The sequence below is a fragment of the Caretta caretta genome, chromosome 2, assembly GCF_965140235.1.
Source record: "Caretta caretta isolate rCarCar2 chromosome 2, rCarCar1.hap1, whole genome shotgun sequence".
Taxonomy (NCBI): Eukaryota; Metazoa; Chordata; order Testudines; family Cheloniidae; genus Caretta; species Caretta caretta.
Window position 1 is genome coordinate 258,706,667 of NC_134207.1, and position 143,791 is coordinate 258,850,457.

A 143,791-nucleotide genomic window follows, 5' to 3' on the forward strand; every position below is an offset into this window, starting at 1 on the left:
TGGGGGAGGTTTTTTTCCCAAACTGGAGCACTCTACTCCCACCATGCAAGCAGTCAGCAGTGCCTTTCTGTTGTAGACCAAAATGTAACTCAAGAACAGGGAAAGGCGTCTGTAGAAAATCAACTTAACAGAGTAAAATTTTGGGGCAGGGCAGAGTTCTTTTACATTCCACCTCTGTGTCTAGAATTTATAGCCTGTAAATTCTCCCCTCTCTAAGTTCCTGTGTCTATTCTGAGTGTGCTTGTGGTTTGCAGATTCTATTTCTGCTCTTGGCAATTTGTTCCACACACATTTTACTCCCTTTGCAGAATGCAATTTCTCCTGACAAGCCATTTAGTCTTACTGCCCAGGCTGTGGCTTCTGTAAGTGTCTCTCTGAATTGGGGGCTTCTTACCCTCTGGGATAGTTTTGTGGCATCCACTTTCTTCTGTGAACCGTAAATGTCTCTGAAAAGAGCAGACAGTGAATGAAAGGGTGTTTCTGCCAATCTCAGCCACAGCAGAAACAGGGTTGGGATGAACCAATGGGCGGAGGCCTAGATTTCCACGGCAGGCAGGGACATGAGAGCTGGGAGGGGTCTGTGCTGTGGGCAGAGCAGGCAGTTGGGCTCTTGGCCTCTCATAATTAGTCTCTGTATTGTGGCTGTAGCAGCTCTCGGCTGCAACAGAGAAATAAATGAGTCACCAGCCCAGAGGAATACGTCCACGCAAAGTGAGGGTCCAGCGATACCAACCAGCCTGGCTAACAGACTTGTCAGTAGGACAGAAAACAGAGTGAGCCTGGCACGTCAGGCTCCCACACCAAGTCACATTCCAACATCTGGGCATATCTGTTCCAGGAGCTCTTTGCTGCTGCTTCACATCTGCACTTTTCCCCACAATGGAATACAATGACAGTTTCTTTCCTTGCAACAGTAAGTCAATAGTGGGGACTGTAAATATCTATGCATTTGCAGGGCTTTTTCTAACTCCTCCAGAAGGGAGTGCGGGCGTGCGTGTAAAACTTTATATAGAACCATTGCAGGGAGTAATGTTACAGGGATGTGTCACTGGTCAAACCTTGCACCAAGGAAACAACTGATATTTCTTTTTCATTGGGATTATTTGTGTGTGTCGGAATGTGTTTCAAGGCTGTGGAGTTGTGATAATATGAATGGAAGATTCCAAAAAGTTATGCTTCAACTATCCTTTTGAAACACACTAAAATTTCTTCATGATGAGACTGAGGCTTTGTCTACACTGCACTTTTGTCCATAAAACTTTTGTCATTCAGGGGTGTGAAACCACTCCCACCCTGACATCAAAAGTTTTACCAAAGAAAAGCACCGGTGTGGACCCTTGTTGGGGGTGGATTTATTTTGTCGGCGGGAGACCTCTCTCCTGCTGAAAAAGAGCGACTACACTGCACACCTTTTAGCGGCACGGCTGGAGCAGCACAGCTGTGTCACTAAAAGATGCGTAGTGTAGACATAGCCTGAGACAATGGGACAGGACAGATCCTCAGCTGGTGTAAACTGTCCTAGCCCCTTTGAAATCACAGGCGCTATGACAGTTCACACCACCTGAGGAGCTGCTTCCCAGACACGATAAAAGCTACTTTAAAAATGTATCTGAAATGAAGAAATCTCCTCTTCCTTTCCAGTGAGGGAGACTTGTGTGGTCTGAATCCATGTATTTACAACGACTAGGACACTTCATAACAGGAAGAGGAGTTAATCAGATCTCCCTTATTCCCTTCCTCAACTTTACTATGTTATTATGTTACCACTTCATGTTATTTTATTCTCTTTAATGAGCTGAAACAGATAAGCACCATGCATACCTATGGTTTATGTACTATAATGGGATATTATGATGTTGAAAGAGTGTGTTCAAAGTGCCTATTCTTTTTCAGAGGCATCTGTGTAGGTGATCTCTTGTTATAGAGGCAATTTAAACTGAAATATATAGATAGATAAATGAATAAGTGCCATGCATATCTGTGGCACTAAATATAATCAGCCATTTTCAACGAGAGAAATGGGGGCGGGGGGTAAGCTCCCACATGCTCAGGATATCTTTCCTCCAGGTTTGTCAGATGTTAGAAATCCGTCTGTGGGGTGAAATTGGGGTTAATATTAGTCATTGCAGGGGAATTATTCATTATTTTCATTATTCATCAGGGAAAAGAAAGGCGAGAAAGGCATCTGAAACTGTGAGGAATCATTCCCATTCTGACTTCTAGGTCATTTTTAAGTGGATACTATTGAGTCTTGGGAACTGGCTAGTTGTTAGACAGGATTTCAGTGGCTGTTTGTATTCTTCACTGTTTGTCTGAAGCAAAAAAGTAAATACTGCATAATCTTAGAACTTTTTTTTAAAATGGCAATTTTAAAGATTAGAGCCCTTTCATGCACACACACAAGCACAGCAGTACCTTCACATGCCAAACTGCTCAGGTGAGCAGCGTTACTACTCACATGCTTACCTGTGTGCAGGATCAGGAGAAATATGGACCCATCATGTATGTCAAAGTGTCTAAACCGCACAGATTCTCTGGTGATAGGTGCATTGTAAAATGGGTGGGCACTGTGGCAGATAGACGTTGAGGCTCCTTCTGTTTCTAAATCTGGGTCTAGTGGAGATATAATAATTAATGTATATTACAAAATTAATTAACAAAGAGAAGAACATCAGAAGAAACAACAAGCACAGAATAATTCTGAGCTTAATGAATCCGGTGGTTCTTAAAAGATTATCTGGGTATATTTTACTTAATCAGTTCTCTACCTGTGGCATACAATAGTTTAATCTCCTATGGGCTGTAATACGTTGGTCTAATGTTGGTCCTAAAGGGTAGCTAGCAGGTACTGGGTGGTGTTGGTAGCCTGTTATATACAGGAGGTCAGATTGGATGATATGGGGGGTCTCGTCTGGCCTTAAACACTATGACTCTAAAGACATTAAAGGGATCGTACAGACTAAAAAGCCATAAAAGTCCAATACGTGTATTACAAGCTAGTGAATGTGCTCAGTGAATTTGTAGGCTGGTTTGTTAAAGAGAGATGGGCGGAGAGCTGGACTGGTCAAGTTTTGCCAGTTACACCAGTACAGCTCCAATCAATTAACTTTTCTGTGCCTCATGTCTGGATTTGTTTGGTTCAACTGTAGGCACCTCAAGGCTCAGATCTTATCTTATTACTTGTTCTGTAAAATGCCATCTCCATTTATTGGGCAAGAAATCAGCCGGATTCTGCAGTCCATTAATTGTTTCTCTTCTGCCTCTACCTGGCGTTTCTATCACAGTTCATCAGTTAAAACATGGCCTATACGGTGTGCGAAGGGCCACAGCCACATTTAAGGAAGGCTACTGCATTCTGCTGCAGCAAAAATACTGGAGTGGGAGTCAACAGTAAAGGGGTTAGAAGTATTAATAAAATCCTTATTGAATGGTTCACTTTCTTGTTTCCCATGTCCCCATCAGGGTCCTGAGGATTGTCCCCTTCCCCTCCCTGAATTAAACCCTTGAAGCCATATGTCATAGTCCCCTATCTTTTCTACCTGGGGCACTGGACCAGCTCTGTTTGGAATCTAACACTGTTAGGCAGAGAGGGGTTCCTGTTGAGTCGTCTGCAGCCATCTCTTCACCTCCCCAAAGGTTTGGCACTGTGCTGATCTTTGCAGCACAGTTAATTCCTGATAGGGAAAGGCAGGGACCAGGACTCTCGGTTACACTGGAGAGGATTCCTAACCCACACATAACTAACCTCAGGGGTTGTCCTGACTCGTAGTGAATAGTGATGGTAGCACCCAAAGCCCCGAGTTGGGATTGGGACCCTGTTGTGCTGGGTGCTGAAATGCACATGGACCCCAGGGTGAAGACCAGGCCCAAGCACAGACAAAAATAATATGTGGGGCAACAGTTCAGGCATGCCAGCGTGTGGAGGCAGAGCTGTAGGGTGGATTTGTGCGGGGATGGACCTTCATGAGGAACTTGAAGAGGAAGAAGGAGCACACTTGGCAAGTCGGGAGGCTGCTCCATGCAAAGGGGCAGGGATAAAGCTGAGAGTGGGAGAGGGCAATGAGGGGAGGTGAAAAGTTTGGAAGGGGTGCAAGGAATGGGGGAGAGGGGGAAGGGAGAGCAGAGATAGAGCTGAGATCGTGCGGGGCAATGAAGGCCAGGATGAGGATCTTCAACTGCTGACCTTGAATGCACAGCACTGGCAGGCAGGGCTGGCCTTATGGGTGGGCAGTGTGGCAGACTGCCCTGGGTGCTGTGGTCGGGGGGAGGGGTGCCGTGGAGGCAAGGAGCAGGGCAAGGCTGGGGTGTGAGGCTGTGGAAGGGAGCTTGGGGCAATGTGGGGGAGAGGCAGCAGATCCTGGGGGCGATGGAGGGTGGGGAGCCTGGCGAGGCAACACGGGCCAGGGGTGCCAAAATACAAGTTCTCCCAGGGCGACATTTTCCCCAAGGCCAGCCCAGCTGGCAGGCATCATTGCAAATGATGTGGGGAGCAAAGAATAATTCCACCTAACACACCGATGAAAGAGATGTAACCAAGTGTGGCTGCAGGAAAGCCACAGAGAACTATGATGTGCTTGTAGATAACCCTGTCTCCTGTGACCGTGCAATTTCACACGATTCCCAGTTAACACCATACATAGGTCCCAACTTGCTGGAAACTCAGGCCCCAGATTCACTGAAGGGCTTCTGAACCTTTCTGCAAACAAGGGCTATATTTTGAATTGGTAGCAAACCCCCCAAAGCTGGGAAATTCTCCCTGCTTTTCAGCTTCACTCTGAAGCTCGGAACCATAGCCCGGTCCATGCTAGCAATAATCTAACCAGGTTTGGGGGAGAATTATTACACGGACCAGGACCCCATTGTGCTAGGTGCTGTACAAACACAGAACAAAAAGAGTCCCTGCCTCCAAGAACTTACAATCCAAATTTAAGAGAAGTTTCAGTAATGTGGTTTCGTCAACGGAAGTGAAATATTGTTACATGAAACAGCTTTCCTAACTGGTTTAGTGGTTCCACATTAACTTCTCCAACAACACCGTCAGATGCACTCAACCATGTTAAGTGAGAACAGGATTCAAAACCCAGTCCCTGAGCAGCATTCAAACACTGCTCTGAAATGCAGTTTTGAATGGCTGAAAAATTAATTATTGCAGGCAGACCCCATGCTAGTGTTTGAAAGTGGCAGCGTGGCCACAGATTCAGAGAGATCCCTGGAACGGCCTGGCAGGGGTTTAAAGTGAACATCCGTGGCTCAACAGGTAAACTTCAAAGCCCTCACAAGACAAAATGGATCAGTGCTAACACCAGTAAAAGGATCTCTCAAGCACATTCGCTGTTGTGAAGGGAGGAGTGGAGCAGGCAGAGAAATTCTAAGTCTAAGCAAACCTGCAGTGAAATATGAGGCTAGAAACCACATTGCCTGCTTTGTGAATTAGCTTATTCCTAGCGTCACCACAAGGTGGAGCTTGTTACATATTCTATGTACTAGATGATGCAAAACTAAATGCAAACAACTGTGAAGCGGCAGAATCATAGGCCTGGAAGTCACTACTTTCCTTGGAAGCATGGGACACACTGGACAAGCCAAGGGCATTGTTGATGAGGAATTTCTTTGTTCTTCTGCCATGGGTTCTTTTAAACTTATAGAGATATGTAAATAACATAAATGCTTAGCTAGAAGATGGTGTGTAGGGCCATGGAGAGCAATTCTGCACTTCTCACCAGCAGTAAATTCACTAAGAAAAATGAAATCTACCCCCAGGAAGTGTCACCTTCGGTCTCTCTTAGATTCCTTCCTCAACACAGTTTGAAAGCTCTAGTGCAGATTATGGTGTGTAGAGAATGATGGCTGATTAGAAGTGAAGTTAGCCCTCTAACACTGAGACGACCTGGGAATTACTTACAATGGCTAAGAGTGTCTGAAGTGCTGTTACATGCATCTTGACTGTCTCAGTTGCTGTAACAGGCATATTGCATACATAGTTTCCCCTCACAACAGTTTTACACTGGTATAACTCCATTGACTTCAACAGAGTTACTCCAGATCTACACTGGAGTAACAGAGCACAGAATCGGGCCTCAAGGGTGGCAAAGTGATGTCTCGCCGGGCAGTCTGAATAGCAGTAATAAATGTAGGTTTCAGAGTGGTAGCCGTGTTAGTTTGTATCAGCAAAAAGAAGGAGGAGGACTTGTGGCACCTTAGAGACAAACAAATTTATTTGAGCATAAGCTTTCGTGGGCTAAAGCCCACTTATACTCAAATAAATTTGTAATATTGCAGTGACCCTGCCTGACACATACTAAGAGCTGGTCTACACTGAAAACTTTCATAGCTACATATCTTAGGATTAGAACGAAAAATCCACACCCCTGAGAGACATAGTTAAACCAATCTAACCCCAGTGTAGACAGCATGAGGTCGATGGAAGAATTCTTCTGTCAACCTAGAAACTGTCTCTTGGGGAAGTGGATTAATTACAGGGGTGGGAGAATCCCCCTCACTGTTGTAGTGTCAACACTGAAGTGGTCCAGTGGCACAGCTGGAGTGTTTTCAGTGTAGACATGGCCTCTGATTAACCTTGAAAGGAACCATAGTCAAGGGAAAGGAGTGCTGTGAAAGCTGAGCGCTCCCCCTTCCCACGGTTCTCATTCCCTTTGACAAATGCTTCTCTATAGAGATTGGTTTCCACAGTGATGTCTTAGGGCCAGATCCTCCTACCCTCACTCACATCAGGCCTGATTCTCAGTTTCTAGACTCCTTGGGACTGTTCTAGTAGTGTAAAGGAGCCTTAGTGCAGCTGAGAAGTAGCTTATTCTGGGAGTGGTCCCATTGGTTTCAGTAGGGCTAGACACAAAGAAAGGTGCTGCTCAGCCGGATGAAGAGTATCTGAATCTGGCATTTAATGAATGTTGCCTGGAGGGATTTTTTCAGGGGGTGGATCTGAGTCCTTGCTTTCTCCTCCTGTTTTTAGTTTCTGGAATGCACGTCTACGCTTTGCATTACATGGTTTAGGCCCCATGCAGGAGGAGATGTATCAGTTTGGCTATGGCTGCACTAGAGAGCTTACAGTGGCGCAGTTGCACTGATGCAGCTGTGCTGTTGTAAGCTCTCTGTGTGGCTGCTCTAAGCCGACGGGAGAGAGGTCTCTCGTTGGCTTAATTTACTCCAGCCCCTGTGAGTGGCAGCAGCTATGTTGGCAGGAGAAGCTCTCCCACCGACACAGTTGCGGTCCACTCCAGCACTTAAATCGGCATCAGTTATATCACTTGGGAGGGGATGGCTAATTCACACCCTTGAACGACATAACTTACGTTGGCTTAAGCTGTAGTGTAGCTATCACCTTAGTTCAGTAAACTATGAGTATATCAACATCCCAAATGAAGGCGTGATTGCAGTGCAGGGAGGCATAACTACACAAGCTTTAATCTAGCTGGCAGAGGTAACAGTGGTAGTCAGGATGTGGTGGCATAGCCTTCAGTGTGAACTATCCACCCAGGACATACCTGCTGGGGATCCTGGATGTGAACTCGGGTTGCTGGCTCACACCAGGGTCTGTGCTGCCGTGTCTTCACTGTTATCCGTGCTAGCTAGATTAAAGATAGTACAGGAACACCTACCTGCATTACAGTTACATCCTAATTTGCCATAGACCAGGGGTAGTCAATTATTTTTTGTCAAGATCCACATTTGTTGGTCAAGGTATAGTCAAGATCCAAACTCCAGAGAAAAATAATAAAAAAATAATAACAATAATGATAATGAGTAAATAAAAAGATTTTTGGGGTCCCTTCAAAAGCGTCTGGTGGTCTGGTTTTGGCCCGCCATCCACCTATTGACTACCCCTGCTATAGATGTATGTACTCATAGGGTTGAATTAGAATCGCGGAGCCAATTTTGATTGTGGATCTGGATTTAAATTTTGCAGCATGGTCCCTTCTTTGTATTTTGATGTGAATAGCATATTGTTGTTTTCCCTTGTGTGAAACATAGGTTTGAGTGCAGTTCCTGAGTACCTCGCCCAATGGGCTCATTCCAGCCCCTCCTGAGAGAAGGGAATTAGGAAACTTTTCCCACTTCACCTTTAGACATTCACATTCTTGCAATTCAAGTTCTTCGGAGATCGTATCAGGGGTTTGGGAAGGTACGAGAGGAAACGTAGCGCTGGTTCTTTTCACTATTGTTCAGTACGTTTCTCCAAGGAGCAGTCGGTATCTAATGATGGAGGTGTTGTGCTCATTTTCCAAAAGACAATACAGTGAATGTTCTATTTGCACTAGGCTTATAATTCTGCAGAATAACATTATTCCTATTTTACGTACCATAATGACAGAAAATTTAGCAGACCCCAGTTTTGGGAATATTGTCAGAGTTTGATGCTATTGCCATTTTGTAAGGAATTCTGACATTAACAGGGCAAGCACAGGAAGTGGAGGTGAGGTTACAGTGTCATTTGAAAGATGTATTTTCCTATGTTTACAGGTGTAGGACCTGTAATGTGTGACCTTTGCCTTCTGGGGAAAATTCCCATTGACATCAGCAGGTGTTACATAATGGGCATGTGCTATATAGTCATGATTATTCATGGTATAGGATCTTTCATCTCTTACATAAGAATGAGTGACAGCATCTTAGGTCACCAAAAGGCCTTGTGCTCTGGTTGTGTGAGCATGGGGCTAGGAGCCAAGCATTCCTGTGTTCTAATCCCAAATCAGTCATGAATTTGGGCAAATCAATTAACTTTTCTGTTATTTGTATTACAGTAGTAATCAGTAATCAGACCCCCTTCAAGATCACAGGCCCATTGTGTTAGATGCTGTACAGATGGAGAGTAGAAGGCCAGTTCCTGCCCCCAAAAGCTCAAAAATTGATCTGCTTCCTGTAAAATAATAGTGCTCCCTTGCCTGCCTTTAATAGGAGTGTGGTGGAGAGTAATTACTATATTTGGAAAATGCTTTGAAGCTGTGAACTGTATGTATAATTATTGTTATACATATATATACTCCTTTTCATTCCAAAGAATCCCTAGATGGTTTCCTTTTTACTGTCCCTAGGATCCCCACCTTTCTCTCCATCCAAAGTGCCCACTTCCTTGGCATCTAAGGCCCAGATCCTCAAAGGTATTTAGGCACCTAACTTCCTTTGAAATAAGGCACCTAGGCCTGAGGATCTGGGCCTAAGTACTTCGCTAACTTTGGGACAAGATTCTGCCATCCTTACAATGAGTAGTGCCTTACTGCATGAGTAACCCTATTGAAATCAGTGGGACTGCTCACTAAGGCCCTGATCCTGCAAACACTTATGTACAGGGAAAACTGTAGTCATACAAGTAATCTCATGTGATTTCAATGAGATTGCTCATATGGGTAAAGTTGCATGGTTGAGGAAGCATTTAGAGGACTGGCATCCAAGCAAGGTACTATCCAGTGTGAGTAAGGGTAGGAGAATCTGGCCTGTAACATATACTCGCTGAAGTGCAGCCAGCTCTGGAATGTAACATGATATCCTGTAACACATATTGTGATTAGGTAATACTGTATAACACATAATATCATCCTCTCACCATCAGGAAGATATACGCATCGTTTGTAAAAGATGTCACCTTTATGTAACCCCAAACTCCAATGAAATAAAGATCTGTTGTTTCCCAAAGCAAGGCTTTCTGGCTCAAAGCCTTCACCTTTGTTTTAAAACCAAACAGAGTTTCCTGTCTCCAAAGCCCCAAAGTAAAATCTAGCTTGCACATTGCTGTGTTTGTGATCCGCCTAACCTGGATAAATGACCGTACTGCTCCAGAAGGTTTGTCCAACTTCAGTGAAGGGGGACAAGTCTTTACTCAGAACAATCTTGAAGATCAGGTAGCTCTTGCACTTGAGCAACCTGCATTGTTTAAAAATGAATTAGTATGGGTAAGAACAGTAAGCAGAGGTGTTCTGTGTGCTCCAAGGTGGAACCCTAGGGGAGTGACACTAGCTGCTGCCAGGTCGGCAAGACATGTTAAAGGAAGCAAACTGCCAGTGTTGCCAGGTGATTGACGCTATGCTATGGTGCTTTGTTTTTCTGTTTAATTAGGCTGGTATCCAGTGCCATGCTGTGTGAATTCCAAGTGCTGTTTAGAGCCCAGTCTTGCAGTCCATAGATATTATAAGACCTATTAGATCATCCAGTCCATCTCCAGCCAAGGTAGGATTGCTCCCTAGAGTCCATAACTCCCAATGGGAGCCTTGCCAGAGAACACTCTGCAGGAGCAGGCCCTTACACATCTGTGAAGAAGTCACCCCCCCACCCCCCAGTGATTTACTTATAAGTGAGAAATTTCCCTCTCTAACCTGTCTACTCCCTGGTTAAAATGGTCAGTAACTTCCTAGCCAGAGAATGCATTTCCCCTATCCTCTAGTTATTTGTCTGTGGTTTGCAATCACATTGGCTAAATATGACAACATCTTGTTTGTTTACTGCAGTTCCAAGATCCATCAGTGGCTCACACTGATCCCGGAGGCATTTCACTATTAAACTCTGCAGAGGGCAGTGGCAAATTATTCTGATCATGTCCTTGGGTTTGATCAAAGGAACCAGATTCTCAGTGCTGACGCATGAGTTTTGATTTATGGTTTCCATGAAAGGTGTAGTGAGAATGGACAGAGTGTAGTGGCACTAGATTAAAGTGCCCCCCCCCACCCCTCCGCGTACTAAAGAAACTCTTTTCTCTGCCACTTGGAGTTTTGATCTAAAAACCAATGACTAGCTTAGACTCCTTATGGAGAGACTAAAACCAGGGTTAGAAATAAATAGTAGCTTACTCTTATCACCGCTAGATCTCAAAGCCTGAAAGGAAGGAGGTCAGTAGCATTGCCCTCACTTTACAACTGGGGGAAGTGAAGATGCAGAGAGGTGAAGTAACTTCCCCAAAGTTACCCAGCAGGACAGTGACAGAACCCAGCTCTCCTGAGTCCCAGTCAGTTCTCTGTCCACTAGGCAGCACTGCTCCTCTCCTTGTTACCCACACAAGAAGCTGCGCATGGGGCAGGAACTGTAGGAAATTTTAGGGAAACAAGGCTAGTGTAGCGAAGACCTCACCTCTAAAAGTGGCAGCCAGGATTTAGAAAAGAAAGATGCTCTGCTCTTTTGGAGCTTGTCTTATGACTTATATTTCAGTAGTCTTTAGAGGCCCCAGCTAGATCATGGCTCCATTGTGCTGGGCCAGGGGCCCCCAACGTCGTGCCTGCGGGCGCAGTGGTGCCTGCCGAGGCAGTTGTGTGCACCCGCAGGACACCGCGGTGCCGAAATGCGGCCGCCGAGCACGGCTGCCGTACAGCCGCCCACCGAAATGTTTCTCGGAGGCATTTCAGCGGCGGGGTGTCTTCTGGGAATAGGAATATGCTATTCCCACAGAAAGGATGGGGACCACTGTGCTAGTGACCCAAAGAACTCCCAGTACAAGTAGATAAGACAGACAAAGGGCGGGAGAAGGGAAATATTATCCCAGTTTTGCAGATGGGGAACGGAGCCACAGAGTAAGTGACTTGCCTGGGGTCACACAGGAAATCTTTGGCAGAACTGGGCCCTGGACCCAGATGCCCAGTCCAGCGCATGAACCACAAGGGATGCAAACGCAGGGGTGCTGGGGGTACGGTAGCACCCTCTGGCTTGAAGTGCTTTCCATCATAGGCAGGGCTTACAGTTTTGTTCAGTGGGTCTCAGCACCCGCCCCCCCCCCGCTATCCAAACTGTTCCGGTTCCACTGCACAAAATGCACAGGTCACGGGCGCATTGGGGCTCTCGTACCCCTATTTTCACGCGCTGAAGGATGTGCTTTAGCCCCTCTTCACCCCCAGGGGCTGCTAGCCTACGACCAGCCGCGCTGGCGACGTTGTCAGGCTGGCTCCAAACCATCCTTTGCGGCCGGTGCCTCTCTGAGCCCGCTGAGCCGACCCGCCCCGAGCAGCGGCGGGGGGGGCCCTGGGAATTTTATTCCCCCTGGCGGTGACGCGCAAAGAGTTTAATTGCGGGGCGACTTGGCCCTTCGCCACCGCGGGAGCTGCTGTAACTTTTCCTCCAATCTCTGCTGCCTGCGAGCAAGCCAGGAGGAGAGACATGCCAGCGTCACACCCCCAGCCTGCCTCCTCCCTCTCCTGCCGCTGTTGCTTCCTGAAGCTTGGGACGTTGTTTAATAACAATCTCTGGGGGCTGGGGGGGGGGACTTGCCGGATCAGAGCAGGACAAGGGCGGCTGACTGCTCCCCAGTCCGCTCCAGCAGCCCCGCGCCTCTCCCTGGATCCCAGGCTGGACCATGCAGTGCTTCTGGAGACAGCCCAAACAGAGCAAATCCCAGGACAGCGTCTCGCAGGAGCAGAGCAAGAGAGTGGCAAGGCAGAATGGCATCCGGCTGGGTAAGGGGCGAGTCAGAGCCAATTCCTCGGTGCTGGGTTCCTGGCGGCCAGTCTAAATCTGGTCTTCGGCACTCTCTTCCTAGCGGTGGCAGGGGCCCTGGTCTCGACCCCACCCAAAAGTAAGCCCCCGAAGCGATTTTTAAACTCCGGAGGTTTCTTTTCGCTAACCACCGGCCTCCAGATGTGCAAGCTGGTTGGTTTCAGGCATGGAGGAAGATTGGATCTTTTGGGCAAAGAGGCCATTTCGAAATCACTTCTTGTTCCCCTTATGCTGAAATATAACTGAGCTGTTGATGGCTATACGGTGGATGTATAGGGCACAGTGATTTTCCACTCTGGTTTTAGTACTTATCAGGACTACATTATTAATTATTATTATTTTCTTATTATTTATTATTATTACTATGGAGTCTAAAGTTGCATTCAAGGGTCTGAATTAGATTGATTACAAAAAACCGGAGGAAATTCAGAGCAAGTTTCCTAACCTCTGCGTTATTCACCGATCACTGATTAATGTTGTGTGAATTTACACCAGGGATGATTTTGGTTTTAGCGTCTTTCCTCTCAGCAGATATACCCTGGCTACAAGGGTGCTGGTGGAAGTTGGAGGAGTTTCAGACTTTACTGCAGCATTGCTCTGAATTTTATCCAAAAGACCTGTTTGCTTTTTTAAACTAACACCATTAGATCTGAGCTACTGCAGATAGTAGACACAGGGTGTGGGTGTGTTACAGTAGTTGAAATTTAAAATAGTGTCAAAGCATATAAATCTTACTCATCTGTAGACGATATGGAGATGCCTATTGTTACAGTCTCATGTACACATCTCATGAGTGCCTCTGTCTTCTGGGTCTCTATTTCAGCGCCATCACTGAAATTTTCACTGTAAGGTTGGGACCGATCATGTGTTGGGGTTACAAAGGGTGTCATTTTTAGGGTCTTTAAATTGTAATCCTTCCTGGTCAGGGACTTTGTTTGTGAAGGCTCATCTACTCTGTAGTATTGTATGTTGTCGGGACACTATTTTACCATTATTAAATATGACACATTTCACTCTAAATATTGTACATTAAATAGCCCAGGATTATGTGGTTGGTATTTACTGGGGAGAGGGGAATAGTATCACGGGGTTGGAAGGGACCTCAGGAAGTCATCTAGTCCAACCCCCTGCTCAAAGCAGGACCAATCCCCAACTAAATCAGAAGGTGGCTGCCTTTCTGAAACCATATTTAGGGAGATTTAAAAAGTTTTTTTTTGACCCATACAAAGATATGTGGATAATTTGAGGGTCAAAATATATTTTGTATAATGCAGAGGCTGCTAACTAAGTAAGGCCCCAGTCCTGCAGCCTAATCTTTGCAGGTTTAGGACCTAAGGTGGAAATCGACCAGTGTGGAGGGCTTGGTAAAGGCCCTCAATGCGAAGTATGCCTACTATTTTCCCAATTTAAGTTCTGTTATTATCATATAACTGGAAAGAAATGTCCTTAGCATACTCTGTAATGTTCGCAAGATCTTTAAATAACCTGGTAATAAAACTGGTGTGTATTGTGACTGTGGTTTCTTTCATGCAAAAGCTTCTGAAGCCACAGTGGATGGATCTCCCATTGATGCAGAAAGTAGATATTCAAAGCAAGTCCCATTAGCTCCAAACAGGATATTAGACAAGAAAATCTTGTCAATGGGAAAATCAAGTCTGAGATTAAGAGCCTGCTAAGAAAAGATTTGTTTATAGAAAGTAGTTCAAATAAACGCCTAGGAGTGTTGTCCCATTGGCATTGCTGTCTCTCTCTGGTATTTATCTGGGATCTATTACCATAATATCTGAGGACCTCACAGTCTCTGATGTATTTATCTTTGTGGCATCCCTGTGGGGTAGGGAGAGACTGTTATTCCCATTTTACAGAGGGGGAACTGAGGCACAGAAGAGTGACGTGACTTGCCTAAGCAGGGGTGCTGGAACAGTTTGTATAGTGGGGGTGCTGAGAACCATTGAACCAAACTGTAAACCCTGTATATGATGGAAATCATGTCAAGCCCGGGGATACCAGAGCACCGCCAGCTCCAGCACCTATGTACCTAAGGTTACATAGGAAGTCTGTGATGGAAGAGGGACTCAAACGTAGGTCTCCTAACGCCTAGGCTAGGGCCCTAACCACTGGACCATCCTTCTTCTGGAGAGCAAAACCCACAGTTATCCCCAGAGCAGTTATACCGCAGACAGTGCCCGCTCATCTATACCAGTGTGCTTCCACACTTTGGAAAGAGGGTAGCTCACTCTGGACTTTGTGTCACTATTGATATGGCTGAGATTTGAACAACTATTCTCTAGCCAAAAGGACCTGTGTCAATATAGAATCATAAAAGCGTAGGACTGGAAGGGACCTTGAGAGGTCTTCTAGGCAGTCCACTGCACTCAAGACCAGAGTAAACGTTATCAGTCATTCTAGACCATCCCTGACAGGTGTTTGTTTAACCTGCTCTTAAAAACCTCCAGTGATGGAGATTCCACAATCTCACTAGGCAATTTATTCCAGTGCTTAACCACCCTGATAGGAAGTTTTTCCTAATGTCCAACCTCTAAGCCTCCCTTGCTGCAATTTAAGCCCATTGCTTCTTGTCCTATCCTCAGAGATTAACAAGAATAAGTTTTGTCCCTCCTCCTTGTAACAACCTTTTATGTACTTGAAAACTGTTATGTCCCCTCTGGACTCTCCAGACTAAACAAACCCAATTTTTCCAATCTTCCCTCATAGGTCATGTCTTCTAGACCTTTAATCATTTTTGTTGCTCCTCTCTGGACTTTCTCCAATTTGTCCATATCTTTCCTGAAATGTGGCTCCCAGAACTGGATGCAATATTCTAGATGAGGCCTAATCAGCGCAGAGTAGAGGAGAAGAATTACTTCTTGGGTTTTGCTTACAACAGTCCTGCTAATACATCCCAAAATGATGTTTGCTTTTTTTGTGTGCAAGTGTTACGCTGTTGACTCATATTTAGCTTGTGATACACTATGACCCCCAGATCCCTTTCTGCAGTACTCCTTCCTATACCAGCCTCCAGTGCCCATGGGGGGCAGGAGAAGGGAGCTAGTCACACCCCTCTATCAGCTTCCCCTTTCTTTCCTGAAGTTCTCAGCCTTGCCTTTTCCCTGTCCACTGGTCCTGCCCTCTCTGCTCTCATTTCCTCCTAGCTTCCCTGCCTCCTTGCTCTCTCCCATCCTGTTCCTTGCAGACTCTTTCCCTGGAACCTCCCTCTGCCCAGGTCATCCACGGTGACTGCTTTCTTGGTTCAGATTCCTCCTAAAGTCCATATGTCTTCTGCCCAGCCTCTCAGTGTTAGTTGGAAGAGCTGTGATGCGCCTACTAGCAAACCATGCAGGGCTCTGTAGCCTCTCTCTGGCCACCCAGGTCATGTGTGTCCATAGAGACTTGCGTCCTCACATGCAATTTGGTGTTCCGTGATCCCGCTGGAAGCAGCGGGAGTATTCGCTAGGCTGTCGGATCAGGCCCTTAGTCTTCAAGCTCCTTGGGACAGGGATCGTGTCTTCCACTGGGTTTCGTACAGCGCCAAGCATATTGTCAGCACTTGACATTATTTTCCCATTGATGCCCGTGTTTAATGTATTGTGGCAGCAGGATGTAAAGTTTGTGCATAACACAGTGCATGTGTGTAATGGAACATGTTACGGTTAATGGGTGTTACTCACTACGCATACATGTACTGATCAGTTCCTTCCATGCTCAGATCTGCATTATCTTCTCCACTGTGTGAAATCCCTTCCCACCCATTTCATAGTGACAGAGGCAGCAGTGGAGCTGGAAGCAGGGCCCAGAGCTGTGCTGGGGTGGAGGCACAATACCTCTACCTGGCTGATGCTGGGCTTCCGTAGATTCTCCCCGGAGCTGCATGAATCTCATCCATCTGTGAGCCTGGGGGATCTCGGCAATTGCTGGTTCCATGAGTAGAGTGAACCCTACCCAGGAATGATTTGAGGGGAAAGGCTCATGTTCTCCCCCAAACCCAGAACTTTCCTGTGGGAGTTTCCTAGAAGAAGAAAGTGATCAGCAGGTATCCTAGAAATCATTTTCCCATGAAAAAATGCAGAATTTGCTTTTTTACAGAAAATCTTTAGTTTTTACATTTTGTGAAAAAAATAAAAACACCTATTAACTATGAACTAAATTTTACTGAAAGTACCAGTGACGCTTGTTCAGTGCGTGCGACCTCCTCCACTGGTGGTTGATTGTTGAATGGCTTTAAATTTACAGTGGAACCCCATTTATCTGATTTAATTGGGACTGGAGCCAGATCGGATAATCAAAAATTGGGATGATCAGGAGAACTGGCAAAGAGCTTTCTATCCCTTATTTTAAGATGGGAGGGGGCCTCGAGCGGTCATTCCCTTGCCGTGCTGACAGCTGGAGCCCACTCACCTGGGGCTGACCACCTGAATCCTGCCACTGTCAGACTGATGGTTCTGTTAATGGAGAACTTGGATAAATGAGGTTCAACTGAATATCAATAAAACATTGTGTTCAGCTGATACCTGTATATATTGTGGCCTGGGAAACAAAAGTTCAGCGTTTCGTTTTAATCACAGAAAAATGCTGATTTTTATGGTTTTTTTTATCACGGTGATCCCTGGTGATCAGGTCCTAGTTTAATTAACTTTGATCACCACCCAATGAGAGAAAGCTTAGAGGCCCAGTGGTGCTCTCAGACAGAGAGGTGTGTAACAAATGTAATATCCAAGGCAGTGCTGGGGAAAGAGAGACCCCGATAACCTTGCCGGGATCTCCATCTCATTTCTCATCTCCTCTAATACCCTTTGCCTCTGACTCCTTGAGCCAGCCTGAGGATCTAGGCCTACTTCTCGGCTTCTTTAAAGTAATCTAGTGCTGGTGAAATGTATTACAAGGAAAACGCCTGGAGAGTGAAGTCTGCTGTCTTTCCACAGGGCAACAGGCAGCATGACAGAGGTGGATGGAGGAAGTGTTCAGGTACTGTGCCCTGGAGGAGATCACCGAGCAATGACTTGGTGGGATCCCGGAGAGATTAAGGCCCAGGGCTCCTAGACTGTGTTTCCACTTAGCTATAAACTCCCAGGGTGATATTGGACAAGTTGCGCGTTAACGTCTCAAGGCCTGAGTTTCTGTGTAAAGTGGCTATGATAATACTCACCCATTTCACAGAGTGTGGTGAGGTTAGTTACTTAATGTTTGTAAGGTGTTGTGAGAGCCTTGCTAGGAAGGTACTTGAAATCCCAAAATCCAGAGTTATTTTTACCCAGATTTCGGGCTGTGCTTAGCAACCTAAAATGTTACCTTTGGTCTGATCCACTACAGCACAGTCTTTCTGCCTCTTCTCTAGCCTACAAGCACACGCCGGTGCAGTTGTCTGCATGCTCCTGGCCCTGCTGTTGTTGTTATTATATATTATTTGTATTACCATGACACCTACGAGTCCCAGTGATGGACCAGGGCACCCCTGTGCTAGTAGCTTTACAAACGCAGAACAAAAAAGACAGCTATCTCAAGCTGGCCACACCGGTTTTGGGGGCTGGCTCATAAACTCTGAATGTTTGGGGTTGGCAACACTGACTCAGGTGATCAGCTGTTCCTCCCCCTATCCCCAGCTCAGCCTGTAGCTTAAAGACACATTTCAGCTCTAAGTATGATGCTGTTATACCTCCTTCAGTTGTAGCTAAGCCTAGTTAGGTTTCCTGTCTGACCCGTCAGGTGTTTGCTGTTGATGTGTCACAGGAGGTTCTTAGCTGCAGACAAACTGTGTACTAATCAGCTGTGGATTTTCATGCCTGAAATGGTGTCTAAGTAGCCTGTTACCAGCCCCTTCCAGATGGTAGCGGCTCACATCAGCTGTATGTTTAAAGCAGGAATGAAATAAATGACACAATGGAAATCTGCACAACAATCACATTACTATCCCCTAGCCCAGGTCAAATTCCTTTTATCTGTTATGAATCACACTGCAGGAATGACCTTTATGCTGCATTATGTAACACTGGGAAGTGTCCTAGGGAACTGAATTATCCTGATGACTGTGAATACCAATGCGTGCTGCTTAATCAGGAAGATGTTGGCAAAAATTCCACTTAATGGGGTGCATTTGACTAGTGCCAAGGAGTTAAGTGGTGTTTAACCAGCTCTGGATTGTGGCTTTTTATATAGGGCAAGAGGTGTGCATGATACCTCAAAACTGACACATACTGTGTCTGGAGAAGTAAGACGTTATTGTCATCATCTCCCATTCCTATGTTCTTCCCAGCACATGCTCCATATTGTTCATTATAATGTTCTGCCATCTGGTTTCCCCCAAAGGAAATAGCTTAGTGGTCAAAGCATTAAGTTGAGAATTTCTACTGTCTCTGGAACCCCAGGTTCAGATTATTATGACTTTCATTTACAATGACAGGTTTCAGAGTAACAGCCGTGTTAGTCTGTATTCGCAAAAAGAAAAGGAGTACTTGTAGCACCTTAGAGACTAACCAATTTATTTGAGCATGAGCTTTCGTGAGCTACAGCTCACTTCATCAGATGTATACCGTGGAAACTGCAGCAGACTTTATATATACACAGAGAATATGAAACAATACCTCCTCCCACCCCACTGTCCTGCTGGTAATAGCTTATCTAAAGTGATCATCAGGTGGGCCATTTCCAGCACAAATCCAGGTTTTCTCACCCTCCACCCCCCCACACAAATTCACTCTCCTGCTGGTGCTAGCCCATCCAAAGTGACAACTCTTTACATAATCAAGTCGGGCTATTTCCTGCATAAATCCAGGTTTTCTCACATCCCCCCCACCCCCATACACACACAAACTCACTCTCCTGCTGGTAATAGCTCATCTAAACTGACCACTCTCCAAGTTTAAATCCAAGTTAAACCAGAACATCTGGGGGGGGAGGGGGTAGGAAACTTTAGGAAACTGGTTTAACTTGGATTTAAACTTGGAGAGTGGTCAGTTTAGATGAGCTATTACCAGCAGGAGAGTGAGTTTGTGTGTGTATGGGGGTGGGGGGGGGGATGTGAGAAAACCTGGATTTATGCAGGAAATAGCCCGACTTGATTATGTAAAGAGTTGTCACTTTGGATGGGCTAGCACCAGCAGGAGAGTGAATTTGTGTGTGGGGGTGGAGGGTGAGAAAACCTGGATTTGTGCTGGAAATGGCCCACCTGATGATCACTTTAGATAAGCTATTACCAGCAGGACAGTGGGGTGGGAGGAGGTATTGTTTCATATTCTCTGTGTATATATAAAGTCTGCTGCAGTTTCCACGGTATGCATCCGATGAAGTGAGCTGTAGCTCACGAAAGCTCATGCTCAAATAAATTGGTTAGTCTCTAAGGTGCTACAAGTACTCCTTTTCTTCATTTACAATGTTCACTACGTGTCCCAACCACAATCAGGGCTCCACTGTGCTAGGCACTGTACAAACAAAGACAGGGTGTTTCCTGCTCAATCTTCATATGAATGTGGCTGTCCATTACTATAATATCTCAGTATGTCATAGTCTTCATTGTACAGTAGAAGAAGGGCTGTAAAGCGATTAAAAAATTTAATTGCGATTGATTGCACTTGTTACTAATAGAATGCTATTTATATAAATATTTTTGATGTTTTCCACATTTTCCAATATATTGATTTCAATTACAACACAGAATACAAAGTGTACAGTGCTCACTTTATATTTTTTAATATTTGCACTGTAAAAATAAAATAGTATTTTTCAATTCTCTTAATACTGTAGTGCAATCTCTTTATCATGCAAGTTGAACTTACAAATGTAGAACTATGTACAAAAAATAACTGCATTCAAAAATAAAAAAAAATGTAAAACTTTAGAACCTACAAGTCCACTCAGTCGTACTTCTTGTTCAGCCAATCGCTCAGACAAACAAGTTTGTTTACATTTGCAGGAGATAATGCTGCCTCTTATTATTTATAATGTCACCTGGAAAGAGAGCAGACGTTCGCATGGCACTGTTGTAGCTGGTATTGCAAGATATTTACATGCCAGATGGGTTAAAGATTGATATGTCCCTCAAGCTTCAACCACCATTCCAGAGGACATGCATCAATGCTGATGATGGGTTCTGCTCAATAACGATCCAAAGCAGTGCAGACCAGTGCATGTTAATTTTCATCATCGGAGTCAGATGCCACCAGCAGAAGGTTGATTTTCTTTTTGGTGGTTCGGGTTGTGTAGTTTCCACATCGAAGTGTTGCTCTTTTAAGACTTCTGAAAGCATACTCCACACCCTGTCCCGATCAGATTTTGGAAGGCACTTCAGATTCTTAAATCTTGGGTTGAGTGCTGTAGCTATCTTTAGAAATCTCACATTGGTACCTTCTTTGCGTTTTGTGAAATCTGCAGTGAAAATGTTCTTTAAACGAACAACATGCTAGGTCATCATCCAAGATGGCTATAACATGAAATACATGGCAGAATGCGGGTAGAACACAGAGCAGGGGACATACAAGTCTCCCCCAAGGAGTTCAGGCTCTAAAGTTTTAATTTTTTTTTTTTGAGTGCAGTTATGTAACAAAACAAAACAAAAATCTACATTCGTAAGTTGTGCTTTCATGATAAAGAGACTGCCGTATGGTACTTGTATGAGGTAAACTGAAAAATACTATTTATTTTGTCATTTTTACAGTGCAAATAATTGTAATAAAAATAATATAAAGTGAGCACTGTATACTCTGTATTCTGTGTTGTAATTTAAATCAATATAGTTGAAAATGTAGAAAGCATCCAAAATATTTAATACATTTCAATCAGTGTTCTATTGTTTAACAGTGCGATTAAAACTGTGTTTAATCATGATTAATTTTTTTAATCACGATTAATTTTTTTGAGTAAAATCGCATGAATTAACTGTGATGAATCGACAGCCTTAAGTAGAACCTCAGAGTTACGAACAGTTCGGGAGTGGAGGTTGTTCGTAATTCTGAAGTGTTCGTAACTCTGAACAAAGCGTTATGGTTGTTCTTTCAAAAGTTTATAACTGAACATTGACTTAATATAGCTTTGAAACTTTACTATGCAGAAGAAAAATGCTGCTTTTAGCCATCTTAATGTAAATGAAACAAGCACAGAAACAGTTTCCTACCTTGTTAAATCTTTTTTTTTTAAAACCTTTCCCCCTTTTTTTTTTTTAGTAGTTTACGTTTAACGCAGTACCGTACTGTATTTTTATTTTTTTATTTTTTTGGTTTCTGCTCCTGCCTGATTGAGCATTTGCAGTTCAAAATGAGGTGTGTGGTTGACCTGTCAGTTTGTAACTCTGAGGTTCTACTGTATTGATTTTTACACCACCACATGAGGGACAGCAATGCTATCATCCCCATTGCATAGCAGGGGAGTTGAGGCGCAGAGAGATTAAGTGAGTTGCCCAAGTTCACACAGGAAGAGTGGCAGAGTGGGGTTTTGAACATAAATCTCCAGAGTCTCAGGTCTGTGCCTGAACCACAAGACCCTACTTCCGCTTCTATACTAGGTGATCCCAATACCTCCCCTGTTTGGATGCTAATCACTGGCTTTTTAAGATCTAAACTGCATTAACACAACTCTGTAGTATCTGGCTGATGAATCTTGCCCATATGCTCAGGGTTTAGCTGATCGCCATATTTGGGGTCGGGAAGGAATTTTCCTCCAGGGCAGATTGGAAGGCCCTGGAGGTTTTTCGCCTTCCTCTGTAGCATGGGGCACGGGTCACTTGCTGGAGGATTCTCTGCTCCTTGAGGTCTTCAAACTACAATTTGAGGACTTCAATAGCACAGATATAGGTGTGAGGTCTTTTTTAGGAGTGGTGGGTGAAATTCTGTGGCCTGCATTGTGCAGGAGGTCAGACTAGATGATCATAATGGTCCCTTCTGGCCTAAATATCTATGAAAACTCTTATGAAGAACATAATTTGTGTATCACGGGGTTTACTATGTGGTGATCTTTTGGACAAGACCATAAAAGCAAGGGTCCAGTCTCTCTGTCTGGGAAAGAAAAAAAGATCCTGGAGATTTTTGTTTTGTAAGGGAGGAGTTTGCCCCAGTGTTTTGCAAAATGCTCTCTCCCTCTACATTGTGCTAATTATCCTCTGGTGTCCAGCCCAGAGCTGGCTGCATTTCATTGGTGTATGTATATGACTTGGGGACTCTGCTGGATGGAAAGGTCTGTATAAATAGACATTAATTATTATACTAATGCTAATGCTCTTCTGTGCAGGCCTGCAAGATGACAGGGATCTGTTATTCCTCCTCAAGGGGAGCCAGCTGCTGAAAGTGAAGTCCAGCTCTTGGAGAAAGGAGAGGTTTTACAAACTCCAGGAAGACTGCAAAACCATATGGCAGGAATCCAAAAAGATGTTGAGGTCTCCGGAATCACAGCTCTGTAAGTGACCGTCCCCTTATCCTAGGGGCAGCATAATGTCCAGTGGTACGGTGTCTGGAGAGGTGATTGGTTGGGAGTGTAGGCCCAGGAGACAGGAAAGTAAAAGCAGGAAGTAGGCATTCCACGTACAGTCAGTGAGTCTGATCCAGTGCTCAGACTCCTGGTGTCTTTAAGCCAACTTTATGCCTTCTAGATTCAAGGCTACTTGAGGAGCTGAAATGGCCCCGGCATAACCTAGGCAGCTCTGAGGGCTGCTTGTGTCCCCCAGTACTGCCCTGTGCTTGAGAGGCAGGCCAGTGTAGGAATTCTCCCTTAGGCCTTGTGGGCTGTTGATGGTTGCTGTATGCGCCCAGAGTGGTGTAAAACAACTGTTTCAGAATGAGACCGGGCTGCAGCCCCTCCACCTACACCAAGCCCACCTAAGCAAGCAAAGGCTGCAGCCAGTGAGGACAGGCAGAGATGCTTCTGGGTATGGACCGGGTCACACACACACAGACAAGGGAAAACCCAGCACAAAACTGAAGGGGCTCCCTTTTACTGCAGCTGTTGAGAATTGCAGCATCTCCATGGGAAAGCAGAGCGAGGGGCAGAGGAGATAGTGGGAGCTGCTGGCTCAGAGTCAGGCCCCAGAACGAAAGGGAGAGCTGCAGGGATCAAAGGGAAAGGGCAGGTGGCAGGTGTGCATTGTTGTTCCTCTGGCTTTGCGAGGCTGAGGTTGTTCTCATGACTGATTTAGAAACATGAATCCTGCCCATCATTGTCCGTAATAAAACACCCCAGCACCACACTTGGTATTGAATGAGTGCAGGGAAAACCCAGCTGTGTCACAATCACCCTGCCGACATCGTTATTCATTATTTGTATAACTGTAGCGCCTATGAGGCCCAGACCCCATTGTGCTAGGAGCTATACCAACATAGAACAAAAGACAGTCCCTGCCCGCCAGAGTTTACTATCTAAGTAATCTCCTGCCCACAGATAATAAATGCTCTCCTGGACCTTGAGCCTATAAGGAAGAGGCTCAAACAGTTGCCCTCCGCCTCCACTCTAACATCTGCCACATGCCCAGGGGCCTGAATTGCAAGAGCTCCACTGCGTGGGGACAAATGTGGCTAGAAAGGCCATAGTGGACAGAGAGAAACTCTGAGTTTGTCAGGTCATGGGCCAGTCTGGGCTTCACCGCTCAGAACACACACCTGAGGGTGACCAGAGATCCTGAACTACTACATGCTGTAACAAGTGAGGGTGACGAGCCCTGGCAGAGGCTGGGTGGGGAAAAAGGTGGCTGGTTGTTAACAACTGTAAGCTCGCATGCCTGTGCTTGGAGGAGTGCATCAGGCATGTGTGTTTACTGGCTCACCCGGCAATTTGTGTTTTTTTTTTTTTATCTCCTTCTCAGCTGGCCATGGGTTTGTCTGATACAATTCTCCTGCACGGATCTTTGTTTTATAAGCTGCTAGGTGAATAATACCAAATATAGATTTATAGTGTGCGGCAGTGCAAGGTCACATTGCCCAGGTTGTTTGTAGAACGTTTGACTGTTACAGTTGAAACTAACCAAGCTAAGGGCCCAGACCTTCAAACTCAGGTGAGTAGTTCTTACTCCTGTGAGCAGTGTCTGGGATTACACCCGGGGTAAGTGCTACGCACCTGAGTGAGGGTTCAAATAGGACTGGGGTCTGGAGAGGAAGGGTGGTCTTGTTTAAGAACTGGATTAGGACTCAAGCAATCTAGCTTCAATTCCTGGCTCTGCCAGAGATGCCTTGTGTGTATCTCAATCTCTCTGTGCTTCCATTCCCATCTGTAATGGGGGATTATAATATTCCCTCTCCTACCCTGTTTATGCTGTAAACGCTTCAGAATAGGAACTGTCTCATTAGGTGTTTGCACAGTGTCTAGCATAACAGGGCCCCAGACTCAATGGAAGCTTCCAACCACCACTGTAATTGAAATAATAATAAAGGCCCTAGCTAACTCTCTCTCTCTCCAGTTAAGTCCCATTCTATATAGGTTATGGACGCGAATGAAAGTAACTATCAAAGTCCTTGCCCAGATAACGTCTACTTTGAAAACAAACAAGGGTGTGAATTAAAATAGCACACCGTTCAAACAGGAAAAAGGAAATGGCAAATGTAATGTGTGTGAGTATTCTCCAGGCTTGCTGAGGCCCTGAATGCACTGGCCTTTTAAGGGTTTTAGGGAACTGTATTATAATTTGATCTATTGATTTACTTGTGTTTAGTTTCTTTAATGTTGTAAGCCACCACCATAATATCTGGACACATGACACAGATTACCAAACCATCCACAATATTATATGATATATTCAGGTAACATCTCAGTGGGTCTCTCTAGATCAGGTCCCCATATACTAGCTGTTTGTAGCAGATCGCTGACTCACCACTGCAGTGCCTCCTGCTGGTCATCTGGGACTTAGCTTGATTCCAGCACTCAGAGCACCTCCTGTTGGCTAGTGTCTCTCCTTCCTCAGGCCCCCGGGTCTCTCCCAGACCCCAGTGCCCCTTACCTTGAGGTGCTGCCCCACAGCAGTGCCCCCACACTCTGGGTCTCCCTTCCCAGGGGAACCCCCTTCCTCTATGCCCACCTTGCCTCAGTGGCTACTGCCAGTCATCATCTAGCCCCCTTTCTCCGGGGCAAACTGCAGTCTGTAATGGCCACTCATCATTGGCAAGGGGGTTGGACCAGCTACCTCTGCCTATCCCTGGGCTTCACCTCTGCAGCCCCAGTACCTCCTTAGGCCTTTAACAAGGCCCCAGCCTGGGGAGTTGCCCAGCTGGAGCTCCCTAGCACTGCTCTGCTTCAGGTACCCTTTGCTCCCAGGCAGCCAGGTCCTTCGTACTCCAAGCTGGAGTGAGACTAACCCAGCTCCTCCCTTTAGCCCTTATATCAGGGCCAGCTGTGGCCGCTTCCCCAGTCAGCCTACCTTTTCTCCCAGGAGCAGGGTAACTGCCCCGCTACAGTGCTGTACACGCATTTAGTAAGAGATGTCCTTGACCCAAGGAGCTTAAATAGACATGGCAAGGGAGAGCTCAGGCACAGACAGATTCAGTGGCTTGCCCAAAATCATACTGGAAGTTTGCAGCAGAGCTGGGATCTGGACTGATTCCTCTTGGAAGTTGCCAGGTCGGCCAGGAGTCCCCTGTGTGCTTTATTCACTCCAGAGAGGTCAGGTCTATAGACCTGCTACTCTGTGTTGTGTTACTTGTCATTCAGCTACAGCGGCAGCGTGGAGCCTGTGTTGTTGCTGCCACTTATCTTCTCCCACAGGCTTCTGCTCATGAGAAGGCTTTCTGTCTGGGAACAAAAAAACCCCAAACATCGGCTCCCAGCTTTCAGTGGAAAAGGGAGAGAGATTATGCTGGTCTCTCGATAACAGGTCATTGAAGTGACTGGATTAACAGATGGCCAAGAGGAAATGTCTGCTTTGGGAAGCTGGCAAATAGCCAGTCAGAGCAAAACCTCGCGCTTTCCGTCGTCAAAGCACGTTACAAACCGCACCGCACTGAATGGAGGAGGTAGTATGTTCCTCAGGTGAAGGCCTCAGGACATGTTTGTTCTATTGCTAGCTCTGATTCTGTCCTGTCATTAAACTGTGGCCAAATCACGTAGCCCTTGGCCATACTAAAAGTTGCAGTTCTTTAACTACAATTGATTTTTAATCCATCTAGTTACGCCAGTGGAAATCCCTAATGTAGGCTCACCTAAACCAGTGTAGTCGCTGCTTAACTTGGTTTAGATTAATTCAGTAAGGCCTTGTCTAAACAGGGCTGGTCGAAAACTTGACAGTGAAATTGTTTTCTGAGTAAATGATATTTTTCATGAAAAGTGTCTGCTTTTTGTGGAAAATGGCTTTTTGTGAACACCCCAAAACTAAAAATTTTTGGCTGAAAAATTTTGATCAAGAAATGACACTGCGGTGCCTCATGGGAGTTGCAGTTCAGGTACCTTATTCCCCCATTCTCCTCTATGGGTTGGATTCCCCAGCTGGACTACATCTCCCATGATGCAACACGACCAGGGACTCCTATGATACACTGCAGCGGCTCAGCCAGATGGGAAATGTAGTCCAGGTAGGGAGCCCAGCTCAAAAAAGAAAACCAGGGCATGGAGCACATGAACTATAACTCCCATGAGCCATCATGACAGCATTTTCAAATCAAATTGTTTGGGTATTGACTGAAAAATTTTAATTTTGGCTTAACAGTTTTAGCTTTCAATTTTTTTGATGAAACGTTTTAATTTTTCACAGAAAAAAAAGCCCGTTTCCAATCAGCTCTAGTACATCAGTTTAATGGACTGGATTGAAAAAGTAACTTACTGATGCAGGCTAAACCGATTTAAACACAGCTTAAAACATTTTACGTGCATCTACCATAGGAATTTGTGCCAGTTTAACTAGATCAAATTTAAATCCGTTTACTTCAACCAGAGCAACTCTTTGAGTATAGACAAGGCATTAACCTCTTCATGTCTCAGTTCCGTCTTCTATAAAATAGGAATAATAACAGGGGTATTGTGGGGATTCAGGTCTCTAAGGCATTTTGCAGTCTTCAATTGGTAGGTGTTCTACAAGTCCAGAGTAGTATTACTCATTAATCCTCTCAACACTCTTGTGTAGTAGATAGATATTATCCCTACTTACCCTCACTGAAAAGCCCTATAGAATTGAATACAAAATGGTAACTTTCCTGTAGAAGGTTTGAGCTGTCCTTTAGACTGGCTACTGAATCCCATGCATGGTTTACAACCTACTGAAAAGATCTAATTCCTTTTCAAATTCTATAGGTATGCAGAATAATTCTAAAGAGCCCTATTATTTTCCTTGTTTTCTGTTTAGTCCCTGTTAATTTCTACAGGATTTTTCCGTATGGGTTTGCAGAAGATTTAGCCCAAAATTTGGTGAAAATGTGGCTGCCCATGTTTAGGCACCTAAATATAAGTGTCCTAATTTTCAAAGTTCCTGAGTCTCTACAGTTGCCATTAATACCAATGGGAGTAACACACAAAGAACCAGATTCTTAGCTGGTGTAAATCAGGATAGTTCCTGTGAAGTCAGTTTATACCAGCCATTAGAAGTGATAGATTTTAAGACCAGAAGGGACCATTATAATCAGCTAGCCCAGTGAGTCTCAAACTTTTGTACTGGTGACCCCTTTCAAATAGCAAGCCTCTGAGTGCGACCCCCCCCTTATAAATGAAAAACACTTTTTTATATATTTAACACTATTATAAATGCTGGAGGCAAAGCGGGGTTTTGGGTGGAGGCTGACAGCTCCCGACTCCCCATGTAATAACCTCACAACCCCCTGAGGGGTCCCGACCCCCAGTTTGAGAACCCCTGAACTAGCCTGACCTCCTGCATAGCACAGGCCAAAGAATTTCACCCGATGATTTCTACATCTAGCTCAATAACTTGTGGTTAAAATAGAGTGTATGCTTCAGAAGAACATCCTGTCCTGATTTAAAGATTCCAAAGGATGGAGAATCAACCATATCCCTGGGGAATCTGTTCTAACAGCTAATTATCCCCACTGTTTAAAAAATGCCTCATTTCCAACTCAACTTTGCTGACTTCAACTTCCAGCTGTATAAAGGATGTTTTTTTATATAGTTTGGGCACAGTGCATGATTAGTGCAAAACCTGTTCCATTGATGGACTGAATGATCAGTAAAAAGAAAAGGAGGACTTGTGGCACCTTAGAGACAGTGTTTATCAGAAAGCCATTCATGACTGAGTTATTATGGGGGTTTAGGCATTTCCTTTAAAATGCTTGTGTAAAGTTAAAAGGGTTACAAATCAGGGTTTCTGATTTTACCAAGTGAGTGGATGCAACGTTTGAATCTCCGATGCATCAACCCAGCTAAATTTACTGTAGGAAGAAAGGAAAGGGTGTGATATGGTGCCAAGCTTACTCTTTGCCAGTCAATGAATGAAATGCTTAGGACAATGAAGTCAACATAATTATTAATTACTGTTATTTATTATTTCTATTATTCTAGCACCTATTAGCCCCAGTCATGTACTGGGACTCTACTGTGCTAGGCACTGTACACAAACAGAACAAAAAGAGCTTACAACGCAAGTACTGTATAAGACAAGAGACAACAAACAGATAGCTACAGACAGACAGAGGAGAGAGGACAAGGAAACAGTGAGATAATATTGGTCAGCATGATGCACAGTGGACTCAGAATACTAGCAGCCTAACTGTTGTCAAGATCTTTGTAGGGTTTACAGAAAAGAAGAGCTTAAAGGAGGGTTTTGAAAGAGGATCATGCATTCGTTTTACAGATGTTTACAGGAAGCTCCTCTCAAGCATGTGGGGCAGCAGAGGAGAAAGCACCAAGGTGCTTGATTGAACATTTAACAAGTGGGTGATGGAAGCTGGCATGAGGGATTCAGAGGCAGTAGTTGACCTTTCAGTACTGAATAAGAGCTGAGAGGTAGGGTGGGGTTAGGCTGTGAAGGGCCTTAAAAATGAAGAGAAGTAGCTCATGCTTACTGTGATCGGTAAGAGGGAGCCAGTGGAGAGATGCAAAGAGAGGGGTGACATGGCAAAACTATACACCCAACAACCAGTCCATTGAAATGACCACTTCTCCCCCCTGATTGGCTGTACAGTTTTTCAGGAATTTTGGCTCCACAGCCGGATGTCTTTGTCTCTGAAAATATGTGCTGATGGGAATGTATTATGCAAGGCTCAAGTCACTGTGAAAACAAAACCACCTGACTAATAAGTCTGTTGATAATGAGTAGGAGTACTTGTGGCACCTTAGAGACTAACCAATTTATTTGAGCATGAGCTTTCGTGAGCTACAACTCACTTCATCGGATGCATACCATGGGGGGGTGGAGGGTGAGAAAACCTGGATTTGTGCTGGAAATGGCCCAACTTGATGATCACTTTAGATAAGCTATTACCAGCAGGACAGTGGGGTGGGAGGAGGTATTGTTTCATGATCTCTGTGTGTATATAAAGTCTGCTGCAGTTTCCACGGTATGCATCCGATGAAGTGAGCTGTAGCTCACGAAAGCTCATGCTCAAATAAATTGGTTAGTCTCTAAGGTGCCACAAGTACTCCTTTTCTTTTTGCGAATACAGACTAACACGGCTGTTACTCTGAAACTTGATAATGAGTGTTTATCAAAGTCTCTTAAGTTTTATCAAATGCGGACCTGCCCAGCTTTGCACTTTAAACCAGCCTGTTGCGTATCTCTGGCTATTTGCCTGCTGGGCGGTCTGCAAGATATCCCTATTCTCCACAGCACATGTTCTGCGTGGATTGTGACAGGCCCCACATGTCATGTTTTAGGGCCAAATTCAGAGGTTATGTGTAAGGGGCAGTAGTGGTAAGTGGGTGTGAGCCTAAAACTAGATCTAAGATATTCTAAAGGCAGTCTAAACAGTTCTCCATACCATGGTGTTGAGTATGACATAAAAATCTAGATGAATGGATTATAGAGGGAATCTTATAATATGCTTAAAATTTATGCACCAGATTCTTGTAAAAGGTGTGTATATCTTAGGTGATCCCACAATGAGGAGCAGCGTTTTACAACCCTGGACCTTCCCTGTGAAGGGAGATTTGTTGAATTCTAGACTGAATTGGTACAGAAGTCATAATCATTTTAGCTTTTAGCCCTTAATTGTTAATCACCTGTAGTGCAGCTGAAAGAAACTATGTTACCCTGTTAAACAAACAAAATAATGTTGATGCTTGTTGTGCCCAGCACGTTGTGTTTATTGTGATATGGAGGCTCTCTCACTGCAGATATCCTAGCTGATGCTGTGGCTTTGTGGTTGGATAGTGTCTGTTGTCTGCTCTTGACAGTCTGCCAGACAGATCTTGCAGAGTTTAAACTGAAAGGCAGCTGGATAGAGAACTGTGAGCTCTACCTTGACAGACAGTTCTGTATGCAAATATGACGGCTAGCTATTAGCATGTGGCTAAACCTCTCATTTACATTTTCTGGCAGTAAACAGATCTGATTCATTGAGTCAATTACAGTGTGTGAGAATAACTCAATGTCACTGAGTACCACATAGTACTGTCAGCTAATTAATAGGGAGAGGAATGGTGTCTGGCAGCTACAGCAGGTGACTCCTGGTTTCCATTTCCAACCCTCACACTAATGTGTCGTGTGATCGTACCGAATCACTTAACTTTTCTGTTCCTTAGGTTAGCCACCTGAAAAGAAGGGATAATAAAGCCTGGTGCACAGGGATGTTTGAAGACTAAGGGCTTGTCTACACATGAACGTTAATCTGTAGAAAGGTAGGGTGTACATGTAAGGCAGATTATCTGTTTGAACTGATGTCCCGGGGCCAGGACCGGATTAACCTTTTGTGGGCCTGGCTCCAAACATATTTGTGGGCCCCCGTGGGGGCAGTGGAGCCTGGCGCGGTGGAGTCGGTCTCAGGAGCGAGGGGCTGGACAGGGACGTGGTGTGGGAGGGGCAGCCCTGCTCCGCCAAGCCCAGTGGGAGGTCACTGTTTACAAACCGGCAGTTGCCAGACGCACAGTGGCCTGCCTGGCCCTGTGCTGCCAGCATGCCCCTTCCCCTCAGGGGCAGGCCGTGCCGTGCCACATATTCCCCCCTGCCCAACACTGGAAACCCCCACCCCTCCCCCGATTCCCTAAGACCAGAGCCCCCCCCCCAGACCCACTATGCCCATCACACACACCTCAGATCCTGCCACAAATGCACAGTGCCCTGGCCAACACCACCCCTGCCCAGCGCCCCCTGCCCACAGCCCCACCACAACTGCCCAGTGCCCCACTCAGAACCTCCACTCCCTAGTGCCCCAATACACACAGATCTTTCCCGCCCCCTCTCAGCCCAGCCCCACCCCCCGACCCTCCAGAGACCCACTCAATCACGCCCTGCCTCCTGGCTGCACTCACTGGCCCTCTGCGAGGCGACTGTGTCTGCCGGGCTGTGCTGCCAGCTGCAGCCAGGGTTGGTCCCGGGGTGGGGAATCACTCCGGCCCCTCGGGAGTGGTGTGATCAGCCAGGCCAGGGCCTGTCCCGGATGGGCTCCCTCAGGACCCACTTGCCTGGAGGGGCCCAGCCAAGCCCCCCAAACTCCTCCCCCGCCACAACTGGCTGAGACTTGCCAGGCTTCTGCACCAGTCCCAGGCAGCTCAGCTCCGGGGAGACAGGGGGGCCCCACAGATGATGGGAAGCAGAGACTTCCCAGAGTCGGAGGTGCACTGGAGTCTGGCCAGAGGGCAGGGAGGAGCCGGCGGGTGGGGCCAACGGGTGAAGAGGAGCCCTCGGCTGGCCAGCAGGTAGGTCGAGAGGAGCAAGGGGTAGGGGGGAGGTAGGGTGGGAGCCTGCGGGCTGGTGGGGTCTCAGAACACAGTGCAAGCAGAGCAGGCCGGGGTCCCTTCTGAGCATGGGCCCAGCTCCATGGCGCCATTGTAAACCCGGCACTGCCCGGGGCCAGAACTATGCAAGTCTCCCTGTGTTTTGCTGCAGGCATTTGCCTATATACAAATCAACTCCTTAGCAGATATTAACATCCAGGCAAAGCAGGAAGCAGTGATAAACTTTCTGTTCTGTTCTCAGTTACACCCATGCAGCTCCATGAACTTTCATTGGGTCGATCTGTTTGCTAAATTTGTCCCATTTTTGTTCCTCTGCTATAAAAGTCTTTGTTTCTGATTCCTTTTCACTGTCAGCTGATCTGTGTGTCCCTGCTATACAGTGTTTGCTTAGTTTGGGGCTCAGCCTTAGCTGTTCATGTACAGTAGCCTACCTATTCTGTGGCAGCAGATAATGTTTTTGCACTAGGCCTGATCCCAGATTTTCCAATGGAAGCAAAGAGATAATGTTTGGAAATAGACCAGCCCAGTTGCTTTGCTTCAGCTCTTGTCTTTAGAGATGAATGCATTCTTTGAGCTGTATAAAGCTTTTTTAAAAATCCCCATCCACCCAATAAATGTCTTTTAAAAATCTCCACACTCCCAAGCTCTCTTGAGCTCTTGCTTAATTAGTTACTCCTGAGGGAATTCTGCACCAAAAACTTAAAAATTCTGCGCACAATATTGTAAAATTCTGCAAATGTTATATGTCAGTAAATAAATGTGGAAGCTCCAGCGTGGCAGTGGGGAGAACAGGTAACTGGCTACACAGAGGTGGGAGATCTCTGCTGGCTGCTCCGGGCGCCCAAAACAACGGGCCCGTGCTGCTGGGGAGGGGCATGTGGCTGCTCTTGCAGCTTCCCTTAGCTTCACTGTCAGAAAGTCATTTTTCTGCATGGAAGCAAAGAAATCTGCTCGGGACATGAATTCTGTGCACTCAAAAGTGGTGCAGAATTCCTTCAGGAGTAATGAGTTTATATGCTGACCAGTATCCTGTCCCCAGCCTCCCACTTACCTTCTCTAACCAGAGCAACTCTTTTGACCCCACCCCCCCTCCCGGAACATGGACTCAGCAGTGAGGCTGCGCCCAACCCTGACACAGGGCAAGTGCTGGGCCTGCCTCAGAGGCCTGTGTCTGGGGAGGGGGTGGCTGGGGATGGGGGGGCTGCAGAATGATCTCCCACCTCTGTGCAGCCAGTTGCCTGTGCTCCCCACTGCCATGCTGGAGCCTCCACATTTATTTATTGACAAATACAGTTTGCAGATTTTTGCAAAATTTTAAAACATTATGTACAGAATGTTATTTTTTTGGTACAGAATTCCCTCAGGAGTAGCCGGTGCAGCAACTCACCAGGGTTAGCAGCGCCACACCAGGTGTATCGGGGGTGGGCAGGCAGGCACAGCCCGGCAGGATCCAAGTGTGGAGGGGCTTAGTGTGGGGGGATCCAGGTGTGGGGTGAGAGGGTTCTGGGTGGGGAATCTGGGTGTGGACAGCTCAGTGCGTGGAGGGTCTGGATTGGGGGGGATGTGGATGCACAGAGGCTCACTGGGGCGGGTTCCAGGTGCAGGGGCAATGGACTCTGCAGGGGGCTCCAGTTGAAGGTGGTTGGGGCTCAGCAGAGGGGTCCGGATGGGGGATGATTGGGCTCGGCAGGGGGGATCTGGGTGCTGGGGAAGTGGGGCTTGGTGGGGGTCTGACTGCAGCTGGTTGGGGCTCAGTGCGGTTGGGGTCTGGGTGCGGGGCGGGGCTTGTGGGGTGGTCCAGGTGCATGGGAGTGGTGCTCATCAGTGTAGGGGTTCTAGTATGGAGAACTCAGTGGGTGGTGGTCTCTGAGGGTCCAGATGCAAGGGGGAGGGACTCAGCAGAGGGTGGTCTGGGTGCAGGGGTGGAGGTCCAGAGGCAGGGAAGTTGGGGCTCGGTGTGGGGATCTGAGTATGGGGGGATACAGATGCCCAGGGGTTGGGCAGACGGAGGAGCAGCTTCCCGTACAGTGACCCCTCGTCCCGTGGCTGAGGACCAATGGGGGCAGGAAGTGTGGGCGAGTGCGGAGCCGGGGTAGGTTTCTGGAGGTGGATGCTCAATGTAGGGGAAGAGTGCTTCTTCCCCACCCCAGCCCAGCCGGAACTAGCAGCTGAGCCCGCTGTGGTTCTGTTATTACTTGCAAACCTTCCGGGGTACGTGCGGGCCAGCCCTGGTAGGAGCCAACGGCCGGGGTGGGGCTGGGGAGGGCCAGGTGCGGGGGGAGGGGCTTGGTGGGTTGGGGGTTCAGGTCTGAGGGTTCGTTGTGGGGTTCTGGGTGCGGGGAGTGAGGCTTGTATGGGGGGGATCTGGGTATGGGGGGTTGGGCGGACAGGAGATGGGTCTGGCCTGGACCAGCTGCAGCATCTCCAGCCTCCCCCCCGGCAGTGATTTACTTCTCTGCTGACGGCTCTGGGCGCCCAAAATGACAGACCCACGCTGCTGGGGTGGGGCGTTTGACTGCTCTTGCAGTTTCCCTTAGCTTTGCTGTCAGAAAATCATTTTTCTGCATGGAAGCAAAAAAATCTGTGTGGGACATACATTCTGTGCACGCACAGTGGTGCAGAATTCCTTCAGGAGTAATCAGTTTATATGCTGTCTCCAGGCTCCCACTTACCTTCTCTAACCATAACAGCTCTCTCTACCCAATCCCCCTTGTCTCAGCAGTAGCCCTTGCAGTGTACCATAGAGTCTTTTCAGGGACAGTTTTTAAGTCCTTCACCTGTGTCCTTCCCCAATGGACTCATCTTGTTAGACCAGTGGTCTCCAACCTTTTACACCCAAGATCTCTTTTTGAATTTAAGGGCAACCCAGGATCTACCCCGCCCCTTCCCCAAAGCCCTACCCCACTCACTCCATTCCCCCCTTTCTCCGTTGCTTGCTCTCCCCGACCCTCACTCACTGTCACTGGGCTGGGTTCGTGGGGTTCTGGGCTGAGCCTGGGGCAGGGGATTGGAGTGCAGGAAGGGGTGAGGGGTGCAAGGTCTCGGAGGGAGTTTGGGTGCAGGAGGGTGCTCCGGGTTGGGGCAGAGTGTTGGGGTGCAGGGGGTTGTGTTGTGCTGGCTCTGGGATGGGGGTCAGGGCTGGGGCAGGGTGTAGGAGGGGGTACAGGGTGCTGGCTCTGGAAGGGGGCTCAGGGCTGGGGCTTGGGGTGCAGGAGGGGGTTCCGGGTGTAGGAGGGGGTATGGGGTGCTGGCTCCAGGAAGGGGCTCAGGACTAGGGGTTGGGGTGCAGCTAACGTGGCTGCTGCTAAGGCAGGCTCCCTGCCTACCCCAGCCCCACACTGCTCCCAGAAGGGGCCAACGTGCCCCTGCAGCCCCTGGGGGGGGGTAGGGGGCATGTGGCTCCACGTGCTGCCCCTTTCTGCAAACACCACCCCCACAGCTCCCATTGGCCACAGCTCCCTATTCCTGGCCAATGGGAACTGTGGGGGCGGTGCTTGCAGGGAGAAGCAGCATGCAGAGGGAGACCCCCTGCCCCTCCCAGGGCTATGAGACCACACTGGCCACTTCTAGGAGCGGCGTGGGGCCGGGGCAGGCAGGGAGCCTGCCTTAGCAGCAGCCCCGCTACACCACCAGAGATCGCCATTGACTGGGAGATCCTCTAGGATTGACCAGTTGATTACGATCAACCGGTTGGTGACCACTGTGCTAGACCATGGTGTGACATTGCACTACATATGCTTTATAAAAATATGTTTATAAGTGTGAATATGATGTAACTGGAATATGCTTTATGCAAAAGGTGCCTTGTAAGGTATCATCACAAAGCTTATAATCTACTGAGTGTGTTCATCCTATTTCTATGAATGTATCATTCTTGTATCTGAAACTAGGAATATGAAATATAACTCTGAGGTCCTATTGTAATTGTGCAAAGTGTGGGCCATTCATGGTGGTTTAGAATCTTGATGGCTCACATTGACTAGGACAATGAAGTGAGCTGTAGCTCACGAAAGCTCATGCTCAAATAAATGTGTTAGTCTGCAAGGTGCCACAAGTCCTCCTTTTCTTTTTGTGAATACAGACTAACACGACTGCTACTCTGAAAATTGACGAGGACAATTGATTGTAAATGGCTCTGTTTACTTGCAAACCTTCTGGGGTACATGCGGGCCAGCCCTGGAAGAATGGAGACTAGGGGTCTCACAGGACATGTGAACATGTCATGTGATACTGGAATCCATTTTAAACCTGGTGCCTTTCCATTTAGAAGGAGGGGTGGGGACCCAGAAAGACAAAGGATTCCTGCCTTGTGCCAAAGCTATAAAAGGGGGTGGAACAGAACAAAGGGAGTCCCAGTCATGAGAAAACCCCTGCTTTTCATCTGCAATGCCTGCTGGAACTAACAAGGACTGTACCAGGGGAAAGGTTTGGGCCCAGACTGGAAAGGAGTCTAGTTTGTGAAAGAAGCTTATTGGAACATCTCTGAGGGTGAGATTTACCTGTAATCAGTTCCTTAATGTATTAGGCTTAGACTTGCGTGTTTAGTTTTATTCTGCTGGGTAACTTACTTTGTTCTGTCTGTTATTACTTGGAACCACTTAAATCCTACTTTTTATACTTAATAAAATCACTTTTGTTTATTGATAAACCCAGAGTGATTAGTACGTGGGGGAGCAAACAGCTGTGCATATCTCTCTATCAGTGTAGTAGAGGGCGGACAATTTATGAGTTTACCCTGTATAAGCTTTATACAGCGTAAAATAGATTTATTTGGGGTTTGGATCCCATTGGGAACTGGGTGTCGGGGTGCTGGAGATAGGTAACCTGCTGAGCAATTTTTGGTTAAAGTCTGCAGCTTTGGGGGCGTGGACCAGACCTAGGTCTGGGTTGCAGCAGGCTAGCGTGTCTGGCTCAACAAGACAGGGTTCTGGAATCCCAAACTGGCAGAGAAAATGGGCTCAGAGGTAATCTCAGCTCGTCAGGTGACAGTCCCAAGGGGGTCTCTGTGATGATTGACTGGTCGATTCTCTATGATCGATCAGTCAATCGTGATCGACCGGTTGGTGACCACTGTGCTATACCATGGGTTCTGGACCATGGTTTCCAGAGAATCAGTTCTAGATTTCCTATTGGATTAAAAACTTCTGAAGTTTTATTTATTGTTTACACAAGCAGCCATCCTTTCCAAAGTCCTAACCATATAGGAATCGACAGTTAAAACTTCTGCAGTGACACATTAGGAGTAAGTGTGTTCTGTGTTCTACCGCTGTCCAGCCACTGGTTCATACGGGGTGGAGTGGAGTGGCTGGGGACATAGCTAAGTGGTAGGGCACAGGCTTAGTGCATATGAAGCCCGAGATTTAATCCATGGCATTTCCTCCACATATTCACTGGTGTGCCAACTCACGAGCCAGAGTATCAAATAAATCTCCTAATAGCAGCAGAATGTCAGCTCCTTTCTTCAGGATGGGTTTATTTCTCCAAACCAAAAGAGTCCAGCATAAATAAAACAGATAAACTAGGTCCTTTCCTCTGACCCAGCATCCTCTGCAGCTCTCTCCCTCCCTACTGAGAAGCTACTCAGCGCTTAGGGCCTCAGGTTACACAGATTTGCTTAATAATGTGTGTTTCTGTCCACATATTGAACAGGCATCTGTGTCTCTGTTTATTTAGGTTTTCTCCAATATCCACCTTGATTATTTGGCATGGATTTAGCTTCTACAGCTGGAGCCAATTTCCCCCAGATGATGCCACACAGATCAGATTGTGTGGTTTATATTTGAACTGGGTGGCCTGATTCCCTACAGCAAATGGGATCAAATCTGCCCTCAATGATGGATTTGGAGTAGCATGGGTGTAGCTGAGGCCCGTAGTTTGGCTTGTTATTGCCCGTTTTGGCCAACTGTTTTGACTCTTTATCTTGAACAAACAAGAAAGTGGGCCTGATTCTCCTCCCCCTTATACCAGTTTAACACTAGTTTGACTCTTGATTTACATCAGTGTGAGAAGAGAATCTGGGCCAAAATACTTGCCCTTTTCATAGCCTTCAAACAGAAGGCAGACGGTGTTAACAGAAGGGACCAGTGTTCTGGCCCTGCTCCTGCTCCCATTAAAGATTAGACCCTCTGTTTTTATTAGAGTTGTTTTTTTTAATCAGTTCTTCTGTGATAAGAATAGATGAAGCTGATATGATTAGCAGGCTGAGATATTGTTATACACTGAGGTAACACTTGCCCAACATTTGTTAAATATACTGCACCTAACTCTATGTACACATCAAAATAGTCTAGCTGTTCCAAATAGCTGAAGCTCTCAAAGCATTTGACAGATGGGGTATCAAAGGCCATATTAGTGATTTTGCATGTTTGTTTCTGGGCACCGTTTGAGACACCTAAAGAGTAATCTTCAGAATGTGATGAGCGCCTTCTCTCTGAAAATTAGCCCCTGTAAATGTATTTCAAGCTGTGCACCCAAAATAATTAGTTTTGTTTGAAAAATCTTGGCCTTAATGACAAGATCCCACATCAAGTCAATAGCAGAGTCATATTAGACCCCAGGCCTCCTGACAGTCAGTCCGGGGCTCGAAACAGTAGACATCGCTAGTCTCACGTTGCTACTTCCAGTATGAGTCCTGTTTATTTGTTAAAATGGTGATAAAAGTGAAGAACAAAGGAGAGCTTCCTCCTCTCTTGATACTGCTGCTTCCTCCTTTTGATCATTCTGTTTGCGAGAGGTGGGGGGAAAAGTCCTTCAGGCCTTGCAGGGAGCAGTTATTGGAAAAGGAAAATAAAGAGTTATTTGTTAATATCCGCCTCAGAGCAAAGATAAGACTGGCTAACCCCCCCATTGATAGCAGGAGCCTTTGTTTCCACAGTCTCCATTGAAGATATTCGGGATGTGAGGCCCGGTCACCAGACAGAGGGGATGGAAAAGTATGCCAAAGATGTCCCTGAGCATCGCTGTTTTTCCATCATCTTTAAAGACCAGCGGAAAAACCTGGATCTCATTGCCAGTTCTGAAGATGATGCCAGCCACTGGATTGCAGGCCTGAGGAAAATCATAGCCAAGAGCAATTCCATGAGCCAGAGGCAGAAACTCCAACAGTATCCTTTGCATTTTAAAAGTGATCAATTATCTAACCACAACAAAGATGCACTTGTCTGTCTCAGTTGGGATATTTGTATGTGTGTGCGGGGTTGTAAAACTGCACTATGAACAGGGCACTGTGTCTCCTCTGACACTGACTTTACATCTCTATGACTCTATGGACTTTCTCCTGATTTACACTGATGGGAGAGTCCTTTCAACAAAGAATTGTCTCACTGAGGACTTAAGATAAAAAATCCATTAGTTCCTAGATTCTTCAGGGATTTGTTTCATTCACCATGATCTCCAGGTTGGGAATTTCTTGGCAATTAATGAAAGGCTTGTCGTGTTTATGATGTTTTATAGAAAGGTAATTGCCTCTCTTGTGCACCAATTTTACATCAGTGTAGTTCCACTGACTTTAATGGAATTACTCCTCATTTACGCCAGCATGGGAGGAATACCTCTCCCTGAAGAGCTTGCTCGCTATGTAGACACACTACAGACAAGGAGAGGGGGCAAGGAATGCAACAGAGAAGCAAAGCCAGTGAGTCACTGGCTGAAATCCTGGCCCAACTGAAGTCAATGGGAGTTTTCCCCCTGGCTTCAGTGGAGCCAGGATTTCATGCATTGGGCTGTAGATCCTTGAGCATCCATAGGCTTCGCTGTTGGGCTGCATTTTTTAACCTATTTGAACCACATTTGGCCTTTTGGATGCTCTGTGGGTCTCCCTGCTATTAAAGCAACCTACCTGAATCGGCACTGGGATTCTTGAGAGGCGCTGACCTACTGGTTGTCTTGTGAGTGCCAAGCATACTAACCTGGATGGACTTTACAGATATCCCACCATCCCTTGTCTTTTTATACATTATTCAACATACTTATGCGTGCTGTGGTCTCACACTCTGTCAGGGAGAGGGGGGACAGGTTTTTCTCCCCACAGAGGTCCCTCGGTACCACCAGCATGACGGTCAAGTTGAATTAGGCATTAGTCAGCCTGCCACATCCCTCTCTCCCCTAGGTTGTGCTTTGACTAGCACCTGGGGTGTTAAGTCTATGGAAGCTGTATTTCTCACTGGAACCTGCATTGTCTTTTAACTAAAGACAGGGCATCCCCGGAAGCTCATGACAGCAGCTTTTGGTAAGACACAGAATTTCCCACGAACCCTTACTGCATTTAAACTGTGGGTGACTCGGCGTCCTAGTTCCACTGTTATTGTGTGGCAAGCGCAGACTCTGGTTGCCATTCAGAAACAAACACCAGCTCTGGAGAGATAAAAAGGAGCCAGCACTTCTTATCTGGTGGCAAAACAGTGGCAGACAGAGGTTTTATTGTCGTTTTCTGCCACTAGTGAGAGTTGGTTGGAAAATTTTACTCTAGAAGGGAGAGGCTTAAATATTCTTGGAGTGGCAAAACAGTCATCAGGAACAGAGAAGTTTGCCATTCATCTCTCTCATTTTTGCATCTATTGCTGCAGCCCAGTGCATGCAAGCTAGTGACTTGCAGATCACGAGGGATCCCGTGCCCTTGTCTGATAGCAGTCTGCGGTTGTGGCTGAACAGCGTGATACTTCAAGAGGGTGGGATGCAACCAAATAGCTTTTGCTTACCACCAGCTCCAAGGTCCTTAAAGCCTCTAGGAGATTGTGTGTTTTTTCAACACTTCGGCCCAGATTCTGCCCTCAGATCTATGCAGGCATGTCTGGCTGAAGTTACTGGCTTGACCAGCACTGACCAAACAATGCAGAATTGTTGCCACAGTGCCAGTTGAGTGAATGATGTAGCTCATCCTCTTGGGAGGAGCCTCACTCTTTGGGTCAACAAAGCTCAAATTTAGCTCCCTCCTTATTTCAGTTCAGCCTCTCCTCTCGCACTGTGCCTTGGGCTCCCATCTGGACCCAATCCACGGCTGGGTCAGTACTTCCTCCTCTGTCGCTACCACCTTGCTACATTAGCTCCTCTGTGCCTTGTTGTCACTCATGGGTGGGGGACCTTCACTAGGTCTTTCTACTACTTCATAACCTCTGGATATACCAGAGGTTCTGCTGCTGGCCCCAGCATCTTCAGCTGGAGGACTCTGTACCTGGATGTTAGCTAGTCTGTCCCAGTGCTCACAGTCTGGGGACTATTTTTCCTGTAAGTAAAGTTCTGGTCTTCTCGTCACAGTGCAGCACCCCTGCCTGGCTTTCTTCTGACATTGCTCTGAATCTGCCTGTCTCTGGCGCTGAGGTGTTTGCTGAGCCTAATTAGGGGTTTAGTGCTTGCCACTGGCACTTCCCTAATCCAGTTAGCCCTTGATAATGAGGGACCTCCCTGACTCATGTCCTGCTAAGGTCATTCATTTTCTTGTGACCTTCACAGTAGATAGGGATCTATTAAGTACAAATTCCTCCAGCTTTTAATACCATGTATTCCTCTCCCATGTCTTCGCTGGTTTACGGTGACTTTCCATCCCCTCCAACTTTACCTCCCTTTGGCTTTCATTAGGAACATACCTATAGGAATTGCCATAGTGGACCAGACAAAATTTCCTGTCTTCAACAGCAACCAAGCCAGATGTTTCAGAGGCAGATGGAAACCCCAAGCTGCACCTAACTGCAATATTGTAGAATATCATAGCATAGGGAGAGGGAATTTACTGTACTGTATCATGTAATACGGGATCACCAGAATTTCTTCCTGAGCCCAGCTAGTGATCAGGGCGTGCTTAGTCTCGAGCACTTATACACACGTCTGTAACAGGTTAGTAAAACACCCCCAACCCTTGATAATTATCAAAGCTGAGTGTGGCTCTTGAGTGGCACAGCGGCAGCCCGTCTGCCACTGGGGAACACAAGATGCACCCAGAGGGAGAGTCCAGTCCTGAGGAGTCCAACTACCTCAAACTTTTCCCCCTTATTTATACATTAGTAATAGAATGACATGTCCCTTAAAGCAAACTTGTTAAGTAAGCAGTTTCAATGGTCAAGCGAGAGGTTCTTTCTGATTATCGATTAACCAGGTGTGGGTTTTTCCAGAGTTTGCAGCCTTGAGGCCTCAATAGACATTCCTGGGGCACATCCTGCTCTTCTAAGATGCATGTATCAGCAACTTCAACACAATTCTTATCAGGAAGGTCGCGGGGTCAAGCTGCCCTCTCTGTGGCTCCCAAAACTCCCCCCCCCACCTCTGCTCGTGCGTTGGTCAAAGTGGGAGTGCTGAATGGCCAATTTACAGCCTGCTGACTTGGCTGCTTTTATCAATAAGCCATAGTGGTTTCAGGCACTTTACTGGTTTGCTACTTCATTTGAGACTTTCCTCACCGCTTGGGCTGACCCCCAAATTTAGCTCAGTTCAGCCCCTCCTCTTGCACTGTGCCTCATGCTCCCACCTGCAGCCAAACCACCATCTCGCTGCTAGGTTTCACTTCGGCGGCCACCATCTTGCTACACTGGCTCCTCTATGCCTTGTTGGTATGCATGGGTGGGGTGGGGTGGGGCCTTCACTAGGGGTCATGAAGGTTATTGCCTTCTAGAGCCCTCCTTTCTGGAGAAACCCATGGCCATGCCAGAAATAATATTTGCCTGACTGTTTTCATTCTAGTTAACATTTGTGATGACTGCACCCCTCCACCACCACCTCTGTGGGTGTCTCGGCTACAAAAAGCCACCTCTGGAGCATGTCCAATTTAAACCACTGAACAATTTCCATCAAAGAGTAGAGATGATTGTATCTAAATAACAATAACATTTGTTTGGGGAAAAGGCTGTAATTTCCAAAGTGGAAACATGCCTCTCTCTCTCTTTAACTCCTAGTCAGAATCCAAGTTAAATGGGGTGGGGAGGCAAACAGTATTTCTGGAAGACTAATTATGGTGCCTGTTGGCGTCCAGTCTGGAACAGTTACTCCCAGTCTAACCCAACCTGGAATTACAGAACAGCAAGATTCTCATTTTAGGTTTGCTGATGTTTAATTAAAGCCTGGAATTTAAACTTAGTCTTTCTTCAGTGGATGTGCCTGGAAGTGTGGTTTGATGTGAAAGTTTCTTGAAAAGAAATGTGCATCATATATGAATACAGATAGATAGGAAAGAAGTGTTGGGGGCTCTTGGTCCATTCTTCTCCCTAGCAGGGCAGGGTTGTTCTCTGCAGTACATTTTCCTGTGCTTGCCACCCTAGTTTAAAGAAATGAACATGGAATAAAGTCAGGCATTTGACAGATGTTTTTTGATGCTTCTGTATATACGGTAGTGCCCGACTAACAGTCCAGTTCAGCTCTAGAGCAAGCAGGCATAGCTTCAATGATTTCACACACAGTGTTGGACACAGTTTTGCCAGGGATTACTTTGGTCCATAGAATTCATAGGAACTTTCAATCTAAGCTGTGAGAAATGCAGCAGCTTTGCTTTTGGGTTTTTTTTTTTTTTTCTGCTTTGGAATCACATCCCCTGAATTTCTAATTTGAACAAACTCACTAGATGCCTTAGAATTATTCTTCAGTCATTTTTCCTTAGTTTCTAGTGGAAGATGGTAGCTTCAGGAGCCAGCAGATTCTTTAAAACAGCAGTGAGACAATATTGTCTCCCTGTTCAGACAGGAATGAAAGCCATAGCTTTCCATCAATCGTAGATACTTAAATGGTCCCCATTACCATTGAGTTTGAGCACTTCATTCTTTATCATATGTATCCTCACAACATTACTGTGAGGTAGGGCAATGCAATACGCCCCATTTCACAGATGGGGAATTGAGGCCCAGAATGGCTAAGTGATCTGCCCAAGGTCACACAGAAGTATGTGGCAGAGCAGGAAATCAAATCCAGGTCTCTCAAGTCACAGGCTAGTGCCCCAACCACTCGAGCAGCCTACTCTCAACCTGCTAAGGCCCAACCTAGGATGCAGTGTGCGACAAAGATCCAAAATGAGGAGCACAAACCATTAGCCGTGCAGAACACTTCTAATGTTGTAGGATTCATCCCGTTAGCATGAGTGATGGTTTCTATATGATCGCTCTGATCCTCGATTCTTTATTTCTGATGTAAATCATTTTTAACAACAGAAGTGAGGGGACATAGTTAACCTTGGGACTGAAATGAGGGATATGTCAGAGGTAGGATGATGCCCAGGAAATCTTCAGTTGTGTTTGAGGCTCTACTGTTAAATGGTTGTGTGACCATTGTGGTTAGATGGCTAGCTGTGTCTCTGCCCTCTTTCTGGTCTCTCTGAGTGTTTGGCCTCTTGTCCTCACCTCTCTCACGGTGGAATTTTGCGAATCTTCTACTTTTGGGCGGGGACTCAGGTACTGTGATGGGGTGCACCTTCCCATGGTTGCATGCTGTCACACCGTCTCTCTCTCTCATCCCAGTGTCCTCTTCAGCTAGGTCACTCAGTGTCCCCCCTTCTGGGATATATAAAAGTCTTTCCTTCAGCAGTCCTAGGTAGTCTTCCCATTCACTGCCTCAGGTGCCACTCCTTCAGTGGCTGGTAGGGGAAGCCAGGCCCACCCTCTACTCCAGGTTCCAGTCCAGGGACCCTCAGCCTAGTAGTTCTGTGCATTACCCTCCCAGCCCTCACTGCTCCTTCCCTGGATGGCTTCCTACCACTCCTGGTTCCCCCCCTTTCTCTTGGAGTACTAGCTCCAAACCCTCCTCCCTCTTCCCAGGGAGTGACTGCTCTTTCCCAGTCCAGCTTCCTGTCTTTGTAGTCCCTGCCTGTACCTGCACAGCTGAACCTGCTTCCTATCAATACCCTGCTCCCTGGCTCTCATTCCAGGTGCAGCCTTACAGTTAATAGACCGTAACCCCTTCCAATCCTGTGTGGGGTGAACACCCCATCACAGGTCAACTGCCCTGTGTATACCAATCGCTTATTGCCCTGCGGGTCTGACTGGGTTTTGGGTACTTGCATTTCCTCCCTTCAGAAATATGTGATCAGTGATATAGTGAGCAATGGCCTTCTGAAAAAGACAGTATTTTCATTTAGCAGTTGGAACTAAGCATTTTAGAAAAAAGGGATTTGAAAGTAAAAAATAACAGAAGTAGTTCCTTTCATTTAACCTTATGCTGCGCTAGCATCTAAATTAGATAGGATTTGTTCCAGGAGGAGAACAAAAGTAATTCATAATCTCTTGCATTCCCAGATCCTCCTGTAGGTCTGGGTTGTGACCCAAGGTGTGTAGGGTAGCCCACACTGAAAATGCCAAGGTGTGGGCAGGCTGCAAAAAAGAGAGCAGATTCTCCCAAAACTGGTGGTTAACACTGTAGTTCACCAACCAGTCACCAACTGTGCTCCTGATCCCCCACACTGGTTATCAGAAGAAATCACACAGCTCTCTTTATTGCATTCCAGTCTCTGGCTCCCAACCAATTACTAGGTCTAGTAAAGTGAGAAGTTATTTAAAACTCTATTCACTGTACAAAATGTTCTTCTGATCCCCAAAGGGCCAGCCACATTACCAGATCAATACTAGTTTGGATCTTACCCAAAATACCACACTGCCAGCCAATCCTTTAGTATCTAAAACTAAGGGTTTATTATAAAAGCAAAGAAAAGAATGAAAAGAGAGCTGTTCAATGGTCAAAGCAATAAGATACATACATGTGACTTCAGAGTCCATATATCAGGTTCTTAGCAACACTGGTGAGTTTGCTGGCTTATAAAGTCCCTTTGGAATACATCCAATGCTTGGATGTTCTGTCAGTCCTTTGTTCAAAGCTTCAGTTTGTAGAGAAGTTACTTCTGAGGTGGGAAGCAGGATTGAAGACAAAATGGAGATGATGTAGCTGCCTTTTTATATCCTTTGCTATGTGGCGTGTACATCCTCTGTCCCAAACACAAGCTCACAGCACATGGGCATGGAAAAGCACTTGGAGTCCCCTGGCCACAAGGCATGTCTCTACATGTCCAACTGACTCGTAGGCGTAGCCTCTGGCTTCTCTTAATGGGTTCTTTGTACAACTGATTGCCCTTGATGGGCCAGTAAGCAGGCTGGATAGTGCTGAAACCCAGAAACCCAGCACAGGTTTGAGATGCAGATATAGTGCACACATTTAGTTGGGGTTAGTCCTGCTTTGAGCAGGGGCTTGGACTAGATGACCTCCAGTGGTCTCTTCTATGATTCTATGATTTGTAACTCATGATACAAAGACGATACACATAATAAATATGCTTATCATATTTAGCAAATCATAACTTTTCCACTGATACCTTACATGGCATATTTTGGCATATGACTCATTGCAATTTTGTAATATTGGTATCCATAATATTATAAATGGTCACCCATATTCCATATGGCATCACATGGTTGACTCCCCGTCTGAATCTCTCAGGCCAGGTCGACACCTAAAACTTAGGTCTACCTAGCTACATCACTCAGAGCTGTGAAAAATGTCGTGCCGTGTGTGATGTAGTTGGGTCAACCTAATCCCCGTTTTAGACGCAGATGGAAGAATTCTTCTGTCAACCTAGCTACTGCCTCTTGAGGGCGTAGGTTTACTGCAGTGATAGAAAAACCCCTCCTGTCGACGTAGCAAGTGTCCACAGTACAGCACTACAGTGGCATAGCTGCAGTGCTACAACCATGCCCTTGTAGCATAGAGATATACCCTCAGTCTCACTGACCTGTTCAGACTCGGTGCTTCCCAGGAGAGTGGGTGAGAGCCATTCACGCTACTTACTCTGGCATTGTCCCTGGCATATTGAGGGGCCATGCGGGTACCCATAGCAGTCCCACTGACTTGAAGGTATAAATTGTCCCCAAATGTGAAATAGTTATGGGTGAGGACAAAGTCACAAAGTTCAGCCACCAGGTTTGCTGTGACATTATCGGGGATACTGTTCCTGACGGCTTGTAGTCCGTCTTTGTGTGGAAAGTTGGTGTAGAAGGCTTCTACATCCACAGTGGCTAGGATGAAGTGCTGCCGAAAACTCTCGTGGGGGCCCCTATGGGGCCCTGGGCCTGGGGCAAATTGCCCCACTTGTCGTGTCCACCCCCTCACCCCCCGGGCGGCCCTGGGAAGATCATCAAAGGATTGTAGTTTCCTCAGGAAGTCAGTGGTGTCTCGAAGATAGCTGGGAGTGCTGATAGTGTAGGGCCTGAGGAGGGAGTCTACGTAGCCAGACAATCCTGCTGTCAGGGTGCCAATGCCTGAGATGATGGGGCGTCCAGGATTTCCAGGTTTATGGATCTTGGGTAGCAGATAGAATACCCCAGGTCGGGGTTCCAGGGGTGTGTTTGTGCGGATTTGTTCTTGTGCTTTTTCAAGGAGTTTCTTGAGCAAATGCTGTAGTTTCTTTCGGTAACCCTCAGTGGGATCGGAGGGTGATGGCTTGTAGAAAGTGGTGTTGGAGAGCTGCCTAGCAGCCTCTTGTTCATATTCTGACCTATTCATGATGACGACAGCATCTCCTTTGTCAGCCTTTTTGGTTATGATGTCAGAGTTGTTTCTGAGGCTGTGGATGGCATTGTGTTCTGCACGGCTGAGGTTGTGGGGCAAGTGACGCTGCTTTTCCACAATTTCAGCTCGTGCACGTCGATGGAAGCACTCTATGTAGAAGTCCAGTCTGTTGTTTTGATCTTCAGGAGGAATCCACCTAGAATCCTTCTTTTTGTAGTGTTGGTAGGAAGCTTCCTGTGTGTTAGTGTGCTTTTCAGAGGTGTGTTGGAAATATTCCTTGAGTCGGAGATGTCGAAAGTAGGATTCTAGGTCACCGCAGAACTGTATCATGTTTATGGGGGTGGTGGGGCAGAAGGAGAGACCCCGAGATAGGACAGACTCTTCTGCTGGGCTAAGAGTATAGCTGGATAGATTAACAATATTGTTAGGTGAGTTAAGGGAAGCACTGTTGTGGTCCCTTGTGGCATTTAGGAGTTTAAATAGTTTAGTGTCCTTCTTCCTCTGTAGAGATGCAAAGTGTGTGTTGTAAATGGCTTGTCTAGTTTTTGTAAAGTCCAGCCACGAGAGCGTTTGTGTGAATGGTTGTTTTTTTAAGAGAGTTTCCAGTTTTGAGAGTTCATTCTTAATCTTCTCTTGTTTGCTGTATAGGATGTTGATCAGGTGGTTCTGCGGTTTCTTTGCGTGTGTGTGGCATAATCTCTCATTTTAATCTGTATGGTATGTTGATTGTAATGGATTTTTTACCTTCAGTCCTTTTGGTATTATGTCCATCTGTTTGCATTGGGAAAGGAAGAAGATGTCTGTCTGTATCTGCACAAGTTTTTTCATGAACTTGATGGATTTCCACTTCATACGGCTAAATTCAGTGCCTTTCATGGTGACAGGTTTCTGCCGTGTTAGTCTGTATCAGCAAAAAAACCGAGGAGTCCTTGAGGCACCTTAGAGACTAGTGCTATAATGCTAAAGGAGTTGAGAACCACTGCTTTAGATACACATGTGGCAATTGTAGGTAAATATTCACATATTAAGGGTTACCACTGCGGATGCTAATGGTATCCGTAAAGATCTTTTTTCTCAGGGAAAATATGATGGGCTCAGTTAAAATATTGTGTATTGTCCCTTAGGGTCAGTTATATATATTCTAGCTCATGCCCTCATCTCCCAGAATGGGCATTTTTTAGTCTTTTTGGAATGATTTTTGAAACAGTGCCTTCTGCCCTAGACCCGCTTATGGCAGTGAGGACTACATCCATAGAGATTTGATGACCTGATCTTAGTTTGATGATTTTCCTTTAAAAGTAGAGTTTAAAAGTTTAAAAGTAGAATGCTTTCCCTGAAGACCTCATTCATTTGATGATTAAACGAGCAGAAAGAAAGAGGGTGTTCTGCTGCAGTAATAGCCATTCCTATTTTGAAAAAAAAACGCCAAGATATTTAACAGTCTGACGTGATCTTCCAGAAAAGACATAGGAATGCCAGTGGAATCAATGACAGATATTTTATTGTAATCGGCTGAAACAGTACAGTAACATCGTAAGCTGTAATGTTAGGGCAGTGCAGAATACAGTGATATATAACTTATGTGTTTTACAAGGGAACGTTGGAACCTACCAGCAACACCAGTTCTACTTTTAAAAAAAATGGTAAGAAATATAGGAACAGATCCTCAAATATATACTAGAGTAGAATCACAGAATCCTAGAATATCAGGGTTGGGAGGGACCTCAGGAGGTCATCTAGTCCCACCCCCTGCTCAAAGCAGGACCAATCCCCAATTTTTGCCACAGATCCCAAATGTCCCCCTCAAGGATTGAACTCACAACCCTGGGTTTAGCAGGCCAATGCTCAAACCATTAGACGGCGTATAGCTTTCACAAGATGAACAGTAATGTTTCTGCTGGGGAATCTTTTCCCAATATCCAGGCTGGGTTCTTTAGTGTCTTCCCCAGCTCCAGTCAAATGCTAGTTGATATACTGGATCTCGATCAAATCCCGCCTATCCATGCAGGAAACCATCAGTTTTGCCTTCTGGGAGCTCTTTGCCCTCCTTCCCTCACCCCCAATCCCCTGTTAATGGCCTTGAATGCAATGCTCATTCTCTTGCAAAAATGTTGTGTGATTCAGCTGGGGCAAGAAGCTAATAATGGGGCAAATAATGTTTTTCTCACTCCCAGTGGGTGAAAGAGCTCTCCTCGGCCGGGGACTCTTATGTGACAGAGCGCTCTGCTGCCACCGAAGCAACCCTTAACATGCTCTTTAAAAACAGAGGGCCAGATCCTCAGCTGGCATAAATTGGCTTGATGGCACTATGCTGATTTACACCAGCTGAAGACATGCCCAGAATCTCTAGGTGAGTTTTTTTTCCCGGGGGGAGGGATGATAGATGGGGGAAGGAATCGATCTGGAGTGATTTCCTTACATTAGCTTGCAGCTGGATTCACTCCTGCTTGCAGAAAGCCGATAAGAACAAAGACAACAAGATGAGCTTTAAAGAGCTCAAGAACTTCCTGAAAGAAGTGAACATTCAAATGGATGACAGTTATGCCAAGCAGATCTTTCAGGTAAGGAGAATTCACAATTAGCATGGCAGCGAATGGGCTGGCTTGGGGTCACAGTCCCTGACCTTCACACCAACTGAGCTGGAGACAAACGCTCAACATGCTGACTGAGCCCTAGGATTGTGCATGTGCCTTAGGATCTTCAAAGTGCTCACTGTTGGCCTAACTGGGCTCCCAGTTAAATCAATGGTCAAACTCCCATTGACTCCAGTAGGAGCAGAGCTGGGCCAATCTTGAGTGCGTTTTGAAAACTCCATCCATGGTGAATTGGGGACCCAATGTGAGAGCTGCCATGTCCCAAAGGTATAAATGAGTTCAAGAACCAAGGGGGATGGAGAAAAGGATCAGTCACTGATATGGATAATGCAAGATAAATGGATAAGATCAGTGAGAGAGCAGGTACCCTTGGGCATTGGTGGATCAAGACTTCAGAGTGTAATGACTACATGCTGAAAAGTTAAGTCCCCCCTGGAATAAGTTCTGCTATAGTCACTTACCCTAACACAGTGGAGTAAAATGCCAAGTGGCTTCTGTAAAATCAAGGAAAGTTATACAAGATAGGGGAAAGCGTGAATTAAAGGAATACAATCGTAATAGTTATGCAACACTGCACACTGGCAAGGAGCAATTATGGTGCTTTAATGACCCAAGACACACGAATTCCGCTCAGGGATATGCACTACTAATTTCTTGTGCTTCGACTTGCTGGCAGAGCCAGTGGGAAGGTAATGACGGTGACAAGAAGTCCTTAGTTGTTGAGTTTTTAGTGTTCCTGAAACCCAGCCTTCCTGCTTGCATGAGATAAAGCCCATTGGATTGATTTGTAGGCCCTCATCACATCTGTCACTTAACTTCACTGAAGTGGGCAGTGTCGGAAAGAACTGTTCTTTTCCCTTCAGAGTGCTACTAGATGGTAAAAGCACACGCAGTTGTCAAAACCCAGTAGTGGTTCTCATGCTCCCCTCTGCTTCTGCAAGTGGAGGGCTGGGGGGTAGAGCCCTGCTTAGGGCTATTTTTTAAATCCTGCGCCCATCCCGCAATACCCACTGCCGCATCGTCTCTTGCATTTTTATCCCACTCCCACCCACGGAAACCTTAGATCCCGCAAATCCCGCAATACCCACTCCCGCCCACTCCCGCATCGTCTCTTGCATTTTTATCCCACTCCCACCCATGGAAACCTTAGATCCCACAAATCCCGCAAGAGAGACAGACTCCCCCAGGCTACTAAAAACAAAACAAACCAAACACAAAACCACAGATCGGTTAATATATATTATATATAAATGGAATTCAGACACAGTTTTTACCACTAAAAGAATAAAACAAATCTTGCTTACACCATGTAAAAAAATATTTTAACTCCTGTTATAAGACATCAGATCTCTTTCTGTCCCTTGCTTAAAGTTAAGTATTAAAACCTTTATTAAAACAACAACAAAAAACAAACTTGCTGAATTTCTATTATGACAAATTTCAGAGTAACAGCCGTGTTAGTCTATATTCTCAAAAAGAAAAGGAGTACTTGTGGCACCTTAGAGACTAACCAATTTATTTGAGCATGAGCTTTCGTGAGCTACAGCTCACTTCATCGGATGCTGTAGCTCACGAAAGCTCATGCTCAAATAAATTGGTTAGTCTCTAAGGTGCCACAAGTACTCCTTTTCTTATTATGACAAACTGGCGAGAGATTTAGTATTGTCCCACAAATGACCACAGTCAGGTTTTTTTGCCCACCCAACCCCAACCGCAACAAAGTACATTTTACCCGCTCCCACTCTTATGGCAGCGGGTCCTGCGGGACCCTAATCCCGCTGCAGGGCTCTTCTGGGGAGCCTCAGACTGCAGGTCCTAGCTGGGGATTGCATAGAAGGGAGGCATGCCAGCTCTTTGTGTTCCCCTAACCCTAGATCTGTGGAGACCTCTCTGTGTGGGAGCTCCACATGGATTCGAGGGGAGGTTGGCCAGCATATCTCTACTGATTTCCTTCTGCAGAAGCCCCAGAATAAAGCTGCATAAACACAAGCTCTGTCTGCAGTAACATGTGCTTCCTTCCTTTTCCACACAGTCGAACAGGCCTGCTCCTCTGAGGGGACTCCTCTTGGAGCAGCTGCAGTCAGGGAGCACCCAGAAGAACAGCTTTCAGACTGTGAGCTCTGTGGGGTATACAGCACCTAGCCCTGGGGACCTAACCTGGGGCCTGTAGGTGCAGCTGAAATGCAAATTACAGTAATGATAATGAGCTGCTCTTACAGAGGCTGTGCTCTGTGGGGGGTCTAGGGGAATAGAGAGAGGCGGCGAAGGGTTGGCAGTGGAGAAGTGAGAGACCGCCACACAGACAGGCTTGTCTCTGACAGATCTAGAGAGCATAATCCCCTGCCACTTCCTAACCCCCTCCCTCAATGGAGTAATTATAAGGAGACACTGGGAGTCTTCAAAGAGACTGAAGCGTTTCAGTTCCAGCGTGGGGGAGCATTGGGCTCAATGAAGTAAAGCTATAAAGAGAGACTAAGCACTTGGCAGTGTCGGTTCATGTAGCAGTGAGCTGTTCTTCATACAGGCACAGTAATGACGGATGATCGATCAATCAGACTGTGGCTATAAGGGTGTTTTCCTAAATTAGTCCTGTTTTCCATCAAGGTGGCCTCCCATACCTGTGTGGTCCCGCTATAAGTTCTAAGTAGACCTGGGTACAATGTCTCCAATGAAACCAGAAGCCACATAAAACTCACCTGGTTGGGCATTTCATTTCAAACTTGATCTCAGCTCTGTTCCATCACAAAGTTTCCCCACGCTTTCTGGCAAACTCAGTCTGATTCAGGGTATCAGGATGCATCAAAGCCAGGTAAAACCCAGCAGTTTGGACCAAGATTCTCTCTGTGATTTGGGGCTCATTCAAACCCAAAGTGAATCTCAGAGGGGACCACGCCATACAGGTCAAACTCAGAGAACATGTTCACACACACAGAGCAACCCAAACTGGAATCTGGCCACGATGGCAGCATTACACCCCTGTTCTTTTGGAACGGGCAGCGAAGTCTGTGTAATGGCCACTAAGGGCCAGGCTTCCAAGAGGTGGCCCTTACAAGAGCACAGGCCTCCATACAGCTGTACTGGGGTATTGTCTCAGTTCTGTCTCAAAGGAAAGAGCGTCATTGGCCAAATCCCCACTATCGCCAGTCTGCCTTTGTGCTTCTTCTCCAAGAATTAAGCAAATCAGACACTGCTGAGGTGACAAGCTTTACCAAGGTGACATCACAGGATGGTATAGACACAGACAGCAGCAAGCAAAATAATTGCTTCAAGAGTGTAGAAAACGATCTTGTTGGATTAAAATTGTTATTGTTTTTGTGCTTTTCGATACACACATCTGAATACAGAAAGAAAATGAAAAACATTATAAACTTGTAATGACACCATCTGTACCGTACAGCATAGTGTTAACATGCACCTGCAAAATCCATTTAACAACCTTAATATTACACTATAAAAGCAACTAAGTTGAAACCTATGTAGAGGGTGTCCTTTAAATGACTAAGCATGTCAGGAGAAACAACTGAGCGGGTAAGTAGGCCACTTTCTCAGCTTCTCTCAGCATTAAGGTGAATAAATGCCACCTCTGTCACTTTGAGCATGCCAGTTGTGAGATCATAGTTTTGACTTGTGGAATGCAACGAGCCACTGGATAGTTTATAACTAGGCAGCCCAATGGCTCCCAAAGTGTTCCAGCAGTGACTTTCCATAGGGAGCAATGATATCAGTGCCCCAAAGACCTCATTATCATCTTGCTAGAGGAAACCTCAGGGGCATCATGATTGTCTTCTGTGTGATTAGCATTGCTTGGCTTGTGTCCTAATAGGATGGTTGGTTAAATTAAAATGTGCATTTTGTTTCTAGGAATCAGGAATATAACCATATCTTGCATTTATACCATGTCTATCATCCTAGGGATCCCAGAGCCAGTTATACACTATGCACGTACAGAACCCCTGAAAGGTTGCCACCTCTGCAGTGGGTGGTGACCACCAAATGGCACACAGCATGGTCTACAGCACTCAGGGCTGGGGGATGGGACCTTTTTTGGCCAAGTACCTTGGGGCAAACCAAGTACTATGGGAATTTTGAGATCTGTGCAGAGAGGGCAGGACTTAGTTTTCAGAGTCCCACCTGAAAGACCATCTAGACTTAATTGAACTCAGTGGGCCAGATCCTCAGCTATGGAAGAGCTGGCTGTCTATATTAGATATTTATAGAGAGCCAGTCATCAAAATATCTAGGCATCAACTGATAAGATAGGTACAGAGAAACCTGCACCAAAAATCCCTCAATCCTAATAAGAGACTCTGTGTCTTAAGCGACCACTTTGACGTATGCCCATGTTTTCCATTACAGTTTGTTTTGTTTGACCTTTAGTTAGTTAAAATGTTTACCAACAAAAATCCTACCAAAGTAATTAACATTAGGGCGGGATAGGGAAAACTGCTGTAATATTGCTTGCAGATGCAACATTGTGAAGATTGCGGGGGCAACCATTATATCATATCTAGTCAGCTGCTAACTATAGCTAGTAGGAAAAATGGCTTTTTCCCCATTGGAAATGTTGATGAAGACTCATTCATTCTCATGGAAAAGTTTGACTTTTTAATAAACCATCCAAAACTGAAGTATTTGAGCCAGAAACTGAAACGTTTCCATTCAGAAATTCTGCTGTAGTGCCTCAAAGGTGCTGTAGTTTGAGTGCCTTATGTGCCCATTCTCCTTAATGAGCTAGGCTTCTGGAAGGGCTACATCTTCCATAGTGCATCCTGGTCTCCCCTTATGGGAGGTGGTGGCCTCATGGGAGTCTCTGCTTGTGATGCATCATGGGAGACATAGTTTAGCTGGGGAGCCCAACCCCTATTGGAGACTGGGGACGCAAGGAAACTGAACTACAGTGCCCCGAGGCACCAAGGTAGGATATCTGGATCAAAATATTTGGGTGTGGGGGCATTTGTTTTTCTGAGGAGAAATTAAAACTTTCCACAGAACGCAGGAACTTTTCACAAAAGAATTCATTTTGCTGAAAAACCCAAATTTTCCATCCAAAAGCAGTTTTTATGGACTATCTTCAACCAGCATTTCTGCCAGTGCTTGCTAGTCTCTTAGTGCCAAATCCCAAACCCATTAAAGTGAATGGAAGTCTTTCCATTGACTTTAATTGGCTGTCCATCAGTCTCTTCATTACTTGCTTAACACAGGTTTCACTTACTTTTTCCTTGTACTCCCTGGTCTGTCTATCTCCATCTGTTGTATCTTAGATTGTAAGCTATTTGGGGCAGAGACTGTCTTTTTGCTCTGTGTTTGTACAGCACCTAGCGCAATAGGGTCCTGTTCTATGATTAGTGCTTTTAGGTGCTACAGTAATAAAAATAATAAATAATAATAACTGTTGATGTTTCAGCGCTAGAAAATGACCCTGGACAGGTCAGTAAGAGCCATCAATCAAGGGCTTCTCATTAGGCGGGAAATAACTTTCCAATTATTTTGTGTTCTACACTGTTTAGAGCTGGTGCAGATTATGGCTGGAATATGCTATAGGGAAAGAAGGTTTTCACTCCTTCTCCCCTCTACGTTTACAGCAGTGTGACAAATCCAAGACAGAGACCTTGGAAGATGAGGAGATAGAGACATTTTACAAGATGCTGACTGAGCGGGTGGAGATAGATGAGATCTTCAAAAAATACTCCAGTGCTGAAGGGATCATGTCCAGGGACAACCTGCTGAGGTTCCTCCGAGAAAAGCAGCAGGAGGAGCATGCTGTCCCTGAATCTGCACTCTCCCTGATTGAGAGATATGAACCCAACGAAAAAGGTGAGTTGGCAGCACTGGCTGCTGTTTGGGTGAGAGTCTAAAATGCTTGCTCTGGGTAGAGCAATTCCTTGAACTATTTTGCTACTGTTTCCTTCTGCAGTCTTGCATGACCTTGTATTGCAGCAGCCATCTCTAATGTGTCAATATTCCAGAAGAATGTTAGCAGCTCCACAAGGATGTGTTGGGTGGACTGGAAAGTGTCTTTTTTCTCAGGTCTTTCCCCTGATCCAGTACCCAGCAGGAAAGTGGTTGATATATAGAGTTTTAAGGGCTGCTGTAGTCCTTGTGGGGAAGCGACAGATGGTTTATTTAATAATAGTCCTTGCATAATATTTAGCACCACTATAGCACCTGTCATCTGATGGTCTCAAAGCACTTTGCAAAGGCAGATTTGTATTGTCATTTCCATTTTCCAGATGGGGAAACTGAGTCACAAAGAGCTAGATTCATAATAGGATTTAGGCACCTAACTGCCACTTTAGGCTCCTAAATCCCAGAATCAGGCCCCACTGGGATTCACAAAGCTCCTTCTCAGCTGCCACCAAACCCTGTAGACACCTAAGCTCACTCGGAGCCTAAATTTTTGGAGTAAAAGTTCCCTAGGTGCCTATGTTCCTGCCTCTGAGCATGCCCACGGCAGCCCCAGGCCAGGCGTCTGGATAATACACATGACTGAACTATTGGTATAGAAGGGTACAGCTTGCTCAGGAAGGACGGGTAGGGAGAAAAGGGAGGAGGGGTTGCCTTGTATATCAAAGATGTATACACTTGTGCTGAGGTTGAAATGGAAATAGGAGACAGACTTCTTAAAAGTTTCCTGGGTAAGGATAAAAGGGGTAAAAAAGAAGGGTGATGTCATGGTAGACGTCTATTATAGGCCACCTAACCAGGAAGAAAAGGTGGGTGAAGCTTTTTTTAAACAACTAACAAAATCATCCCAAGCACAGGACTTGGTGGTGATGGTGGAATTTAACTACCCAGAGATGTGTTGGGAAAATAGTACAGTGAGACACAGATTATGCATCAAGTTCTTGGAATACATTGGAGACAATTTTTTATTACAGAGGGTGCAGAAAGTGATTAGGGGAGAGGCTGTTCCAGATTTGATTCTGACAAGTAGGGAGGAACAGGTTGAGAATTGGAAGGTGGAAGGCAGCTTGAGTGACAGTGGATCATGAAATGACAGAGCTCATGATTCTAAGGAATGTCAGGAGGAAGACAGCAAAAGAAAGACAATGGACTTCAAGAAGGCAGATGTTAGCAAACTCGGACAATTGCTAGGTAAGATCCTGTGGGGCAAACCAAGTACTATGGGAATTTTGAGATCTGTGCAGAGTGGGCAGAATTTAGAATTTCAGAGTCCCACCTGAAAGACCATCTAGACTTAAAGAAAAGGAGGACTTGTGGCACCTTAGAGACTAACCAATTTATTTGAGCATAAGCTTTCATGAGCTACAGCTCACTTCATCGTGCCCCATACTACAGAGGAAGGCAAAAAAAACCCCAGGGCCTCTTCCAATCTGCCCTGGAGGAAAATTTCTTCCCGACCCCAAATATGGCGGTCAGCTGAACCCTGAGCATATGGGCAAGATTCACCAGCCAGATGCCCAGGAAAGAATTCTCTGTAGTAACTCAGATCCTACCCCATCTAACATCCCATCACAGGTCATTGGGCCTATTTAAATATGGATGAATATTTAAAGATCAATTAATTGCCAAAATCATGTTATCCCATCTCCTCCATAAACTTATCGAGTCTAATCTTAAAGCGAGATAGGTCTTTTGCCCCCACAAGTCTGAGAGTGACTCCGTAACCTGGCAGTTGGAGCACTCCCCTGGGAGGTGAGCGACCTGGGATCCAGTCCCCCTGCCCCAATGGCTTTTTATATGATTTATCCACGGAGGAACTGCTTCAGCGGGAGAGACTGAGTGAGCCCCGCTTTAGAATATCCCAGAGCTCAGTTAGGACACTCCCCAGAGAGGTGGCAGATCCTTGTTCAAATCCCTGTACTCCCTTCATGAGGAAGGGAGATTTGAGCTAGGGTCTTCCAAATCCCATATGAGTACACTAACCACTGGGCTAAAAGTTAGGCGGGAGCTGGCTCTGGTCCTCCCCTGGCCGCCTGCAAAAACAGCATAGATGCCACATGCCAAGAGAGGGTTCACAGCTGAGAATCCCAAGCAGAGGGAGGTGCCTTTCTGCAGCCTGCACTTAGGGTCCATCTCTGTGAGAGCAGTGGGGCTTAGGACACACTCCTGTTGCAGGCATCTCCCATTGGCTTGTATAGCTGAAGTAGGTTTGCCACATTTCTAATGGCTGGTAACCAGACCCCTGTGGTGCTGCCCCCTGCTCAGCCTCTTCCCCGAAGGCCCTGCCCCCTTCTCCATCTCTTCTTCCCAAGGCCCCGCCCCTGCTCCGCGTCTTCCCCCACAGATCAAAAGAACTGGACATCAGGGTTTGTCAAATGGCACCCGGACACACAAGCCAAAACTTGGATTGTCCAGGTGAAAACTGGACGGGGGGCAACCCTAAGGTGAGTAGCCACCTAGCATGCTGGCTTTTGTGAATCCCATTCTGAGGCCCCACTGCCTAGCCCTCCTTAGTCATTGCATAGGGAGCTTAGGCTCCTCAACTCAGCCTTTGTGAATCCCAGTGATTTTCCAAGCCCCTGAAAAACTCGGTAATGCTCAGTGTCGCCACGTCTGCATTTCTTATCCAATCTAGCCCAAGGAGAACTTTTTGAAACTTGGGTACCTAAAAATAGTTAGGCACCTAAATCCATATTTAGGCGGCCAGTTAAGTGACCTGCATTTCAATAGAGCAAATGCAGAATTATTTTATTTCTGCTCGGAGATTAAATGAGTAACCACCGTGCAGCCTCTTAGATGGAATGTTCAAGACAGCTGAAAGGCCATGTTCCTGGGCTGTGTCTCTGCTGTCATTGGCACAGCTCAAGAATGGGGTGGGGATGAAAGTAGCTGTGCAGTTCCCTGGTTTGGGGCCTGGCCTGGGGACCAGTTCAGTTTCCAGCATAAGTTAGAGCACCCTCTAGTCAAGCCAGTACAGCTGTACGTCGTTGGCTTTTGCCTTTTGCAAATCTTGGTTTGCTCAGACGATACATTATTAGTGTTTGCTAGGGAATTTGAGGGATGTGAAGGGGATATAAAGCTAGATGTTCATTTTTTATTCTAAATGCATTGTCAGGCAAAGAGGGCTATCAGCTGCTGCTGAGCAACGCTAAGATCGTTAGTATCACTAAGGCCAAATTCAGCATAGGCAGCTCATTGAAGTCAGTGGGAGCTGTAGGCGGGCATCTGTGGGTACAGTTATTAATCCTTTCAGATTTAGTTCTTTGTGACCCAAAAATCTCTTAATGTCTCTTGGCCAGGGGGTGCTGAGGGCATAGGTGCCAACTCTGTGAGGGCTCCGGGACTGGAACACCCATGAAAAACAATCGTGGGTGCTCAGCACCCACCAGCCACCTGCCAATCACCTGTTTGGCAGGCACGACCGATCAGCTGTTCAGCAGCAAGCGGGAGGTGCTAGGGGGAGGGGACAAGGTGGGGGGAAAAGAGGCGGAGCTAGGGTTGGGTCATGGAGGAAAGGGTGGAGTGGGGGCGGGGCCTCGGGGTGGAGTGGGGGTGGAGCACCCACCTGGAAAGAAGAAAGTCGGTGTCTGTGGCTGAGAGGCTCCAGGAATCCCCTGGGTCTTGTATGTACGTGGTGGTTCACCAAAGAATGTCCTGTGAGGTCTCAAATAAAAGCCAGTGTCACACTGGTCATCGATATCATGAACTAACGTATGCATGTTGTGTAAAGAGCTATGTTTACGCATAATATTACTGAAAATTACATCCTATGTTGAGGGACTAGTCACAGGTGAAAAGGTGAAAAACAGGTTTTCTGTCAGACAAGAAGTGTTTATCTGACTGTTCACTGTATGGTTCATGGCACTGGTCTGAAGTGAATACTAATGAAGGATAGTGAAAACTTCAAAGCAAGAAGAGTAGCAGGAAGAGGTGAACAGCGGGGGGTGGGGAGTGAAACCCTATCTGGAGGTGCACATCAAAGGCTTGGTCTGTTATGTTTGGGAGAGAAGATCTGTCATCCTTCACCTAGGACAGGGGTGGCAAACTATGGCCCGGGGGCTGCATCCAGCCCTTCAGACGTTTTAATCAGGCCCTCGAGCTCTCACTGGGGAGCAAGGTCCAGGGCTTTCCCCACTCTGGTGCTGCAGCCAGGGAGCGGGGTCAAGGGCTTGCCTCACTCCGCGCAGCTCCTAGAAGCAGCGGCATGTCCCCCCTCCAGCTCCTACACGAAGGGGCAGCCAGGGGGCTCTGAATGCTGCCTCTGCTGCAAGCACTGCCTCCACAGCTCCCATTGGCCAGGAACCATGGCGAATGGGAGCTGCAGGGGCGGCACCTGCGGATGGGGCAGGCTGCAGAGCTGCCGGGCTGCGCCTCCATGTAGGAGCCAGTGGGGGGACTTGCCGGGGGGACATGCCGTGTAGGAGCCAGCTGGGTGACATGCTGCTGCTCCTGGGAGCTGCTTGAGGTAAGCGTCACCCGGAGCCTGCCCCACTGCCCCCCTCCCGTGTCCCAACCCCCTGCCCCAGCCCTGATCCCCCTCCAAATCCCTTAGTCCCAACCTGAAGCACCCTCCTGCACCCTCAACCTCTCATCCCCAGCTCTGCCTAGAGCCCGCACACCCAGCTGGAGACACACCCCAACCTCCTGCCCCATCCTGGAGCCTCCTCCTGCACTCTGAACTCCTCATTTCTGGCCCCACCCCAGAGCGCACACCCCCAGCTGGAACCCTCACCCCCTCCCACACCCCAACCCCCAATTTTGGGAGCATTCATGGCCCACCATACAATTTCCATACCCAGATGTGGCCCTCAGGTCAAAATGTTTGCCCACCCCTGACCTAGGACATAAACAGACAGCAAGTTTGCTTCATGAAAGTGGAGTCTCAGTCAGGCTTGGTTGAAACCACTGGAGATAACTTTTGGTGAGATAAGCTTCTTTAAACAGGAGGGTAATTTGTTAAGTTGAGTCTCTAGAAAGCATGTTATGATTTTGTTTTATATGTAACCATTTGTTTCCAGTGTTCTTACTCATTATTGCTGGAATGTCTGTATTTGAGAATGAACTTATTCTTGTTTTCACTGTAAATAGATCTCAGTGCTGTGGTGTTAAGCAAAGTGGTAATCCGGAGTTGAATCTTACAAGCTGGTGTGTACTGCTGTTTTGGGAACAGCAGGCCTGGTCATTAGGAGGGGCTGGACACTACAAGGAGTGCTCTGAAGACTCAGGGGTTGGTGTGTGCCTTTAGCTAACCTGTTCAGAGAGAGTGGAGGCATGGAAGGCAGTGTTTGTGTAGCCAGAACCTAGTGGTGTCAGAGTGCTGACCCACAGCAAGGCACAGATAAAACTTCCTCACACTAGGGCAGGTGGTGTTGAGGGGCCTCACAGCTCAGGGTGTTTCACATTCTTCCAGTAACAAGGTGTCATATTTTCACTGTTGGTTTATGTTTCTTTTATCTGGTAGCCAAGAAGCAACAGATCATGACCAAAGATGGTTTCCTGATGTATCTGCTGTCTGCAGAGGGGAACATATTCAGCTCCTCTCACAGTAAAGTTTATCAGGACATGACTCAGCCCCTCAGTCACTACTTGGTGTCATCTTCGCACAATACCTATCTAATGGAAGACCAGCTCAGAGGGCCCAGTAGCACAGAGGCCTATATCAGGTAAAGAGGGATCTCTCAACACAGATTGTACAAGGATACAGAACACATACAGGCAGACTTGACCCTTGAATGTTCAGTTCCACCCTGGCCTGAACTGACCCTAACCTTATTGCTGATTGTTGTGTCTGCCAGCTAGTGGCCAGATGTTGAAGTGGCCTCAAACAGCTGCAAACAAACCAGCAACAAGATACTTCCCTGTAGCTGACAGTATTGCCAACCCTAAGCGTGCAATAATCCTGAGTCAGGCCCCCAGAGGAATGAGATTTAAAAACTAATAAATGTAACATGCTTTGCATTTGTCTTCTGGTGTTGGGGACTTCACGGGTCATGTTTTCAAGCTTTTCTTTGCAGCCAGGAGGGCTGGACATTTACTCTTTTTTCAGTGAAAGCTGAATTCTCAGGCAATAGCATGATTCCAGGAGGAAACCCCCCAAGTCACGAGAGTCATGATCAAAGTGTGAGCCCTAGTTCCACTGAGCAGGTGCTCTGCTACCATGGCTCCTTGCCTACCCGATGGAATTGTTGGGGAGTAGCAGCTAGCGAGTCAAAAGCGACAGGGAGGGGCAGAGGGTTTAGCTCGGTGAATTGCTTTCATTAGTTATTTGAGTGCATTTTGCAATATCAGGAAATTACTTAATCCTGTTTCCATTGGGGTTAACTCGGTGGTTCCCACAAGTCTCATAGCAGTGCTTATAGGAGATGGGTCTCTTTAGGCATATGGGGGAATTACTCTACACACGGCCTACTGTACACATATGCCTCTGTAGAGAAAAGTGGAAAGATCATCTTCAGAAGCCTACAGTGATGAATATATAGACAAGAACTTACGTTTGAAGGCAGGAAATGACTGAACCAGACAATGCAGGGCAGGGGCTTTCTGAGCATACATTCAAGATGTATAATCTGTGGGGTGAACTTTCTAAAGGGGATTTAGTCTCATTAAATGACAGTGAAGTTCGCATAGCTATGTCAGTGAGCACAACTTTGAAAATGCATCCCCAATTCCTTGTCAAATCTGCGTGAAGAATGCACATGGTCTAGGCCTCTCTGATTGTGGCAGCTACTCATGGCTTCTTTGATCCACTCTCTTTATGCCCAGTCAGCCTTTCCTGATCTGCTCTTCGCCATCTCAAGGCTTCCCTAATCTCCCTTCTCTCCAACCCCCGCCTGTGCTTTTCAGATCCCCGTTATCTTCACGTGCCCTGAGCTTTTCCCATCTCCCTTCTCCTCAGATTCCTTTATGCATTTCTGAGCTTGCTCATCAGTTTCTCTGAGCTCCTCTCCTTTCAGTTGCTCTGATCTCTCTTGAGCTCCCCGCTCCTCAGTCCCACTGCACTTTTTACAGGTTCCCCTTTTTTCACTTACTGTGCACTTGTCAAAGCCATCCATGAGCGTATATTGAAATGTTCATGTACAATATCGTCCCATTTTTGGAGGGGAGGGGGGAGAAAAACCAGAATGCCTCCATTCTTTGTTTCCAGAGCTCTGACCAAAGGCTGCCGCTGTGTGGAGCTGGACTGCTGGGATGGTCCTAACTCAGAGCCTGTTATTTATCATGGCTACACACTCACCTCCAAGATCCTCTTCAGTGATGCCATAAAGGCCATCAAGAACTATGCTTTCAAAGTAAGAACAAAGGATGGGGGGGGGTGTTTATCCTGCAGCTTCATTTCTTTTCCCTGAGAACAAACAGGCAGACGTTCCGCTCCAGTGAAATAATCAGCTTTCCATTGTGCGTACAGAATGAAACCTGCATACTTGCATTTCTCATTGGTCCCTTTCTGGGCTGCCATACCTGTGCCTTGCCCTCTGCAGTGAGCAGCAGCTGAGGGTTATTGAAATGCTGAGCCGTTTGGGGCAGGGATTGTCTTTGCATTGTCCATGGGCGCAGCACTTAGCGTGATGGGACCTGGACCCCTACCACAGTGAAGACAGTAACCAGAAATTAGAACAATAATGCATGTAGGCAATGGGAAATGTAGGCAGTCCAATTAACTCAGCTGTTCATTTCATGCTTAGCTTGGCTGTGATGTCTGATGGCTCAGCCTTATTTATCCAGAGGTTTTAGAGAAATCCATGTGTGTGCATGTGAGGGACTGATGGGAGATATTCCCTCTCTCTTCCTACTGGGAGTAAATTACAGGATGTAGCAATCAAACCAGGGTGCCTTGAATAGCAGCCCCGGGCTGTCATCCTTTATATCAAGACTGTTGTTCTTCCAGACTCACTGGGGACTCAGGCTTGCTCCTTCTTCTTCAGTTAAATTGAAGGAATTTTCCTCCAGGGCAGATTGGAAGGCCCTGGAGGTTTTTCGCCTTCCTCTGTAGCATGGGGCACGGGTCACTTGCTGGAGGATTCTCTGCTCCTTGAGGTCTTCAAACTACAATTTGAGGACTTCAATAGCACAGATATAGGTGTGAGGTCTTTTTTAGGAGTGGTGGGTGAAATTCTGTGGCCTGCATTGTGCAGGAGGTCAGACTAGATGATCATAATGGTCCCTTCTGGCCTAAATATCTATGAATCTATGAATCTATAAATTGCCTTTAGAGCCAACATCCTGTTTTCCCCAGGATTTTAGGATGCAGAAATCAGAAGCCTACATTGCAAGGAAATATCCATGGGGGTGTACAGTGGGTAGCACTTTCCTGGGGTCCTAAAACCCGTTAGATGCATCATCAGGAAAGGAAGAAATGACTCGATGATATAGGATCTGTCTCGCCCTTGTCACACTAGTATCTGAGCATCTCACAGGCATTAATGGATGTTACTTTCAGAACACCCTCTGAGGTCAGGAAGCATTATCTCCATTTTACAGATGGGGAACTGAGGCACAGGGAAAGTTAAGTGACTGGTTCAAGGTCTGTGGACCAGTTGAGCTGGGAATTGAGCCCCTGCCTCCCAGTCCAGCGTCCTAGCCTCTAGATTACGCTTCCTGGGAGGCTTCAGTAGATGGCTACCAAAATAGTGCTATTAATGTGTAATGTTAAATAGTGTAGAGTTGCTGTGTATTTGAACTCGTCTGTGTTAACGGCCTGGTTTCCAATGAGATGTGCCTTTTGAAAACTGCGCAGCACATTGGTTTTATAACACCCGGAGGGAAGCGATTGCCAGAGTTAAACCATGATGTATGTTGCTGTCCTACCACAGACCTCTCCATACCCGGTAATCATTTCCTTGGAGAACCACTGTAGCCTGGAACAGCAGAAGATGATGGCTCAGCACATGAAGACGATCCTAGGGGACATGCTGCTGGTAATGCCACTTGATGGAAATACATCAGACTTCCCCTCGCCGGAGGTGAGTGGAGCTACTTTACTGCTTTGTGTGTTGCTACACTGCCTGTGTTCTTATCAGACTCATGTAATATCACTCACCGTGATAAGGAGAGTCACTGAGGAGTCTCACTTGAAGACCGGCTCTGTGGAACTCAGGGAATTTCTGATCCAGAGGCCAGACAATGTCTTCAGCCCTGTTAGCAATTGCTTTCTCACAGGGCACGTCCAGTTAGCTGTATATTACAGGTCTGTTTTGTATATGCTCACCTTACACAGAACTTGGTTAATATGACCTTCCGGGGCCTAAAGTCCTCTGGATGCTGGAGTTATCCTAATTAGTTTTAGTGTAGATGAGGGGCAGACTAGCTCCTTGGGAGAAGTAGCTAGGGGATTTGTCTCCATGCTTCTGAATAGGCAGAGTTGACCACTGCTTGATTATAATATAGAGGAGCAGCACTGTTCTGTACTGAAAGAGGAAGGAAGCTCTCACTGGCTTGTTTTCCGCTGCCCTTCAGTCCCTGGGAAGCTATTCCATGAGGATTCTGGCCCGTTCCCAGGGAATAGACAGAGTAACTGAGACAGCCATGCTGCACTGATTTCCCCTACCCCTTCCCTACCTCAACGTGATTGGGGAAAATCAGTGCAGGTTACTGCAAACCATGTCATATTGCAGACTCTCTTCCCACTGAAAGAGATTCTGAGGGCAGTGGTAGCTTGAGGAGTAATAGAGAGCATGGGAGCTGCCTTGTCAAGGGATTGTGAGGAGGGGGAGAGCTGGGTGGCAATGCAGAGGCAAGGGACCCTTGCATGGAGGCCCCTTGCCAGTGGCATGTGCCTAGAGATCCTTGCACATCAGTGCAGCCAATGAGTTTGGGGAGCTGACCCCCAGGCCTGATAGGAGAGGGAGGGACCCAGCAGACTGATGAGGTAACTCAGTGAGTTAACACTTGTGAGCCCTTGGTTGGCTACTATCCATGCTGCTAATAAATTCAATACAGATCTGAACTCATTAGGACTGTTGCAGTAAATTAGCCAGAGTTTCATTCAGCTGGGATTGAAGCAGCGTAGCTCCCTGGATGCCAATGACACCGATCTATACTAGCTGAGAATCTGTCCCGCTCTATGATACTTCAGCCTGATTCCAAAATAGCAGCACGTGGAGGAGAAGATACAGCGACAAAAATGACCTTGGATTAACTAGGGCATTCTGAATGCTTTTTAAAATTCTTATTTTTACCCAAAGCTTCATTGGCCCAGGAAGTGCTGGTAGGAGTTTGTGGATGGGGAAAATCCGATGGTCAGTGCGGGAGAGAGGGGAGGGGGAAAAGCGGTCAAAAATATCATAGGAATTTGGCGTCTCTCGTGTTCTGCTGTATTTTAAGGCATTTGGGAGTGTTACCTTGTGTTTGTACAGTGCTTAACAAAATGGGGCCCTGTTCTTGGTTGATCCCTAGACATTGCTATAATAAATAGGATTTATTATTATGAATAAATGCACCACTGCTCCACTAGGACCTTTGCATTAGGGAAAAGAAAGTCTGCTGCAGTTTCCACGGTAAACATCTGATGAAGTGAGCTGTGGCTCACGAAAGCTCATGCTCAAATAAATTGGTTAGTCTCTAAGGTGCCACAAGTACTCCTTTTCTTTTTACTCCATAGTTAAGCACTGACTGTGCTATGGCTCGTGCAGGAATAGGACACACGCCAAGGCTGGGGATTGAATAAGATTTTACTGAGTTGGACAAGCAAGCTCTTGAGAGATCGTGTTACTGACTTTCCCCTCACTTCCTCGCCTTGTTTGCCCTCAGTGAAAAATCCTGAAATCAGCTGATTGCTTTTCAAAGGGCTGTTAACTCTTTGTAGCCCAGTAAAATTATATATATATATATATATAAATCTTTAAAAATCATTGAAAAATAAAATGGGAAATAATAAATCAAACAAAAACCAACGAGATTTTGCACATTTTTGTTTCCTGCTATCTATTTGATATGCCCTCTGGCTCCTCCGATAGCCAGTGGGCCAGCTCCTCAGCTGGTGTAAATCAGTGTCGCTGCATTAAAGTCAATGGAGCTAGGCTGATTTATATCAGCTAAAGATCTGGTCGAGTCAGCTTTTTAAAAAAGGGAAAAAATAGTGATATAAAAATAATTCCTCACTTTTTCCCTCCTGTACTATTCCTCCATCTGCCTAACATGTGTGCCTAGTAGAATCTTTTCTCAAGACCAAATTGTTGACTGTTGTAGATACTTTCATTTATAATTTATACGTAAAACACCATCCTCGATTTTCCACTTCCTAATAAAGCTGATGAGGGAAGAGGGAGGGGGCAATGAATTTTTTATGAGAAAAAAGTGTGTCCATTTATTTTCTCAGTTTGGAAGCCAGCCCTGGCAAGCTGCTGGAAGGCGGTAAACAAAATGCAAAGCAGGAGAAGCATCATTATGGAGTCTGTTGGCTGGGTAGTTTTAGGACTTAAAGAAATATACCGCACTGCAGGAAAAGGGAAGTTGACACAGTTCAGATTCGCACTAATAAATTACGGTGCTGTCTAGGGTGTGTATCTTTTTTGGTAGGTCCTAATCCTGCAAACCGTTACTGCTGTGAGAAGTCCTTATGCACGTGAGTAATCTCATTGCCTACTCACATCAGGGGCAATTAACCCGGTTGCCGAGGGACAGCAAAAGCCTGTGAACCACTTAAGCTACGCCCAGGGGTTGCCCAGGGAGGTCCACTGGCAGATGGCTGCATGGGTGCCAGGGCACTCCCACGGGCCATGGAACCAGTCTGTGTAACATCCCTGCATAGACCAGCATAGAAGGCTGCTGAGGGGCTGGGAGGAGAAAAGAGAGGCTAGAGTTACACATATGGGGCCGGGGGGGATTGACCTCCTCAGCCACTCTTCACTCCACCATCCCGGAGCACAGACAGCCTCCTAGCAGGCTTTATACAGATGGATGGCTGATATGCATTGCTGGGCACATGGCATGTCTGATCCCATCCCATCCCCACTAGTTCACCCTCCATGGAAACTTCCTTCTCCATGAAACCATCTTCCCCTGGAGGTTTCCCTGGTAAGGCTGTCTAAGTTTGTCTCTCTTGTTCTTTATCACATTGCACGTGATCCAGTCGCTTCACTGCCATTCTGAAAGGCACCTGGCCTTTTATTTCCCCCCGTCTCTGAGAAAGCTCATTCGGGAGCCAAGTGGAAGAAATAATTAGATCAGAATGGAACAATAACTCACGGGTGGGTGATCCCAACTACAGAGCATGCAGAAAATAGCCTAGCCAGCCCAGCACTGGAATTGAAATAAAGCGCTCGTTAAAGTTGTTGGTGACTAGAGGAATCAGATGGGTTAAATATTAGAGAGTCCTCATAAAACACTCCAGATAGATAGAGTGGATAGCTCTTGCTGTGACCCTGACATCCCCATTCAGGCATTTAATCACCCTACCGCATCTCCCTTCTCAGTGGCTGCCCCGATGCCATTGCTGTATGGGCTGGTGTGCCAAGAGTGTTGCTGCCCATCGTCTCACATACAGTAAGACGTGACCATGTCCCCCTGGCCTCTCAACACTTCAGAGTTGCTAACTCTCCATGGAGTGGCCCCCTGCCCATCTCACCTTCCTTGGGCTCGATTCACTCCTCCGTGGCAGAAAGTCTGCCTGAGTCAGAGCCATCATTGTACAAGTCTGCTGCAATCCCCCGTCTGCTGTGGGTGTGTCTGCACTGCAATAAAAAACCCGCAGATGGTCCATGCCAGCTGACTTGGGCTCAGATCTAAGGGGCAGTTTGTGATGTTGGCGCTCGGGCTGGAGCCCCAGGCTCTAGGCCCCTGCAAGGTGGCAGGGTCCCAAAGCTCGGGCTGCAGCCCAAGCTGGAACGTTTGCACCGCAATTAAACAGCCCATTAGGCCGAGCCCCGCAAGGCTGGGTCAGCAGACATGGGCCAGCTGCGGATTTTTAATTCCAGTGCAGACATAGCCTGTGAGACCTGGAGTGAGCTTTTGCCATCCATAGAGTAGCGGTGCTGCCCCGAAAGACGCAGGACCAGGGCCATTTGGAAGATACACTGAGTCAAGCAACTTACCCTGAGAGCCTCTGCCATCAGTGTTTCTTTTGGGTCCTGCCCCCACTGCATGTATACTGGAACGCAAATTGCTCCCTACTAGTGAATCTAGGTCTGGTCCTCTGCCTCCTCCCCCAGGTCCTCTTCTGTGTCTTTTTCCATAGTTATTCCAGTGTTGGAGGGAGCCGCCTTTGCAGCCCCTCCTTTCTGGGATAGCTTTCCTCTCTCTCTGCCTCTCTTAATAACCTCACTGGAAAATGTCTCTTCTCCTCTCTTGCTGGGGCCCCTTAATTTTTCCCATCCTCTGCCATCGTTTCTCCTTTAACGTTATTGTTCAGTTATTGCTATTTCACCCTGCAAAGCAGCTCGGGAGACAGTTGCCCTGAAAGACATTGTACAAAATAAGGGTGTAATAAGTATTAGTGTGTTGGATCTTCAGAGCCCTTGACAAGCATTATCTCAGTAACCCTCACAGCTTCCCCATCAGATAGGTAGGAAAGTATTCTTATTCTGCACACTGTGGAAACTGGGACATGGTGCTGAGCCCTTTTAATTCGCACCTGAATTCAGCCCCTACCAGGATCCTGCCCACAGAGAGGTTAAGTAAAGTGCCCAAGGCTATGTATCAAGTCAGTGGCAGAACTGTATAAAGCTCTTTGACCTGTGCTATACAGGAGCTCAGACTTAATGATCTAATGGTCCCTATGAATCTATGAAACTGTGTGTGATGCATTTGGAGCTATTCTGTAATAACTTACGAATACTGTAAGTTATCCTTGCAACAAAGCCCGTTGCCAATTGTGCCCACATATCTATTCAGGGGACACCATCACAGGGCCTAATAACATCAGCCACACTATCAGAGGCTCGTTCACCTGCACATCCACCAATGTGATATATGCCATCATGTGCCAGCAATGCCCCTCTGCCATGTACATTGGTCAAACTGGACAGTCTCTACGTAAAAGAATAAATGGACACAAATCAGATGTCAAGAATTATAACCTTCATAAACCAGTCGGAGAACACTTCAATCTCTCTGGTCACGCAATCACAGACATGAAGGTCGCTATCTTAAAACAAAAAAACTTCAAATCCAGACTCCAGCGAGAAACTGCTGAATTGGAATTCATTTGCAAATTGGATACTATTAATTTAGGCTTAAATAGAGACTGGGAGTGGCTAAGTCATTATGCAAGGTAGCCTGTTTCCTCTTGTTTTTTCCTACCCCCCCCCCCCCAGATGTTCTGGTTTAACTTGGATTTAAACTTGGAGAGTGGTCAGTTTAGATGAGCTGTTACCAGCAGGAGAGTGAGTTTGTGTGTGTATGGGGGTGGGGGGGATGTGAGAAAACCTGGACCTATGCAGGAAATAGCCCGACTTGATTATGTAAAGAGTTGTCACTTTGGATGGGCTAGCACCAGCAGGAGAGTGAATTTGTGTGGGGGGGTGGAGGGTGAGAAAACCTGGATTTGTGCTGGAAATGGCCCACCTGTTGATCACTTTAGATAAGCTGTTACCAGCAGGACAGTGGGGTGGGAGGAGGTATTGTTTCATATTCTCTGTGTATATATAAAGTCTGCTGCAGTTTCCACGGTATGCATCTGATGAAGTGAGCTGTAGCTCACGAAAGCTCATGCTCAAATAAATTGGTTAGTCTCTAAAGTGCCACAAGTACTCCTTTTCTTTTTGCGAATACAGACTAACACGGCTGTTCCTCTGAAACCTTACGAATACTGTGTGTCGACCGCGTAATTGGGATGTTTACTTTGTGCATAGACTGGTTGAGTTTAAAAGGGGCTGTTGCGAAAAAACAAGCAGGATGGAAACAAATGGCTGAAGACACTTCTCAGCACACTGGAGAGTTGTTAAGAGACAATACCATGGCAGGGGAAGGCTGGGACCACAGGAGATCAGAAGAAGCTGGACAAGTTTAAAAAGGAGCACTCTGTCAAAGGGGGTGAGGAGGGATATTTGGGGGGGTGTTTGAGGGCACCAGACTGAGACACCAGGGACCTGCTAGGGAGTCTGAAGAAGTTAGGGCTGCCTAAATGACCATCAGGGGATGATAGGGCTTTACGTAAGATGGATACGCGTGTAGACTGTTTAGAGAAAAAGGGTTTTAAGACAACAAATGCTTTGTTCCTGTTGTTAAAATAATCAGTACTTTGGTTCGAAAAGGCTGTCTGGTCATGTATGCCACTGGTCACAGACTCCCACAGGGTAGAACCGCTGGTGCCTGAAGTCCGTCGGACCTGCTGGCTCAGCATGGTGGATAGGCAGGGTTTCGCAGCACGCAGCCTGGTCTGAGAGCGGGAGAATCACAGGATTCCACCCTAGGGAAGGCTAAAGGCACGAGGGCTGAGACGGGCAGGGCTGCACTCGGAGAGACCAGAAGGCAGGCAGAGATGTGGCTAGCTCTGCAACCGTGACTCTCTATCCCTGGCTTCTAGTCCAGAGTTCCATCTACTCCCAGTCCTGCTGGGAATATATTGTGTTGTATTCGCCCTTGTGCTTCCCACAGGTAAATGAAGTGGGTTTTGTGGTCAAGTCTTGCCAGTTGCCGTTACTTACTGAGGCATTTCAGAAACTATGGGGCTTATACACAGCACAAAGGACGTGCTCAGCAGAGCTGAAGTAATGAGTGGATTCTCTTTCCCCTCAGGCGTAGTTTGGCAGGAACTACTTAGTATCACATGGAGGGAAACCGAGACTGCCATAACGAGAGTAGTTTTTTAAACTTCATCCTGGGGGAAAGCCACTGAAAATCAGGGTGTCAGCATCTCTTGTTCCAGATAGCCATACTGACTGATGGGTGCCAATGCTCAGCCCACGAGCCTCATGGAAATAAGGTTCAATGCAACTTTTATTGTAGTACAGCAGTGGTCACCAACCGGTCGATTGTGATGAACTGGTTGATCCTAGATCTCCCAGTCAATCGCGATCCTATTGACTGGGAATGGGGAGCTGTGGCCAACAGGAGCTACGGGGGCGGTGCTTGCAGAGAGGGGCAGCACGCGGAGCCACATGCTGCCCGCCCCTGCCCCCCAGGGGCTGCAGGGGCATGTTGGCCCCTTCTGGGAGCGGCATTGGGCCGGGGTAGTCAGGGAGCCTGCCTTAGCGGCAGCCATGTTGCACCACCAACTGGGAGTCATCGCAGGTATGTGCTGCCTGGTGGGAGGGCGCACCCCAGCCCTGAGCTCCCTCCCAGAGCCAGCACTCCATACCCCCTCCTGCACCCCAAGCCCCAGCCCTAAGCTCCCTCCCAGCGCCAGTACCCCAAACCAGCCCTGAGCCCCCTCCCGGAGCCAGCACCCTATACCCCCTCCTATGCCCCGAACCCCCTTCTGCACCCCAAGCCCCAGCCCTGAGCCCCCTCCCAGAGCCAGCACCCCCACTCCCTCCTGCACCCCACCCCCCTGACCCAGCCCGGAGCCCCCTCCAGAGCCAGCACCTCACACCCACTCCTGCACCCCAATGCTCTGGCCCAGCCCAGAGCCTTGTCCTGCACCCAAACTCCCTCCCAGAGCTTGCACGCCTCACCCTCTCCTGCACCTCAACCCCCTGCCCCAGGCTCAGCCCAGAGCCCCATCCCACACTCCAAACCCCTCAGCTCCAGCCCAGAACCCGCACCCCCTCTCGAACCCCAACCCCGTGAAAGTGAAAGTGAGTGAGGGTGGGGGAGAGCGAGTGATGGGGGGGGGATGGGGTGAGTGCGGTGGGGCTTTGGGGAAGGGGCGGGGTAGATCCTGGGTTGCCCTTAAATTCAAAAAGTGATCTTGGGCATAAAAAGGTTGAAGACCACTGTAGTACAGCATCTTCTACAGAAACTGGAGCCTGAAACTCTTCACACAGCTCAGTTATGAACCTCATCCCGTGCAAGAGGGTCGCATCAAGACCAGTGTGCCACTTAAACTCTCAGAATAGGACTTAAGACTGACCTACCAATGAATTTCACCCTCACTGATAAATACCAAATCACAACAGAATTAGAAAGAAATCAAGAGGTATAGGCAAGGGGGGGGTGGGGCGGACAGTATTCATAGGCCAAAAGGGACCATTGTGATCAGCTAGTCTGGCGTCCTGTATAACACAGGCCAGAGAGCTTCATTGATCCTGGCATCAGCCCATAACTTCTGTTTGAGGTTCAGCGTATCTTTTAGAAAGACCATCCAGTCTTGATTTAAAGACTCAAAAAATGGGAAAAGATTACTTGTCTGTTCTTGCCAGCGGAGAGCTGAGGAGTTAAGTGATTTGCCTAAGGTGTCATGCAAAGTCAGTGGCAAAGATGGGAATTAAATCTAGATCTCCTACGTTTTATGCCATGGCCCATCCATTTTCTTTCTTCTGGGCCCAGAAATGAGGCGGTGGCAAGGAGGTCTGAAGTGCCCTTCCCTAGAGAGCTCTGTGATAAAAAGGCAGCGTCACAGAGATAAAGTACCAATGAGGCGGAGACGTAATAACTAATAGCAACACACAGCTTTTATATGCAGTAGATACAGGAAAGGCTGGTCCAGAATCTGCCTGGGAGAAGGCTCTTGCGCTAGTGAGATGAAGTTTCTCCACCCCTGTGGAGAGTGCCAGCATGAGGCCTGACAGTCCCTCTGTTTGAAGGCTTGAGTGGGATGTAAGTGGTGCATAGGCCTCTATGCAGGGATGAATTTCTCCTGCAAGGTCTAGATGTTATGGAAGGACAGAGAGGAACAGGGGGATGCTAAAGTACTGCAGGGCATAGGGAAGGTGTAAAGAGAGGGCAGCTCTATGGAGAGTGTTTAAAAAAAGGGGGACGGTTTTCAACTGGCTCCTAAAATGAATGCAGAGAAATGAAAGGATCACCAGCTCATTTAGTCTGACCTCTTGTATACCACAGGCCACCAGCACCCGCATACTCACTCCAACAACTGCAATTAGACCAAAGTATTGCATCCCTACGGAGACAAAACTATTTTATGCCCGAGGCAAAGAATAGGAGGGGCTGGGGTGCACCAATCCCTGAGGCCCCGGCAGTGGCAGGAAATTAAGTGAGATATACCCAGATGAGGACTGGCGATGTCTGTTCCTGCCATATGTTGCCTCATAATTGGTACCCTCCTGCTGGCAGCTTTTGTGCACTCTGAGTGCCAGGGGAGTTGTTCCAAAGTAAACAGCTTATTTGTGATATCTTAAGGGGGGGAAAAAAAAAAGCTTGGCTCATTTATCAGGTTCCAATGGCAAATTTCAGTTCAAGCCAGACTTTGTGGTGAGGCCAGCAAAATCTACTGCAACTTGACTGCATGATGTGTCAGGCTGGTCTCTGCTGAGACTCATTACAATGTGCTGTCACCCACAAAGAGAGTATAATATTCTTTGAAAACTGCTTGATTGCTTTAAAATCTCCCTGGTTTACTACAGCCCTGTCATTTAAGAACAGCATGACTGTTGCCTCTCCCATTACAGCACTCAGAAATATAGAGGAAGGATTGTTCAGTGGTTAGGGCATTAGCTGAGGCTTTGGGAGACCCAAGTTCAATTCTTTCCTCCACCACAATCATCCCGTGTGACCACGGGCAAGACACGTAGCCCCTTAGTTCCCCCGCTGTAAAATGGGGATACGAGCACTGCCCTGCCTCAGAGGGTGTTGAGAGAATAAATACATTAAAGATTGTGGGTGCTTGGCAGGATGTAAAAGAGTGCGGGAGTGCATGTCATACCAAAGCAAAGCAAGTAGAGTGGTTAATTTGCAGATTCCATCTTTCCTTGGGAAGATAAGGACAGTGCTGTGCACTATGGGTAGGATTTTTCTAACACTCAGCACTGTCTTAAGCACCCAGGCTGGAGTCAATGCTACATCTCCGACCGTGTTCGCTGGAAGCAGAGGTGGGCCGGTGCTAAGTGATTTTGAAAATCCCAGCCCACTGGAGTAAAAAAGTAACAAGCCGCAGTCATCTAACCTGCCCTCCAGCATAACACAGGCCAGAGAGTGGCACACAGCGATCCCTGCATCAGGCCCATAACTTCTGTTTGAGCCATAAGAGAACTTGTAAAAAGATGTCCAGTCTTGGTTTTAAGACAGCAAGTGATGGAGATTCCACCACATCCCTAAGTAAATAGTTCCAATGGTTCATTACCCTCACTGTTAAATGTTAGCCACTTGTTTCTCATCTAAATATATCTAGCTTCAACTTCCGACCCTAAAGCGCCCTCTACTATCAGAAATCTTTCCCCCGTATTGGTACTTGTAGACCATGGTCAAGTCACCCGGGACCTTCTCATGGATTGTGATAAGCCATATAATACAAAAATTGAATGTCTTGGTCCAGCTCCTCAGCTGGTGCAAATTGGCATTGCTGTATTGGAGGATGCTGATCTGTTCCAGTGGGGGATCTGGCACCTAATCTTTTTGTTTTGCTTATAAAGAGTATGTCTCTGAGATGTGCTAAAAGCCCAGAGCTCTCCTTGAGTTTGAGCACAGAATATCTTCAAAGCGGGCCCTGAACATTGTCCAAGATACTGACCAGTGTATAGTGATCATGTGGAATCCTTTGGTCAAATACATGCTGTCACTTACTGGCATATAGCAGTTTTCAACCATGGCTCTCAAGCAGTTTACAAAATGGTGTAAGTTTCCCTATCCACATTTTACAGATGAGGAAACAGAGGCTGAAGGAGCTTAAGTGACTTGCATAAGGTCATTCAGCGAGGCAGTAACAGAGCCAGGAATACATCCCGTCTGTCCTAACTCTCAGTCTTGTTCTGTGGCCATTGGGCGATGTTAGATATTTAAAAAGAGTTGGATAATTTTGTAGCCTTTGATAGGACTCGTAGTTATGTATAGTAATTTAAGGTGGATCTCACTACATGTTTCAGAGAGCGTGCTGATTACCTGGGGCACTCAGACAGGAGCTGTTTCTTATCATCGGTTTTTGCAGGTGGGCTGGGAGGTGGTTGCCATTCTTTGAAATCTCAGGCATTGGCCACTGCAGGGAGTAGGGTACAGCCTTGGTGGGCTGATGGCTTTGTCCATTAACTGGATTCCTTTGGCTAATAACCGGTGACTGGTGAAGCTCAAATGGGCCTTGGTCCTGCCAAGCATCCTTCTGATTTATTACAGATCAGGCCAGATTCTGCTCTGACTTACACCCGTTTTTCACAACTCCTTTTGCAGCAATTAAAGGGGAAGATCCTTGTGAAGGGAAAGAAGTTGAACAGCCTGGAGGACACCATAGGGATGAACGGGAACAGTAGCACAGAGGCTGAAGATGTCTCTGATGAGGATGAAGCAGCCGAAATGGAAGATGAGTCTGTGAAGAAGGAGGTAGAGCAAAAGAGGACAGTAAGTCAAAGCTCTGACCAGATCACTGAATGGGAAGAATTATGTGGAGAGGGAAAGGGCATAAGCTAGATCCTGGCTGTCCAGCCTGCAGAAGGCCTCGACATTTTATTAAAGCTGATGTTAAAATTATGTAATACACAGGTTGAGAAAAGAGTGTCTGTACATCTGGGTATAGTGCTTAGATGATCCACAATACAAAGTTTGTTTTAAAAAGACATAAAATACATATAGTGCATAATCAGCAATAACCCAAATTAAGGTGAATAAATTACATTAGCGCTTTATCCCATTGCACCATTCATAGGGCTATGAAAAGTCGACCCTTCTACATGGGGCTTTGAACGTAGTGTAGGTCCAACGAACCCACTTTCTAATACGTGACCAGGTCCTCAACTGGTATGAATTAGTGTCGCTCCAATGGAGCTCTGCTGATTTACACCAAGGGGCATGGTCTGATCTGTTCAGGCGAGGCAGGGCCAAACTATAAGAATCTTGGTCCTTCCCTAGACTCAAACATACCTTTTGAAAGCTCTGCCCTTAGACACATGCGCTTAACTCACTGAAGCATCCACGTGCAGAATTTGGCCCTTTATCTTAGACCACTGATGTTTCCCAGCCTCCGGGTGTGTGTGAATGTCCCTATGCACTATGGGCCAGATTCACTATGGGTGTATAACAGTGTAGCTCCACTGAAGATGAACACCCGCTGTGGATCTGGTCCATCATGTGTTTTCCCTAGTTTCCAGAGGTTTATATTTCATGTCTAGTCTGGAATCAAGCAGGTGTTTCCTTGGACGTTGGTTATTTTTCTTTCCTGCTTCCTTCCCTCACCGGAGCTGCTTGCTCCTGTTAAATCCCTGAAGTAATTAAGGTGGCTGTGGCAGCAACAGGGGCCAAAGCATCACATGACAAAATCAGAACCCGTCTATCCCAGAATGAAGAGCTCCAAGCTTTGTGGAGCCGGGAATCCTGCCCTCTCTGTTCCCTTATTCCCAGCCAGGGTAGATCTTCCGGTTTGCACAGCTGGCTCTGAGACAATCAATTTCTGAGATTCAACTGAAAAGTCTGAATGCTGGAGTCGAGGGCTGTGGCTGAGAGTGCAAACAAAACATTTTTGGTCCTGCGCTGCAGAAAGCCTTGCGCAGAGCTTTCCACCTGCATAATGTGGGGGTCCATCATGCTGTGACACTGAGCAACAATGGGACTTGGCCGACAAAGCAGCTGCTGCATGAAACCCAGTTAGAGCTCACACACACAGCCCAGATCTTTCCCAGACCTCCTGCCACTAGCGGCCTGTGAGCCAGAAGGGTGAGCTGGGTAACAGCATGCAAACACCAATCCCACAGCCATCCCAAGTCTTTTCTTAACCAGGATAGGGTTTGCCTAGACCAAATGTGCAACCAGGAATCCGCCTGTTCATGTGGTCAGCGTTGAAAGCAACCTGTTCTGGGAAAGGAGGGGAAGCTGGGTACAGCCCAGTTGCACGAAAGGTTCTGGGTGCTAAAAACTGGGGGATCCCTCTGTGAAGGAGACAGGAATGAGGCCCTGGTGTCCTTCCCCGGTGATCACTAGAGTGCATACTCTGCACAGTTGTGAGGGGGTTTGTGGAGGGAAGGCCAAACCTATTGCTTTCTTGTCTCCAGAGCACCAAATTAAAGCTGGCCAAGGAGTTATCGGACATCATCATCTACTGCAAGAGCGTCCACTTCCAGGGCTTCGACAGCGCCACCTGTCCCCTTGCCTTCTATGAGATGTCGTCCTTCACCGAGAGCAAAGCCCAGAAACTGGCGCAGGAGTCTGGTACGTGCCTCCGGCCTTGTCAACAGGCTTTGCTAGTCCCCTTGTCCGTGAACCCACACATTCGGTGCTCACTTCCTTCTCTAGTCTTTCCATGCGAAGATTCACTTTTAAAGGCAAGATGTCCAGAAGAAGAGAGTCCTCTCCTACATGATTGGTAGCACCTTAGAATCTAAAAACAACTTTGCATTGTCTCTCTATGTATAAATGGCAACTTCCCTCCCTACCCCACCATTAAGTATTTGTGCTGCGTTCAGTGCTGTCTCCTGGATCTCTTTTGTAATCCACAACTGGTACCTTAAGGGTATTTCAGCCAGAGCAGCATTTTACATGCTTTAAGCATGGTAGTAAAAATCATGAACAGATATTGTAATGTGGTGAATTTTGTGTGTGTGTGTAATGTATGTACCCCACTGCAGTTTGCTGGACAGAATTATTTCAGCTATGTCTCACAGATGGGTTTCATAGGCCCTATACTGCATGCACCCAATAGAGAGTCCCATTTAGGCTGAAGCAGAAAGAGCCTGTTCCTTTAGAGTAGGAGACTCTTGGTTCTATCCCTTTGTCACTGTGAAATACTGAGCATACAGCATAGTGGTCATTGTGTACAACGCAGTAACACCCAAGAAGCTTCGAGGTGGCCAGAGATTTATTATAATATCTTCTTGCACTGAACTGTAGAACTTCCTGCTCCATTAATATCCCTTCATATTAATGTGGGAGCAGAAATGGTGTCGTTATGGCATATGCTGTTCAAGCAGTTTTGAATGGACACATAGGTCACAGGGGCTGTTTCTGTTGCCTGATTGGATGAGTTTAGCTCTCAGAATCAAGTTTCTTGTGTGAATAGTTGCTCTTTGAATTCTGCTTTTTGTGAATGTTCTGCATTATCCCTGTCACATTAACTATTTCGGTCAGCATTCCTGCCAGAATATTCATCTGCTTTAGTATTCACAAGGCAGAACCACTTCATTGAAAAATTCGAATACTTGCTCTGCTCTAGTTCCCAGCAATGGTGGCTCAGGATGGGAACTGTATGCAAAGTGACTGCAGGTTTGGGTGAGGGTTCAATTTACTTAGTAAATGAGAGTCCACTTTGGAGTGATCACCACCAGATTAGTGATCAAACGTGGATGAGGAGGCACCTAAAAGGTTTGGTCTCTTTGGCTGGGTATGTCGCCGAAAGAAGCAGTGGAAGTGATTTTGTGACAGTGTGTCTGATAAAGGGAAAGAAGTGGTGACAGAATATACTCATGTGTTCACACTCTATACACCATTGTAATAACGTTTGTACAAGGTGTGCCGCATGAGGAATCATTTAAAAACTCATAATTTGCTGGTCAGTATTGCCCTGGTAAAGTATGTGTGGCAACATTGAGAAGTGATAAGATTTCCCTCTATGATGTTATTAACACACGTTCCAAAGCCCACAGCCCTGCCCATGCAGAAGTCAGGTCAGTCCTAAACAAAGGAATATGTGCTTGCCTTAATATGTATTTTAGCAGTAAGCTGAGTCATCAAGCAGGGAGGGACAGCAAAGGAAGTTCAAACAGGTGAAAAAACCCAGCAGGGAATATCCTTCCACATAGGCTCTGTGTTTCCTGGGTCTCAGCTGGCAATGTTTTTCAAGAAATTATAAAAAGGAGGGACAAACACCCCAAGGCACTCCTTTCTTTCTCTCCCTACCCATCCCATTCACTGCACCTGAAGAGATAAAGGAAGCCACCATGGGACTCTGGGGGAGGGGTCCTGACCTGAAGAGTTTGGTCGGTAAGACTGCTGCTAAAACATGTGGTGAGAAAACTCTGCTTTGAATCTAACAGAATACGTTAAGTTTGGCACCAGGAAGTGTTTTCTCTTTATTTTTCTGGTAGCCATTTCTGGCTTGTGTGCCTCATTACTTGGACTCACTTAAAATCTATCTCCTTATCATTAATAAACTTGTTTTATTGTTTTATCTAATCCAGTGTGTTCAAGTTGAAGTGTCTGGGTAACTCCTTGTGGGGTAACAAGTTGTGTGCATATTATTCCCTTAAAGGAATAATGGACTCAGAATATTTGTACTGTCCAGGCGAGGGCTGGGCCGTACAGGACATACATTTTTGGGGGGAAATCCAGGATGGTGGGGGGGTGTTGGGGTCACCCTGCAATATAATCAGGCTGGTAAGAGCCATTGTTTGGTTGGCTGCAGCGCACACACAGATGTAACTGGGCGTGACTTACATGCTGGAGGCTGTTTCTGAGCAGTCTAGGTTGGAGGCTACAGCAGCGAGGCATTGTAAAGGGCACCCCAGGTTACAGGGTGGGGTGACGCAGCTGCTCATTAGTCTGGATTGTACCCTGGTATGTCACAGAAGAGTTCTATGCAAAGTTAAAAGACAGGCTAAGTAGGCAGGTAAAGGGGCTGCATATCATTAAAAAGGAATAGAAATAGCACAAATCACTCAAAAGGGTGTTTGTATCTGTTTCTCTAGGAACCAGTTTTATTCATCATAACATCAAGCATTTGAGCCGGGTCTATCCTGCTGGCTGGAGGACAGATTCTTCCAACTATAACCCAGTTGACTTGTGGAACGTTGGCTGTCAGATCAGTAAGTGCAATTGAAAGCTACCAGGTTGAAAATCGGAACCAGATCAACAGGGACCTAAATGTTGTTAGTATTTGATTGACCTGTGTGTGGCCTCAGTCCCTGAAGAGAGGACCTCCCGCCCCAAACCGCCCCCCCCGGGATCCCACCCCCTATCCAACCCTGCCTGCTCCCTGTCCCCTGACTTCCCCGACCTATCCACACCTCTGCCCCCTGACAGGCCCCCTGGGACTCCCATGCCCTATCCAACCCCCCCTGATCCCCGACCCCTGACTGCCCCAGAACCTCCGCCCCATCCAACCGCCCCCTGCCCCCTGTCCCCTGACTGCCCCCCAGGACCCCCCACCCTAACCACTCCATGTCCCCTGACTGCCCCCCGACTGCCCCCCGGGACTCCCTACCCAACCCCCCACTGCCCCTCGCGCCGCTGCCATCCCCTTACCATGCCGCTCAGAATGGCAGGAGCTCGCAGCCCCATTGCCCGTGCGGCGGCGTAACTATGTGGGAGGGGCTGGGGGCGAGCCTCCCGAGACAGGAGCTCAGGGGCCGGCCTGGATGTGGCCTGCGGGCCGTAGTTTGCCCACCTCTGCTCTAGTATACTACGCTATGCTGTGCTATGCAGGTTCTTATACTGTGCTTATCGCTGCAGTATCTGAGCACATTCTAGCAATGCATTAAACAACCATGATTCATATCTGTCGTGAGTTGTTTGTTTTCTGTGAGATAGTGAACTCTTGGTATCGTGTTTAACAAATGGAGAACTGAGAGTCAGAAGATACGCGCCCAAGGTCAGACGGAAAACCTGTAGCTAGCTAGGAATGAATGTAGATCCCCTGAGTCCCAGTGTTGTGCTGTCACTCTGAAGCTCCATACTTCCTCATTTCCTGTAGCTGCTTCCTGTATTCAAAGCGTAATGTAGGTAATAAGAACAGGAGGACTTGTGGCACCTTAGAGACTAACAAATTTATTTGAGCATAAGCTTTTGTGAGCAACAGCTGTACTGTAGCTCACGAAAGCTTATGCTCAAATGAATTGGTTAGTCTCTAAGGTGCCACAAGTCCTCCTGTTCTTATTACCTTTTCTTTTTGCGGATACAGACTAACACGGCTGTTACTCTGAAACCTAATGTAGGTAATGTAATTGTGCATGTTCCATGCCTAACTGATAGAACAGTATTTCTCAATGACCGGTTCCTGGACTGGCATCGGTTCCTGAGATCTCCCTGACACAGTTCAGGAAGGCAGCAAGCCAGTCCCTGGTATCAGAAAGGTTGAGAAACACTGCACTAGAGTGCACCAGTATGGTTCAAGACCCATAGTAGTGGAGGAATATAGTGTGGCAGAGTAAGCAGCAACAGCAGCTGAATAAGCAAGCTGGTTATTTAGCCCGTTGTCTGTGCCTTAGCTGGTGAGTTCCTGGGTCCAAACGTAGCAGATCTAACACAAAGTAACACTCTTTTAAAATTCGTGGAACACTGAAACTTTGAGGAGATACAAATGTTTCAAAAACAAATTGTGAAAACAAGGGCTCCATGAAGCTACTCGTGAAATAAAGTATTTTTGCCCATTCCCCACCCCCATGGGGGGAAGATGGTCCAATGGTTAGAAAAAGTGCTTGAGGGTCTGGCATTCTGGGTTCTATTCCCAAATACCACTGTGACCTTGGAGAATTCACTGAGACCAACATGGGTGCTGAAAATTAGGCACCTACATCCATATTTGGGAACCCGAGTAAGTGGGCAGATTTCAAAGGTGCTGAGCGTGCACACAGCTCTCTCTGAAATCTGTATTAATTTATTTGTGTTTTATTTATCAGAGGAAAAATAGAGGTGTGAATGAGAGGATCATTTTTGTCTTTAATTTTTGTAGGGCACTTAGGACTTAGTGGTCATGGTGGAAAACCAGCTAAACATGAGCTCCCACTACCATGTGGTGGCAAGGAGCGTTAAGACGATCCTCGGATGTATAAGCAGAGGAATATCGAGTCGAAGCAGAGGAGTCGTATTGCCTCTGTGTGTGGCACTTGTGAGGCCACTACTGGATAGGGTGTACACACTTCAGAAAAGGTGTTGAGAACATGGAGAGGGGCTCGGAAAAGAGCTACCACAATCATTCAAGGTCTGGAAAACATGCCGTATAGTGAGAGAGTAAAGAAGTTCAGTCTATTTAGTCTAGCCAAGAGAAGGTTGAGAGGTGATTTGATCAGTCTATAAGGCTCAGATCCCCAAAGGTGTCTAAATACCTTTGAAGATCTGGGTCTAAGTAATTACATGGAGATTTCTGAAAATACAGAGCTTCTTTATCTAGCAGACAAAGGCCTAAAAATCTCCGATGGCTGGAAACTGACGCTGGATGCATTCAGACTGGAAGAAAAATACAGTTTTCAGTGAGTTAATTAGCCATTGAAACAACTTACCTATGGATGTGGTGGGTTCTTCAGCACTGGAAGTCTTTTAACCAGTATTGAATGTCTTTCTAAAAGATACACTCCATTTCAACCTGACGGTGTAGTCTCAGTTTAGGAATCACTGGGTGAAATTCTGTGTTATGCAGGAGGTCAGACTAGATGGTCAGGATGGTCCCTTTAAAATCTGTGAAATCCTCATGTGAAAAGGGCTGTAGGAAGCGAAGTTTATCACTATTGTGCTGCAGATCACGAAGGCAAATCTTTATATGCATGAAGGTAGCTGTATTGTGTGAAAAATCACTAGAAAACCACTTGTGCTGGCTTACAGGAAGGTGAATTTTATTTTTTTGTTTCAGTTGCCTTGAATTTCCAGACGCCAGGCCCAGAAATGGATGTCTACCAGGGTCGATTCCAGGACAATGGGTTTTCTGGGTATGTCTTAAAGCCAGAATTCCTTCGGGACAAGCAATCCAAGTTCAATCCAAAATCCATCACAGAAGGAGTCTGGTGGATGCGGAAGAAACTCCAGATTAAAGTAAGAATTGGAGTAGGAAAATTGTAACAGCAACGCCAACTTTGTGTGCTTCTACAGATCTAAATTCTGCCACCTCTACCCACACTGAACAGTACCTTCACAGCCCCGATTCACCAAGTTTGAAACTCCTGCTTAAATCCAGCGCTAGTCATCAAAGTTGTTAATCATGTACATGAATCCCATTGACTTCAGTCTGAATTGGGGCCTCTGCGAGAATTCCTTTCAAAGCCAAAGGGACTACTCAGAAAGTAAGGCCCCAGTTCAGCAAAGACTCACGCACATGCTTAACTTGATGAACAGAGTAGTCATTGGGATTATTCAGTGTTCATAAAGGGAAGAAGATATGTAAATCTTGGTAGGATTGGGGCCTATGGTACTATAAGGTCTTTGGGGCAGGGGCTGTCTTGTTCTGTGTTTGAACAGTGCCTAGCACAGTGGGGTCTTGATCTGTGACTGCAGCTGCTAAGACGATCACAATTCAAATAATAAATTATAATAATAATGCGTTGGGGTGGCAGAGCCCAGTTCACAGAAAGCACTCTCTTTTCATGACTTCACCTTCTTGGTTTAGTATAAAACGTGTGAAAAGGATAAAACAAGGGTAGTCAAGGCTCATATGTCATTATTTATTGTTATGGTTACAAGCATTTATTTGGCAAACATCCTTCAGTATTAGTTCAGGGTATAAACCGCTCATCAGCAGGGGTCCATTAGGAATTCCTTCTCCCTGCCCCTTGCCAGGACTATTGGAGCATTGCACAGTTGACCAAGAATACTGTGGCCGTTTCACACCTTTCCCCGAAGCATCAGGTGCTGGAGTCAGGATGCAAGTTTTGAGAGAACTGTGGTCTGACTTGCTATGGCAGACCCTGTGTTCCCAAAGGATATTGCCTAGAGAAAAGAGATGACAGTTCTGAAAATCAAGTCTCATCCTGAACGTGTGCTACTGTCCCCTCTGCTTCCTCTGCAGATCATCTCTGGCCAGCAGCTGCCCAAGGTGAACAAAAGCAAAAACTCCATCGTTGATGCAAGGGTGACAGTCGAGATCCATGGGGTCCAGCGGGACAATGACAAGAAACAAACCAAAGTAATTGAAAACAACGGTAAGAAGGATTTCTGTATCACAGCTTAGCTTCACACGCCATCAGAGCATCCCAAGACCTTGCTGGCATGGTTTCACTCTGTACACAAGTAATGTCATGTAATTCACACTCTAACATGCTTTCATGTGATGACATGCTCCAAAGTGCAGCTAATCGTGGCCTCCCCTAACCAGAACAGCTCATGGTACAGAACAGCAGGCTCAGATCTGGGCCTGCTGCCATGCCTAAGCTCCTGGTTATGGACAGTGGGCCAGATCCTGAGCTCATTAACACTGGTGCAAATACAGGATAAGTTCATGGATTTGTTTCCATTGGGCTCAGGCCTCAATAGCTTTTCAGAAGGAAAGAAATTTCCTCTGGCGGGATCAGCCTGTCCTTTGCAAGGAAGCTACTGTGTGGCCTGCTCTCAAGCCCAGAGAGGATTCATGAGAGGCCACAGTCATATGCTTCTGCACTGGCTATGCCACTGTTTCCCTTGCCCCTGGACTTGTCTGCTGGGATCTGTCCCCTCTGTACACGAGTCTGGTGTCACCCATTCAATGGGCCGTGTGGACTGAACCACCCTCCTCATAGCACGGAGCTTACACTCTTTGATGGGACAGGGTGGGGAAGCTTCGTATCTGTCCTGTGGATAAATACAGGACTTAATTCACCAGGGAAGCCAAACTGGCACCTTTCACTGGTGCTAAATTCACATACATCATGGACGTCTAGGAGGAAGGATGAAAAGCCTTGTGGTTACAGACTGTGACCCTGGAGAGCTGGGTTCAATTCCTGCTCTGCCACAGACTTCCTCAGAGCCTTGGGCAAGTCACTTATTCTCTCCTACATGCAGTTCCCCATCAGCAAAATGGAGACGATAATACTTCTTTCCTCACGGGCTGTTGTGATGATGGATCATTAGTAACAGTGAGGCTATCTGATACTGCACTGAGGAGGGCCATATCAATACCTAGAGCAAGAAATAACTTAGGTTCCTTTCCTGCAAGACTGATCCAGGCAGTAAATAGCTGTCAAATCAACACACACATTCCTCACAGAGACAGGGAAATACGCCGCTCACAACACACACAGAGACTACATTATTGTGTGGGATCAAAGCCAAGTGCATATAAACACCGTGTACATTTTCTCCAGGGCTAGCGGTGTTTCCCTTTTCCTCCTTTCCTTTCTTCCTGGTTTAGATTTCAGTTAGTAAAACATGGCCCCGCTGCAAAAGTTCTTGTCCGTTTCCTTTCAGGCACATGGCTGTGAGTTTAGAACCACGTCAGTAACTTTCCCACCAAACTCTGCACTGTGCATATACCATCACAAGGTCTGGATCTTCAGAGCTGCTGTGCCCCCCCCCCCCGCTCCCGGTGACTTCGGGGAGCTGACTGGCAGGAATGTTTACAGAAACAGGGACTTTTAAGTGAATGTTGCAAAATGGGATGGGAATTCCACATTTGTTATTGTCACTATTTGAGCTGGAAACCTGATACGAGTTATATCAAGGGCTATGTCCTGCATGGCCCTGAGGCCCAGATCCTCAAAGGTATTTGGGCACCTAACCCCCATCAGCACTTAAACACCTCTGCGGATCTGAGCCTGAGTGCCCTCAGCTTCCACTGAAGTCAGTGGGGTATTCTCATCTTGCAGGAACAAATCCCAAATCAGGGAACAGATTCAATGGGAGCTGGGAATGCTCAGGATTTCTGAGTATTAGGCTGTTACCAGGTAGGGGCCATAGAGTACAATGCTGAGCTATTGCTTTGCACGTGCAAATCCCCTAGTGACAAAAGCATAGTCCTGGGGCTAATGCTGTCACATCCGCCCGTCGCTGACTATCTTGCCTTCCCACAAAATCTAAATGGACCGAATGCCATAGATGAGACCTTAATTGTTAACGCTGCCCTGTCTTATGCACCTTGCTAGGAGGCAACCACACTGCTGAGGCATGATTCCCTCTCTGCTTCCCTCTAGCTTTGGGGGTACAGCCATGTGCTGCTGACCCAAACCAGCAGCAAATTCTGACACCCCCTGCACCAGCACAGCTGTGCTGGTCAGCGCTTTATGGGTGGAGCCAAAGCTCACTCCATTCACCATCTACTTGCTCCTGGGTCTGGGTAGCTGATCTGAGTATTGCGCGCAGGGGAGTTCGTACTGCCTCTTATCCCACAGCATAGATATGTTGTCCAAGTCACAAGGTAGCCTCAGTGATTTACTTAAAGTCAGACAGTGAGTCAGTATCAGAGCTGGGCAGGAAGCTTCTGACTGTCAGCCTAGGTCCCTATGCACTCGGCCACACTTCCTCATCTCCAGCTGACCCAGACCTTTACAACAGATCAGACTGGGCTGGAGATCTTGTGGGATCTCTTACCAGATCCCCAGACATTGCTGCTTTTGCTCAGGCTGCAATATGGCCAGAGCAGCCTCTATTCTTCTTTTTGGCATTTCCTGGATGGAACCAGAGGCCTGAGTCAAACAAAGGGTAACGTGTGGTTTGAGTTTGACGCTGGGAATGATCAGTGATCCAAAAGAGGGGGTGGCTCTTGTGTCCCTCACAACCAGATTGTCCAATCCCTTGAAGATAGAGAGAAACCCCAGAGGTACCACCTTTGGCTCCAGATCCACTGTTCAGATCTGGGGTTTGTTCCAGCTCTCTGGGCCAGTTTTGAACTCCAGACCTGGATCTCAGGTCAGCTAGTGACCAGCCCACTCTCAGGGTGTAGGTGGGGGCCCAGAGCTGTGTTTATGGTAGGGCTCCTCTCTGTGAAAAGCTGACGCTGTTTTATCACTGGAGAGGGGAGATGACGATAATCCCTTCCAGCTGCGCTATTTCTTTGACTAACTGGTGAATGAAACTTCAGCAGTTCTTTCTGTTAAAAAGGGTCTAATAAAGAAAAGCTGCAGCAGATCTCACTCGGTTTCATCACTGACAAAGTGGTATTGTCCGTATGCAGAAAAGAAATCCCGAATCAAAACTATAAACCAGTTGGACAGAGACCTAATCCTACCTCGGGCAGAACTGCTTACTCAGTCAGTTGGAGCTTTGCCTGAATCAAGACTGCAGGGCTGGGCCTGTTGAATTCTCCCTGGCACTCAGGGCTGTTCTCCTGAACTGTTGCACTTGTTCCTGTTCGTCTTAGACTTAACCCCATATGGGACAACTGTTTTGCTGATTTCAGCTGCAATTTGCATCTGAACCACCCACTACATCATTGGAGAAGTATCCTGCTGCTTCTAAAAAGACACACTATGAACCACAGTTTGTGCTAGGTCAGGTAGCCGTGCCATGTACTCACAACAGGTAGGCAGGGAATTTCGGATGAAAGAGGGATTTTCTCTTTCCCCTTAAGATTTATCTGTTGAATTCCTGGGGTCAATTCAGAGAATACTTGTGCAGCACTGGATCCTGCAGATCTCTGCTCACCTTGGTGACCTACTTGACATCAACACTCAACCGGAGTCAATGTTGGTTATTCCTAAATGGGAATTTACAGCCTCCAAGTTAGTTCACCATGGAAGGGCTTCTGCAGAGTACCAAGAGGAGAAGGCAAATCCCCCACAACTAGAAGAGAGCCACTGGGTCTTGTGGCAGAAGAGGGGACCCCATGAGCCAAAGTATGGTCAGAAATGCCCCAGTAGAGTGAAAACGCTTATTTCAGTCAGATTATTTTGTGGTTCACATTGTTCCAATCAGTTCATAGATTTCTAGGGTGAAATCTGGGCCTCACTGAGGTCAGTGGCAAAACGCTCATTGATTTCTGTGGGACTGAGATTTCATGCATGAATTTTAAGGCCAAAAGAGACCTTTCAGATCATCTGGTCTGACCTCCTGCATAATGCAGGCCAGAGAATTTCACCCCGTGTTAGCTTGTGGCTGAGCGGGAGCATATCTCCCAGCATGACAGCCCATCTTTATTTCAACTTGGCATGACTGTTTTTATTTTTCTGCTCCCTTGCTCAGGGTTTAACCCAAACTGGGATGAAGAGTTTGAATTTGACATTGATGTCCCCGAACTTGCTCTGGTCCGTTTTGTGGTGGAAGACTTCGATGTATCAACCAAAAATGACTTCATTGGACAGTACACCATCCCCTTTACTTGTCTAAAACAAGGTAAGGAGCTTTGTCTGTAGCAGAGCAAGCCACACTGGCTCGGCCCTTTAAAAACAAGTGGTGCCCTAGAGAGGCTAACGGCCTGGATTTTCCCACACGACCAGCTGTTACCCTGGGACCACTTGCTCGTTCAGTGACTGCCTGAGTCTTTGTTAGGATTAGGGTAACGTGGCCTCCAGAGACTTCCCTTAAAGGCCCAGCATAAGCCAGTACATTGGCCGCTGCGGAATGGTGTCATTGTGTTGGAGACCCGAGTAATACACTGTAACAAAGGAAAACACGCACAGTGGATTCACTCGCATTCATTCAGCAGGAAACAGGATGTGGTTTGAGCATACTCTGAAATAAAGCAGTCTCACTTCAGCATGGTTTCGGCCTGCCTCCGAAAGGCCAGGTACTACAGGAAGCAGTGGTGTTAATTCAGAAGGCAGTTCAGTCCCGTCAGGGTCAGGCACAATACGAAACCAAGTGTCTGAACACTTGTGATCATGAGTGATCTATTGTAAGCGTAGTGGGATCAGACCCAGTTTCTGGTCAAATGTGAACTCTGCCCATTGTATTCCTAGCAACTTAATAACCACTGTAATTAGGGTTGGATAAATAGGGACCTTTAAAAACAATCAGCGTATATTGTTTATGGAGTAGCATCTATAGGGAAGCAGTGATTAGGGCAGGGTGGCAGTAGTAGGATTCCTGGTTCCTATTCTTGGCTCTCCCACTGTCTGTGAGCTGCTGGGCAAGTCACTTAAACCTAATGTATTCACTGAACAGCTAATGCTTGTGGAGGGCTTTGAGATCCTCAGATGGAAAGAGCTGTAGAAGCGGCGTAAAGTGTAATTGTGGAGCCATACCATATCACCGTATTGTACCATAACACAGTGCACTATTGTACCTATTATATATGGCCCAAAGTTACAGATCAGGGAAGGAGAGGACTCGGGCGTAGGAAATGGAAGTGATGTGGGACAGTCACTCTTTAGCATTGCAGTAGAAATGCCCCTACTCCTGCGTATGAAAAATAAGCAGCTTTCTCACGTCTTTACATCCAATCCCATGTTGTTGCATGTAAAACATTCAGAGTAGCAACCACATCAGGACTTGAAACTGAACGCTCGTGTCTGTGTATTTACTCATTCCAGGCTACCGCCACATTCATCTTTTGACCAAGAATGGGGACCCGTATCCATCAGCCATGCTTTTTGTGCACATCAATATTCTGGACAATAATTAGAAACAGCAGAGAAACCCATCTTTCAAGAATCAATGGACATTGCTACAGACTAAAAATGAACTGAAATCTGTCCTCATCCCTACCCTGTGCAATCCCCAGTGCCTTCTCTGGGCTTGGAAGAGGTATAAGTCAGTGCGGCCTGACTCCCATGCTGCTAAAAATACCTTTTATTCTGTACACACCCTCCATTCATTATGCTGAAAATATTCTGACCTTGCTGTTGAGATTTTGTTAATAAGACTATTCAACACATTTTGATTTTTAATGAATGGTAATTCTAATTACTTTACTTCTGTTTTTATAGAGCAGTTTAGGGATTTTAAATGGAATTTAGATTTAGTTAAGGGTATTGTGTTTGTTCAATGGAGGGCAGATGTGACCCTTGCATCCTTGCCATTGTAAGGGTGCACATCGAAACTTTGTATAAGCAATATACGGTGGACAAATAAGCCCTGATCCAAAGGCCAATGAAGTCAGTTGTCTTCAGATCAGGCCCGTCCTCCACTCTTTTAAATCCTAAATTGAGACACAGTTCTGTCCTCTTTACTACAGTATAAAAAGCTACACTACAAAGATCACTTTTATTTTGTAATATGATGAAAAAATATGTGAACACTACTCCACGGATGTGCTAATTGCATCCAGCATGAACAGGGCTGAGTCACATTCTTCAAAGGAAAGAAGAAGTTGTAAGTGGGGGGAGTCTTTTTTAAACACAGGATGACCACAGAGACTTAATTTCACAAAAGACAATGTAAGTGTATTAAAGTGAAGGTATGGAAGGTTGTTTTTAAATACAGTAAGTTAAACATTTTCAGTGTGTATGGAAAACATATTTTTGAATAAGGAGATGCTGAGAAAAAGGCAGTAGAAAGAATAATTTTAAATGTTTATCTGGTTATTATTTCACTGGATGGAACCGAACATCATAGGACAGTAAAAAGAGGTGGCAGGTCTCTGAAAATGAAAGCAGGAAGGTGTGTGGGTTGTTTTGTTTTTTCCAAAATACAGCTACAGAGCTAGAGGAATAACGTAGAGAGAAAATAATATATTTTCAAAAATTGTCCACACTTGAGTTACTGATCATACTTCAGACTATTAAAAATGGAAGCATTCTGAAAAATACCTGATTTATTTTTCATCCTTTCTCCTCTTTTGTTACTTCTTGTAATGCACGCCCGAAGATTGTAAGCCTTATCTGTTTCATCGTTCATATTCAGTCAGCTTCACTTTGTGCTAATGCATGAGACAATAAGAGGCACAAAACGATTGGGTGAAGGAAAGATGTCAGTGTCTCTTTGCGTCCTGTTCCACTCACTCCCCCACACGCCCTTGGCCCAAAATAGCCCAGGTGAGTGACCTTTAGCCAACACAACAAAACCCCTCTATTCATTAGGGTTTCTGGTGGAAAATGTATTTTGCTGCAGTGTTTGCTAGCAGATATGTTAACCGTTCTTCTGGACGCTGCTGTTGGCTGGTGTTCTAAACAATTAGCTGTTTAATTGTTGTTTGGGGACTTCGGATTTGTGTCTAATCATTAAAAATACCCAGCCAAACCCTTACTTTAAATTAGTTACTGGCAGCTAAGGGAGCATAAGTGCTCGTGCCAGCCGTACAAGCAGGTAAGCTATATTTCAGCATAGCCTTGTTTTCTACAAACGTCATCTATTGCTACACGAGCTAACAGCTTCTTCGCACTAGGTCTCTTTAATAGCATGCACTCAAGCTATAGAGCACTCCCTGTTCAGGAGTACCCTGATCGCTCACTCTGCTTTCCCTAGCTACTTACCAAAATTTCCCAGAGCATAGGCCCATGATTCATTTTTATAGTCTTGCGGCAATCAAGAGGGCCCACCTGGGTTTCCCAGGTGCCTCTTATAAAAGAGGCTGCAAAGTACCTGCTCAGGTCTTTGGCAGCAATCTTAGCCCTAAACAACCCCACCAGAGCATAATCTTTCCTTTTAGCCAGAGGACAAATAGTTGTTTTTGGAGCAGATAGAGCAGGACTTTCATGCTGGCATCCTGTAGCGTATGGATTTGTTATAAACTGGCAGCCAATGCGTGTGTTTGACTGCTTAGGAAGTTCAGATTCCAGGTGGGTGTTGTATAACTGCTGGGGAGCAGGAGTGTTGGGTCAGAAAAAATTAGTGGAGAGCCAAAGCTACAACCGAATCCCTGCTTTCGCCTGCCTGCTGAGGCTGTGGCTGCTTGTGAGGGGCTAGTCCCATCCTAGAGGGGGGCCAGGATAAGGGGTGGCTCACCAATAGCCAACCTGGGGCATCCCTGCTTTCTCTGCACTCAGCATTGGCCCAGGCTGTGGTGGCTACTTTCTATTTGGCTGGCCAGCGGCTGCTTGAGGCAATCTGCCGGCCCCATCGTCATAGGCTTGGGGCAGCGCATTTGGCATGGTTTGCCCCCCTAGCATGAGGCCAAAAATTTGCCAGGCCAAATCTGAGTGAGTGGCGTTGCGACCTGGTGCACAGGGTCACAGCACCTTGCAAATTTGGCCCTGCTGCCTCTGTCTTGTTGGAGAGGAAACCAGGCCAAATCTGCTGCTTATAGCAGCTGCCTAAAAGTCAGAGGGGAACCAAGGTCCTGGGTGGGGCAACTGCTCCCTTGTGCCACAGCAAATGAGGCTCCTATTGGGGAGCGAGTAATGTACTGGAACTGGGTATGGTTATGATGGTTCGTGGTAGTGACGTGTGAGAAAACCGCATGGCCTCTCTGTGCCTCAGTTTCTCATTTATAAAACATGGCTCATGAGACTTTACCTTAGTTGTAAAGTGCTGTGAGCTGACAAGTGCTCTGTAAGCACAATGTGGTGGTGTTATGCAGAGCCTGTATCTGTGTGCCCTCACCCTGCAAACTCTCCTTCATTACAGGAACTCGTACTCACACAAGCCATACCATGGACTTCAGTGGAGTGACGCGTGTGAGGCAGACGTTGCAAGATCTGGCCCCAATGAATTGGGGATTGGTCTTGCTTCGAGCAGGGGGTTGGACTAGATGACCTTCTGGGGTCCCTTCCAACCCTTATATTCTATGATTCTATGAATAAATTTTAGATGTATAGTGGGGGCTAGACTCCCAAGGGAGTCCCGCCTAGTGGAATTTGCAACCCCAAGTCAGGCACCCAGGCTCCCTATACCATGCATGGGGGACAGTGAGGTACCTAAAAGGGATTCACAGATGCCAGCTTGCTGAGGGGGGAGCTGCCGAAGCTAGCTAATAGGAAGTGCTGAGGAGAGGGAAGTGGCTGAAGTCCTGCCCCTCAACTAACTCCAGGCCAGAGGGAGGTGTCTACCTCTGCTAAACCAGGTTAGTCCTTTATCAAGGCAAACCAAGGAGATCATAGAGGTGCCCCCATACCTAATGCCCCACTGACTAGAGCACTCAGCCGGGAAGTGGGAGCCCCAAGTTCAAATCCCAGCTTTGTCTGACTCTGAGCAGGGACTTGAAGCCAGGTCTCCTATCTCCCAGGTGAGGGCCCTGACCACTGGGCTGTAAAGTTGGTCTTGGACCCCGCTGGCTATTGAATTGTTTATATAAAGTGGAACAGCTTCAGCAGGAGAACTTGAGAGACCCACCGCAGAATGCCCTGCTACAGCCACCACAGCTGTGGTTTGTGGGGGCCCCAATCCAGTCGCTGTGCTCTGACACTGCCTGAGACGACCCGCCCTGGCAAAGGCAGTCTGTGGGGGGGAGAAGCCTCCTTTGAGCATCCCGCTGGGGCTTAGAGGTGAGCTGGGCACTGAGCTGCCAGGTGGTTTCGCACCTGCCCACCAGCAGAATAGTAGGCACCATGGGGACTTTACTGACAGAAACGTAAGTGCCTCAGACAACTAGAGGGTTAGGCGGCAGCTCAGCGGTGGTGTAGTGAAAGAACGGGATGCCTGAATGTTGGACTTAGGTGCCTACATCCCCCTTGTGAATCTAGCCCGAAGGGTGAAAACTGCTGTGGAAGTTAAGGGTACAGCTGCACTGCGGCTGGGCCAGCTGGGCTGGGCAGCCCGGGCAGCCAGACTTGAGCTCGCGTGGCTAAAAGTAGCAGCATGGACACTGTTGCTTGGGCTGCCACCCACGCTTGGACCCAACAAGGGGGCAGGCGGGCTTGGGCTTGAGGGGCTTCCTTAGCTGCCGCCCGTGCAGCAACGAGCCGAGTTAGCGCATGTCTGGCTCTTGCGAGGGTGGCCACGGACGCATTCCCAGAATACCAGACGTTCCAGGATATCTGGGGACAGCAGGCCCCCGCCCCCCGGCTGGCATGATGGTGCGTGCGAGGCTGGGCCACATGGGGGAATGCCATTTTGAAGAGCATGGCCGTGCATGCATGGTGTGTGTGAGTGTGCGTGATTGTGAGGTTCTCGGATTAAAATATGACCATATAAATCATTGTTGCACCCACGGTTATATATTTGCAGCAAATCTTGTACAAAGGTTGTCGAGTGAGGTGTCTATGAAAAGGTTATGAGTTGCTGGTTATGATTATGCTATCTGTATGCATGGATCATGTTTGTATTTGAAGTGATAAAAGTGATAAAAGTAAAATCCAGCTCTATACCTGGATTTCAAATGTTGGCTCCTGAGGTACCGCCCACAAGGGAGCTAGCCAGCACATCTCAGAGGGCTATTCAAATTAAGTGGCTCATCAAGAGACACTTGGTTGACAATGGACCATGCGAGACGCCAGTCTGCACTGAGTGAACTGTCATGTAAACGTGCTGTCTGGAGCGAAGGGAAAGGCTTCCTGAAAGGACTGAGCGAAATTGGGCATGGACATGTGACTTGCCCATGTGACTCCAAACACCATCTTGTTGCGGTCATTTTCCACAGTAAGAACAATGGGATGCCCACCACATGGCACAAGCTATAAAAGGCCCTGGAAACACCTCCACTTTGTCTTCAATCCTGCTTCTTACCTCTGGAGGAACTTTGCTACAAACTGAAGCTCTGAACAAAGGACTGACTGACCCATCCCAGCTGTGGATGTTCTCCAGAGACTGGACTTCAGCCAGCAGTTTATTCCATCGCTGCTACAAGCCTGAACCGAGAACTTTGCCATTACTGTATGTAACTGATTTCTTTAACCAATTTTAACTCTTACCTTTCTTCCTTTTTATAAATAAACCGTTAGATTTTAGATACTAAAAGATTGTCATCAGCGTGATTTTTGGGTAAGAGCTAAGTTATATATTGACCTGGGCGTGTGGCTGGTCCTTTGGGATCAGAGGAACCTTTTATTTGACGAGACTGGTTGTAAAGAACCACTCATCTCTGAATCCAGTGTTTTTGGTGGTGATATAAGAACTGGAATGCCTGAGGAAACTGCCTTTGTTTTCTTCTTAGGCAGCGTGGTGAAACAGGAGTTTACTTTTGTGGCTGGTTTGGGATATCTTATAAAAGAATAACCACCAGTTTTGGGTTGTGTTTGCCCTGTTTCTCAGCAGTTTGTCCTGAATTTGACATCCTCAGTTGTGACCCACTAAGGCACGGGTACCGTCGCACTGGCTGGGTTGGAGCGGCATGCTCCTCAAAATGGGGTCCCCTGTCCAATACCAGACAAAACCATGTCTGGTTTGTTTCAGTACTGGATGTGGGACAAATCACCCACAAAGAGGACTGTCTGATTTAAAATAGGCAAGTGGTCTCTCTAGTTGATGCATGCTGGGAATCGTACCTCCCTTCTGCAGTGCAGACACCCTAAGTCTCAGGCCAAAGGCAGTGATCTCTCAGCTGGAGCCTGGTGGATCATTTCTCTTCAGCCAGATGAGAGGGTGAGGCGGTGCCGGTTCTTTCTGAAATCACTCGGTGGTTCAGCTGTTTCTGATTGATCCTTATCCTGACAAACCCCAAAATGAAATCAAAAGCATTCGAATGAGGTAGCTAGACTTAATTGGGTCCACAGCAAGGAGGGGCTTGAAAGGAATGACTGCAGCTTCCATAGAGCTATGGCTAATCCAGGCATCTGAGCACACTTGAAACACCCTGATGTAACTATGGTCAGCAATGAAGGATCATAGTAACTGAAGCACTGATGTCATCCCCACACTCCCACCAATAGGGTGGCTGGTTCAGGACAACATTTACCCAAGAGAGAAAGGGGTGATCTGTGAAATACGCTCCACACACATGGTGGTGTCCATTAGTTAGCTTCATATGCGGGGGGGAAATGTCATTAAAGAGAAACAGGCAGCTAACAAGCTGGGCTGTGTTCAAACTAGTGATGTAAGGATCAAGGCAATCTAGCCAAAAGCCGGTCCTTAAGGCCATGTGGCTCTTTGATGAGATACACAGATACTCTCGGCATATAAGTCTTAATAGACACTGTATTTGTAACTCACTGAGCACAAAGCGGCCTCATACCACACTAATAGGGGCAATGAAAATAGTCAACTTAGTTGGAGGAAGGAACATGTCTGCTGGTGGCTTGTTCTTCTCTGATCTAGGGGGACTGCATCATTTTTAGGCTGTTTATAGAGATGCAGCATATGGCACTGAACCTGCCTCCCCAGGAGGGTGTAAGCTTTTAGCTAGGACATGGGACTACCTGGAGCGTCTCTCTGTTCCACTCAGCGTGTCCCAAGTAACACACACATACTGCTGCTGCCTTTGCCCCTAAAAATGCAAAAGGAAATGCAGACTCTCAGCCATATGGAAATCATAACTAGCATGGCAGTACATTGGGGACTGCAACACAGGGCCAGAGGGTTGCAGCTCTGACAATGGCCACCTGGAATCTGCTGATTGAACCTGGGACCTCCCAAGCTAAGCCATGAGCTGCTACAGTTTAAGCTAAAAAAGCCAAGGCTCTGTAGCTGGGGCTGCCACATTCACTGTCTGTGGACCGGGCACAGAGCAGGATGCGTAACACACACTGACCAGTGGGTTACACAGCCCCCAGCCCTTTCTTTAAGGCTAGTTTCAGGGGGCTCCTGAAACTTTGTGCTGGTGTCTGGTTAAGGTTGAGATTAGACCCGCTGCAGTAACATTCTGGTTGAGAGACTCACTGTACTCTCCGGTTTGCTTGTGCAGCCTGTGTTCTGCAAGTTCTGTGGATAAACAGGGGAGGATGTTTACACCAGTGTCCTACTCACCTGGGGTTGTTAAAGACCCCACTGATTTTCTTAAGAGTAAGGGTATTAGGGCAGGGATTAACAGCCTGATCCTGTTCCCCTTTGCGTGGGTTGTTCATTCCCTCCCCTAAAGCTGTTCAGAAGCGTGGCCGTGCACTGTTCGACAGCTGCTGCAGTTCAGCCTGGTGATGAAGGAAGTAATCGCTGGCTAATTTTCAGGGTGTTTTGTGAAGCTCTCTTGATCCTTTGTGATGACAAGCGCCATATGAATGTCAGCTCAGCATCGCTGGGCTAGCAGCAGGAAAGTGGAACGCTTTGTCAGACACTGCTGGGAAGTGTTATAAAGTCTAGATGCGTGTCAATGAAGGACTATTTCTCTCTGCATTTATGAACTACATACAGCTGAGTAAGCCACTCAAGCTACAAAGGAGACAAGAACAATGTTTCTGCAGTGAGCTAAAATATCTCTTTGATTTATTGTTTGTAAAAATCTCCTACCAGCTTTTGAGTGACAGCAATAACCCTCTCACTGGGATTTTCCTGTGTGTTACAAGAGCGAGAGTGCAGGTGACCTGCAGTGAAATAGACTGATCTCCCAAATCCTATTGCATGTCTATCTCTCCTGAATCAATCAGATGATATACTTATGGCCCACAAGCAAAGCTTTTAGGCAAGATTCATTGCATTCTATTGAGCAGCAATGTGTAATTGATTAATTGTGGAGCTGCAAAGGGCAAGTCACACAAATGTGATGTGTATAGGAGGGGAATACAATTGGGCATAGCCGTCTGACCACTTTTCAGGGATGAAACACACTGATCATATTTGGTGTTCAAAATAGATATGATTATGCAATAAAAATTGGATTATACAGCTGGGTGACTTGTGCCTCTGTTTCACCTGCTTCCTTATTCATGCATCAGTAGCTGTCCCCACATCCTTGTTGCCATTTCTTCTTTGTCTAGCTGATGCGGCTCCTTATTTGCTGCTTGCGTAAACTGTCTCTCTCACTTTGCTTCCCCAATAGATTCTTCTGGGGAATCGTCTGTGCTCTTCCTCCTACTCTGCTTGGGGCGTTGTTTAGATCCTGATCAAGTTCCTATTGGCTTTGGTGCTGGGCACTTAAGGCGAGACTTACAAAAGTATTTAGGTGCTGAAAGTCAAGGGGAGTTGGTTACCAAATGCAGATATTTTCATAAGACCTGCTCGGCACCTATTTCTATTTTTAGGTGCCTAAATACCTTTGTACATCTGGCCCTTAGAGCTCAGCTCTGGGTGATGCTGATTTGGATGTCAAAACATGAACCTGGATGTGGTTTTAGACATGTCTAACTGTAAAGGGGTGATATACACATGGCTATCAGTGAGGATGGGACCTTCACGGCAAGACACCTCAACACCCTCTGATCTAAAGGAGAGGGCATTAGGGGTGAGTAAATAGCAGGCTTCTAGCGTTGCTGGAGTCAGGCACTGGAAGGAGACATGATCATCCAGTGTATTATACAGCCACACTTTCATCATCCTGATAAAGCTGCGTAAGCATGATGGAAAGGGGCAGTTGTGATCCACTGGAATGAACCAGTGTTGAGAGTCAAAGTAGGGCTCTTATACCCAACTCTCACTCTGATCCTCTGTGTCTCCATTAACCTTGCTGGAAGATGGAGAATGACGATCACCCTTTATGCAACATGCTGTGAGGTCTCCAGCTGACACTGTATTATAGAGAATGTGGGTGCTGTGGGCTGCAAACAGGATGAGCTCCCTCACTCAGCCCTCACCCCTGTGCCCGAGCTCTGACCTAGAGGGACTCCCTCCAGGTGCAATTTAGTAGTTCCATTACCACAGTACATTCAATGCTGGGCCTACCAGCAGGAACTGCCAATCTTGACGCCAACCATGGGATTGGAACCCCCAATGGCAACACCTTTTGCTCACTCCTGACAAGAGCTGGATTTGAACCAGTGACTGAGAGCTATTTGGGAAGGTTCTTCTGTTGGTGTTGTTCCCATTAAAAGGGTCAGGCTTTTGTTAGAAAAACCAAGACTCTCTTGGTCTTCAGGTGCTGAAAAACTTTGTTTTCATAGAAACGTAGAGGTGGAGGGACCCCTGAGAGGTCATCTAGGCCAACCCCCTGTCCTGAGGCAGGACCAAGTGTACCTAGACCACCCCTGGCAGATGAGTGGTTGGCCTCAGTTCTGCCCATGAAAAGCCCAACTTTTTCATCCAAAATGAATTTTCTTTTAATGTCTTCAGTGAAACACTGTTTTTTGAACCAAGAAACATTGACATTTTCAACCAGCTCCAGAGAAGCTCTAGAAATTTCTCTAACAAGCACAGGAGCCAGCCAATCCCCTTGTTACTTAATAATTTGGATTTTTTTCTTTAGCCACAAGCTAAAACACAAAAAACTGAGGTAAGCGTTACCGAGTTAGAATGTGTTAGTATAACGAACACTGTAGCTCTGTCGCCCTCTAGGGGCTGGAACATGTAACAGTTGAGTCGGTTACAGCTCTCATGCTAACTAACCATGTCGCTCAAGCAGTAGAGGCTTATGGTATGAGGGAGGTCGCTGGTATGAGCCCCACCTATGTCCCAGCCAGGGGAGATTTTACATAGGTAGATGCTAGGTCGATTTGATCAGTTCCTCTGAGGTGAGCGCTATACAGCAGGTTTGACAAGGGGTCAAAAGTTCCCTTCTATCCTGTTCTGAGCCCCCTTGCTGATGATTACCTGCCGTTCTGATTGACCATAGCATTCAATGAGATGAAGTCAGTGAGTAGCTAAAACACCCATTAACTTCCATTATTTGAACTGTCAGACAATGTCTGGAGTCCTGGTATACGTGATGGAGGCGCTGCCCACTCTAAATACATAAGAAAAGTTAGATTCCATCATCTAAAAACAAGTATGGGGTTTAGCCTCTAGTGAGGCAGAGTTGCTTGTGATTCACAGCAGGTATCAAAAAGCAATGAGAAAAAACAGTGGGAGAAAGGGGAAACAGTCTCATGCTCAGTAGCAACCTGCCATGCGATCAGGAAGGGGAATTGCTGACATATGACCACAGGGAATCACACCTTAAATACACACATCCTTGGTGAATCAGAGCCACCTCCGAGTCTGGCTTTCTTCTTACAGCCTGGCAACACCTACAGAACTTTTCATGCCAATATGGTGTCGTGGAAGCAGAACATCAGAAGCAGGAAGCCTGCTACATAATCAGTGGGGCCACTGAATGAGCAAGGTGGTAAAGGAGCACTCACAGAAGACAAGGCCATTGCAGACAAGCTAAATGAATTCTTTGCCACAGTCTTCACTGCAGGGGGTATGAGGGACATTCCTACCCTGAGCCATTCTTTTTAAGTTACAAATGTGAGGAACTGCCCTAGATTGAGATGGCAGTAGAGGTGGTTTTGAAACAAATTGATAAATTGAACAGTAGTAAGTCACCAAGGTCAGATGGCATTCACCCAAGTGCTCTGAAGGAACTCAAATACGAAATTGCAGTATGTGGTATGTAACCTATCCCTTAAATCAGCCTCTGTATCAGATGATTAGAGAATAGCTCTTGTAATGCCCATTTCTAAAAAAAGTCTCCAGGGCTAATCCTGGCAATTACTAGCTGGCAAACCTAGCTTCAGTATCAGGCAAATTGGCTGAAACTATAGTAAAGAACAGAATGATCAGACACATTGCCAAACACAGTATGTTGGGGAGGCATCAACACAGCTTTTGTAAAGGGAAATCAAGCCTTGCCAATCTATTAGAATTCTTTGAGGGTGTCAACAAACATGTGGACAAGGGTGATCCAGTTGGTCCAGTGCCCTTGAACTTTCAGAAAGCCTTTGACAAGATTCCTCACCAAAGGCTCTTAGGCAAAGTAAGCCATAATGGGATGAGAGGGAAGGTCTTCTCATGGATCAGTAACTGGTTAAAAAATAGGAAACAAAGGGTAGGAATAAATGGTCAGTTTTCACAATGGAGAGAGGTGAACAGAAGAGTCTTCCAAGCATCTGTCCTAGGACTAGTGCTGTTCATAAATGAGCTGTAAAAAGGGTAAACAGTGAGGTAGCAAAGTTTGCAGATGATACAAAATTACTCAAGATAGTTAAGTCCAAAGCTGATTGGGAAGTTACAAAGAAATCTCACAAAACTGGATGACTGGGCAACAAAATGGCAGATGAAATTCAATGTTGATAAATGTGAAATAATGTTCACTGGAAAACATAATCCCAAATACACATACCAAGTGAAGAGGTATAAATGAGCTTTTACCACTCAAGAAAGAGATCTTGGAGTCACTGTGGATAGTTCTCTGAAAACATCTGCTCAATGTACAGTGGCCATCAAAAAAGCTAGTAGAATGTTAGGAACCATTACAAAAGGGATAGACAATAAGACCAAAAATATCATAATATCACTATATAAATCCATCGCACACCCACACCTTGAATACTGTGTGTAGCTCTGATCACCCCATCTCCAAAAAGATATAATAGAATTGGAAAAAGTAGAGAGAAAGGCAACAAAAATGATTAGGGGTAGGGAACAGCTTCCATACAAGGAGAGATTTAAAAGTCTGTGACTGTTCACCTTAGAAAAGAGACGACTAAAGGGGAGATTTGATAGAGGTTTATTCAATCATGAATGATGTCAAGCAAGTGAATAAGGAAGAATAGTTTACCCCTTCACTTAGCACCAAAACCAGGGGTCACCCAATCAAATTAATAGACAGTGGGTTTAAAAACAAACATCTTCACACAATGCATTGTCAACCTGTGGAATTCATTGCCAGGGAACATTGTGAAGGCCCAAAGTATAACTGGGCTCAAGAAAGAGTTAAATAAGTTCATGGAGGATAGATCCATCACTTGTTATTAGCCAAGATGGTCAGGGATGCAACCCCCATGCTCTGGGCATCCATAAACCTCTGACTGTCAGAAGCTGGGACTGGATGACAGGATGGATCACTTGATAAATTTCCCTGTTCTGTTCATTCCCTTTGAAGCATCTGGCACCAGCCACTGATGGAAGACAGGATACTGGGCTAGATGGACCATTGGTTTGATCCAGTGTGGCCATTTGTATGTCAATTGTCTGATGCCTGAATATGCAGTATTGTTGTAGCCCTGCTGGCTTTGCCCTGTGCATCATAGATCCCCCCCTCCCATTGACTTTGATGATCTTTGGATCAGGCTTTTAAAGCAAAACAGGGACAGCACTAATACAGAAAATAAATATTCAGGTATTGAGTATGAAACCAGAATGAAGAATGTTGCCACTTCTTAAATACAAGACTGTTTAGAACCTATCACCAATTCCAATCCAGCGTAGCTCCGCAGCAACCAAAATTTGTTACCATCTGTTGGCTAGTTGGTGGCCTATATGATATGAGTTGTTGGCCTAAAGGATTGTCTACACTGTACACCAATGCACACTATGATTTCTAAAGTGCACCATGTTGCACACTAATTGACCCATGTAGACCCTGCTGGTGTGCACTAAAAGTTCCTTAGGGGCCTTAGTCCAGTTCTAAAATGGACAAGGGTCCAGAGCACCTGGTGCTATGTTACTACAAATAATAAGAAAACTTGTTAAATAAAAAATGATTAAAATCACTCATATTTTGTACAGATGCAGAAGCCAGGTGTGGCATGCTGTACCTCAAAGCAACACCCTGGAAACCCCCTATTCACCACTGTCATATAATTAATGATATGTTTTGTACAAAGTGCACCTTGTGAGGTACCATTTGACATCTGTATCTGTTGAACGTTAATATCCTGTTGGATTGTATGTACTACCGTTGTATGGGAAGTTATGAAGTTTTATGTGCATGTTACTGAACTACATAATGAGGTTGGGTACACCCACAACCAGCCTTTCAGATACAACAATGGAGGAGCCAGATGCTCTGATGGCCCATTAAAGAGAATCCATGCTCCCAATGACCATCCCAGAAGACTCCACAGATAGCACACATAGGATTCTCCATTATCTATGACGAAGGGGGGGCAGACCCACAACGTCACAAGCATAGGTCTTTCCAGCAAACTGGAAGAAATTATAAAGCGGGGAAGTGACATCATGACTGGGCCTCACTCCCCCCACAACTCAACACCTGGGAACACATCAGGAGGATAAAGACTTTGAACTGGGGAGGGTGGTCCCAGACTGGAGGAGAGTTCCAGCCTGTATATTGAAGTTCTGTGACCTGTTTGTACCATCTGTCAGGGTAAGGCACGGCTTGATTCAAATCTTGTTTAGTTTAGAGAACTCAGACTGCAAATTAATTTTTATTTCTTAAGTAAACAACATTGATCTCTACGCTTACTACTTACAATCACTTAAAATCTACCTTTCTGTAGTTAATGTGTTTTATATTTTACCTGAAACCGTGGGTTTTGGTTGAAGTACTTGGGAAATCTCATCTCAGTTTACAAAGGCTAGTGTGTGTCCTCTGCACATCGAGGGAGGGGGCTGACTGGGTAATGAACTTATACTGGTCAGGCTTCTGACTGGGGCAAGGCAGCACAACTCTGAGGTGCAAGGCTGGGGAGTGGAGGGGAATTGGCTGAAGCCTCTCTATTGTTAGTTCATGAGTGGCTGGGAAAAGCATTCATGTAACTCAGTTGGGCGTGTCCCTGCCTGAGGATGTCTGTGTAAGTGCCGTACCTGCCAGAGGTTTGCAGCTTGCCAACAGCATCACAGTGAGAGAGGGAGCCCAGGTTGGGGGGACAGAGGGCTCAGTGATCCCTTGTTCAGGTTGCACTCCAGGTACCCCATCAAACCAGCCCAATTACCAAATGGGAACGAAGGGAAATGAAGTACCTCCTCTCGCTTCTAGAGGTGTTCCTTTATATCAGGCGAATGGTATATTAGCAGAGTATTGGAGGGGAAGCTTGCAATTCTATGACCTGTATTATACCTGCTGTGGGGAAAGACAAGTTTTCCAGCTGCGGGCTGACACTCCAGCCAGACATGATCACAAAATTATTTTTTAGAAATCTCATCACCCATCCACAAAATCACCAGGCTATTTTACTGGTGGGAGGTGTGGGCCAGTAGTTCTCTCAGATGGGCAGAGTTTTCCCTACCGAAATGAACCCATCACACGCGTTTTTATTAAGAACACCCTTAAAGCATGACTTTTGGTTGTTTATGTGCAATCACTGCTTGGGTTTGAACGGAACAAAGTTGAAACTGGAGCCATGGTCACATTGATTTTTTACAGCTGGATCCATTAAATTGTAATCACCCATGTGCCCCAAATCAAAATTCAAAAAGTGATATGGAATGTGCTCTTTGTACCCAGAGCAGAATGTGGGGGCAGAGAGATCGAGAGAGGCCCTGTGGAGACAAAAGCATCGAAGGACCACTTTCTGCTGTTGGTTATACCAGTGAAAACCTAATAGCTTCCCTAAGACTCCAATCCTGCAATCGGATGCACATGGGCAGACCCTTATATCAGCGTGAATCCAGGACGTGAATCCACTGGTGTCAATAGGGCTCTGTATGGAGCAAGGATTCAGCACACAGCTCTGATGGTAAAAGTCAGGGCCTGACCCAGCTCTGGAAATTGACAGCAGCCCCTGGCTCTCTGTCTCTGCTTTCTTTTCAAATTTAAGTCATTTAATAAATTAAAAATGTTATTTTTTGAGCCAGGTTCTGATGAATTTTACTCAAACATTTATTATCCTTATTCCTTACTGGGAAAAAGCCACTTGTGGGAGCTGGAAGTTGTCAATCTGAAAGTATCACTCATCTACTCTACTTCGGCTACTCCAGTTCCCACTACATCTTTGTATTTGTCCTGCCTCATCTCAAACCTGACAATTGAGCAACCTACCATGCAGTATTTATATTCCACAATGAAAATGTGGCAACTGTCACACTGTGTACAATGCACTAATTCTACACTGACAGGTCTTTGCAGCTACTGGCAATAATGGTACAAAACTGGCAAGAAAATATCAAAGCATTGAGTCAAATCTTCAGGTGGCTCTCTAATTTCCACTGTTTGCTGGGAGGAAGGAAGAGCAGTTCAGTGAAGCTTGTCTGACTCTAGAGGTTGCAGCTGTGCTTGGCTTGGTTTGGGTGGATTGGTTTTGGTTTTTGCATAGGTTTTTTTGACAAGTATCTGCATTCCCCTCCTGTGGCTACAGAAATCATGATTTCATTCCACAGCCAGCAGGTGCAGGACAGTCTCTGCTTCAAAACAGTCCATGCTGTTTCTTCTCGTTCTGCTGCTTCCATCTGGGCATCTGGTAGAACTCATCCTTGGATTTCCCAAAGATATCGTGGAAGTCTGCATCAGATAGATAGAACTGCAGAGGAAAACAGTCACCCTCAGTTAGTATCTTTTGTATAGGATGAAGTTTACACCCCCTTGCAGAATCCTAAAATTGAAGTGGTGCATAGTCCTTGTGGTGCCCTCCACAGAGTTACTGATGTACACAGCACCACACAAGGAGTGAAGGGCGACAAGCACATACTTCCTTGCCCCACTGAGTTTACAGCCTAAAGACATGTGATGGGCTGAATAGAGTAGAATTATGACATGCCCAGAAGCGTGAGGTGGAGCTAGTAATTTGGAATGTTCACACACTCCCACTTCATTACTGCTTCCTTATGCACAATGCACCCAGAACAACCATTATGCAAAGTGGGTGAAATTCATCCCTTTGCAGAAGTTCATACAAGGCCTATGTACCACTTAGGTCCTGACTGACAGCTCAAATAGGACTTAATTGGTGCATAGTTCTCACGCCAGCCCTTTGCACCCAGCTAAATGTCCCCCATGGCTGAAATGTTTCCATTAAAGTTCATTGTTGTTTTTTTGTTTTTTTTTAAACTGAAAATGGCTATTTTGTCAAAATAGAAATTTCTACAGGACAACATTTTGGGGAGGTTTACACTTGCACTGTGGCGCTAAAAGTTCAGATGAAGATGGATACCCCTTTCCGACACTGTCAATTGCTATCAGACATGCTGTCCCCAGATGATTAGGCCCTTGTTGAGCCTGGATCATGCAGGGATGGTGCACAAACATTAGGGCCAGAAGAAAAATTTTGAATGCAACCTTTGCCCATCCGAGAATGGGGTTTCATTACCATCTGTTTTCGAAGGGAAGAGATCCAATTTTGCAGAATTTTCTGCGGCGGAAAATCTAAATGAAACATTTGATTTTGTCAACACAAAACAAAACTCTTCATTTCATTTGGGGTCAACCTTAATCTCTGTGCCATAGCGCCTCCTGGGAGTTGTAGTCCTGGATCCCTGGTGCCCATGTCCAATATGGGCCTTGTACCCTTGCTGGACTATAGACATACAGAAATCCTTTATTTCAACTGAAAGTGTCAAAATGAAACATTTACATATTTCTGAATCAATGAGTTTTGGAAACGTTTCTTCCGAGGAAAGTTTCAATATTTCACCTTTTTGTCCCAATCTGGGATGAAAACAAGTATAGAGTTATTAGAATTTCCCATGAGACAGAAAGCCCAGCTTTTAATCAGCGTTACTGAACAATCACCCTTGTGTTTAGTATGATGACCACCCTAATTCTATGGTCTATCCTTTCCTCGGTTATCCAGCGAACTCCCTTAGCCTGAAGCAAAGCTTAATAAACCTAGAGAGCAATAGGTCTCACGTAGCCGATCATTTCAACTAAGTTCAATGTGCAACTGGAACTCAAAGCTCAGACAATTCTCTCACCTCTTTTTTAGCGGGGTCCACAGCTTCTGGAAGTTCATCCACTGTCTTGTTGATCAGCACCTCTCTGGGATAGGCTTCATTTCCATTTGTTACTGCTGAAACTACCGAAGGGGCATTGTTGTTCTGACAGTTGCTGGTGCTGTTGACGCTGCTGTTGGGGTGTCGTTTATGTGCAGGTGAAGTTCTCTCCATTCTTGAACCAGTGGGGCTGGCAGATTTACTGTTTGCATTTCTCTTGTTCAGACTGGCATTGTTAAGATCCTGCGGGGTACAGGAAAGCCTGTCAGTACAGTGACATTGGGCAGGTGCAATAGACCTGTGGATGACTTTGTGATTTCCTGGAATGTTTATTCCTGCCTGGGGCAGGTGGGTCTTTTCTTAGCAGGCGATAAGTTGGGTTAAAATATCAAAGGGGAGGGGTCAGGACCTATTGGTCCATTGCTAAGGACCCTCAAGCTGCAGAGAGAACTGGTAGCCCGTAATATTATTCAATATAGCAGCTTCCCCTCAATCATCAGACATTATGTCATGGTGTTAGAACCCAGATGCCATGGTGATTGTAAACTTTATAAATATCTGGTCAATACCGCTTACAGCAGCCTGGCTTTTCTACTCATGACGCCTTGGCAAAGGCCTGCGTAAGCCATCAAGGAAAAGGTCGGAAGTTTTCTAAATTGTCATGCTCATCTACTTCCTCTCCCCAGACTGCTGTCTCTCCCTGTGTGGCTCAAAACTGGCTGGCCAGTAGCGTCTCCCTGCCCTCCTTCTAAAAGTCACACCGATCCAATCAGGGGATGGAAACAATACCATGTAACCAATCACAGCTAACCAATCCAGCTAAAATTTTGAATACCGTAATCCTATTTTTATTTATTTTTTTGTTTTGCAGTCGCACCCAGGAGCCCGTCACAGACCAGGACCCATAGCGCCAGGTGCTGTACAAATATAGAACAAGACTGTCCCCGTTGAATCCATACATTTATCATTGGTATTTGGCATCTCTTCACCATCATTAATAGCAGTGCATAGTGCTGAGATTGCACTGCCAGTACAAACTGCTCCACCAAAGATCCCTGCCCATTGATTTTTTTTTTTGTATATGTAACTTATATAGCAGCTGTCCAGAAGGCCAAGCCATGCCATCAGATGCCTTTGTGCAGCTGTGGTTGAAGCTTATGGGAGCTATGTGTAGTACAGAAGGTACAGATCATTATACCTATTTCACTGAGAGTTACACAAAGACACACGGATAATACTTTGAGACCATACAATAACCTAGACACTGTGGCTTCACATTTACTGCTCTAACCAGTGCATTACATTATAAAACCCCAATAAAAATAAAGAATATAACAAATAGAAGAAAGGGGAACTTGATAGTAATGAGTATAAATGACATGTTAGAAACTGTAGAAAATTGATAAGGGAAGCAAAGGGACACTAGGAGAAATTTATGGCCAGCGGAGTTAAGGCCAACAAGAAGTTTTTAAAATATATTAGGAACAAAAAAAATCCTGTCAATGATACAGGTCCATTACAAGATGGAAATGGTATATTTATCACTAATAATTCAAAAAAGGCAGAAGTGTTTAATAAATATTTTGGTTCTGTATTTGGCAGGAAAAGGATGATATACTCCCATCATATGATGATGATAATACTCTTTCCATTTTGCTAGTATCTCTGTAGGATGTAAGACAAAAAACTACTGCAGTTAGATATTTTAAAATCAGCAGGTCCAAATAACTTGCATCCAAGAATTTTAAAAGAACTAACCAAGGAGCTCACTGGACCACTAATGCTGATTTTCAGTAAGCCTTGGAGTACTAGGTAAGTTCCAAAAGATTGGAAGAATGTTAATGCTGAGCCAATATTTGACAACGGTAAATGGAATGACCTGGGTAAGCTGCAGCCTGACATCGATCTTAGGCAAGATAATGGAGCAAATGATGCAGGACTCAATTAATAAAGAATTAAAGGAGGGTAATGTAATTAATGCCAATCAACATGGATTGATGGAAAATAGATCCTGTCAAACTAACTTGATATCTTTTTTGATCAGATCACGTTTGGTTGATAAAGGTAATAGTGTTGACAAAATAGACTTCTGTAAGGCATTTGAGTTGGTACCACAGGACATTTTGCTTAAAAGCTAGAATGATATGAAATTAACATGACACACATTAAATGGATTAAAAGCTGACTAACTGATAGGTGGCAAAATTAACTGTAAATGGGGAACTGTCATTAAGCGGTTGTTTTTCCAGTGGGATCTCGCAGGGATCAGTTCTTGGCCCTATGCTATTTAACATTTTTATCAATGACCTGCAAGAAAACAAAATGATTACTAATAATGTTTGCAGATGACACAAAAATTGGGGGAGTGGTAAATAACGAAGAGTACAAGTCACTGATTCAGAGCTATGCAGATCGCTTGGTAAACTGGGTGCAAGCAAATAGTATGCATTTTAATATGGCTAAATGTAAATGTATACATTTAGGAACAAAGACAGTAGGTCGTACTTATAAGATGAGGGACTATCAGTGACTCTGAAAAAGATTCGAGGGTTATGGTGGATAATCAAGTGAACATGAACTCCCACTGTGACTCTGTGGCCAAAGAATCTAATGCGATCCAGGGATGTATAAATTAGGGAACCTTGAGTAGGAGTAGAGAGGTTATTTTACCTCTGTATTTGGCACTGGTGCGACTGCTTCTGGAATACTGTGTCCAGTTCTGGTGTCCACAATTCAAGAAGGATGTTGATAAATTAGAGACGGTTCAGAGACGAGCCGTGAGAATGATTAAAAAGGATATAAAACCTGTCTTATAGTGACTGACTCAAAGAGCTCAATTTATTTAGCTTAATAAAGAGAAGTTTAAGGGGTGACTTGATTACAGTCTGTAGCTACCTACATGGGGAACAAATATTTAATAATGAGCTCTTCAGACTAGTAGAGAATGGTCTAACACAATCCAGTGGCTGGAAGTTGAAGCTAGACAAATTCAGACTGGAAACAAGGTGCAAATTTTCACAGTGAGAGTAATTAACTATTGAAATAATTTACCAAGGCTCATGGTGGATTCTCTATCACTGACAATTTTTAAATCAAGATTGGATGTTTTTCTAAAAGATCTGCTCTAGAAATTATTTTGGGGAAGTTCTCTGGCCTGTGTTACACTAGGAGGTCAGACTAGATAATCACAATGGTCCCCTTCTGGCCTTGGAATCTATGAATCTTTTGTTTACCAACAGCAACTGGTCCTTTTTACTCAGGTAATAGAAACAAGCTTTTAGCCAGGGTAGCACAGGTAAAATCTAGATGTTCCAGCTACAAGTTCTGTGTCCACTCACCACTGTGATCTCTGATATAGCAGACACATCTCCTAAGCTATTCTTCATCTCCTCGTAGGACTTGCCATCCTAAAGGTAAAGAGAGTTATGAGAATCAGACTCTGCGAAAAGGCCACTTTTATTTCAGTGAGCAAGTTCAAACTGCAGTTACAATGTACTCCTGCTCCTCAAACCAGCATCTAGGTCAATACCACATGAGTTGGGATGCAGAATCCCAGGAACTGCTGCTGCAAGATAGGAACCACATGCAACTTTGAGATCTGCATCAGTCTCCGAGTGAATTAAGAGCTCATGCTGCATCACTGGGTGCATTAGTATGGAGGGAAAGGCATGGCTCTGGTGCAGAATGCACTTTATACCTTTGCTATGGTCTCCATTTATCTCCTGCCTATCTGTCAGGGGATGGGTGGGATCTGGGAACAAACACAATGGCACAGGTCCTCTGCACTGCCTCCAGGGGGTTTTCTGGGACCTGCTAGTTATGGGATCCTAATCACCTGTCCCTTTTGCAAGGGTGGGCAAATCCCACCCCCACTGAAGAGAGAATTTGTAGTAATCCCCCACAGTGCAGAATTGCAGCGATTCCCTATCCCCTGGACAGGAATAACCAGTGTAGGGGAACCACATGGCCCTGAAAGCCATAGGGATGCCAACTCTTATGACATCTGGTGTTTTCCTTAAAGCCCCAGCTCCTGGAGTCATGGGATTATGTGAGAATCTCAGCTGTCATTGAAAAACAAAGTTGTTAGCCTTTGTGGTTGCAAGGAAAAGCTTGAAAATAGATGATTCTTAAAGACTCCAACGCCAGAAGGCAAATAAAAAGAACCCAAGATTTATTACTTTTTACAATCCTATGATTTTTAAGCCAATCTCATGATTTTGAATGCTTGGGTTTAGCTGAAGCTATTTGTAGGGTATGTCTGTGACAACTGTGAAGTTGTCAACAAAACTTTTGTCTTTCCTGGGGGCTTAAAAAAGCCCCCCTGGGAAAGACAAAAGTTTTGTCGATGCAAGTGGTAGTGTGAACACAGTTTTGTCGGCAGGAGCACTCTCCTGCCGACTAAGCTAATGCCACTTGCAGGGCTGGAAGTATTTTGTTGGCAAAAGTGCCGACAAAGTACCGACAAAGAGCATTTACACACACACTGACTTTTAGCGACAAGGCTATGTCGACACAGCCTTGTCACTAAAAGCTGCATGGTGTAGACAAGCCCATAGTTTTCCCCCATTTCACTTACCAATATCTCTTCAACACTACTCAATTTCACTTGCTATTTCTATGCCATTCATTTGCACTCTAGCGCCATCAGGTGGCTGGAGTCTGGCTTCACAGCACTGGAGGACAGTGTTTCAGTAAGATTGTGTTCAATTAATTAAAAAGCCGAAACAATCTGATTTTATGAAAACTTAAAGACACAACCACATACAATCCTCTGAACAATCTAGATGTTGGGCCTAAACTGCTGGTCTCTAACTAGAGTTAGGTAAGCTTGGAATCCGGGTTTCAGGGTTTGATTAAAATATTCAGATTTTCAGATTATACATGTGTGTGTGTGTCAAAAAATGGCGTTTAATTGAAATTTTTTTATTAAAGCAACTGTTTTACTTAGTTCTATTTGTGATGCAATCCAAATGATGTTCTCACTAGTTTTTACTCTACACACCGTAGAGAATATGTAGACCCCTACCCACTGAACTTCTATGCAATATCTCTCTCTCTCTCTCTCTATATATATATATTTATCTATATCTATCTATCTATATTCAGACAGACAAGACAAGACACGACATGACACTCAGATTTCCCAGTAACTTACGCTCCACTTATATGGATCCCAAGCACTGAACCAGCCAGTGAAGGTGAGTGGTTCGTAGCCTTGCTTCACCATTATTATTGGAGTTGCTAAATCTCTTCCAGCTGGATGGGTCTTCAGATAGTCTTTGGCTGAGGAAATAGACTCATTTCTTTCATATGTATTGGAGGTTTTGCCAATCCAAAGGAAAATCTACAGTGGGAGAAGGGAGAAGACAAGTGAATGGTAAAAGCCACTGGAGACCTGGATGGTTAGTCCTAGGCTGCAGAGGAAGGCAAAACCCCTCCAGGGTCTTGGCTAATCTGACCCAGCCAAAAATTCCTTCCCAACCCCAAATATGCCCATCAGTTAGACTCTGAGCACGTGGGCAAGACCCACCAGCCAGCCACCAGGGAAAGAATTCTCTGTAGTAACTCAGAGCCCTCCCCATCTAGTGTCCCATCATCGGCCGTTGGAGATATTTGCTGCTAGCAGTCGCGGATCAGCTATATGCCATTGTAGACCGTCTCACATCATACCATCCCCACCAAAAACTTATCAAACTCAGTCTTGAAGCCAGTTAGGTGTTTTGCCCCAACTGCTCCCCTTGCAAGGCTGTTGCAGAACTTCACTGCTCTGATGGTTAGAAACCTTCGTCTAATTTCAAGCCTAAACTTGTTGATGTCTACTTGAGGCTACCTGCTCTTGTCCCAGCGGCAGTGGAGACATCCCCTAATGTCCAATGCAGTCAAACCCAAATCCTAGTGCTAGTCTGGCATAGAACTCAAACCTAATCTGGAGCCAGAGCTGAGTTTTCAGTTTAACTCTACTCCCTTCTGTCCCCTAAAATTTGGAGCAGGCTTCGAACACTGACTGTAGCACATGGAAGAGAATTGGGGCGTAGGGCTTGCACATCAGTGACACTAACTGCTTACCAGTGTGACAAAGAGAACACGTCCCTTTACATGTGTTAGCGAAGCCATATCCTAATACTCTGGCTATGGGGCACCGGAGCCATCATCCAGCCCGGCTGGGAATAGCGGCTTGTATATGCTCACTGCAATCCCCCAGGAGGAAAAAGGTTCTCAGAATTGCAATGTAATTCCCTCCCTTCTGGCAGGGCACTTAGGAAGCTGCAAGAGCAACATCTCGCCAAACCGCCAGAGCCTGAGCTCAGTGGAGCTGACACGTACTGCTTAGAGTGAGAGGTCAGACTAGATGGTCTAATGGATCCATCTGGCCTTAAAATCTACCAGATTCTGGTATGGGCTTTGCCACTGATCTCAACGAATTTGGGAGTTGAGCTCACTCAGACCCCTTTTGAAAATCCCAAGCATGGTGCCTGTTTCTTATCTGCCAAATGGATCTAACACTGTAATTTCTCTTCAGGGCAGCGTCGCCTAGTGGCTAGAGCACTGCCCTGGGACTCAGGAGACCTGGGTTGTATTCCCAGCCTGCTGGCTGACTTTGGGCAAGTCACTTTGCCTCTCCATGCCTCAGTTTCCCCATCCAATCTTCTAATGAGACTGAACTCCTTTGTAAAGCACTTTGATATGTCCTGCTGGAAAGTGGTGTAAAAGAGCTAGGTATTATTAATTACGCTGGCCTGCATTACTGGGGTCTTGTGTAAATATTGGCAAAGCACTTTGGGTGGAAGATACTGTTCTGAATTTCATGCTGAATACTGCATTAAAATAAGTCAAGCCAACAAAACTGCACAGCTCCCATTACAAAGGGTTGAGGGGGGAGGAGGGAATTCCACTGACCTCTTCCCAAGTGTCCAGTAACATGACATCATCTTCATCCAAGTCATCCTGGCAGAAGCCCACCACTTCTGTCATGATAAACCGCCCTGTCTGGTTGGAGCACTCGAATAGGCGGGGCTGGTATCGGACAGTTGGCTCTTGGAATCTTGGCAGGACGAGAAGAACCAGGAAATGTGAAATCTTTTCCCACGTTTGGGTCTAATATGCATTGTAGACACTAGTTGTGGCCACTAGGGGTCAGACTTATACATGGCAGCACCCATCAGCTGTGATCATAGAATCATAGAATATCAGGGTTGGAAGGGCCTTCAGGAGGTCATCTAGTCCAACCCCCTGCTCAAAGCAGGACCAATCCCCAATTTTTGCCCCAGATCCCTAAATGGCCTCCTCAAGGACTGAACTCTGAACGCTGGCAGGTTGGGGTAGGGGTGGAGAGAGTTGCTGGAATCTTTTTGGGAGTTGATCCCAAGGGTTCAGAACCCCTCTCGCCCCCACCAAAAGTCAAAGTAAAATTCCACCCGAACCACCAAGATTTGCCTGCTTTCAAGTTGAAGCCACATTAACCCACCAGGTTTTAAATGGCTCCCGCAGAGACCTGTTACCTTGCCCAGACTCAGCTTAGGAGGAATGGGGAGGTCAAGTTGGCTCCAAACAGGTTTAGCTTCCTGAAACTTCCCGTGTCCCAGGCCCATGTTTGTAACAAACAAACCGATCGGAGCGTTCACACAGCCCTTCTTCTCAGCTCCAACAGAAGAGCCCAAGCCTCAGACCAGTTCAGATCTGGATTTCAACCCCCACTCCCCAAGAAGGGCCAGACCCAGTGCCCATGGGGGTGAACGGAAGCCTTTGCGTGGACTTCACCGGGCATTGGGTCACATCCAGGGCGTGGGGATGCTCTCACTGCAGCCCTTAATGAATTACCTCTTGTCACTGGCATAGGGGGCTTTTCCTCCCAGTGCTGCCCAGAACTCCACCGGCTCTTGCCCCTCCAGAACGGTCTGCTTGTCCCGTTTGGAGACGATGTTGGCCACTATCTTCGCCATCTCTCTCTCATCCCCGCTGCAGCCCTGCATTCACGGCACAAGATCAGAGGGGTTCAGGAGGGGCCTGGCAGAATAGGTCTGTGACCAGATGGTCAGTAAACCACGTGTCTGTACATCACTGCCCTCTGCTGGAGAGAACTAGAGCTGCCCAAATGTTTGGGATTATGTCTCCCCCTCCAGTGGCTGGGCCAATAAGGGGATGTGTTAATTCTGCAGGGAGAATTGCAAACAGCAGAGATGTCAGTCGTTATGACTAATTTGCAGTCATCTAGGCCCAGACCTCAAAGGCATTTAGGCACCTAACTCCCATTGATTTCTCAGTACCTTTGAGGTTCTGGGCCCTAGGGACTGATTCTCCCAGTGGACCCATTGAAACTGATGGGACTACTCGCGTAACGAGGTAACAGTCAACAGGAGTGAGGGTGGCGGAATTGGGCCTTGTGTAAACATTGTGGTGGTCCTTTCATCCTCTTGCTTACCTTCCCACACCACAGGTAGCAGACCTGGCTGGTCGTGAGCAGGAAGACGTCATTGGAGTTGAGGGAGGAGGCCCGGGCTGGCACCTCGATGGTTTTGGTGTTGATCTCATCAGTGCCTCTCACTTGGAAGAGACGGACCATGGGCTCGGGCTCGTTATTCTGTGTGCGACTTGTGCCTCCCTACAAAAATCCAGATCACGTCACGAGGCGTGATGGGTGCGAAAGCCCAGGAGGCCTCTGGTGAGAAGAGCAGACTTGGGCATCGTGCCCTTCAAGCTGCCAGAATGGAGGGATCAAGGGTCCGATCCAAAGCCCACTGGACTCCCTGGGAGCCTCTCCACTCCTTCAGTGGTCTTTGACCCGGGCCCCAAATCTCCCACCAGGAAGACAGCCAGCATGCTACACGCCTGCTCAAGGCATTTGCCAGTAACACAGGGGTAGGAATGGGGAAGGCCGAGGAGGGAGTCTCCAGCCTGCCTTGCAGAGCAGGAAGAAGCTGTTTCCCCAACTAAGCACCCTGTGCAGAAGGCAGTACCCCAAGCACGGTGCTCTGTGCCACAGGTCAGTGCAGGTGCTTTCTTCAAAGTGAAGCTGCTCATCTTTCCCTTGCCCCCTCCCTCTTGCTTTCCCTGGCCCTGTGCTATTGACCATACGAATGGAGCTAATTCACCCTACAATGGCTGTACAGCACTGATTTGAAAGGGAAGCCATAGCTAGTGGCTAAAGGCCCGGTCTGGGTGTCAGATCTGAGCGGAGGCTGTACCGGGTCAGTATAAGGACCCCGATCAGGTCAGTATAAGGACCCCGATCGTTCTAGTCTCAGCTATGCCAGTGGCTCTCAACCTGTCCAGACTACTTACCCTTTCTGGAGTCTGATTTGTCTTGCGTACCCCCAAGTTTCACCTCATTTAAAAACTACTTGCTTCCAAAATCAGAGATGAAAATACAACAGTGTCACAACACGCTAGTACTGAAAAATTGCTGACTTCCTCGTTTTTACCATACAATTATAAAATAAATAGATTGGAATATAAATACAGAACAGACCCGTTTACGCACGGATGTCGAGAGTCAAGCCATCACGACTGCGTGTTAACAGACCGCGGGTTAAGAGGGCCATGCTGAAAAAAGTGTTTATGATTCACTATGAAAAAAACGCTGTTATTTTCTGCTCTTTCTGGCTTGCATTTTTTTTTCTGTCTTATGAAGTCTGTCATTCGCCGCAAATGAATGATTTTGATATTTTCTGCACATTGCTCCTCTATAAATCTTACAGTTTCTACAGCACTAAGAGCTTCTGTGGGTGAAATTTTGACCTTTTCAATGACATCCTCACCATCACTTTCACGGGCCGATGTAGCCTCGCAGCCTGTTAATATTTCTTCCTCTGACAGAAATTCTGAAGTCGGGCAATCTTCATCCATCTCCAGCCACTTGGTAATGATTTCCGGCGACGTAGCCAAACTAAAATCTTCTATCATTTGAAAGAGAAGTTTACCTTTATCCTCTTTTGTCTGCGTGCGTGTTTGTAGGACATCTCCTTCCGAAAATCCTTCAAAGTCTGGCTCTGAATCAGGGCCACTGCTGGAGTTTTCCGAGTCTGAGCCGTCTTTGACGGAAAAGGCATCGCCGAGAGCCTTCATCCAGCAGTTTTCAATGGACTTTTGTTTCACTCCATCCCAAGCTTTTTTAACTAAATAAATAATTTCCTTCATGTTTAACTGTTTCAGGAATTCGGAAATGCCTGAAGATGTGCATGACACTATTGCCGAAATCAGCTCCCATCGATAATTGTTTTTAAAATTCTGAATAATGCCCTGGTCTAAAGGTTGAATTTTTATGTTGTGTTGAATGGTAGGTATAGTACTCAAATTTTTCCATCGCTCGATACCAGTGATTCGGCTGGAGGATGGGCTGGACAATTGTCAAGTAGCAAAACTGCTTTGGCTTCGAGTTTCTTCGACCGCAGATGCTTACGAACAGCTGGAACAAAGCAGTTGTGGAACCAGTTGTCGAAAATATGTCTTGTCATCCAAGCAGTTTTGCTGTTAGCGTATATTACTGGCAGTTTCGCTCTATTGAGGTGATTAAAGCAGCGAGGGTTATGAAAGCGGCCAACGAGAAGAGGGGCAAGCTTATGGCTGCCTGTCTTATTACTACAAAGAAGAAGAGCCACACGACCTTTTATCCTTTTAAATCCTGGCCCAACTTGATGATCACTTTAGATAAGCTATTACCAGCAGGACAGTGGGGTGGGAGGAGGTATTGTTTCATGATCTCTGTGTGTATATAATGTCTGCTGCAGTTTCCACGGTATGCATCCGATGAAGTGAGCTGTAGCTCACGAAAGCTCATGCTCAAATAAATTGGTTAGTCTCTAAGGTGCCACAAATACTCCTTTTCTTTCAGCTGTTTTCTGTATCTCGTAATTACAGGCTAAAGTCTAATCAGGTAGCAGTTTTGCAAATAAAGCTGTTTCATCACCATTATAAAGTTGTTCTTTGTGGTAGTCTTCATTTTGTAAAATAGATTTTAACTCGGCGGGAAACAGGTTCGCGGCCGATTCATAGGCTTTCTCCAGAAATCGATACCTTCGCTATGCCATGATGCTTTTTAAAATGACTTATAAACCCCTTGCTGGCTTGGAATGATTCATCCCCCGTTAAATTTCCAAACTGTGTCACTTGGGCTTGAAGCATTGGTCCACTGAGCGGCACTCCTTTCAGCCTTTCCCGAGCAACCCCCGTGCACGTGGCTTTGTCTACTGTGGGTTTTCCTGAATAGCGCACATGTTTTCGCTTACGCCCCGTGGCAGAATTGATATTTCGTACAAAGCCGTTCAGTTTAGATTAGGTTTTTAGCCATCCTCGGAGAGTAGATTCGGCAATCCCAATAGCTTTTGAAACTTTGGCCTGGGTTTCTCCGCTATTTACTCGATCTGTTGCAGCTAGCTTTTCTTCTACAGTGTAGGAACGCTGACGCTTGCCCTCTACCATTATTTTAGGCCTACAGTTAAAATTTTCTAATGTAGTGTATATATTACTCTGTAACTACTATATATTATCTCTCCCTCTAGCATGACAATGACTAAGCGTGCCTGATACGTCTTTACCAATATCGGTGAAGACGTACAACATGTTTCCCCTCCTCACTTCCTGTCGATTTCTATGTCAGTGAGCTGGTGAGCAAATCTGTAGCGCTACGTAGCAAGTTCCTGTACCGCACGTTAACGAGTCTCGCGTGTTAAATAGGTAGCACTGGGAGGCATGGCGCTACTGCGCGTTAAGTGGATTTGCACGTAAATGGGTCTGTACTGTATTGTACTTACACTTCAGTATATCATACAGAGAGCAGTATAAACAAGTCACTGTCTGTAGGAAATTTTAGTTTGCACTGACTTCGCTAGTGCTTTTTACGTAGCCTGTTGTAAAACTAGGCAAATCTCTAGGTGAGTTGTAGTAGCCCCTGGAAGATCTCTACGTACCCCTAGTTGAGAACCACTGAGCCATGCCACAGACTTGCTGTGTAACCAGGGACAAGCCACCTGGGTGGGCTAATGAGCAATGCTCAGTGTTGGCTGAACTCTGCTCCCACGAAGCCAAGCATTAGGCCAGCACTGAGCTACCTTGGGCTCTCCCCGTGCCTCCATTTCATCTGTCACTTGTGACACAGGGTCCAGGAACCCCAAGCAGGCGTAGCTGTAACTAGAGAGCCTATGAAACAGGCGACCACTCCGCAGTCACGTGGCCGGGACAAGGCTTGCAGGGGATTTTGAGGCTGGATACTGGAAGATGCTGTCGGACAGCCTACGAACATTTGCTGTGATTTACGGCATAATGTCTTGTGTTTAATTCTGCAGAGCATCCAGGGATAGAATTTGAATGCAAGACGCTGTACAAAACAATTAGACTTTAGAGATGGAAAAGATCTGAGGGCTTAAACTAGTCTAGTCTAGGCCCGTTCCCTAGGAGATATTTACTAGTGCTTTGCTCAGCCTCGTTTGAAATGTGCCAGGTGGAGAGGGGAAGCATTGCCCAGCGGTTTTTCAGTTCCCAGCTCTGTCACAGACTTCTTGCGTGTGACCTTGGGCAAGTCACTTATCCTCTGTGCCTCAGTTGCCCCTCTGCAAAATGAAGATAATAGCCCTGCCTCCTCACCCGGAGGTTGTGAGGCTAAATCCATTAACGACTGAGCGGGGCTAAGATATTATGGCAACAGGGGCTGAATAAGTTCCTATGACAGAAGTATGGGTTTCCAGCATTTCTCTTGGGAGACTGACACAGCCCAAATAAACCTAACTGTCAGGCTATTTCAGCCTAAACAGTCCCATTTCTCCTCAGGATACCCCCATCTACCACCCTAAACAGTTCCTCTTCCTTCCTGGTGTAAGCTATGCCTACACAGCATGGTACTTGGTCCCTCTCTTAGTGATGGCTAGGCCAGTTAGAAATTGATCAGCAAGCTGCAGGTTTGGCTAACAGAGGTGTGTCTTTCAGCTCAGGCAGCAGTGGATCGTGCACTATGATCCAGAGGTCCCAGGTGTGATCCTCACCACTGACCATCAATCTAGGGGCATCAGCGTTACCCTGGTGTTTACACACTTCAGCTATTTCTGGAGTCAAAGCCATTATTACCTCATAAATAATCAGGCTGCCCTTAAAGATGGCAAGGAAGTGCTGAGGCTCCCTGCCCATCGTCACTCGAATCTGCACCGGCTCATTCCCGTACTTTTTGTCCAGCTCCACGGCATTGAACGCACAGGCAGTGACTTCATCCACGGAGGCATGGCGGCCCTAGGATCGAACGAGAGATACGTAGTATCGCAGTTCAGGAGAGGCATTTCAGGAGATGCTAAACGCATGGAATGTTTCATGGTTACAAACTGCCCCAGGCAGTCAAACAATGAGGCAGAACCCCAATTAATAATAAGAATTTTAGTTATAAGCTGGGGACGCATCAATTAGAAGTAACAGAGGAGGAGAAGGACCTCAGAGTATTGGTTGATCACAGGATGGCTATGAGCCCCCAATGTGATATGGCTGTGAAAAAAGCTAATGCGGTCTTGGGATGCTTCAGGCGAGGTATTTCCAGTAGAGATAAGGAGGTGTTAGTACTGTTATACAAGGCACTGGTGAGACCTCACCTGGAATACTCTGTGCAGTTCTGGTCTCCCAGGTTTAAGAAGGATGAATTCAAACTCGAACAGGTACAGAGAAAGGCTACTAGGATGATCCGAGGAATGGAAAACCTGTCTTATGAAAGGAGACTCAAGGAGCTTGACTTGTTTAGCCTAACGAAAAGAAGGTTGAGGGGAGATATGATTGCTCTCTATAAATATGTCAGAGGGATAAATACTGGAGAGGGAAAGGAATTATTTAAGCTCAGTACCAATGTGGACACAAGAACAAATCGATATAAACTGGCCAACGGAAAGTTTAGACTTGAAATTAGATGAAGGTTTCTAACCATCAGAGGAGTGAAGTTCTGGAATAGTCTTCCAAGGGAAGCAGTGGGGGCAAAAGACCTATCTGGCTTCAAGATTAAACTCAATAAGTTTATGGAGGAGATGGTATGATGGAATAACATGATTTTGGCAATTAATTGATCTTTAACTATTCATGGTAAATAGGCCCAATGGCCTGTGATGGGATGTTAGATGGGGTGGGATCTGAGTTACTACAGAGAACTCTTTCCTGGGTATCTGGCTGGTGAATCTTGCCCACATGCTCAGGGTTTCAGCTGATCGCCTATTTGGGGTCGGGAAGGAATTTTCCTCCAGGGCAGATTGGAAGAGGCCCTGGGGTTTTTTTTGCCTTCCTCTGTAGCATGGGGCACGGGTCACTTGCTGGAGGATTCTCTACACCTTGAAGTCTTTAAACCATGCTTTGAGGACTTCAATAGCTCAGACATAGGTGAGAGGTTTATTGCAGGAGTGGGTGGGTGAGATTTGGCGGCCTGCATTGTTCAGGAGGTCAGACTAGATGATCACAATGGTCCCTTCTGACCTTAATATCTATGAGTCTATGTATCATGAGATTTTAAAAATAATCTATGAGGGATTCTTTTATTTGGTTTTTGGTCATAGAGCCTTTAGAGTTCATGTTTTCATTCTTTTCTCCAGAACCATGAGCGATAGAAAATATTTTTTTTAAAAAGGGATAGCGGAGATTCACGTTCCCATGACTCATGCACTGGGGCTGCGAAGAACAACATGAAATATTGCAAGATTCGCTATCAAATCATGAGAATCAGCAACACTGCCACTGTGGGTTGTGGCTGTGGAGAAAAACCACAGGCCTGAGTCTCCGCTTCCTTGCATCTTGTATCATCATGTACCTCTCTGCAAAGCGAGGGTGCCTGCAGCCACCTCTGGGGTGGAGCGCGGCAGCTGGCCATACGCTCTGCATTCATTTGGCGCACAAAGGGTTATACAAGGTGCCAGGTCCCCCAGGTTTATGAAAAGCGTGTGTGTGTTGGGGAATGGTAATTTTTTTTTGGTCAATCCTTGCTGTTGCTTAGACAAAATGCAGGTCATGCAAGTGAAACCCTCTGCCCCACCTGCCAGAGGAAAACATCTGTAGTCCCCTCAGGCCCAGGACTGAACAGAACATTCACTGATGGGCAGTATGGTGGGGAATGGGGCTGCTATGCCTCCAAAGCGTAGCATGCCCACCCCTTTCCAAGCTCTACCATACTCTTCAGCAGCCTCTGATTGTCTCAGGGAAGCAGTGCATTCATGGCTTCCTTTCAGATAGCCTCGGCTGGTCTTGCATTCTGAGGAACTGCAGTAGAAGCCAGTGCTGCCACTTGCAGCCTGATTCGATCATACCCTTCAGAGAAACGCACTAGACCTCCATGTGGAAGGACGCAGAAGGTCACACCGCTGGCTCAACTGGGGTTCGAAAGTGCAAGACAGAGCCAAAGATACTGGGCTTTCCAAAGAGCGAGTGAGCATTTGGGGTTGGGTTATTTTTGCATTTTCTTTGGTTCTGAGCTTCTATCAAATTATATCCAGCCCTTTCCTGCTTGCCTTTTACTTACTTGCCACATATAGATCATGTAATGAGGTCTGCCCGATTTCAGGTATGTATAGAGGATCAGGTAACAATCTCCTCCGTAGAACTGCCCGTAAGTCTTGGGATCCACTGGTTGCATGTGCAGATCCTCAATCCGCCACACCTGCATAGAAACTTCCTGGTCAGAAAGGTGGGATTTTGTGTGTGCAAATGTGAGCGTGTGTAAATATACACGAGCCACCTCTTCAGGGGCCCACTGAAGTTCAGGCCTGTAGGCTCGATATCAAATGCCCACTTCTCCGCTGTGTTACTCCAGTTTTGCTGCATGGGTCCACTGATTTCCACAGCCTATTCTATCAGCGCGTTCTCGGCTGCTAACAACGCGCAGTGCCTTACCTGAGATAGACGAACAAACCTGCTGACTCTTTTGCCTCACTGATCAAAGACCATAGGATAAGATGTCCCTCCTCCCCCAAAAGAATATTTGAGGGAGAGGGGATTTATAATAGCTCTTCTGAATAGTCACAGCATTCTGGGAGTTCATTCTGGCTGCAGCCACACTGCCTTAGTGCAGAACCTCATGAGATCTGCACAGCAGCTTCACATAAAAATGGAAGCAGTTTGGAAATATGTCAAGGGCTGCAACCTACGTAAGAGAAAAATGATTTGGAAAGTGATTGCTCACCTCAACTTTCCCAGAGGCATCATCTGCCATTCTCTGTTCTGCAGCTAGCTCTGGTCTGGCATGTAACTGAGAGACATCAAATTTCACTTGCTCCACCTTGGCTGTACACATAAGCAGAATACACATTAACCAAACCATATAAACATACAGTTTAAGTACTGTAGAGTGCCTCATATCTACACACAATTAGCAAATACATGAGAAAAATCCTGGCTTGTAATGATCTGAAAACCATCATATCATGAGTAAGTAGACACAACAAATCCTGCATCTTGGCAGGGGTTAGACTAGATGACCCTTGTGGTCCCTTCTAAACCTTTGGTTCTATGATTCAAAGTAAACGTCTGTTGTTGATGGAGCTTGGGGTTCTATTTGCTGACCTCCTAAGAGGCCAATAATAATAGAATTATGGACCAGTATTACTCAATCACATTGTATATTCAAAAAGTACACCCTAATTGGATCTAATGAGTTCCATTCAAAGTATTATTCACCTCCCGAACAAACAATTCATGATTATTTCCTCCTTTTAAATGTTCTTTTCAAAAGGAAAAATGGTTACATTTCTGAAGGTAATGATAGATAGAGAGAGAGAGAAAGAGAGAGAGAGAGATGGACTATGAAGATGACATTCAATATCTGTGTAACTATTCACATATTCACTTCATGTTTCTGTCCACATCTAGGTCTGTTCCAAAAGGGAAAACGTTGAGCTGAGGGACAACTCACTGTAATTAATATTCATGTCAACAAAAGCCAGTGAGCCAAATTCTGCTTTTGCTTATACTAGTGTAAATCCAGAATGAGCCCATTGACTTCAGCGGAATCAGATTTATGCCAGTATAAATGAAAGCAGATTTTCATCCAAAATTTGCTTATTAGATTCATAGATACTGATTTCTGAAGATAAAAGTTTTTTTTTTGTAAATTTTTATGATTCGTTTCCTAACTGATTTCTTGATTGCCACAATTTACATTTGACGTAGCTGACGGTTTTGCTATTTTATTATGTAAGCATGCAGTATCAGCAATTTTTGTTATTGCTAAATTGCTGAATCCTTTGTATTTTACCAAAGATGGAAGATACGTGGTTACGGAAGAACGGGCAATAAGGCTTTAAAGCTACTGAAGGTTTGAAACAATCAGTGTAAAAGATATTCCTCGGGCCTCATTTTTCATAAGGAAAGCAGATAGAACTCAAAATCAATGACAATAAAGTAAGCTAAAGATCAGCCACTGCTGGCTTGGAGGATTCACAGATCCAAGGCCACAGGGAACCATTGTGATCATCTGGTCTGGCCTCCTCTATAACGCAGGCCAGAGAACCTCCCCAAAATAATTTCCAGAGCATCTCTTTCAAAAACATCCAATCTTGATTTTAACATGATCAGTGATGGAGAAGCCACCATGACCTTACATAAATTATTCCAATGGTTAATTACCCTCACTGTTAAAAACTTATGCCTTATTTCCAGTCTGAATTTCTCTAGCTACAATTTCCAGCCATTGGACCAAGTTAGATCTTTCTCTGCTAGATTGATGAGCTCATTATCAAATATTGTTCTCCAGGGAGGTACTTATAGACTGTAATAAAGTCATCCCTTAACCGTCTCTTTGTTAAGCTACATAGATTGAGCTCTGGGAGTCTATAGCTACAAGGCATGTTGTCTAATCCTTTAATTATTCTTATGGCTCTTCTCTGAACTCTCGCCAGTTTATCAGCATCATTCTTGATGATCTTACCAATCTTGTTAGTTGTGTAGACTTTGCCAAGACCTTGAGTTTCCTCCTTTTCTGTCCACCTTTTGAAGAGCTGTTTAAACATTGCTGACTCTGCGCCGTCATTCACCACCTCCACATTGGTGGTAGCAGAATAACCCTTGGCTTGGATAAAACCCTATGGGGGGGATTCCAAAAGGACTTCACTTAGCTCATACCAATCTCTGTACAGAAGTACAACTGGACTGAATGTTGCCTGGACCTACACCAACCCTGATGATCCAAATACCCCCAAAACCCTTAAGAAGTTTGGAATGTGAATCCCTGAGCTAGACCTAAATTTTGTAACTGGCCTTTATAATACAAGGCTGCGCCAAAAACCCATACCTAGACACCCACAAACTCTTGAGATGTACAATATCCAGGGCTGACCAGGGCATCATGGGCCCATGTCCGGTTAGGAATGCCCCCCTTTTTCCCCTGCTTCATAGACATATAGAGCTCCTGATGAGCCACCAGGAGTTGAGAGGAAGAATGATCCAGCGGTTTGGGTGTCAGCCTCGCGCTTGGTAGCCCCAGGTTCAATTCTTTGCCCTACTACGGATTTCCGGTGTGACCCTGGGTGAGTCACTTAGCCTCTCTGCTGCAGTTCCTCATGCACGAATTTGTGCGAAAACTACAAACTGTCTTGTCTTCAGTAGGATTTCACTTCAAGTTCATGAACTCATGAACACACCTTCTTCCCCAGCGAAGACAAAGCCCTAAATCCCTTAGCTACTTTGAAAATGTCAACTACAAATTCCCATTTAAGGCCTATTCCAAAGCCCACTGAAGTCAATGGAAAAAACTCTTTGCGACTGCAGTGGGCTTTGGATTGGGCTCTTAGGTACCTAAATAAGTGGCCTCATCCCCACAGCTCCCATTTATTTCATCCAGTTAATATGCGAGAAAACAGGCCAGCTCCCATCAATCAATGCTCCATTGTAATTATCAGCAACTGGGCTAGTTCTCAGCTACTTCCCCTGGCAGATTGTTTTAAATACAGGGCTCACCACAGCTCGGCTGAATGCGGCTTTCTTTTCCTCCTTGCTGGAGTCTTTTCCTCTCCAAACATAGATCTTAAAACCACCTTGGTCTAAAATGTGACAGTCCTGAAGTGAAGCACAGGAAATAGATAGATCAAAAATCCTGCTGGGGCCAGGTTTCTCCCCTTATCCAAAGGGTCCCCAGCCCTCACGTCTAGACTAGAAAATGTTTTGCCCCTTTTCCTCAAGTGGGTCGGGTGCACAGTTGCTAGCGGTGGTTGAGAGCTAGTATAGGCAGCTGCACTATTCCCGGAAAATGGGTACAATGTTTTCTGCCCTAGACCCAGCTTGAAGTGATCCCGAGAGTATCTGACACTTGTTCCAAACCCAGCAATGAGTCCTTTGCACACATCAGCAACCAATGGGTCCGTTCCCAAAAGCATGGGGTGAGAGAGACTAGAACTACAGGCCCTGAAAGTTCAACCCTCAGCCCACTGTGCTAGACTAATGAGTGGTATTGATTTGTAGAGTGCCTGCTGGGAGCTAGAGGAGTACGAAGCAATGACTGACTTAGACCTTTCTTGCACCAGTGTAGGTCTGGAGTGACTTCCCTGAAGCCAGAGGAGTACACTGGTGTAAAATCAGTGCAACATCAGAACCAAGCTGTGCCAGATCAGAACTGGGCCATGTAACTCTGCCTCAAATCCCTGACAGTCTAACTGCATCCTGGTACCATACCAGGTAACAATGACGGAGAACTGAGCTTCTTGTTTTTAAAGGAAAAGCGAAACAACCCAGAAGCAAGCAGAACCTTTCAATCAGTGCTTAATTTGTGCCAGGGCTGAGCCCTGGCACCTCTAGGCTTGGCATTTCATAGCCCTGGCGCCTGGCACTTCTGGGCTTGCTGCATCAGTTATGAAAGTAAAAAAATTGCTTGAGCCCCAGCACCTCTTTCATTACAAATTAAGCACTGCTTATTTCTATTCAGAGGTGACATGTACACTGATCTACCCTCGATAACACCTTACGCTTCTACGGCTAGAAACAGAGGGAGGGAGGGAGGCGAGAACCCTGGTTAGTCAGAGGGGTTGGTGGCAGCTGACAGACATATTGGTTTCCCTCATGGTAACCCCCACATCTTGTGGGCTGGTTTCTGCGTGAAGAAATTAGTGGCGACAAATTCACTATCATATTTTAGTCAGATCCTCCCTCACGTATACGAACACAAGCTATTAATCATCTCTGTTCTGACAATGCCTTGAGACACTTGACTGTTCCTTTAGTGACTGCCGAGGTAACAGGTCCTTGGGCTGCGAGGGCGGGCAGGTCATCAACTGCCATACTCCGCCTTCATTATTATTTGTACGATCATTTAACTTACAGGCCTCAGGCAAGGACCCAGGTACCACTGTGCAGGTGCTGTGCATGCAGAGGACAAGAAGTGACAGTTCTTATCACAAAGAGCCGACAATCTTAGCATCTCCCCCCATTTCCCTGCACCTTACCTCATGCTGGAGGAGATCTTGTGTGAGGGGCCGGGTGGCTATTTCCTGCACCACCAAGTCGTCGTTGTTTTCGTAGACACTAGAGGAAGCAATGGGCAGAGAAAGATTCACAGAGGGCTGGGGGAGAAGGGACTATCCTCCTGGGGGGGACACACTCATTCCCAGGGCTTGGGTTTGGAGACCTAATCCAGACTTACTGGTAGAGCCGGACGTTTGCTTTCTGCAGCTCATCGGCTTTCTCATCGGGCGTGGTGGCCCGGAGCGCCCCACGTCTCTCCCCGAGCACCGTTTTCATGATCTGCATGAGGTCTGGGGAGTCCTTCTCATTGTCAATGATGCCAATCTGGGCCCGGCCGCCTCTCTCGCCATCCCTGATGCTACGAGCCAGAGCCAGTCCCTGCAAGAGATGGGTCCTGATTTAGCCAATGAAAAGACTCACCTTTCACCTCTGCAGGTGCCGGGTCAGGACAGACCTTCAATGCTCACACAGGACATTTCAGTCCAATTTATTATCTTGGTCAATGCAGTCTGCCTGGGCAGCCCTAGCCCATAAAGGAGAATGGGGGCAACAGGCACCCAAACTACAACTCCCATGATGCACCACGACAGCATTTCCAAATGGAAATGTTTCGGTTTTTAACCAAATCTTTACATTCTCTGTGGAAAGACTTTTTTTGTGTGAAAAAAGCTGTTGAGTTGAAAACCCAATTTTCCATTGCAAAACAGCTTAAACCTAATGTTTTCAAGCAGCCTTGGAATTCTAGCATCAAAGGAAATCTGGACATCATCTCTCACTGCAAACCCTCCTCCTGCTGCCACCTTTCCCATGCCTGCAGATCTGCCCTGCAGCCCTTCTTCCCCATTGCTCCTGGGGGAACCTGCCTCCTCTCCACCTCTGCTGAAAGCATCAGTGGCTCGCCTTACCCTGACCATGCTGCTATCTTCTCCATGGTGTCCCCAAGGCCCAGTTCTCTGGGTACCACAACATGCAGAAAGATGCTGCCTGCCTTTTCATACATATAAAGGGGTGCCATGAGTTCACCCACAACCTCAGGCACCTCCCCTATGCACCCTAAACCTGGTTCATAATTGCCCTCCTGGTTTTTGATGGCCTTCCATGGCATTGTCCCTGACAACCACAGAGAGGCAATGTGGGGTCCAGTGGGACATGACACACTGGACAGGAATTCAGGGAAGACTAGGTTCTACTCCTAACATTGCCACAGCCCTGCAGGGTGATCATGGCCATGTCACATCACCACTCTGTGCCTCAGTTTCCCCATCTGTAAAATGGGGATAATGATACTTTTGTAAAATATTTTGAGATCTATGGAGGAAAGCTGATACGTAAGAGCTTGGTATTCTTATTTCTGCTTCTGCTTTTCCTCTGCTACTGGTCACTTTGTACTAGTCCACACTACCCTTTTTTAAAAACAAATTTCCCCACCCCTGAGATCTCTAGTGTAGACAAAGCTTCTGACTTTTTAAGTACTATGTCACATAGCCTCTCTATACATCATTTAGGTCTAAGTGATTTGCCCAAGGCCACACACAGAATCTGGAGCAGAACCAGGAACTGAACCCACATCCCCTGAACCCGTCCTATGTCATAACTGCAACACTGTTCTTCCACTCCTGTAGCAGTTGTTAATGGGAAAATAGCCCTCTGCTAGGGTTTTATACTCATCAGTGTATCACTCATTTTGTGCTGGGGAGGCTGCTATTTTGCAATCATCATCTGTCATATTTCTCTTCGTTTTTCAGGCTTTCAAAATGCCCCAAATAAATCCAATGGCATTTTCCACACTGACCCTGGATTTCTCTGCAATGTTGCTTTCGGGACCATTCCACTGGATCAGCACTTTCCCAAGGTCCATCAGGAACACATCCCCCTTATTGAAGCTGTCCCACGAAAGCTCCACCTGTCATGAGATAGCGAAACAGTGCATGTTACCAGGGAACAACGATCGTCAAAGAAAACTGGCTCTTGGGGAAGGAACAACACTCTGATATTAACAACATGCTTGTTTTCCTCTGCAAATTCATTAACTATCCATAACATGATCAGGGATTTATCATTTATTATCCTGTTTGAACGGATAGGAACACCAGACATTTTTTAAAATTCAAGGAAGAATGTGTTGTGCAGGCCCATGTGCGGATCTCCTTGTTCTTCTTTTAAAAGTCTAGTTTTGTGGTAACAACAATAACCTCTGTGCAGGACACTGCATGGGAATAAATGATTAGCTGGGCCTAATGGCCAACAGCTTAGAATCATAGAAGATTAGGGTTGGAAGAGACCTCAGGAGGTCATCTAGTGCAACCCCCTGCTCAAAGCAGGACCAACACCAACTAAATCATCCCCAGCCAGGGATTTGTCAAGCCGGGCCTTAAAAACCGCTAAGGATGGAGATTCCACCACCTCTCTAGGTAACCCATTCCAGTGTTTCACCATCCTCCAAGTGAAATAGCGTTTCCTAATATCCAACCTAGACCTCCCGCACTGCAACTTGAGACCACTGCTTGATCTGTCATCTGCCACCACTGAGAACAGCTGGGACTGCAGCTCCATCCTCTTTGGAACCCCCTTTCAGGTAGTTGAAGGCTGCTATCAAATCCCCCCTCACTCTTCTTTTCTGCAGACTAAATAAGCCCAGTTCCCTCAGCCTCTCCTCATAAGTCATGTGCCCCAGCCCCCTAATCATTTTCGTTGCCCTCTGCGGGACTCTCTCCAACTTGTCCACATCATTTCTGTAGTGGAGGGCCCAAAAATGGATGCAATACTCCAGATGTGGCCTCACCAGTGCCGAATAGAGGGGAATAATCACTTCCCTCGGTCTGCTGGCAATGCTCGTACTAATACAGCCCAATATGCCGTTAGCCTTCTTGGCAATAAGAGCACACTGCTGACTCATATCCAGCTTCTCTCTCTCTCTGCAGGATAGCAAAATCCACTGTAAGTTATTGAATGTTGTTTATTCTGTAAGGCAGGGATTTGCAAATGGTGATGATCAGTTGAGTAGAGTTGATCGGAAAATGGATTCGCCTCGCCCCGCCCCCATGGAAAAGTTTCAGGACTAATAGAAAGAGCATGGTCCCTGACCCAAGGAGCTTACAGTGGGGATGAGCAATAACGCTGCTGCTTGAAAGAGTCCCTTTATATTCAGTGCTGCAGTCCCAGCTGCCTCTGCATAACAGAGATGGGCTTCTATAGCACGGGCTTCCACAGAACTCCTCCCCCAGGCTCCCTGTCTGGGAAGCTCACCCATTTAAGAGTGCAGTGCCCAACAGCACATATACAAGCCAAGGTCCCGATCCTGCATAAAGCAGGGTCAGAAGCTCTGCGTGTACTGTGTGAGTTGGTGCCAATGGAGACTCCTAGCACAGCACAAGGGTAAGCATGTGTGCAAGCCTCTGAAGGATCGGGGCCGAATATTAGCGCTGAGTGGGGGAGGGAAGGGACAGCCAGGGTTACAGCAATGCAGCAGTGTGGTGACTCAGCTTAGACATGTGCATGTCTTGGCAAGCCAATGCGGTCTTAAAAATACAATAATATTACAGTATTGAATAATATGTTAATCATACATAATGAAACATGATAGCATCGTATGTAATCATTATTATTACAACCACCTGCAGTAGGCCCTAAGGAAATGCATAGAAAAACCGGAACCATTTTTCTCCAGCTTCAGATGACAAGGCGGCTACAAAATCAAGTTAATCGTTGGCTTGGTTTTAATTGTGTAAGAAATCCATGACTTCGGCTGGAAGGATTGCAAGTCTGATTCTGCTTCCACTTATACCAGTGTCACTCCATTGTCTTCAACATCAAGTTACACTGGCGTAAAGAAGATGAGAATGAGGCTCTGCATTTGCAGCCATTGCTCAGAGGGCTTGATTTGGATCTCACACTGGTGTAAGACGTAAATCCACTGAAATCTATGGCCCAGATAGTCAGCTGGTTCAAACTGATGCAGTGCCATTGGCTTCATTGGAATCAGAGTGATTTACACCAGTTGAGGATTTGGTCCTATTGAGTGACATGGGTATAAAACCGAAGCGAGGTCAGAATCGGACCACTGGAAAGCCATATGGTATGCCAGACCATTACCCAACAGCATTGCTCCTATGAAATTCACCACGAGTGACTAATACGAATCAAGCGCTTCTGCCCTTACCTCTGTGGCTGACACATGCTTCTTCCCTTTGACATGAAGGAGGCGTCTGATGTTGTACATATTGATCTCCACATGCTTGAATCCTGAAGCCACGCCTCCCTTCTTGTAGCTGTTGGGTAACAGGGAATCGAGGGTTAAAATTAGAGCAGGTAAGAAAATGAGGGTTTTTTCCAGGAAAATGTCAAGTTTTTGGCAAAAAACCCCCAAAATCCGAAATATCCAGAAGTTTGTATTTGAAAATGCTGCCACAGTGCCTCAGGGGAGTTGTAGTTTGTGATCCTCATGCTCCCATTCTCCTCGACAGGCCAGGTTCTCTGGTCAGATTACATCTCCCATGATGCACCATGATCTTCCCTCTTGTATCCTAGGGCTCACGTGGCTGCAGGGCTGTCCCTAGCTATTCTGGGGCCCTACGCAGCTCCCCTGCGGGGGGGGGGGGGGGGGGGCAGGCCTCTGCGGGGGGGGGGCTGTTCCCCGGCCTCCGTGGGGGGTGGGCGGGGCTGGCTTGGGGGGCAGGGAGAACCACCCCCCAGCACTCACTCGCGGTGTGGCTGGGTCTGTGTCTGCACTTCCCGCCACCGGTGAGTGCAGGCCCGGCCCTGCTGCAGAGCTCAGGGGAGTGGGAGAGGGGCTGGGGCAGAGCAGGGGCGGGAAGAGCCAGAGCAGGGGCTGGAGAAGCACGCAGCTGCGCAGGGCACCAGGAAATTTGGTGCCCCAAATTTCCAGGTGCCCTGCACAGCTGCGTACTTTACATATGGGTAAGGATGGTCCTGCGTGGCTGTGGTGCATCATGGGAGGTGGCATCCATATGGCGAACCTGGCCCATAGAGGAGAATAGGCTCATGACCACTTGAAGTGTCTCTCCCATGAGGCACTGCAGGGGCATTTCGGAATTGAAATATTTCAGTTCCCAGGCGCTTTTTGCAAATAGAAAACATTGTATTGAAAAAAATCTAATTTTCCATCGAAAAACAGTTTTGATGGAAAAATTTTGACCATCCCTAATTAAAACAGCATTCTGCAGGGACTCAGGATGCCACCCTCCTCTCTGATGTAAGCTATTTGTGCTTGTGCTGTGGGACATGTGAATCACAATGTTTGACTGCAGGTCCTAGTGTGACCCTAGAACCACTGAATGCCCAGGGCATATAGGGTACAAGGATCCACTGGGTTCACTAGAAGAATGTCATGTAAGGTTTCCAATTAAATCCTGTGTCACACTGGTCATCATAACCATTGTGAGGTGTACGTATGGATGTTGGGTAAGGAGTTACATATATAAACTGACAATTACATACTTAAAATCTGTGACAAAGGGACTGGTCATCAGGAAGGTGAAAAGCAGTTGTGTTTTTTCAGGCAAGAAATGTTTCTCGGTCTGTTTACATGTAAATTAAATGTTGTACAGTTCACATCCATTTACAGTCTGAGCAAAATTCTAATCAATAGATTACGGAGGTTGCAGGAAAAAACAAACCCAGCCAGGGTTTATCCTGTTTTGAAGACAGACAATGAACTTTTGAAACTCGATCTGGGGATGCAGGTGGAACCCCTCCCCCCGAGTTATTCCTTTCAATGTGTGATGACAAGCCATCAGCAAACTTGATCTGATGAGAACTGGCTGGGAAAAGGAATTTGGGGAAGCCACCCTGTAGGAGACAGGGAATGTCTTGTGAGTTAAGTTTAGGCTCTGGAAAGTGTGTTATGATTTTTTTCTAAGCAACCATTTGTTTCCAATATTCTTACTTTCTACCACTTGAATCTCTGTTCTTTGAAAAGTTTATCAATATATGGAGAGCTGTATGTAAAGTAAATGGTGATGCTGAGTTGAACCTTGCAAGCTTGGTGTACTACTTCTCTGGGAGTAGTAAATCTGAGACTTCTATGAGTGCTCCATGGAACAGGGGCTGAGCACTTCAGCGGGATGCTCGGACGACTTGGAGGTTGGTGTGTGCCTACCGCTAACCTGTACTGCGAGAGAGGGGCCTGGAGGGAAGTGCTTGTGTTGACAGAAACTGGTGGATTCAGGTTGCTGATACACAGCAACTGCCGGATGCTGGGACTGGACGACAGACGATGGATCACTTGATAATTGCCCTGTTCTGTTCATTCTCGTTGAAGCACCTGGCATTGGCCATTGTCGGAAGACAGGATACTGGGCTAGGCGGACCATTGGTCTGACCCAGTATGGCCGTTCCTATTTTGTTGTTGACTGCTTCTCACTTCTTCTTCTTCTTCGTGTATGCGCAACGCGCCTCAGTTGGCACGCGACCAGGATTCATCACTGAATTTGGTCCACTAGTTGAACCGTTAGCTTCCCCGGCTCAGGCCAGATACTGACCGGGAGTGTGACTTGAACGCTGATCCATGCTCCTGGGCATGTGGTAGCGAGGTGCCTCATGACACTGGGGTACCCTTGCCCCACACCTTTGTCACGAGGCATGATGTCATTAGTTCCTTCCAACACAAAGTGTGCTGTAGCTCACGAAAGCTCATGCTCAAATAAATTGGTTAGTCTCTAAGGTGCCACAAGTCCTCCTTTTCTTTCTGCAAATACAGACTAACACGGCTGTTACTCTGAAACTTTATGATGAAGACCCAGACGCATCCCAAGATGACAAAGCGATCAGAAACAATTCCTGAGCTGTTTTCCTGGCTTGTGGGGTGCACCAGCATGGAGTGGGATGGGTGGCACCCTATCATGATCACCATGCATTTTGCACAACCTAACACCTCACATACATGTATCAGGCCTTGCACTAAGTCTCAGCAATGTGCATGCCTGTGCTGGAAAGAAAAGATGTAGCTTTGCGGTTTTATAATAGTTCTAGCCCCGTTGGGAACACACCAGTAACATAATATTTCAACTTGGTCCACAAATTTAATAATAATTAATAACATTTAATAATAGTTATTAACATAGTTAATAACATGCTATCAGCAATGTGAGCGGGAATTCAGATTTCATAGCATTTTAGCCCAGCTTTGCACAGGTATGGATAACTACACAAGGTATGCGGCAGTCCCGGAGAGAAAGGATGGTCCACTGGTCTAAATACATTAGAGATTGTAAAGCTTTCATATACTGTGGTAATGGAGGTCACAAAGAAGCCTAAAATAGACAGAGATTGACTCCAATGGAGTTACTCCTGATTACTGCCAATGTGAAATTAGAATCTTGTCCCTTGTGCTGAGTTTGTTTTATGAAGGTCCTAACGATGTGTTCTGGTTAGCTAAGATGAGACTCAGGCCTGCTGAGGTTTAATAAAGAGGTAGTTTTGGCCCATCCAATTTTTACCCTGCGTGTACAGTAAAGATTCAAAGGATTTAGTAGAGATGGGGGAAATGTTTCCCATTCCAAAATAAAAAAATTGGGGAGAAAAATTTGAGGAAGGAGTTTATGAAAATTTCCCCTGATTTTGACCAGCTCTGAGGCTGGCCAAAATGTTTCAGATTTTAAAATGGTGATTAAATTTTTTGAAAATTTGGAACAAAACAGGGGAAAAAAATTAAAAAAAAAATGTTTTTGACCAGACCTACAGCCTAGCCTGAGTGCTTGGACCAGCCTGGCAGTCTCCATTTATTTCCACTCACATAATGCCACTTTTGAAGTAGCTTTTGAAGACCTCAGACTCATGTCCCTCCACTTCTCGATGTTGCACTGGGCTCCCCCCAAGCATGTCATCGATCTGGGTGACATAGAAGGCCGCAGCGCCCTGTTCATCCTGAGATGAATCCTTCCCAATCCAGTAGTGCAGGTCCATCATGAAGCCGTTTGAGGTCTTCTTATTCTTGGAAAGACAAAAGCGGTATAAAGAGGAGGTCAGGGTGAGATTCATTGCACTGAGAGGCTTCACTCAGTGGAATCATGCAGATCTGCTTAGATCTGCAATCCAGGAACCAAGCCAGCTTGAAAGTGTGATTGGCATCTTGTGAATAATACCTCTGACAGAAGAGAACTGGTATAAACTAGAGAGCCAGATCGCGGCGCTCTTACTCAGGCCAAACTCCCGTGCAATCAGTGAAGTTTCCCCGAGCAAGGGAAACAGGATTTACCCTTAATATTCTGCATGCAAAAACCTGCCTGAGGTCAAGCTGTCCTTCTAGGGCCCAGCCCTGTGCTACAGAAGCTCCTGGGAATTTTGCCAGTGATTTCAATGGGAGCAGGATTTGAGCCATAAAGAACGCTGGAAGGCCCTGATTCAGGCAAGCACTTAATGGGACTTAGGCACATGCCTACATTTTTAGCATGTGCTTACTGGTTATGTCTCAGGTAGATATATGGCCCCATTACCATAGTAACGGAGTGCTTCAAAATCTTCAATTTATTTGTTCTCACAACACTCCTGCTAGGTAGGGAGGTGCTATTATCCCCATTTCATGGAGGCACAGGCTCAGTGACTTGCCTACATTCACGCAGGAAGCCTGTGGCAGAACAATGCCTTGATTCCAGGTTTCCCATGCCCCAGACCAATACTAACTACTAGACCCACCCTTTCCCTCCCTATCCTAGATCAAGGCCTGAGAGCGGCAACTTGCGAGCTGCCCTTACTCTCATGTTTGGTGAGTGTTCTATTGGTTATTTAATGAATGTTCCTACGTGCTTTTGGATCCCTGGACAAAACGCTCTTACACATGTGCATTATGAGGATACAGTCTTCAATTACATGATCACCCACTGTTTTTCCCCACAGGATCCCTGGCTCATCGAGTACAAGGTGGCAGACTGACAGTTGCAGGGGCATCTGTACATCTGGCATTTCCTAATTTTTGAGTGATTGATTTTGCAGCCTAAATAACATTCACTGAATGCAGTTTTTTGTACACAATATAGATCATCGGGCTCAACAGGTGGTGATCAATGTCTCAATGTCTCTGCAGAAGAGAAGAGTGAGGGGGGATTTGATAGCAGCCTTCAACTACCTGAAGGGGGGTTCCAAAGAGGATGGAGCTCGGCTGTTCTCAGTGGTGGCAGATGACAGAACAAGGAGCAATGTTCTCAAGTTGCAGTGGGGGAGGTCCAACCCTAATCTTCTATGATTCTATTCACATATATATTATACACACACAATAAATACAAAGTGACTACAAATGGTGTGTGAAACCCTGCTGACTCTCAAACACAGGTCTAGCTCCATGTGGTTTGAGGTCCATACAGCTCCTATTGTGATTCCTGGTGTGTGAAGCCAAATACCCTAAAGAGAAAAGGCAAGCCCTCTGAAGGCAGGTGTTTTGTGAATGGTGCCGGCATTTCTCATCTAAACTCCATCATCCACTGTGCAGGAAAGCTAATAGAGACTCATTTTATAAAATGGTTTGAAGCTAAGTTCTGTTGATCTGTTTTGTTCTGTGGAAAGTGCTCAGATAACACTGGTGAGCACCGGTTTAAGAGCCCAAATAGAGAAGAACTTGATTTCTTTAGATATAGCTGCTTAATGTGCAATGAAATCACTCCATTTAATGTGCAATCCTGCAAGCAGCTCAGAGCTTCATTGCTCTAGAGACAATCCGTACCCAGTTTGCGACCTCCATACCCAAGACAAAGGGAAGTAATAGCGTGATTACGCTTGGAGGTACAGTGAGATTAAGTGACTTGCCCAGGATCACAGAGCTTTGTCCCCATGAAGAACAGGAACATTTTTGTGGGAGAGAAAAACCATTTCCTGCCCAGCTCGAGGCTTGAGTCTTAGTCTACTGCCCATCTGTATGTCTACACTGCAGTTAAAAAACCTGCCGCTGGCCTGTGCCAGTGGACTCGGGCTTGTGGGGCTCAGGTTAAGGGGTTGTTTAATTGCAGTGTAGACATTCGGGCCCATACTGGTGCCCCAGCTCTAGGACCCTGTGAGGTAAGAGGGTCCCAAACGTCTATATCATTAAGCAGCCCCTTAGCCTGAATCACCTGGCATGGGCCAGCCGTAGGTGTCTAACTGCAGTGTAGACAAACTCTTCAACACAACCCCACTTTCCCCCCTAGCCCTGTCTAAGGGCTAAGTTCTGTTTCCTCATGCAGAATTTCCATTCAAGTCAATGGCAGCTGGGTGCTTTCATTTCCGAGCACACATGGCTGTGTTTGAGATTTAGCCAGCCTTGCTGTTTGCTTTCATAAAGCATCTGCTTGAGAAATATGATTAGCTGCAGGGCACAGCGGGCCTTCCCTTTTGTTAAAGATCCCAAGGGTGCCACCCTATGAGTCACTGAGCAGCAGGCAGGCTGTATTCAGGCAATGTCTGGCCAGGAAAGTGAAACATGTCCCAGCACGAACAAGCTGATTCTTCTAATGCTGGAGTGACAAACACTCCTCCATCGAATAAACCTGGGCTTAATCCATGTGCAGCTGCATCAGCCTGACGGGTGGGAAGAAGAGACCCATTTGAGTCCACCCCCGGCCCTGAATAAACCAAAGGAATAATTCTGCTTCCCCTCCATAAGGAAGGCAGGGCAGGATCTGGGGGAAAACACGGCTCTGTCTGAGCTCCTCATGAACCAGTGCAATGTGAGCAGGACTTGGCAGAGAAGGGGTGGATCCAGTGATGAGCTGCCAAAATCTTAACTGGTTCCCCCCTCACCCCACGAGGGGGTCTCAGTCCTCCCCTCCCCCTGGGATCCCTGCCCCATCCACCCCCCTCCCCTGACTGCCCCCGGAACGGGGCAGGAGGGTCTCGTGAGCCACAGTAGTGGGTGCCCACTCCGCCCCGCCCCCAAGAGCCAGAGGGACCTGCCGGGGGGCGAGGTGAGGAGTCCTGACGGTGCTTACCTGGGGCAGCTCCCAGGAAGCATTTGGCAGGTCCCTCTGGCTCCTAGGGGAGGGGTAGCATAGCTAGCGGGGGAGCGGCCGCTCCCCCCACCGATCACATCAAAAGTGGCATCTTAGATGCCGACTCCGTTGGTGCTCCGGGGCTGGAGCCCCCACGGGGAGAATTTGGTGGGTGCGGAGCCCCCACGGGGAGAATTTGGTGGGTGCGAAGCTGCCACTTGCTTCTCAGCCGCCCCCCGGCTTCCCACGCGAACAGCTGATTCGCGGGAAGTCGGGGGGGCGGAGAAGCGGGGCGGAGAAGCACAGCGGGGCGGTGCGTAACTGAGGGGTGGAGCGGAGGTGAGCTGGGGACGGGGACGAGGGGAGCTGCCGGTGGGTGCTCTGGAACAACCGGTTCCAGGAAACCAGTGCGAACCGGCTCCAGCTCACCACTGGGTGGGTCTGTGGCCCACTGACCATGAGGGTCTACCAGCAATTCCCCCAGTATGGAGGGTGGAAGACCTGAGTTGCAGGGGTGATGGAGGAAGGAGAGAAGTTATCCCTCCCCCCCACACACACCCGCTTTAGGACGTGAGCTAAGTCCATCAAAGAGGCTTTCATCCCTTTGCAACCTGGAGCACTGCTCAGAACAGCTGCCAAATGGAAAAGTGAACCCAAGGAGGCCTCTGAACTGGGGGTGCTGGAACAATGTGTATGGCCGGGGAGTTGAGAGAATTGTGAACCAAACTGTAAACACTGTTTATGATGGAAACCACTGGGCTGTCCCCCCAGCACCTCTAGCTCCAGCACCTATGCTCTGAACCTGGAATGGTCTATGCAAATGAAGAAGAGTCGGGGAGATATTAAAGAAGCCCCAGTACAGCACATTACCCTGGAATATCACCCTGGGAACGCAGGGCACTTCTGCTGCTACAAGCCAGCTGCTCAGCCTAGGTTCTCTGAAGTGCCTCAGCCTTTGAGGTCAAATTGCAAGCGAGCCTGGCTCAAGTTCTGAGTGAACTCATGAGTTCTCCTCACTCCCCTTCCAGTTTTCTTACCACTACACAATACTGTGGTTACAGCACAGGACGGGATGCAGGAGACCTGGCTTCTATTCCCAGCTCTGCTACGGACTGTGTGAGAGACCGTGGACAAGTCACGAAGGCCTACTTTTGCAAAAACCACCAGTGATTTTGGCTGCCTGAATTTCTAGGAACCCAACTTGAGACACCTTAGAGGGGCCTGATTCTCAAGAAAAGGGCTGATCACCCGACCCCTGAAAACCAGCTCCTTTTTAAGGTAGCCAAAACCGGGCCCTTGGCACACCCAAAATCCAGTTTGTCCATTTTCAATCTATAGGCCTTCGCCTTTGCGATCCCTGGAGGTGGGGTGGGGGAGTGGAATGCACCGCAGGAGCGCAGAGCATGAGGGTTATTTCAAGAGGCCATAACAGAGATGATCGTCTCTTTCATGCACTTCCCCCTCTTGTTGCTTCTCTGGCCTCTCTCATACTGAATATGCAATTTCAGGCATTAAAATCAGGCGGTTGATGGGCTGGCGAATAGGTTACGTTTTAGAACAGTGCTGCTGGAACCAGGCAAAGGAGTGACTTGAGCTCCAGTCCAAGGGAGGTTAATGAAACAGTGCAGAGCATTTCCAAACCTACCAACATCTGCTTGACTGACTTACATATAATATGATGTAACAGTCTCCTTTGAAAAAGCTCCCGTAAGCCTTTTCGGGAATGGGAACCATTTTCATTTTCTGCAAGAAATCGGAGAAAGCAACAGTAAAAAAAAGGCCTGGACAAGAGACAACAGTGAGTTTGCTGCGGTAACAAATGGGGCATCCTCTTCTCCTCTGTATATGCCATAAGCCTGGCTCAAAAGAGGGAAGCGGCAAAGATGCAAAATCCAGGCCCCACTGAAATCAATGGGGATTTTGCCATTGACTTCAGGGGAGCCAGGATTTCACACTAAGCACCCAAGAGTCTTGCTCCAAGAACCATCATGTCTTTCTGCTGTTTACGGCCTGTGCCATTGAGTTCACCTTTGCAGAAAGACCATATTGCCGCTACACTGAGACTCCAGCCACCTACCCAGACACCCCAGCAGGTCCCCACACCCCAGAATATAAATTCTTTGATGCTTCCAGACCAGTTGTTGTACTCTAGACACAAGCTGGATAAACCACGTGTGAACAAAACAAACACCTTTTGAAAATATTAGGCTCTAAGATTTTGCATAGTGCTAGCAACAGGTGCCGAACTGGAGACTCTATTCACAGCACGTCTCTAACATGCAGAGCAGAGCAAGCCAAAGGACTTCATCTCTGAACTGGAGGGTGGGTGAATGACTCATGCCTTGGCCTCTGTTTCTAAGTTCTTACACGCCACCCATCGCTATACGATCAGAGAGCAACTGAAAATTTGTTAGGTCTCCTAGCTGGAAAAATCCATCCCTAAATTTGTCAAGGATTAATAAAGATGGACTGCTAACTTAACTCAGTTTTAGCTGAAGCCCAGAAGTACAGGCTGAATTCTCCCTCTATGATTTAATGGACCTTTAAAATAGATTTCTCTATCTGTTTTGAGCTTCTGTTGAAGTACACCGCTTCCCTTCGGGGGCAGCGTGGTCTAGTGGGACGAGTGCTAGACTAGTATTTGGGACACCTGGGTTCTATTCCCGACTGTGCCCCTGAGTTGCTGTTGCTAAGTTCTTTAGTGCAAGGACTGTCTCATTAGCTGTTTGTACAGTGCCCAGCCCAGGGAGGCGCCTGGGGAATGAATAAATAACAAAGCAACCCAATGCGCAGTATATGTCTCATCTTATCTATGATTATCAGCAGAAGTAAAGGTCTCCTACTGCTTCAAGCCTGGGACAAATCCCATGTGATTCAACAGGCATTGACTCAGGCCCTTAGTCTGTTAAATCAAGTGACAGAGCTTCATACTTTTACGGCTGAAAGACTTGAGTCCAAACCCTGCTGTTGGCCTGAGCAGCATCCAGGCTCACCATTACCAGAGGATTTGACTGCTGCAGTTGACCTCTTGGGGCGCTGCCGGCCCAGAATGGAGCATTCCTGGCACCTACCTAGTTAACACTGAAGAGACAGAGGGCTTCATAGAGGCAGAGAATTAGCATTTGGAAGGTCAGTAAGCCACATGCTGAGAGCCCCCTTGTGTCCTCTCACTCAGATGAGCAGAGAACAGGCAGCATGGCTTTCTGGGCTCCATTCAAATTTGCATTGAATTTTCCAGTTCACTTCGAACAAGAATATGAAACTGGGCAAACTCACTGGGCAGAAATTCAGACCAGTGATGTGTGGTTTATGACTCACTCCCTATTTATAGAGCACAGTCCTGGGCTAGCTTGATTTCTGTGTGCTATGGGTGTAGGCAGATATTGACCGCGTACTCTGTACATACTGCATACTCTGTACACAAGGGTATATTACTGTAATTTCCCAAACAAATGTTCTGGTTTGGTTTGTTCCATATCACGCCTTTTATTAACACAGTGCTAGACAATCAAGAGGGGATCACACTCAAGTTAGAAAGAAGGCACACATTTTTACAACTGCGAGGGTGATGCACCCTTAGACCAGGCTACCCAGGGAAGCAGTGGTTTCTCTCTCTTGGAGTCTTCACAGCAAGACTGGATGCCCTTCTGGAAGAGTTTAGCCAAACACAAGTGACTGGGCTCAGTGCAGGGGCACTGGGTGAAAGGCTATGGCCTGTAGTTAAGTTGAGGCAATATACTAGTTGCTTCTGGTCTTAAGTTCTATGAATCAATGAACCACAAGGGATTCAAAACAATGATCAATGAGCAGGGGCGGCAGGTTTGTATAATTTTTGGTGGTGCCCAAAATGGGTCCAAGTCCTGCTACCCTCCCCCCACACCTACCTAAGGCTCTAGGAGGGAGTTTGGGTGTGGGAGGGTGTTTGGGGTGCGAGCTCTGGGCTTGGGCAGGGAGATGGGGGGCAGGAGGGGGTGTGGGGTGCGGGCTCTGGGAGGGAGTTTGGGTGCAGGAGGAGTGAAGGGTCAGGCTCTGGGAGTGAGGGCTCTGGGAGGGAGTTTGGGTGTGGGGTGCGGGCTCTGGACTGGGGCAGGGGGTTGGGGTGCAGGAGGGGATGTGGGGGACAGGCTCTGGGAGGGAGTTTGGGTGTGGGGTGCAGGCTCTGGACTGGGGCAGGGGGTTGGGGTGCAGGAGGGGATGTGGGGGACAGGCTCTGAGAGGGAGTTTGGGTGTGGGGTGCAGGCTCTGGGCTGGGGCAGGGGGTTGGGGTGAGGGAGAGGGTGAGGGATGTGGTGCTTATCTCGGGCAGCTCCTGAAAACGACCCTCACACCATTCTGGCAGCGGCTCCGGCAGAGGGGCTGGGGGGTCTCCATGTGCCGCTGCCTGCAGGCACCGCCCCTGCAGCTCCCTTGGCTGCAGTTCTAGGGCAATGGGAGCTGTGGGGTCGGCGCTCAGGGCAGGGGGCAGCACGTGGAGGCACCCTGCTCCCCCTGGGCCGCAGGGACGTGCCGGCTGCTTCCGGGAGTGGTGCGGAGCAAGGGCAGACAGAAAGCCGCCTTAGCCCCGCTGCGCTGCCGGTGGTGGTGGCTGGGGGCTGCTGGGGCTTTTTAAATTGCCTGGGGGCAGCAAGTGGGGCCAGGAGAGGTGCACGGGGATGGTGGGCGGGGCCGGGAGAGAGACCCGGCCCCACACATTGGTGGACCCGGACCCCTTGGCCCTGAATATTCCAGGAGCACGGGCACCATGGTCCACATAACTCGCCTCCCCTGTCAACCAGTATCTAAAGGGTGAAAGTGACCTATTCAGGGGAATACAAGCGTGTCTAACGAGAAGGAATGCAATGAAGTTCAGAAAGGAAGGACTGGGGTGAATACCAGGAGAAAGGGCCTGACAATGTGATCCACTAAGTATTCCGTGCGGAAACAGTGGAGACTCCATTGCTTGGGACATTTTAAAGCCAAATGAATGAATAACCAAGCCTGCATGGGGTTTGGGGGGAAGGGGTGTGGTGGTTGGACTGGATGATTTAAGAGGCATTTCCGTCTCCAATTTCTCTGATCTAAATCTCTTCTGCTCACGGTATGTAGCCTGGACATTATGAGCGTACTAAAGGTGGGGATGGGCGAGGCAGCGGAGGGATCAGTGCGTGTACATACTTCAGAGCGTTAGTTACACCTCCTGCTCCAAGCTGCCTCTTGAATCTCACAGCTCTGTGACAGGGTGATCTGAGGGTCAAGGCCTGTAGTCGATCGCTTCCCGCATTTGCATGGGCCCTGGCCTACGTTCAGTTTTGGTGGTGGGAGAGGGGGTTTAACAAGCAGCTTTGGTGGGCACTACAAGCTGGAGAACCCCTTCCAACATTACTTACACACACACACACATATGGCTGTGCTGAGCTGCTCCGTGAGCCTGCAGCTCACACCGGTTCCGTGGCATTCAAGCCATACATTTTTCTGGTGGCCCAACTGGTTTCCCCTCATACCAGCATGTCCCTA

At 46.6% G+C, this 143,791-nt stretch overlaps 2 protein-coding genes across 3 annotated transcripts in view; one reads left to right on the forward strand and one right to left on the reverse strand.

Annotated features, from left to right (window-relative positions):
* Window positions 1-646: 646 nt before the first annotated feature.
* Window positions 647-95,342, forward strand: PLCD1 (phospholipase C delta 1). 2 transcript variants are annotated; one of them, XM_048837472.2, is made up of 15 exons: window positions 647-913; window positions 22,636-22,800; window positions 39,029-39,257; window positions 50,048-50,177; window positions 55,793-56,024; window positions 61,576-61,777; window positions 63,259-63,403; window positions 64,925-65,074; window positions 76,266-76,433; window positions 78,077-78,233; window positions 80,705-80,821; window positions 83,581-83,759; window positions 84,730-84,862; window positions 88,812-88,961; window positions 90,101-95,342. In XM_048837472.2, exons 1-15 carry the CDS (start codon window positions 880-882, stop codon window positions 90,190-90,192), a joined length of 2,283 nt encoding a protein of 760 aa, XP_048693429.1. In that variant the 5' UTR covers window positions 647-879; the 3' UTR covers window positions 90,193-95,342. The 2 variants fall into 2 exon arrangements, with proteins under 2 accessions (XP_048693429.1, XP_048693428.1); XM_048837471.2 differs by lacking the exon at window positions 647-913 and adding an exon at window positions 12,037-12,386.
* A 6,537-nt stretch (window positions 95,343-101,879) lies between these two features.
* VILL (villin like) overlaps window positions 101,880-143,791 on the reverse strand; it is a 57,882-nt gene continuing 15,970 nt past the window's right edge. The window contains exons 3-20 of the mRNA XM_048837470.2: window positions 139,967-140,041; window positions 135,139-135,335; window positions 131,545-131,653; window positions 129,178-129,288; window positions 127,564-127,763; window positions 127,367-127,445; window positions 125,889-125,987; window positions 124,861-125,014; window positions 123,118-123,218; window positions 122,458-122,595; window positions 120,051-120,209; window positions 115,417-115,596; window positions 114,816-114,961; window positions 113,895-114,039; window positions 112,153-112,341; window positions 110,336-110,404; window positions 106,980-107,240; window positions 101,880-105,589 (exon numbers count right to left, since the gene is read on the reverse strand). Of these exons, the coding sequence (XP_048693427.2) occupies window positions 105,476-105,589; window positions 106,980-107,240; window positions 110,336-110,404; window positions 112,153-112,341; window positions 113,895-114,039; window positions 114,816-114,961; window positions 115,417-115,596; window positions 120,051-120,209; window positions 122,458-122,595; window positions 123,118-123,218; window positions 124,861-125,014; window positions 125,889-125,987; window positions 127,367-127,445; window positions 127,564-127,763; window positions 129,178-129,288; window positions 131,545-131,653; window positions 135,139-135,335; window positions 139,967-140,041 (2,526 nt within the window). The 3' untranslated portion in view covers window positions 101,880-105,475. The remainder of the gene's footprint in view (window positions 105,590-106,979; window positions 107,241-110,335; window positions 110,405-112,152; window positions 112,342-113,894; window positions 114,040-114,815; window positions 114,962-115,416; window positions 115,597-120,050; window positions 120,210-122,457; window positions 122,596-123,117; window positions 123,219-124,860; window positions 125,015-125,888; window positions 125,988-127,366; window positions 127,446-127,563; window positions 127,764-129,177; window positions 129,289-131,544; window positions 131,654-135,138; window positions 135,336-139,966; window positions 140,042-143,791) is intronic.

What these genes read in the sequence shown, in the direction of transcription:
- PLCD1 (XM_048837471.2), top strand. Translation starts at nt 12,287, where the DNA reads ATGCAGTGCTTCTGGAGACAGCCCAAACAGAGCAAATCCCAGGACAGC. An exon ending in GTCTCCGGAATCACAGCTCT is followed by an intron (nt 22,801 to 39,028) that starts GTAAGTGACCGT and finishes TTGTTTCCACAG; the next exon opens with TCTCCATTGAAGATATTCGG. An exon ending in GAAACTGGCGCAGGAGTCTG is followed by an intron (nt 78,234 to 80,704) that starts GTACGTGCCTCC and finishes CTGTTTCTCTAG; the next exon opens with GAACCAGTTTTATTCATCAT.